The 144179-nt window shown below is 33.0% G+C and overlaps 10 protein-coding genes and 1 pseudogene across 28 annotated transcripts; 7 read left to right on the forward strand and 4 right to left on the reverse strand.

Annotated features, from left to right (window-relative positions):
• The first annotated feature begins 3988 nt into the window (after nt 1-3988).
• Nucleotides 3989-24141, forward strand: LOC107629564 (uncharacterized). 2 transcript variants are annotated; one of them, XM_088508159.1, is made up of 12 exons: nt 3989-4338; nt 4422-4519; nt 4600-4809; nt 4892-4946; nt 5241-5338; nt 10897-10981; nt 21870-21993; nt 22971-23072; nt 23183-23247; nt 23539-23620; nt 23767-23846; nt 23943-24141. In XM_088508159.1, the coding sequence occupies exons 1-12, from the start codon at nt 4103-4105 to the stop codon at nt 23998-24000; spliced, it is 1293 nt and encodes a 430-aa protein (XP_088364285.1). In that variant the 5' UTR covers nt 3989-4102; the 3' UTR covers nt 24001-24141. The 2 variants fall into 2 exon arrangements, with proteins under 2 accessions (XP_088364285.1, XP_088364284.1); XM_088508158.1 differs by having other exon boundaries at nt 3990-4338; nt 4880-4946.
• Nucleotides 24142-24262: 121 nt separating this feature from the next.
• Nucleotides 24263-31406, reverse strand: TPR16 (Heat shock protein DnaJ with tetratricopeptide repeat-containing protein). Of its 2 annotated transcripts, XR_015907212.1 has the most exons (12): nt 29181-31406; nt 28756-28995; nt 28075-28204; nt 27577-27729; nt 27183-27427; nt 26811-26880; nt 26307-26513; nt 25815-26050; nt 25445-25523; nt 25246-25368; nt 24486-25024; nt 24263-24404 (listed from the first exon to the last, which is right to left on the reverse strand). XR_015907212.1 is itself a non-coding variant. In XM_088508157.1 (11 exons), the coding sequence occupies exons 1-11, from the start codon at nt 31058-31060 to the stop codon at nt 24857-24859; spliced, it is 3531 nt and encodes a 1176-aa protein (XP_088364283.1). In that variant the 5' UTR covers nt 31061-31406; the 3' UTR covers nt 24263-24856. The 2 variants fall into 2 exon arrangements, 1 of the variants encoding a protein (XP_088364283.1); XM_088508157.1 differs by having other exon boundaries at nt 24263-25024.
• A 5612-nt stretch (nt 31407-37018) lies between these two features.
• LOC107629569 (glucan endo-1,3-beta-glucosidase-like) lies at nt 37019-38828 on the forward strand. Its single transcript, XM_016332384.3, has 2 exons — nt 37019-37177; nt 37639-38828. The coding sequence occupies exons 1-2, from the start codon at nt 37120-37122 to the stop codon at nt 38568-38570; spliced, it is 990 nt and encodes a 329-aa protein (XP_016187870.1). The 5' UTR covers nt 37019-37119; the 3' UTR covers nt 38571-38828.
• Nucleotides 38829-40892: 2064 nt separating this feature from the next.
• On the forward strand, nt 40893-43251 carry LOC107629565 (glucan endo-1,3-beta-glucosidase-like). The gene is made up of 2 exons (XM_016332381.2): nt 40893-41107; nt 42187-43251. Exons 1-2 carry the CDS (start codon nt 41008-41010, stop codon nt 43119-43121), a joined length of 1035 nt encoding a protein of 344 aa, XP_016187867.1. The 5' UTR covers nt 40893-41007; the 3' UTR covers nt 43122-43251.
• A 5132-nt stretch (nt 43252-48383) lies between these two features.
• Nucleotides 48384-50613, forward strand: LOC107629567 (glucan endo-1,3-beta-glucosidase). The gene is made up of 2 exons (XM_016332383.3): nt 48384-48621; nt 49402-50613. The coding sequence occupies exons 1-2, from the start codon at nt 48555-48557 to the stop codon at nt 50331-50333; spliced, it is 999 nt and encodes a 332-aa protein (XP_016187869.1). The 5' UTR covers nt 48384-48554; the 3' UTR covers nt 50334-50613.
• Nucleotides 50614-52413: 1800 nt separating this feature from the next.
• Nucleotides 52414-56721, forward strand: LOC107629566 (glucan endo-1,3-beta-glucosidase). The gene is made up of 3 exons (XM_016332382.3): nt 52414-52591; nt 54883-55182; nt 55890-56721. Exons 1-3 carry the CDS (start codon nt 52534-52536, stop codon nt 56528-56530), a joined length of 999 nt encoding a protein of 332 aa, XP_016187868.2. The 5' UTR covers nt 52414-52533; the 3' UTR covers nt 56531-56721.
• An 8989-nt stretch (nt 56722-65710) lies between these two features.
• LOC107629560 (uncharacterized) lies at nt 65711-70771 on the reverse strand. Of its 17 annotated transcripts, none has more exons than XM_088509061.1 (12): nt 70403-70771; nt 70065-70126; nt 69840-69963; nt 69573-69722; nt 69157-69354; nt 68784-68933; nt 68342-68502; nt 67811-67946; nt 67671-67700; nt 67360-67489; nt 66966-67195; nt 65711-66057 (listed from the first exon to the last, which is right to left on the reverse strand). In XM_088509061.1, the coding sequence occupies exons 3-8, from the start codon at nt 69918-69920 to the stop codon at nt 67823-67825; spliced, it is 864 nt and encodes a 287-aa protein (XP_088365187.1). In that variant the 5' UTR covers nt 69921-69963; nt 70065-70126; nt 70403-70771; the 3' UTR covers nt 65711-66057; nt 66966-67195; nt 67360-67489; nt 67671-67700; nt 67811-67822. The 17 variants fall into 17 exon arrangements, with proteins under 17 accessions (XP_088365187.1, XP_088365186.1, XP_088365188.1 ...); XM_088509060.1 differs by having other exon boundaries at nt 67784-67946; XM_088509062.1 differs by having other exon boundaries at nt 67325-67489; nt 67784-67946.
• An 8913-nt stretch (nt 70772-79684) lies between these two features.
• On the reverse strand, nt 79685-85451 carry LOC148569847 (uncharacterized). Its single transcript, XM_088506911.1, has 21 exons — nt 85157-85451; nt 84146-84421; nt 83530-84032; nt 83234-83457; nt 83050-83127; nt 82897-82962; nt 82750-82818; nt 82600-82674; nt 82473-82526; nt 82230-82316; nt 82081-82149; nt 81934-81999; nt 81756-81851; nt 81567-81632; nt 80999-81482; nt 80825-80911; nt 80582-80710; nt 80357-80491; nt 80108-80220; nt 79944-80037; nt 79685-79858 (listed from the first exon to the last, which is right to left on the reverse strand). Exons 1-21 carry the CDS (start codon nt 85341-85343, stop codon nt 79685-79687), a joined length of 3132 nt encoding a protein of 1043 aa, XP_088363037.1. The 5' UTR covers nt 85344-85451.
• A 6897-nt stretch (nt 85452-92348) lies between these two features.
• On the forward strand, nt 92349-93948 carry LOC107632474 (glucan endo-1,3-beta-glucosidase pseudogene; annotated as a pseudogene).
• Nucleotides 93949-111210: 17262 nt separating this feature from the next.
• LOC107632473 (glucan endo-1,3-beta-glucosidase-like) lies at nt 111211-112667 on the forward strand. Its single transcript, XM_016336150.3, has 2 exons — nt 111211-111286; nt 111712-112667. Exons 1-2 carry the CDS (start codon nt 111232-111234, stop codon nt 112665-112667), a joined length of 1011 nt encoding a protein of 336 aa, XP_016191636.3. The 5' UTR covers nt 111211-111231.
• An 18685-nt stretch (nt 112668-131352) lies between these two features.
• Nucleotides 131353-136400, reverse strand: LOC107629559 (zinc finger CCCH domain-containing protein 55). The gene is made up of 9 exons (XM_088508213.1): nt 135007-136400; nt 134437-134622; nt 132958-133137; nt 132781-132878; nt 132384-132635; nt 132162-132312; nt 131886-132080; nt 131752-131796; nt 131353-131593 (listed from the first exon to the last, which is right to left on the reverse strand). Exons 1-7 carry the CDS (start codon nt 135951-135953, stop codon nt 131903-131905), a joined length of 1992 nt encoding a protein of 663 aa, XP_088364339.1. The 5' UTR covers nt 135954-136400; the 3' UTR covers nt 131353-131593; nt 131752-131796; nt 131886-131902.
• Nucleotides 136401-144179: the final 7779 nt, after the last annotated feature.

Below are 144179 nucleotides of genomic sequence, written 5' to 3' on the forward strand. Positions count from 1 at the left end.
CTTTTGATATATGGCTGCAACAACCCAAAAGCAATGTATTTCTTTTATCCTATTTGACCATAACTGAGTTCATCAATATAATGCATGTCCATCTAATATCCATCTAATCATGAATACACATTTCAATACAATAACTTGATTATTAACATAGAATCCAGTTTGCCTAAACAGCCACCACAAATATACAAAACACAATCACACCTATCAATGCACCACATATTACACCCCTAAGAAAGTCGAAAACATTATGCTTCTTCACAATTTGGTTATCCTCATCTTTCTTCCACAACAAATCCTCCAATTGCTTCACTCTGTCTTCCAAGCCATCGTTCAAGCTTACAACACCTTTATCACCTGCACTAGTGTCCACAGAAGCCAATCTATTCCCTTCGACTACATCCTCCATCGCATACCCAAAAATCTCATCAAACCATGCAAAAAATTCACAATAACCTTGCTTCTCCTGCAATCGCAACAACAACATAGCAAACAATTTTTACAAACCCATGGCAATTATCATACATGGCACAACAAAAACACTCTCCAATACCTTGAAATACGGATAACCAAAGAACAACTTATTCGGATTTTCTACCGTGCGCGTCCTGCATATTACAGCTAATGTCCTGCAGAAGCACTTGGGATGTTCTTCTTTTCTCAGTCGACCCCTCCCGAATCCAGTGGTCCCACTGTCAGCACTCAACTCGCCAGTAATACTTCTTCCACATCGTCTCCGACTTCGACTTGACGTCGTCCCTCCACTAGCCATCATCAACTCTAGCAACCATCATCAACTACACAACCTAATTTTAAATTGGCCCCCCAAATAAAACGACGTTGTTTGGTTGCACTGCCCTCCATTGCGGGGACCTATTTGTCCCTTAAAAAACGACGTCGTTCTCCTGTGCCCCAACAGAACGTCGTTTTGTCCTGCAAGTACAGGGACCAAACTGTCCTCGACGTGACGCGTCACTCTTAACCCGACACATCATCCAGGTTACCTCCACGTTACCTCCACGTAGGCCGTCAACCTTAGACTTGACCGGCTGAACCTGGTGTGGGGACATATCTGGTGTATAGCTAAGAAGGTCAGAGACAAAATTTTATTTAATTTCGTTGGGGACAAATTTGTCTAAACGTAAATTTTTTGAGAACCTATTTGGGGTATTACTCTTAAATTAATTATTACATATAAAATATGTATTTAATATTTTATAATTTATTTTATTAATGTAAAATAAGTTTGATTATTCGTCTATCTCGTATTCGATTATTATATTATGTCGGATTTGATTATTTTAATAACTAATTATTTATTTAAAAATATATATAAATATATACAAACATATAATAATTTATTTAATAGTTAATTTTTACCTCTAATATTTTATATCCTTGTAATATTAATTGCCTGTGATGATTCTCGTTTAGTCGTCTTCAAAAGGAACATAGGCCAAGGGCCAAGGCCGTATATCATATTTGTTTGTTACGTAAGAGTTTCACATGTAACGTCAAAATATTTATATGCAACAAGACTTGCTCACCTTTAAAAACAAATTCAAAAAAAAAAAAAAAAATTCTATCTTGCTTCTTTGGCTTACTAACCTCCTAGAATTGGCACACGCTAAGATAAAATATTTCTCCCATCGATGTCATTCTAGCAAATATTTCTTCCTCATGATGCAAAAAGCAAAATAAAAAATGTGATCAAGCTTTGAAGTTTATGAAGGATGATACACATATCTTATTATATTGGCGTGTGAATGGAAATTTTCTAGATGTTGAGATCTCCAGAAATTTACAAAATCCGAAAAAAGAAAGTTAGCAAGTGGAATTTTTCCGCAGGGCAATGTGTAAACTAACGGCAAGTGATGCCAAACAGCATATATAGAGGAAGAAGAGTTTTGTAATTTAATTCAGCTCTATTTTTCTTACAAAAATATTAATTATTAATTTGAAGACTTGGAATCATTCAAATGATTGTTTATTAATTTATTGTCACATATTTATTAGACCCTGCTAGTTCATCTGCCCGCAAAAATAACAGGAATTCTCTTATGTAACCCACACAAGCTAAATCAATACAATAAGATATTTAACAATTTTTTCATTATTTCTTTTTTCTTCACATGTTTATATATTTCCTTTTCTTTTCTACTAGAAACGGCTAATTATAGTGAGTCATCACTCATACTCACCACAAAAAATCTTTATAGTGATATTGTATAGATTTCATAGATTTTACGATTTTTATGATATATACCTAAAAGTACTCTTATATGTATTGTCTCAATCATTTGAATTACAATCCTAAATACAGAAAATTCATACACAAAATACTTTTTCGGTCTCTTTTACATTTTCTCTTTTTCGGTCTTATTAATATTTGTAAATAAAGTTGGTTTACTTTTAAGGAGTGACTCAGATAAAGACGCTTAAAATATCTTTTTTTAAAAATATTTTTTAGTAATTAAAAATTAATATATATAATCAATTAAATAATTTTATTTTTGTCAAAATTAGGCTAGACAAATTGATTTAACCGAAAAAATGGTGAATCAAATTTTGAACTGGTTTAAATTAATATTTTTTTTTATAAAAAATGACTACAATACCCGTATTATAGAAAATGATTAAAATACTCTTATATATATATATATATATATATATATATATATATATTAATTTTAAAAATTCTAAATCCTAACCCTACGATAGAAAAATAAAAGACTAAAATTTAGGATTCTCAAAATTAAAATATATAATAGAAGTATTTTAATCATTTTCTATAATAATGTATTGTAGTTATTTTCTGTAAAAAAAATAATATTAATTTAGACCAGTTCAAGATTTGATTCACCATTTTACGGTCAAATCAATTTGTCTAGCCTAATTTTGACAAAAATAATACGATTTAATCGATTATACGTATTAAATTTTAATTATTAAAAAAATCTTTATAAAAAGACGTTTTGAGCATCTTTATTTGAGTGACTTTATGAGAGTCGATACTCTTGTAAGAAGTTTTCAAGTTCGAGCTTGAAAAATCAAAGATTCATTGTTAGTAAAATTGTATTAATTTCTCGAATACTCTTAAAAAGAAATTATTGATAGTTCTCTAATTATAATTATAAAAAAAAAACAAAAAAATGAACTTATAATGTATTTATATAGAATAAATCTTTAAAATGTTATACTTTAGTGATTTTTTTCAATTAACAAAAAATATTAAACACCATTTTTTTCTTCAATAAACAAGAGAGAGTTGGGGTAGGTTTGGGAGGTTGTTGTACCCTAATATAAAACTGCATGTGCATGTGAGCGTCGCCATAGTTAGGTACATTGTAAATAAACAAACCACGTGTGTCGGTGGAAGCAAAGACATTCTTCCATCTAGTAACGTCGTTTTTCCCATATTTTTCATATTCATGCTAAAGTATCGTTTTTATCCCTAACGTTTGGGATAAGTCCTATTTATATTCCTAACGTTTAAATCGTTCTATTTATATCTTTAACGTTTATAAAAGTGATTCAATGTTATCCTACTATCAATTATACTAAACAAATTAGATTATATTTTTCAATTATTCTCATTTGAATGTATTCATTCTCAATTAGGTCTCATTTGGATGTGGTCGATTTTAATATTATACCTACTATTTGTGTTTAGATTCAATTATGTCCCTAAAAAAGTGAATTATATAAATGTTGTAGGAATTAGTTTTAACATTTAATGAGCTATTTTTTATAGTAGATCATTGATTCTATCCCAAACATTTGTATTTTAACTTTAAGAAGAGATTTTTAAAACTCAAACTAAAGCGTTCATGATGTGTAATTGACGGTAAGATAACATTGAATCACTTTTACAAACGTTATACAAATAGGACGATTTAAACTTTAGGAATACAAATAGAATTTACCCCAAAAGTTGGGACAAAAATGATATTTTACTCTAGTATAAATATGTACCAGAAACGATTAACACACACTACATCGCCTATATAAAATATTAGAAGGAAAGAAAACTGGGTGCGTGAGTGAATTAATTACTTCGTTAGTTAGTTATTGTGTTCATTCACTTGGCGCGCAACCAAATTCAATGGCGCCAGCTTCTGTGCTTCCCAATTTGAAATGGTTGCCACTGAATTCCAAATTCAATATCAAGAGCCAACTCCAAACAAGCAACATTGACGTTGACACGGTTAAGCTTCCCGAGAAAACCCGCAACTCGAGAGTCTTGATCCTTGGTGGAACGGGTCGGGTCGGTGGATCCACCGCCATTGCCCTCTCCAACCTCTGCCCTGACCTCCGCATTGTCGTCGCCGGTCGAAACAGGTCTCTCTCTGTTATATACAATAATTAATTACTAACTGTGAATAGGAATCGTTAATTCAATTAAATCACGGTAACAATAATAGGGAGAGAGGTGAAGCTATGGTTGCAAAACTGGGGGGCAATTCTGGTTTTTCTCAGGTTGATATGAATGATGAAAATTCACTCCAAAATGCTCTTCAAGGTATCGTACTCTTAGTTTTTTTGGTGACTTACCTACTCTTAATTATTTAGTCAATTAAAAAGTCAACCATGAAAATGCAGAGGTGGATCTTGTGGTTCATGCGGCGGGGCCGTTCCAAAAAGAAGAAAAATGCAGCGTGCTTGAAGCAGCCATAAACACCAAGACGGCATATGTTGATATCTGCGATGACACAAAGTATGCGTGGCGTGCTAAGTCCTTTATGAGAAGAGCATTAGGCGCTAATGTTCCAGCCATAACTACCGGAGGATTATGCCCCGGACTCAGCACAGGTACGGTTCCAACTTCTAACTGTTATTATTCCTTATTTTACTCACTCACTCACTGAAACTACTTTCTTAGTCATGGCGGCAGAGTTAGTCCGCGCTGCACTAAGTGAAAGTGATCAAGATAAGCCAGAAAGCCTAAGGTCATCATTCTTATCTCTTAGTCTCCTACCTGTTGCCATTATTGAAAACAAAAACAATAAGTTTTTTTTAATAAAATTTTAAAATATAAAATACTGAAAATAAGAATAAAAAATAAAAACACAAATTCTTATATTTTATATAAAAAATTTAAATAATAATAAAAAGATATGTTAATTAAATTCTAAAAAAAAAACTCATTTCATTATTTTTATCTAAAGCTAATAATTGAGAATAATTAAAAGATGCATATATATTCGAATGCATGTACATAAGTATATATTGTTGGTTCACAGGTTCTCCTACTATATATCTGGAACTGGTGGTGCTGGTCCAGCCGTGTTGCTTGGTAGCCTCTTCTTGTTGGGGGAGGAAGTAGTTGCATATAGCAAAGGTTGGTGTCTACATACTTTCTCTACATTATATTTCATTTCATAATTAAAGTTTAAAAATTTTATAAATGATAGACGCCTATTTAATTAGGATAGGATTATGCTACGTATATATTAAAATCAGCCACCAAAATCCGCTATTAATATAAAATACTTGTTGAAATACAAATACATATTGAAAATAAATTAAACCACATATGTATTTATATACAAATACATTAGTGACTAATTTTAGTGTACAAATAGTATTTCTCGTTAAGATATTGTTGTTCCTACCAAATTTTGTTACATAATCCGGTATTAGGGTTTAGGATATAAGGTTGCGTTTGATTATGAGAACATGATAAGATAAAATATTAAAAATAAAATATAAAAAGTAGAAATACAAAATTTAATATTTTTATATTTTGTGTATTGATAAACTAAAATAAATTATGAAAATTTAATTTTTTTTTATGTTTTTAATAAAAAATTTTGAGAAAAAAATAATTATAAAAAATTAATAAGAATAATAAAAAATAAAAAATAAATTGTGTCTTTTATTAGTATTTTTGTGTCTTTTTAAGATAGATAAAAAATACTCTACTTCAATATTTTTGGATATAATATTTTTATTCATGTCTCATCTATCAAAAATATATTAAAATAAATTAAACCACATATATTTATATATAAATATATTAGTGATTGATTTTAATGACTAATTTTAGGGTACGAATAGCATTATTAAAGGGCATTATTAGATCAAAGGATCATTGGATTTTTTATTTTAATAAGTAAACTAAATATAATAATTATTGAAATAAATAATTTAAAAAATATTTATTGAAATAAATACTCTTCTTATCTCGTTTATACTATAAACGAAAAAAATTTGCACGTAAATATGTGTATTTTTTCAATTTTTATATATCTCGTTTACAATGTAAATGAGATACATGAAAAATTATCTCGTTTACACTGTAAACGAGATATATGTATTTAAAAATATAAAAATATATTTTTAAAAATAATAAAAAATATTAATAATTTAAATTGGACCAAACTATTAAAAATGAAATGTTTCAAATAATAGAAAAGATGAACGATTTTAAATAATAGAGAAGATAAAATAAGCACGTTAACACGTTTACTTGTAAAGCACATAAGTGCACTTTTTTCTAACTACCAATTATTAATACATTTTCTTCTTCCATGTTCACTTATTTTTTTGTTTATTGTATGGGAGTACATAAAAATTTGAAATATAATTTAAGTAGAAAAGATTTCATATTCTACGCCAATAGAGTATGCATTAACTAGGTCATCAAATAAATCACGTATATTTAAATTATATTTCAAATTTTTAAATAGTGGGTAGTTAGAAAAAATGCAACCACAACTAAGAACTTGATGTCTGTATGCTTCGATTTTGTCAAGCTCTTATTGTTGTTGGAGAATAGTAGTACTGACTTATTGTCACAAAATATCTTTAATGATTTTTTAATGTCATCTACTATACGAAGTTCAGTGACAAAATTTCGTAACCATATGCCATGAAATCGGAATCAGAGTATCCAATAATCTCCAAATTTTCTGATCTCCGATAAGTAAATATGTAATCATTTGTTCTCTTTAGATAACGCAATACGCGTTTAACAGCTACCCAATGATCTATGCCCGAATTGCTCAAGTATCTACCCAATACTCCCACTATAAATGATATATCAGAATGTGTGCAGATTTGAGCATACATTAAATTTCCTAGTGCTGATGCATAAGGTTTATCATGCATTGCTGTCTTAAGATTATTTTGGGGCATTGCTTGAGACTAAACTTGTCTCCTTTAGTTTCGGGTGTGTCCATTGGTCTACAACTTTCCATGACATATCTACTTAAAATACTTTTGATATAGTTCTTTTGTGATAATCTAAGAATACCTTGAGAGTGATCTCTTAGTATCTCGATTTCTAATACAAAAGAGGCATCGCCATAAAAATTTTTTAGTTTCATGTGACAAGCCTATATCGTTACTGGCAAGTAGAATGTCATCAACATATAAGACCAAAAATATGTATTTACTCTCACTGAACTTGCGGTATACAATCTATAATATTTACCTCAAAACTATATGAGGTAATGACCTGATTAAACTTGTGATACCATTGACGGGAAGCTTGTTTGCGATCATATATGGATTTTCTTCTTTCTCTGTTGGATCTTCTTAATAACACTTCTTGAGGTTGTTGAGCTTGCTGTATGGGTTGGGATTGAAGAGGATTCTCATTATTTTCTTGTACTGTAACTGAATCTACAATAGGATTTTCATTGTATATGCTCTTGTACTATAACTGTATCTTGAACAATAATAGGCACAAGGACCTGATCATTGTCAGTTACAGAATCCTCATCAAAAGCAACATTCCTAATATTTCCTTCCCCCAAACTCAACATCCTCAAGAAATCTCGCATTTTCCGTCTCAAAATAGACCTTGATGTAGGATTGTAAAATTTGTACCCCGTGAGTGCTCAGCGTAACCAACAAAGTAGCAACTAGTTGTCCTTGATTCAAATTTTCTTTCATGTTGCCTATAAGGTCGCGCTTCAGTTGAACATTCCCAAATATGCAAATGCTTTATACTGGGCCTTTTCCTAATCCAAATTTCATATGGAGTTTTGTTAATTGCTTTGCTTGGCACCCTATTAAGGATGTACACTGCGATCTTTAAGGCTTCTCGCCAAAGTGATTCAGGCAAAGAAGAATGACTAATCATACTTCTCACCATGTCCTTAAGAGTTCGGTTCCTTCGCTCTGCAATACCATTCATACTAGGTTTGCCTGGCATGGTATATTGCGGAACAATACCACACTCCTCTAGGAAAAGAGCAAAATGTCCGGGACGTTGCTCACCTGAACCGTCATATCTTCCGTAGTATTCACCACCACGATCATATTTGATAGCTTTAATTTTCTTTCCAAGTTGAAGTTCAACTTCAGCTTTGAAAGACTTGAAAATATCCAAGGTTTGAGACTTTTCATGAATTAAATATAGATACCCGTAACGAGAGTAATCATCTATGAACGTAATAAAGTACCGTTGTCCATTCCAAGAGACAGTAGAGAATGGGCCACATATATCGGTATGTATCAGTTTTAAGACATCTTTAGCTCTCTCGGCACCTAATTTCCTTTCGTTTGTCCTTTTCCCCTTTATGCACTCAATGAAGACTTCAAAGTCCGCCAAATTTAGGGGTCCAAGAATTTCATCCGACACGAGCCTCTGAATTCTCTGTTTAGAGATGTGACCTAGGTGTTTGTGCCATAATGATGCCGAATTCTCATTTAGTTTTCGTTTTGTATCCGTTTGCAGTATTTCATTATTATAGGAATTTAAGTCAAGCCTATATAGATTATCCACCAAATGACCAGAGCAAATATTATTCGAATTATAAACGAGATTGACTTTATTGTCTCCGAACAAGCAAAAATAACCTGATTTGTCCAAACGAGAAACATAAACCAAATTCCGTCTAAATGACGGTACATAAAACGTCTCTAATAAATCTAAGTAAAATCCACTCATGGAACATAATCTAAATGTTCCTATAGCTTCGACTGCAACTATATTGCCATCTACCCCATAGATGTATCTTTCAGCATCACTTGGCAGTCGGCTCCACAGGCAATCCTGCATAGTAACACTTACATGAGTAGTAGCAGCAGAATCTACCCATCAAGTATCAACAGGTGTATAACTTAAACTAGCCTCAGAACAAACGAAAGTAAGAATTATACCCTTCTTTACATGCCAAGTGACATATTTGGTACAATCCTTCTTCATATGTCCCACCTTCTTACAGAAGAAACAGATTGAAACTTGATCCTGTTTCTTAGCCTTTTTCTGCTGAAAAGGCACATCCGCAGTAGTATCACGCTTTCTTTTATACTGAGAAGATGAAGTCATGTGAGCACTTTCAGTCTTATCTTGCTGTAGCCTCTCTTTTTCTTGCACACAGTGAGATATAAGCTCATTTAAGGACCAAGTGTCATTCAGAGTGTTATAATTCACTTTGAATTGCCCAAAATGTGCAGGAAGGGAAATCAAAATGAAATGCATAAATAAATCTTCAGACAACTCTAACTTTAGTGCTTTCAATTTTGAAGTAAGATGAGACATTTCCATAATATACTCCCTTATGTTCCCTTTACTTTTACACCTTATGGAGACAATTTTGCTCAAAAGGCTACTTGTCTCCGCCTTTTCATTCTTAGTAAAAAAAATTTCAACATCTTTCAGTAACTGTTTGGCATCTTTATCCTGAGTAATAGAGCCCCGAAACGCCTCAGGAATTGAGCGTTTCACGATCATAATGTTCATTCGATTGGATCTCTCTCACTTCTCTATTTTAACCTCATTGAGATTTTCTGGAGTGGAAGTGGGTTTCTCCTCTGGAAGAGCTATATCCAGATCCATACAACTGAAGACAACTGTATTAATAGTGGGCACTTTAAGAGTGCACTTATGTGTTTTCCAAGTAAACGTGTTAATCTTTATTATTTAAAATGGACTGATTATCTTCCATTTTATTTAAAATTGTACATCTTCTCTATTATTTGAAACATTCTATTTTTAATAGTTTGGTCTAGTTTAAATTATTAATATTTTTATTATTTTTAAAATTTATATTTAATTATTTATAAATACATATATTTCGTTTATACTGTAAACGAGATACATGAAAAATGATCTCATTTACCGTGTAAACGAGATAAGAGAAGGATATTTATTTCGGTAAATATTTTTTAAATTATTTATTTCAATAATTATTATAATTAATTTATTTATTAAAATAAAAAATCCGAGGATCACTGCTCCTACTAAATCTATGTAGTTGGATATTAGAGTTTTTAATTTCCCACTAAATCTTGGTATTTATATAAGTTTTAACCTTCACACTTATCATTTAGTAGGCTATGATGTATGTTTGTTTGAGTAAAACGTCGTACTTTAGAATTAAGTTGGTTTTATTCACAAATATAATACCCAGTCATATAACATATACATATAGGATACATTTATAGCAAAATCTAGTTTATGACGATAATCTAACAAGATGTTTCTCTATTTAATTTATATGTGTAAATTACACTAGAGAAGTTGGATGCTCCCGTAACCTAGACTAATTTTTTTAAAAGAAGTAATATAATTAAGTAGCGAGTATGCCATTTTATTATTTGGTTAAATTTAATTCATTTACTTTTAATAAATAAAATTAATTTTGACTAAATATTAAATCATTATTTTACTATTTGTTCAAAACTTATCTTTTATTCTACATATAAATTAAAATTGAAGTTCATCAAATACTAGCATTTTTTCACGTATTAATTATATTTATATTATACAAATTCTTTTTATCATATATTTCAATATAACACTTTTCCCCTTCATTTTCTCTTGATCGAAATAAGTTATGCATACACACAAGTATATATATAGATATATATTTTTCTCTTTATTTTCTTTGTTTTTATTCATCCAATCAATGTGTAAATAATAAAGCTGGAATGTTCAACTAGGAGAAAAGGTCAAACTGGAGCCATACAGTGGAAAGCTCAATGTTGATTTTGAAGAAGGAATTGGCAAAAGAGACGTTTATCTAATGTAAGTTTTTCCATATATATCGAAAGTATTTTATCTTAATAAATATAAAATTATCGATTTTTTTATAACAAAAAAAATATTAACTAAAAACTGTTAAAACTTATTATTTTTATTTTTATTTAATATATTTATAATAAATAAATATTAAATAAAATAAATTTAAAATATTTTTTTAACATTACTATAATAATTAATAAATCGTTATTTACTCATAAGTACTTCAAAAGAATCCAAAAAAATCTAATTTTGTATTCTTTTTCTTTTTCTTTTTTCCTCTTCTTTTTTTTCAACATGTTTTTAACGTTGCTTCTTCTCTTTTTCATGTGTTATTTATACAAAAATTCTATTTTTTTTTTAAATAATTGAAACTTTTCTGTTAGTATTATAAAATTGATGTGTTGTTAATATTTATAATTTATTAAAAAAAGACTTGCCACTCAATATTTATCAAATCTATTTATATATTTTAAGAGAAATAATTTATAATATAGTATTAAAATCTTTAATAATAGAAAAAAAATTTAGAATTTGATTTTGACTATCCTGTCTTTCAAGATAGAAGTAGGGATTATTTGTTTGTGCAGTTAAGGGAAGTACTTATTTAAAAAATGAAAAATATTTTGTATTATATATTTAAAGAGAACATTTTATTAAAAAAAACTATTTGGGTATGATAAATATTTAAGTTTTCTATGTAAAATTAAAATTATGGTAAGGAGAAAAAAACTATTTTCCATAATATGATATTTTTGAAAAATTAAAAGGTGTAATTATTGTTTTATTATATATATATATATATATATATATATAGGTATAAAATAAAATAATTTTGTTCATACCCTGACCCAATAGTAAGGCCCAGGTCCAAACGAAAGGCCCAATCCAGAGGATTGAGCCTCGCCCTGCACCGACCTTCGCCCTACGAAGTTGGTCCCTACCACAACTTGCTCTAAAGAAGTCGGGACGAAGATTAGCTGGCAGATAAACACCCATTCAAATGAGTAACTGCCCCTAAAATCTCTCTACCCACTTCCAAGTGACATATCTCAACCTCCCTAAGATAAAGGGACGGTTATCCACCTTAAATGGCGGAACTACTCCAACGGTGGTTATGGGTTCACCACTATAAATACACTGACACTTCTCAGCTATCTCAGAGGCCCAATACTCTCTAGACCTGTTTTGCTCCCTTTGCTGACTTTGGCATCGGAGTGTCTTTGCAGGTACCACCCCTCATTCTCTCACACGGAAGTCGGACGGGGGCCTTGGATCATAAACCCATTCGGAGGCTTCCTCATTCAGACGATTGGGCCAGCCAAGCTAATCCAACCCAATAATCTCTGGTTACCCACCGTAACATTGGCGCTGTTGCCGGGGACCCGAGAGATCAGCCAGTAATGGCGGACGTATCCCAGGAAGATGGTCATGTAGCGTCGGATTCCGAACAAGAGAATCCAGATATCGGAAACAACGACGCAGACCCAACCCTCCACCAAGGAACCAGTGACCAACACAGGGAAGGCACATCCGGACTTAAAAAATCCGAAGGCAAATTCCTCGGAGGGGCGTGAATCGGAAAAAGATGGACCATCCCATGCAACTGAGCTTATGAGGTTAGTCCATGTCAACCAAAGTCGCTTAGAACAGTTAGAGCAGGAGCGGGAGCGACAAAGGGCGACAGAGAAAAACCTAAAAGAGGAGATGGAACGGCGAAAAAAGTTAGAGAAAAAACTCTTAAAGTTAGAATCCTCCCTCAAAGGTCGGAACTCCCGTGACGATCGAGAAGAGTCGCCCCCAGGAGGGGAGGACCCTTTTAGTGAGGACATAATGAGGGCAAAAGTTTCAAGAAACTTTAAAAGCCCTGATATGGACCTTTATGACAGAACCACAAATCCGAAGCATCATTTAAGCAATTTTAAAAGTCGGATGTATCTGGCTGATGCTTCTGATGCGACGCGCTGCAAATCTTTCCCGACCACCTTATCGAAAGCAGCGATGAAGTGGTTCGATAGCCTCCCTCCAAGGTCGGTCACCAACTTCGAGGACCTCTCGAGGAAGTTTCTAATGAGGTTCTCCATTCAAAAAGATAAAGTAAAGCATGCACCAAGCCTCCTGGGAATAAAGCAGGAGGTCGGAGAACCTCTATGGGATTATATGGAAAGGTTCAACAAAGCATGCTTAGAGATTCAAGATCTGCCCACCGAGGCAGTCATCATGGGGCTAGTAAATGGACTCAGAGAAGGTCCCTTCTCACAGTCCATATCAAAAAGGCACCCCACCTCCTTAAGTGATGTACAAGAACGAGCTGAAAAGTACATCAACATGGAGGAAAATGCCAGACTGAGAGAGTCGAGCTCACGACCTGGGCACCTTCCCTCAATAAAGGAGAGAGAAAGGGAGCCCAAGAAGAAAGAAGACCTTGGTCCCGACAGACCCAGGAAATATCACTCTTATACTCCCCTGATGGTTTCTATAGTGGACGTATACAGAGAAATTTGCAATACTGAAAGGCTGCCACCTCCCAGGCCCATTAAAAATAAAAAAGGCGGGAGTCGCAGCGATTACTGTGAGTACCATAAAATATATGGTCACTCAACAAATGACTGTTACGACCTTAAAAATGTGATAGAAAAGTTGGCCAGAGAAGGCCGACTAGACAGATATCTCATAGAAAGGTCGGACAATCATGGGAAGAGAAAGCGAGATGACACAGATAGAAGAGACCCTCCACCGCAGACTCTGGAGAGACATATACATATGATCTCAGGTGGATTCGCGGGAGGGGGACTCACCAAGTCCTCTCGCAAAAGACACCTCAAGCGAGTCTACCAGGTCGAAAATGAATCACCCGACCTTCCTACCGTCTCATTTACAAAGGAAGATGGGCAAGGAGTAATCCCTGGACACGACGATCCAGTGGTGATAATTATGATCATAGCCAATGCCCATCTCCACAGAACTCTAGTGGACCAAGGAAGCTCGGCAGACATCATTTTCAAGCCCGCGTTTGACAAACTAGGGCTAGGTGATACGCCAATAAAACCACTGGGATTTCTACCCCTCCACACTACCTTCGGAAAGGAGGAAAAGTCCAAAACTCTGAGCATAGACTTCATAGTCATCGACGTGGGGTCAGCATACAATGCCCTAATCGGCATAACTACCCTAAATTGACTCGGAGCGGTGGTGTCTACCCCCCATCTCTGCATGAAATTTCCGACACCTGCGGGAATAGCAACGGTGCGGGGAGACCAGAAGTTGGCAAGAAAGTGCTACAATGAAAGCTTGAACCTGAGGGGAAAAGGCAAAGAGGTTCACACCATAGAGCTCGGTGGTGCAAGGGCCAAAGAAGAGCTACGACCACAGCCAGGAGGAAAAACTGAAGAAATACAGGTCGGCGAAGAGGAAGGGAAGAATACCAACATAGGAGCCAGCCTAGGGGAAACCCTGAAGCAAGGGTTGACTAAGCTCCTAAGAGATAATTCTGACCTCTTCGCCTGGAAAGCTTCCGACATGCCCGAGATAGACCCCAAGCTCATGTCCCATAAGCTCTCGGTACACCCGGGATCCCGACCTATACAACAGAAAAGGCGCAAGCTCGGCCCGGAACGAGTCCTAGTAGTGGAAGAGCAAGTGCAGGCACTCCTAGAAGCCGGCTTCATTAGAGAAGTTAAATATCCAACATGGCTAGCAAATGTAGTGCTGGTCAAGAAGCAAAACGGCAAATGGAGGATGTGTGTCGACTACACCGACTTAAATAAGGCATGTCCCAAAGACCCTTATCCACTCCGAAGTATTGATACCTTAGTAGATTCTAGCTAGGGATATCAATAATTGTCGTTCATGGATGCCTATTCAGGATATAACCAAATCTCAATGCATGAGCCGGACCAGGAGAAAACATCATTCATCACGCCCAGAGCAAATTTTTGCTACGTGGTCATGCCATTTGGATTAAAAAATACAGGGGCCACATACCAAAGGCTGATGAACAAGGTGTTTGCTCCCTACCTCGAGAGCTTAATGGAAGTCTATGTAGACGACATGCTAGTGAAAACCAAGGAAGAAACCGACCTCTTGGCAGACCTCTCGCAAGTATTTAACACCATAAGGTTACACGGGATGAGGCTAAATCCCGCAAAGTGTACCTTCGCGGTGGAGGCTGGAAAGTTCCTAGGGCTTATGCTAACACAGAGAGGGATCGAAGCAAATCCCGATAAGTGTAAAGCTATCCTGGAAATGAAGAGCCCGACTTGCTTAAGAGAGGTTCAGCAACTGAATGGCCGACTTGCAGCCCTCTCCAGATTTTTGGTAGGATCGGCACTGAAATCCCTTCCACTGTTTTCTTTATTAAGAAAGGGATGCCAGTTCGAATGGACTCCAGAATGCGAAGGAGCGTTCCAGGAGTTCAAAAGGTTCCTGAGCCAACCACCAATCCTAACCCGACCTCTAGTCGGGAAAGACCTCGTCCTATATTTGTCCGTAGCAGACAAAGCTGTTGCGTCAGCCCTGGTAAGGGAGGACGAGGTCAGACAGCATCCAGTTTACTTCATCAGCAAAGTTCTACAGGGCCCCGAGCTAAGGTACCACAAAATAGAGAAGTTTGCCTACTCCTTAGTAATAGCCTCACGAAGGTTACGGCCTTACTTCCAAGCACATACAATAAAAGTCCGAACGAACCAACCCATGAAGCAAATCCTCCAAAAGACGGATGTTGCAGGGAGAATGGTTCAATGGACAATAGAGCTCTCCGAGTTTGACCTGAAGTACGAAACTCGGACAGCAATCAAAGCCCAATGCCTCACCGACTTCATAGCAGAATACGCGGGAGATCAAGAGGAAAAGCCAACTACATGGGAACTTTATGTAGACGGATCCTCAAACAAGACAGGAAGTGGTGCAGGCATAATACTGGCTGACGAAAGGGGAACTCAAATAGAGGTATCCCTCAAATTTGAATTCCCAGCTTCAAATAATCAGGCAGAATATGAAGCCCTGATTGCGGGATTGAAGCTGGCCGAAGAAGTCGGTGCAACAAAAGTGATGATATACAGTGACTCTCAGGTGGTGACCTCCCAGATAAATGGAGAGTATCAGGCCAAAGACCCAAACATGAAGAGATACCTGGAAAAAACTCTGGAGTACCTCGGGCACTTTGCGGAAACCGAGGTTAAGCATATAACTCGGGACCTCAATAGCAGAGCAGACGCCCTCTCCAAGTTAGTAAGTACTAAGCCAGGAGGGAATAATAGAAGCCTGATCCAGGAAACTCTCCAAGAGCCCTCTGTGGTGAAAGCAGAGGACAAACAAGATGTCCTTGAGGTATCCGGGCTAAACCTCGGATGGATGAATCCTTTGGTCGAATACCTAAAATTTGACATCCTCCCCAAGGAGGAAAAAGAGGCTAAGAAAATCCGGAGGGAAGCACAATATTACACTCTGGTGAAAAACATCCTTTATACAAGAGGAATATCAACGCCATTGTTGAAGTGCGTACCAACCTCAAGGACCACTGAAGTGCTAGAGGAAGTCCATAATGGGATCTGCGAAAACCATCTCGGAGCCAGGTCGCTAGCCAGGAAAGTAATCCGAGCTGGATTCTACTGGCCGACCTTGCAGAAAGATGCCACAGAATTTGTGAAAAAATGCCAACCATGCCAAATGCATGCAAATTTCCACGTGGCTCCCCCCGAGGAGCTCATTAGTATAACTTCTCCATGGCCCTTCGCAAAATGGGGAATGGATTTGTTAGGTCCTTTTCCCCAGGCGCCAGGACAAGTCAAATACCTGATCGTGGGAATAGATTACTTCACAAAGTGGATAGAAGCAGAACCATTAGCCACCATCACAGCCCAAAGAAGTCGGAGGTTCCTCTACAAAAATATCATCACAAGGTATGGAATACCTTATTACGGAACTCAGTTCACTGACTCTACCTTCAGAAGCCTAGTGGCCAGTATGAAAATCAAATACCAGTTCACCTCGGTGGAACATCCACAAGCCAATGGACAAGCCGAAGCAGCCAACAAAGTCATACTGGCAGGGCTGAAGAAAAGACTACAAGATGCAAAAGGAGCTTGGACAGAAGAACTTCCCCAAGTGTTGTGGGCTTATCGGACGACACCCCAATCAGCCACTCGAGAAACACCCTTCCGACTTGTCTATGGGCGTAGAAGCTATGATACCAGTGGAAATCAGCGAGCAAAGCCCAAGGGTGATTCTCCATGATGAAATCGGGAACATACAGGGGCACAAAGAGGAGCTTGAATTGCTCCTCGAAGTCCGAGAACAAGCCTAGATAAGAGAAGCGGCATTGAAACAAAGGATGACTACCAGGTATAACAAAAAAGTCGTTCGAAGGAGTTTCGCCCCAAACGATTTGGTCTTGATCAGAAACGACATTGGAGTCAACAAATCGGGGGAAGGCAAGCTAGCAGCTAATTGAAAAGGACCCTATAAAGTTAGCGAGGTCTTAGGAAAAGGTTATTATAAGGTGACCGACCTGAACGGCACCAAGTTACCAAGGTCGTGGCATGCTTGTAACATGAAAAGGTACTATAGTTAAAAGCGAACTCTACTCCCTGATGTACTCTTTTCCCAACTTTACGATTTTTTCCCAAAAGTCAAAGGATTTTTTCTGAAGAAGGGTTTTTAACGAGGCATCATAGTAGAGGCTAAGGGAGAATAGATTACTAAAAGCCCTTAGTAGCAATAAAGTACCTTCCCAAATAAATAAAGATCTTTTTACAAAGTCTCTTATAAATTCCCCTTTTGTTTATTTTTCTCTCTACGAAACGCGCCGACTTAAGCTCGACAAAACGTGAAAATCCCATGAACCGACCTAGATGGTCGTCAGGATAAAACGACGAGGTACAAGTCGGCGTAAAGAGGTTATAAAAGTTGATCGTGAGAAACTCGGAGATATCCCGACTCATAAGTTGAGGTGAAAATCCGAGTAGAAAAGAAAACGCATTGCAAAAATAACCTAAGTCATAAAAACTCAAAAAAATCAAAGTTGAGTATTGGGAATAGCAAAAAGAGATAAAAAAAACTTATCAAAAAGCCTAAAGACTGTCCTAAAGTCCTTAAAAGCAAAAAGGCTTAGAAGGACAGACAAGCCAAAGAAAAGATTTGCAGAAAAGATCAAGGGAACTTCAATCAAAACCAGAAAAGCATATACACCAAAAGTAACTGAAACACTTACCCAAAAAAGGGGATTTTCTGTTAAATAAAACCCTTATCCAAAAAGGGCACTTATCAATATTTTGTTTACAGCCTTAAAAGGCCAATGTCAAAAAACAACCACCACAAATATAAAAGAGTTTAAAAAAGAGGGGACCCACAGGCCGAGCCCCATATAGCCAACAATTCTTTTCAAGCATTACCGCCAGGAGTAGTCGGATCACCACCAGAGTCGGGAAGAGTAGTCGGAGCGCCATCAGGTCCAGGAAGGGGAGTATCCATCGGAGACGGAGAGGAGGTACTCGGAGCCTTCGAGGAACTTGGAGCATCCTTTGGACGAGGAGGGGACTCAACGATTCTCTATCCCCAAGTCTTCAAATCTGACTCAGTGACATGCTTGGGAGAGGGAGGAGGATAAACTATGGCACCATCAATGACGACCTTGTCAGGATCCAAAGGAGAGAGATCCAGGTCGGGAGCAAGGACTCTTACCTGCTCCTTAAAAATCCTCCAGGCCTCCTCGTCCCCCTCAGCAATAGAGTCCTCCAACTCGGCGTAGGCATTCCCAGAATTCAACAAATCCTTCCTCACAGCCACGAGGTCCTCAAATAAACTCGAATAACTCTCCTGCGCCTTCTTCCTCAAGCCCTCCTCCATATTGCATTGGGCTTGCAACTTGTTCTCCTTCTCCCGAAGGCCATCCCTCTCCTCCTTCAACTTAGCGACCTCCTTCTTCAACTCCTCCTCATGTTTCCGATATATGAGAAGCCTTTCCTCCAGCTCTTCAACCCTCGAGGTTGAACCCAGAGAGCTAAGAGGAGTCTTCTCAAAAATATCAAGGAACTTGGCATAAACCCCTGCCTCCCTGATGCTCTCCTCAGCCAGAATAGTAAGGTGGTTCCGAATAGAAACATCATCCATACCTATACGGGTATGGGGGTAGATGTACTTCCGGATAAATGCAGGAGCATCCGCCTTAGCCTCACCTTCAAAAGAAGAGCCAGGCTCTAAAGCCTTGCGCTTCTTCTTCTCTGGCTCAGGGGAAGGTCAGGGGGAAGGGGGCGGCTGAGAAGAAGCCAAGGAAGAAATAACGATGGGTTGAGAAGGAGTCCCCAAATTTCAGGGAGGAGGAGGAAGAGGAGAACTAGTTACCCTGGCGCCGCCAATCCTGGCACGGGACCTCGCCTTGGCCTCCTGGACTCTCTGGTAAGACTCACTAGAATTTTTTTTCGCCATCTCTGTAAAAACAATTAGTAGCCAAAAAGTCAGACAAGTCGGAAATCAAGTAGATAAATAAAAACTACCTAGTTGTGTCTGGACAAAGGTCGGAGACCCCTGGAGAAATTTTTTGGTATCCAGATATGGGACCCTCCCCCATACTTCTCGGAGGATCCCTACAATGGCTGCCTCCACCTCATCTAGATCGTCCAAACCATATTTCTCACAGGGGGAGGCCTCTAACCAGTACAAGGGAAAGCGAGGAGAAGAATTCTCATCCAAGAAAAAGGGGTGGTGACCCTCTATGGCTTGAACTTTGAAAAAATAATTTTTGAAGTCATGGAAAGATTCATCAAAAAGGGTGAAGACCCTCCGACCTTGTATATCTCGGAAGGACACTCATTGCTGCTTGTTATTTTGCCCACTGAAGGGCTTGGTCATGTGGAAAAGAAAAAAGAAAATCCTCAAAGAAGTCGGAAATTCCAAGGCACGGCTGATAAACTGATAAATTTTTAGAAAGCCCCAAGAATTGGGATGAAGCTGGGTAGGTGCAACACGGCAGTGATGTAAAACAGCAACCTCAAAATCAGAGAAAGGGAGAAAAATGTCCAGTCGGGTGATCATACTCTCATACATATAAAAGAAATGAGGGGCTGCCTCTGAAGCCCTCCCAAAGCAAACCCGGTCTTCCGGACCCGGGGCAAGCAGTTCATACTTTGGCTCATCCTCATCAGAGGTGCAGAGCCGGTGCCGAGTGCAAAGGCCAGTTATAAAATCAGTGTCAACCAGAGTTTCCTCTCCTAAGACTGTGACATCGACCCACTGAGCAAGAATTTCTACAGAAGACATTTCTTTTCCTAAAAAGGTGAGTAAAACCTACAAAGGAAAAAGAAAAGAAAATAAAAAACATAGTCTCTAAGGGGAATACGGAATCAAAGCCTACGAATCAACTTCTCTCTATCTAAAGAATAAAAGCATGCAAACAGAAAGAACATCGTAAAAAGAAGAAAAGACTAACCTTTATCTGGAAATAAGGTAGAGGAAGATAAAAGTCTTCAAACAAGGGTGCTCCACGAACGGATGAGAAGAAGAAAATTTGAAAAATCGTAGAAACGAAGCAACGAAAGAGAAGGAAAGTATTTATAAAAACGTTAGGGGCATAATGGTAAAAACGGAAGCAATCATTAATGGGTGCACCGTTACCAAGACAATCCCTACGCAAACCTCTAACGGACGCGACGTTTGATTAGACGTAACTGTGAAAATCAAAAGTCACGAAAAGTCACGTCGGTTCCAAACCATCACATCGGTTCTCCAACAAGTCGGCTACAACCCCGAGTATAATACTCGTACCCAAGTCTTAAAAGAAATTGGGCTCGAGTAGGGGCACTGTTCATACCTTGGCCCAATAGTAAGGCCCAGGTCCAAACGAAAGGCCCAATCCAGAGGATTGAGCCTCGCCCTGCACCGACCTTCGCCCTACGAAGTCGGTCCCTACCACGACTTGCTCTAAAGAAGTCGGGACGAAGATTAGCTAGCAGATAAACACCCATTCAAATGAGTAACTGCCCCTAAAATCTCTCTACCCACTTCCAAGTGCCATATCTCAACCTCCCTAAGATAAAGGGACGGTTATCCACCTTAAATGGCGAAACTACTCCAACGGTGGTTATGGGTTCACCACTATAAATACACTGACACTTCTCAGGTATCTCAGAGGCCCAATACTCTCTAGACCTGTTTTGCTCCCTTTGCTGACTTTGGCATCGGAGTGTCTTTGCAAGTACCACCCCCCATTCTCTCACACGGAAGTCGGATGGGGGCCTTGGATCATAAACCCATTCGGAGGCTTCCTCATTCAGACGATTGGGCCAGCCAAGCTAATCCAACCCAATAATCTCCGGTTACCCACCATAACAAATTTCATAAATTTTTAATAAAATACACTATGTTATCTTTTTAATGAAATTTTAATAAAAATAATGTATTTTTATAATATATATATATATATTGGATTTAACAAATAATAATCATAATTTAATTTACTTTCATTCTATAGCGGTTAGAAATTTTAATTTTAAATGAACATATTCGTCCTTAGCAAAAAACTGTTTGTAAAACAAAATAATACTAAATTATAATTATGTCCTTTTTCATATCGTTAGCAAAGTTGAAATGTAACTTGTGTGAAGATCATATCCTGCTCTATAAAAAGCCTCCCACTAATTGATTTAATTGAGAAAATGATACCCGGAAAAATGATACATTTTTATCAAAATACACAAAACACATCATCATTTCACAATATCATATTTTAAGAAAAATAAAAAAATGTGAAAAAAAAAAAAAAAGAAAAGCATGTGGATGATAGACTTGGTCTACTTAACAAAGTTAAATCTTTCTCCAAATACAATTTTCCATTTAATTATCCTTAAACATTTGCTTTTATTCTTGAAAATTAAGATTACACTTCAATCATGGTATTCAGGAATTTACCAGAGGTTAGATGTGCTTATGAGAATCTAGGAGTGCCAACTGTTAGTGCTCGATTTGGATCAGCACCATTTTTCTGGAATTGGGGAATGGAAAATTTGACCAAAGTTCTTCCTTTGGTATGCTCCTGAATCATAAGCTTTAATTTGTTGCTAACAGTATTCCTTTAGAATATCTTGAAATATGTATAATAATGGTGCCAATAGAGCTGAAAAGTGAACACAAACTACACTAATTAAGTAAAATATTATGATTTGCTTGTGTTAATTATTTTAGCACGATATAGAGTACTCTGGTTGGATTTGAAATCTTAGTTTCAATTGGTATGAGCTGTGTTTAATGATTTAATCTACTACATCATATGATAATATCGCCCATAAATGATTATCTAGAACGTAAATATTTGTAAAATAATATAACAATATTGAATTAAATAAGTTCTGAAATTATATTAAAATTGAAATTAAGCGACTCTAATTCAATTTTAAAATTGTGCTAAAAAAATGAGAAATATCGCGTATTTATGTAGTGTTTGTTTTTAGATATTAAAACTGAGATTGGATGATTGCTACTTAGTATTATATATTAGAACTAAAATTTTAGATTTGAAACACAAAAGTTCAATTTTTAAGTATCTCTAGAAAATAGGAATACAAATAACTTAAATTTTTGAGATTGGAAATTGAATCTTTAATAATTTTTTTTAAATATTTTTATTTAACTTTTCAAATTTTAAATCTATTTTTCATTTTTCGTATTTATCTTAAACCAAATATGATACTTAGACATAACTCAATCTAGTACATTTTACACTAAACACAATACTATAACTTAATTTAGTCTCTATCTTTCAGTCTTTCAATTTCTGTCTCTGAATCTCAGTCTCTCTTTCAAATGCAGTCTTGTAAACTACCTAAAAATCTTGTTTCAAAGAGGCGCGAGACTTATAATAATTATTATTTGAACCATAACCCTGAGTATCAACAAGCAATACTGAAACTAACTCCACTGTTTTCTTTCTTCTCTGCCTACTATTAATATAATTGAGGAGTATATGTTATTCTCTTTTCTTCACACAATTGAGTAAACGATGCAGGAATTTCTGAGAGACAGGAGTAAAGTGGGAAGGTTGGTTGAATTATTTGGTCCTTTAATTGAAGCAGTTGATGGGATTGTCGGGGAACATATATCAATGAGGGTGAGGCAAATAAGTAGAAATATTGTGAAAATAGTGCTCCTTTAATCGTTCTTTTAATTTTCTTTTCTTTTCAAAAATGGCAGAACTGTTGTTATAGATGTTCTTAACAGGTTGATTTGGAGTGTGCAAGTGACCGCAGCAGGGTTGCCATCTTCAGTCACAGGAAACTTTCCACGTAATTTACATTGACAATTGCCACTTTATTTGCATTTCGTACATAAATTAAATTAGCTTTTGACACATTCTTAATTTATGTATATAATTTCTTTGGATGCTATGTAAGTAGTGTTTTGAAGTACTATATATGGTACAACATACAAGTTTTTAAACTCGGATTGAATATATGGTATGTTATTAGTTATGACAAGGCTTATTATAATAATGACCCTTTTATGAATGATATTATCATAATAAAAGTGATAATATTTATTCACTAACAATTAATGCTACGTGTACGTTCTTCCAGAGCTGCAGGAATTGCAACAGCAGCATTTGCACTTGCGATTCTAGAAGGAAGCACAGAGCCTGGTGTTTGGTTTCCTGATGAGGTATGCATTATTGCATTTACAGTGTTTTCCTTTTTTTTGGGGGGGGCACATTTTAGACTTATAACATGAACATTTCACCACAAAAGTAATTTTTTTTCTTTTTCTTTTAATCTGAATATAATTATATAATTAAATTCTATATGCAGGTTCAAGGACTTGCAATTGAGGCCAGAGAAGTTCTTCTCAAGCGTGCTAGCCAGGGTACATTTAACTTTGTAATGAACAGGTGAACTTTTAAAACTTATTTATTGTTGACTTTCTTTGCAAAATTTTTATTTATGCCATTTTATTTGCTTTTTTCTCTTCATTTCTGAGTACTCAGATCACCATGGACGATTGAAACAAATCCAAAGGAGCACGGATTAGGAATATATGTATGAGCTGGGATCCAAACGTGAAATTCAGTAAAATTATTTTGTTGTACTGATAGGTGTACAATGTAATCGCTTATCAAAGGTGTACAATGTAATGAATGTATAGTCCATGAGAGATGATTAATGGAAAAGAAGCTATAACTTTCTTATGTTATACGGAACTAAGATGTTGATTTGACCATGTTTATGTTAAAATAAATAAATTAATTAAATAAAAAGAATTACATGTTCCTGAAACAATTATGGATGTCCCAAAAAAAACCAATGATTTCAAAAATTACTTTGTTAGCAAAATTGCAACTGGTGGTTTCATAAGTCGTAATTACAACCTTAGAAGTGGTATTACAATCTGATTTCATCTGTACATCTCAGTATAGACTTTCTGACAAGTGTGTCTATAAAATTTACATCTGCAAAACCAACAAAAAAATCAGACCTCAATCATAAAAGCAAAATTTCAATCTTGGCCAAGCTTAATTACCGAAACCTACCTCTAAGTAATGGTCAGCCATAAAAAAAAAAATATATATAAACAAATGCTCTTAGAATGAAATCACATCTTCTTCTCTTGTCAGAGAAAAGTTCTCCCAAAGCAACCGGAAACATTGGCCAGCAAAACTTTTCCGATCTCGTGTTTAATTCGCCAATTTAGGTGCCTGTTGGACCTCTCTTGAAACTCCAGACTCAAGCAGCATAGCAACTGAATGAATGCATCACTGAGTTTCTCAAAATGCACATGCAAGTGCAGCAGATAAAGAGATCACCTTACTTGGCCCAACATCAGTGAAGTCAAACTGTAATCCTGATCCTAGCCAGATTAAATTTCACGGTTTTTTCTTATTTCCTACTTTGTTGGCCAGGTTCAAAACTGAGGAACAGAATTACCGTATGATCTCCGACCCTCTCTCCATGATCTCCTGCCACTTTGTTCAAATGGATAATACTGGGCATCCGCACTAGGTCTAGGCATAGGTCCATGGCGTTTCTTTTGGGCATTTCTCATTTCTTCTTCCGCATCATATCGTGCCCGCTGCAAGAATGCAATGATAAAATGAATATGCAACGCATTATGCTCCAAGGCCCTTGCAACTTGGTTCATGTCCATCCGACATCTCATGCTAATAATATTTAGAATCTAAGCAATGTGGTATAAGTAACCAAAGAAATATATTCCAATTTGCATCACTGATCCTTCAATATAAACAATATTTAGAAGACTTTTAAAATTTGTTATTTGAATATACACAATACCTTGGCAGAGTCTGATAGGACAGCATACGCCTCGCCAATTATTTTGAAAAGCCTATCTGCATCTCTGTGTACTTCTTCAGCAATGTCCTTCCATATCCCATCATCTCTCAAAGATTGACCAGCCTACAGAATAAAACAAAAATGGTAAAACACGAATATTAATATATAAGCATTAACCCAAGTGGCCAATCAAAATTACTTTGTCTGGATGATGTCTAAGTGCCGCTTTCCGATAGGCCTTCTTGATTTCAGATGATGAAGCAGATGGCTCAACTCCCCTGCCAACATCAAACAGCAGACACACCATCAGTGACAGATATGACTTGCACACTGATTTATTCCCCCAGATACAATTAACCTTTCTAGGCTATCGACATTGCATATTTTCAAGATAAATGTGAAGATGTCGAGAATTTGCATGCTTATAGCCTTCACATTGAAATTTATCAGAAAGGTAGAGGGGCGGTGCCGTTGAAGAAAATGATCTTGATAACTTGTAACATGGGATTGTATTGGTACAGATGAAAAGTTATTATAAACAGGCCAGTGTTAATAAGAAAAGAACTTACAAAATGAGGTACATATCAAGAGGGATCTCCTTTCTGGCTTCCTCCTCTATTTCATAAAGCCGAATACGATTTTGTTTCAATTCATTAGTATAACTAGTTGACCGATCAGATAACCCAGGTTGATTGGTACTATCGTCCACTTCCTTACTAAGGAGGGAGACAAGTCTCCTAAGATCACTTGCTGCTTGATCATAATCCCTTATAATTTCATATAGTGTTGCACGCCTAGAAAGTGCCTGCATGAGTAATGAAGACATATCTTTCATACATATATTTATCCAATTAACATGCAATTGAAATCCTAAATAAAATCATTCATTTAGTCCGGAGTTCAAAAAGAATAAATTTTAGAAAATGAAAATACATATACAAAGTAGAAAGTTTGCAACAATACAAAGATAGCATCTAGGGGAACCTGCTATCAAGCATGGATAATATTAATATCTGGCAAAGTTTCAGTTCAAGGTTAAAGAGAAAAAAAAAAAAAAAAACCTTCAAATAATTTCCATCGAGTGCTATAGCTAGACTGCAATCTGCAATAGCATCAGTTATTTGACCTAATGCTTTATATGCAGCAGCACGGTTACAGTAACAGACAGCTGCAAATGGACGAGACTCCACATTGCAAGATAAAGCAGATGTATAATGCTCAACAGCTTCTGTGTGCTTTCCGGCCTGAAATGCTTCATTCCCTGCTACCTGCATTTAAATAAATTCACATCAAAATTTAAAATAAATGAATAAAATAAATAATTCCTTGTTGCAGAGAAAGGACAGAATGAATAAAACTGAAGCTGAAAAAATTTTAAATTAAAAAAAATTGGTCGGTCAAGTAAAACTACTATTTTACCTATTTAACTTGCATTACAACAAAACCTAAAATGGTAATGTTATATTGAAAAATGGCAGAAAGTTTCCCGGCACCATTTACTATAAAATAGAATGATAAAGTAAATAATCAACAACAATTTGGCATGAAAGACAATATAAGCTAACCTTGTGACGCAAAAGTTCTTGTATAGTTACAACTAGTGGTATGAGTGGTTCCAAAACCTTGCCTCCACTCCTTCAGGGACAATACCAAAGTTAAGATTAAAAACCACAAATAAAAATAAAAACAAACAAACAAGAAAAGCTGCTATTACATATTCAAGGGAATGGATATTGCCACTCGTATTTTGATGATACTACTCCTTTTTTCTACAAACGCATGCATACATACAATGTAAAAAGATCATGTGTGGAGTGGCATTATCAAAAATGGAAATGGCATTATTAATTCCCTATATTCAATCCCTTTTTGCCTTTTTTGGGTTCTCTCTTGAAGGGTCCACAAGAGGTTAAATAGTCATAGGTTAGTAAAATTACTTGTTTATGGCAGATAACTTTTCCTCTTGTTTCTCCAGGAAAGAAAGACCTTCTTCAAGCTTTCCTAGGTAAAAGTAGGCTTTAACCACCATTGAGCACCGCCATAATCTGAAGTACAATCTTGTTGAGCGTTCTTCATTATCCATATATGCGACTTGGGTACTGCCATCAAATGGATAAGAATTCTTCTCGGCAGAAACAAGGGTCTCGTCACACAGCTGAATCACCTCCTCATATCTACACAGCTGATATTTGAAGCAAAAGTAATCCAGATTAGCCAGATTAGCCACAGTTGGTATAAAACATTATATTACTACATGTAGCTTTATGCCGACTTTTAACATTATCTTAGCTTCAACAAGTTTCCAGCATACTAAGAGCGAGAGGAACCAACCATTGAAAGAGCCTCTGCTTTCATTTCAAGCAATTTTTCAGAGTGTGAACTTATCATCAGTGCATCATTAATGTGCTCCAGTGCACCCTCTGCGTCGGAGGATGTTCTTCTTTGTAAAAGCTCAGCAGAATGATTGATCAAATCTGACACTTTCTGCCATATGTTAAAGACAGAAACGCTAAATCAGTTACGGAAGAAAGGGAGGTACCTTCAGACCCTGTCCAGTTCAAAATTTATAACGGAAAAACCTTGGCAGCACTAATGTCAAAAATTAATTTACCGACAAATTGAAAAAAATGAACTTCAGACTGTTGTGAAACTGTACCACTTGATGGGTAATATAATCTAAAGTGTCGAACAAGTTGGATTTAAGAGGTTTCAACATTAAACCATTGTATGTGGAATCTGTAGCTAATAAATAACCTTTAACAAAAACGTAACGCTAATAATTGAAGCCTCCACAACATTAAATTCACAATAATTATAAAATAACCAAACCTGTGCCTTTTGTAAGCCTTCGGAGGCTTCCACAGCAATTTTTCTATCTACGCAAACATCAATTCCAGATTGCAAGCACTTTTTGAAGTATTGTGATGCATCTTCAACTTCCCCGAGGGCAAGGTAACAACTTAAACAAGAAAAATAATAAAAAGACTTAACGGATACAATCATCTGTCTCATATTTAAAACTATACATATTATTTAACATGTAAACTGTATTTAGGTAAAACATTGTAGGACCTAGGAAAGTATATACCTATTATTTAACATGTAAACTGTATTTAGATAAATAATTGTAGGACCTAGGAAGGTGCTTAAGATATTGTGGGAGCTATCAATATTTAAAACTATACACTTGCATATTTCCATATTATACATAACACATAAGGCATAAGGCATCATGCTTCTTTGTCTATCTAGATCTGTTCTTTCCTTACAAGATGAATAAAAAATAAAATTAGTAGTGTCACAGCACTCGAGTAGTCATCAATCTTAGAGTGCCTGCACAACACCACTACCTTCAGCTATACCCAACAACCTTTATACAACTATTTTCCACCCTACAAAACCATAACTGTGATCAATTATATCCTAAGCCTTCTGTTGTCCTACAAAACTAAAATATGTACAACTTAAATCACTAAGCACTATAACATCAGAAGCTGAAATGAAACTTACTTTGCAGCTCTAAGTTGCACCTTGAGGAAATTTGGATCTATGTTGGCAGCCGTCATACAATCTTCTAGTGCATCCCTCATCCTACCAAGAGACATATGCGTGGCAGCAAGGTTGCTATAACATAGCACCAAAGCCCTAAGACAGCCCCGAGGTGCTGCTTCTTTAGGAATACAACTAATTCCTTCTTTGTAAAAGTTCTCAGCCATACCCAGGTCTCCATTTTTATAGGCTTGGTTTCCTCTGGTATAAAGCAGAATGAGATAATAGTTGTAAAGTAATTTGAAGTTATCTAATTTGTTACACAGACACAAACAACCTAAAAAGGAAGAAATTGTAATGCAGTATCCAAAGATAAGTACATATCAAGTAACTGACTGCGCCTGCAAATATAATAAATAGCACAAACTGTCAAAATATATACTCACCTGAGCCGCCACTTTTCACAGGCTTCCTGAGAAGCAATGGCTGCAGCAGAAACAGAAGAAGTCTCCTTCAGCCCCTGCTCCTTATTCAACTCAGAATCCCTTGTTTTGGGTTGAGGCAAAGATACTTTGGCATTTGGACCAGGGCCTGATGTGAAAAGAGATGAAGTTGTAGAAAGGGGAGAAAATGCCACGGATGATGATGAATAAGGGACCTTTATGTTTGAAGTGTAGTTGTAAGTATCATGGCCGAAATTTAGCCAAGATTTCTTTTTGTAATGCCGTTTTGGGCTCAATGATTGAACTTCAGCTGATGGAGCAGCAGCAAATGTGAAGCCGGATCCACTTATATTTCTTGGACTGGAAACGGGACTTTGATGCAACATTATATTACTATCGTCGGCTTCAGTTTCTGCTGATGTACAAGATGCAACACTTACGCTCAGTTCATCGATAGCAGACTTAAAGCTTTCAGTTTCAAACTCTGAAATAGAGTCATTCCGTTTGTGTTCAACACTATTAGTTTCATGCATAGGATGCTCAGAGTTCCCTTCCTTTGTTTCCCTGCATGGAACCTCTCTCCCATAAATATTCAAGCACTCAGTAGCTGCAATTAGATCTTCATCTATAGGATCAACCAATGTTGTTTGTTCTGAATCATTAACCATAGAGTTGCTATCAATACTAAATGACTCGCTGTTGGATGCCACAGAATTTTCACTTAAGCATTGGTTTTCAACCAGTTTTTCCTGATATGGAGACACATCCATTGGTGAATAAGCATTTGGAGAACCCTGAGAGTTCTCTTGGGGAACATTGTCCTTCAGAACAAAACCTTGACCACTCCATGGCTGGGTTGGGGAGGCATACTGATTCAATTTCGCTCTACTTTTATTCACTTTGATGTTCCCACCTTTTCCCTTCTTTGCATTAGACTTCAATTTCTCATCAACACCTCCAAAAAGATTAGTCTTTGGCATCGTCGCAGGCGCTTTAAACTCAACCGAAGACAACCCTGAAGCATCTTGTTTCCCCGTGAAGACAAACTCAAATTCATCTCTCTTGGTAGCTTCAAAGGCACCTCCAACAGGCTGAGGCTGAAAATTCAAGCCACCAAATATAGGAGATGGTGCTGATGAAGACACTCTAGTTTCTTCCACTGGTTTTTGAAAAGGATTGTGAGAATGCGATTCATGAGAGTCCTTGCTCTCATTCACAAGTTTCAAATGCTCCATCTCCCTCAATAGAATCGCTTCTGTCCCTGTTCCTTTCCCAAATTTCATTCCATCAACTTGAGATTCTTCTATCATATTCAGATTCTTCATCTGGTTAATAACCGCATTAGCCGAATTCTCAGCAACAGAATCACCACTCTTATGCGCCTCTCCAGTGCTCAATTTCTCCTTCAGCTCATTTTGCAGCTCCGACTCAACAAAACTTCTGTTCGTATCAATATTCAACTTGCTCATCTCTTTCAAAACAAAATCATCATCGACAAAAAGCGAAGAACAACCAACCTTCTCGAAGCCCTCAACTTTCTTCGCCGCATTCCCAATACTAAGACTCCTCAATTGATCACTGATCCCTTTATCGACACCCGCGCCAAAATCGCCGCTCTTGTTGCTGTTACCTCCAAAGGAAAATGAGCCATATCTAGGGGAGGAAAACGGTGCCGGCGCCGCCGTAACCGGAGCCGTAGAGTCGCGAAATGGAGTGAAAGCAGGGGCATTGTTGTGCTTACGAAGCTTCACCAATCGCGGTCTCGAAAGGCCCGAAGCTGAAGAGGTCGTGAACGTGAACGCCGACGGAGGCGCGTTCGGAATCGAGAAACCATCGCTGCTACTAGCGGCGGCGTTGTTCTTGTCGCTATTGAAAGCTTCCATCGCGTTTAACCGTTAAATTCGAAGAATCGAAAGGGGAGAAGAGATAATCGGCGCGAATACGAGAGGTGAGATCGTGGTACGGTGGAGGTGCGGCGGCGGAGAGGGCGGGATATAACGGCGGCGCCGGAGAAGACATGTTACGTTGGGATCGGAGGAGGAGTCATGAGAAATTGTTGATGGACGGTGGAGATTGATTCTGGGGTGTGTGTCTAATAATCGTTGCTTGTTTGGGTTTTCGCCAATGATTGAAAATTTTGAAAAAGAAAACACCAAATGCAAACCCACAAAGAAGAAGATGTGTCTCAAAAATGTCTTAATCTAATTACCAAAAATTATTTATCCAATTGTTATTTTATTATTATTGTTTTTTGGATAAATAAAGGGTACAAGGGAAAGTATAAGACTTTGCCAAGAGAATATTTTATGATTTGTTCACACTTTTTAGATTTCGAATTCTCAAATCTTAAAAGTAAATATTGTCAAAAACTTAGTATACTTTTAACTCTCTCTAGATCTATTTTGCTTTATTATTGTTAAATAATGGGGTTAATGTATTTTTAGTAAAAGTTAGCATCAATCAAATGCATTTAGTATTTAAATTTTAATGTCATTGTATATATAATTTATCAAATTTCTTAATAATGTTTTGGCATAGGCAGTAAAGTAATTAATAATATAGAAACTTTTACACCAATAAAATGTAGACTTAGCAATATATAACGTTTCGCATTTATTCGATGTATATATAATTAATCAAATATTTTAATCATATTTTGGTATAGGTAGTAAAATAATTAATAATATAAAATAGAGAAATATTAGGGTTAATACTTTTTATTAAGAGTGTTTAGAATTTGATTAGACTCAAACTCATCTTTAAATTATAATATACTTTTTAATCTCATATCCAATCTTAGATCCGACAAAACTTTTATATTTCAGACTATTTTTTCACCAAATCATCATTTATCAGCAACAAAATCAACATATTTATATATAGATTTAAACATCATCTACAATATATATCAAACAATAGATATAAACAATATCATTAGTCGCAACAAAAATTAAACAATATTTCACCACAACGTATTATAAAAGAAAAAGAGGGAATTACATCTGGAACAGACACGAATTTGAAAAACAACTCACTATAATAGATCTAGTAGAACTTGAAAAGAAAAAAGGAGGACAGATATGAAACATATGCAAGTTTCAGGAACAGTGTAAGCTTAAGAAACAACTACACAGCAAAGGCCGCAAAGTGCGAGGTATGTCCTAATTGAGATTTTTTTTTTTCTAGTTAGGAGTAAGATTTGAATTTGTAAATTTTTAAATAAATATAAAAAAATTATGCTTTTTGAGTTATAATTTAGAGTAAAGTATTAATTTGGTCCTGTTCATTTTCCAAAATGACAAGACGACCCTTAACTAAAAACACGTTCCATTAGGTCCCGAATCCTGTACTTTATCTGCTAACCCGGTCCTTCTGTCAGTTTCACGGCGAAAACTCGACGGAAATTGCTGATGTGTCAGGTTAAAAAATGGACAGGGACCTAGTTGTCTCTAAATTTAAATTGGTTAGGGGTTTATTTGTTCGTATTATTCTTTAAACAATATTTTTTAATTATTTTTTATTTATTATATTAATATTCTTTTTTTAATAAATAAGTAAAAATTAATTAATAAATTATTTAAATTTAAAAATATCATTTATTATGAAACCAAATAAATAATTTTAAAATATAATTTTTAAATATATAAATAATAAACATTAAAATTCAGTTAATACATTAATAATAATAACCCTATGATATATTATTAATATTATGATCTAGCTAATTTTCACAATAAAGTGAAAACTAATGAACACATTATTTGATATATAGTAAATTTTTTTTTTACTAATAACAAATTTAATTTTTTATCTCTTTAAACTAAATTAATAATTCTATTTGATATCTTTACACTAAAATACACTATGAGTAGGCTACTAATACTAAATGAAATAAAACATAATAGAATTATCAATTTAGTTTAAAGAGATAAAAAATTAAATTTGTTACTAGTCAAAAAAAATTTACTATATATCAAATAATGTGTTCATTAGTTATAATACTAATAGTATATCATAGGATTATTATTATTATTAATATATTAACTGAATTTTAATGTTTATTATTTATATATTTAAAAATTATATTTAAAAATTATTTATTTGGTTTCATAATAAATGATATTTTTAAATTTGAATAATTTATTAATTAGTTCGTACTTCTTTATTAAAAAAAATATTAATATAATGAATAAAAATATAATTAAAAATATTGTTTAAAGAATAATAAGGACAAATAAACCCCTAACCAATTTAAATTTCGAGACAATTAAGTTCCTGTCCATTTTTTAACCTGACACGTCAGCAATTTTAATCGAGTTTTCGCCGTGAAACTAACAGAATGACCGGGTTAGCAGACAGAGTATAGAATCAGGGACCATAATGAAACAAATTTTTGATTAAAAGTCGTCTTATCATTTTTGGAAATGGACAAAGATCGAATTGATACTTTACTCTTATAATTTATTGACATGTTCTAATTAAGACTTGAGTAGATTAAATATAGTGTGTATGTTATTTTTTGTTTAGGCACTCTTTCATTGGACTAGGTCAAATGACTCAAACTCTAACCTAAACTTGCTTGAATATTTTTTCTGATGATATTTTTTTTCTTAGGTCTAACTTAAGTCACTTTGAAACTAAACTAAAATTCACCAAAGAAATTCAGGCCTAAACTCGGATCTTTAGATTGAACCTGATCCTATACATTCTTATTTTTTATTAATATTAGTTAACAATATTTTATTTTTATACTATTAGAATCTTAGTCAAATATTATCCATAAATAATAAATTTTATTAGTGAGGTAACATTGTTCTATAAAAAAATTTTACTATTGAAAAATATAGTTATGTATTTTTAAATTATTAAATTACATTTGAATATATTTAGTGTGTTATGTATAAAATAATAAAAAAAAACATGATTTGACAAAGTGAATACACTGACATCTTAACTAAGTTTAAAATATTTTATATTATGTTAGTTAAATATGTTGGAATAAAATTTTCATTTTCATCCTCATCCTCGCAGTTCACATAATATCTTTAGGGAGTAAATAGTCAAATTAATCTCTCAAAGATCACGCGATATTTAATTTAGTATTCGAAAAATTTTTTTAGTCAAATTCATCCCCAAAAATTTTTAGTTTAGTCACGTTAGTCATTCCATCACTCTCTACGTTAACGACATTAACGGAAAGTGACGTGGCTCATTAAGAGACAGATCAACATCAAAATGCCGTCATTTTTAAAAGTGAGGGACAGTGATTTAAACTACATCGTTTTGATCTCTCACTTCCATTCACTCACAAGGAACAATAACACACAAGACGAAGAGTCTCCCTTTCCTCTCTTTTCCACGTCGCTATGGAGATGAAGAAGTCTTCATCCTTGTCGCTGATTGAAACATCCGGTACGGCGTCCCTATTTCTCTCACAAGACTCTCCCTCTCACTTTTCTTTTGACGTCGCTGAGCAGAAGACGAAGAAGCCTTCATCATCGTCGCCGATTTAAGTATTCGGCGCAGCGTGTTTGTGAGTTCGCCGTTGAGGAGTGACTTTGCAATGATTGAAGATGTGACTGACGGTCATTTTTGTCGTTGTTTAAGGTTTTATTTTGTTCTGGTTACTAAACTTGTTTTTAGGGTTGTGCCGTTGAGAAAATTTATTTCTTGTTAGTGTTTTTTGTTGGAATTGGAAATCAATTGTGGGGTTAGGATTTTACTCTTTTGTTGATTCATGAAAATTGATCAAGAGTTCTAGTTTTCTGAATATTAAAGGAGCACTAGTTATCAATTTTCCTTATCATTATTTATGTTTAGTGTTTGTTTTATTGTTTGGTTTTGGGGATCGTATTTTCTTTGTGGAATTCAATTTTGTGGAAGAAAAGTTTTATTTATTTATTTTTTCTGTTACTGAACTTTTTTTTAGGATTGTGCCATTGTTAAATTCTGTTTCTTGTTGGTGTTTCTTGGCTGAAATTGACAATTGTTTAGGGCTTAGGGTTTCGTTCTAGTTGCTTAAACATTTTTCAATAGCTAAAAGTTGACTAGTTCCACCACTGTGACTTCCATCTTCACGAGCCATCGGCAACCTCAAATTTTGCCATTTGAATCGCTGCAACTACACTGTATAGGAAGGGAATATATATGCAACATTTTGGGATTAGGGTTTGTCATTTAGGGACTAATTTGACCAAATTTTATAAAAATATTGTGTTGGCTGCTAATGAGGATGTAGAGAGATGTACTGACAGATAATTTCATGTGCCACATCACTTTTTATTAACGTAAAAAGTGACAGAAGGACTAACGTGACTAAACTAAAATCTTTTGGGAATGAATTTAACTAAAAAAATATTTCGGAGACCAAATTAAAAATTGCGTAATTTTTCAGAAACCAATTTAACTATTTACTCTAGGTAAATAGTTATTTTTTTAATTCGCAAAACTATTATTTATTATTTTTTAGTTGTTGTTCAGTGTATTTTTTTTTTTTCTGATATGCGATATTCAGCAAATCATTTGGGCCTCTATAACCAGCAAGTTGGTTAAGTCATTTGAATTTATCCAAATTAGGCTAAAGAGAAAAAGGCCATAATCTAAAGTGGTTTTTCTATATTCAGTTTTTAAAAATAAAATAATCCAATATGTTGGGTTTCGGTCTGCATCCCTAAGACAGGTTCTTAATCACTACACACACTGTTGATTATTTTTACTTACTTTTCTTTTAATTTTGTATTTCTCAAGATTTTATAATACTAGTTTACGTTGCTCATTATTATCGTTTTTATCCCTCTTTTAAATTAGAACAGAACAGTATTTGACAATGTACGGATGCATAGTATAAGTACAAGATAATGTATTTGACAGTATATGGATACCTAGTATAAGTACAAGATGCAGCCTAACCAACTTAGAATTTGTTGTCTCCCGAAAAAGAGAGGGAAAAAAAACTAACTTGTCTTTTGGGTTAAGTTATTTTAAATTGATAGAACTACTAGACTTATAATAAATGTGTGGAATTGTTCGTGTAGCTTGGGCTTGGAGGAAGAATTGGTGGTCTAATTAAGGTGCAAAGCATATCAAATTTTCAGTGTATTAAGATAAGATTGATAATAACCAATTTGGGTTGGTCGAGTGGTCTTATCCGCTTAAATAAGTGTCGGGGGTTCGAATCATGCCTTGTGCATGCAGCGATTTATTGGCCAGCAGCAGACCCTTAAATGGAGCTCAGATCCGCGACGGATTAGTACTTGACCTATCGGGTTGGGAGATACCGTGGACAACTAAAAAAAATAATAAGATTGATATTTTTAAATATTTTTTAGATTACTTTGTGTACATTTTGTATAATATATGCACTTTTAATTTTTGGTATTAAATATGATATAAAAAAATCTGGAAACATAAAATACTTTTTTATATATATACTGAAGAATTATGCATTTGATAATGTACTAACGAGTTATACAAATACAATTTCTCTCTATTTACTAACATTTATAATATTTTGAAAAGTAGTGGTGGATTGCGTTCTTTATACGTACACAATTTTACAAATAACACTTAAATCTAATTAGAGAGAAATAATGGGTACATATATAGCATGCATTAGAGCAAAAATATACGCCTAACTTTTCTTTGGGGTTACGTTATTTGATAGAATTAGACTAGTACAAAATGTGTGGCATTATTGTACACGTTACACGTAGCTAGGAGGGAGAATGGTGTGGAATTTTTCGTCAAACATAAAATCTAAATGGGGTTTGGACTTTGGAGTATTTGACGGGGCCAAAACCTTCTTTGTCATTGTAGGGTATTCCTGTCTCCTCAACATTATGTATCATTTTAATTTGTGTGTATATATATGGGGTCTAACTAAGGAGCTAAGGGTATGAATCCAGAGTATTAAAACTAAGATTTGCTTTATACTAACAACGCCATGATTGCCATATTGCTGCTTCTTGGAATATTATCATTCACTCAAGTAGAACTTACAGGTACATAGTACGGTTTATCTCTTTTACTTTAATTATTTAACGCAAGCTAGAGTAGTGTAATATGCTTATTAGACTTTCCTTTGAATATTTTTTAATTAAACTATGGTGGGTGAGAAACCAACACTTAACAAGACACTTGTTAATTAAGGACACTAAAGTTATTTATTTTTGATACTTTTTATACATTTAATATTTTAAAAGTTTATTGAAAAGTATAAAACTTTAATTTTCAATAAAAAATTATCTCTTTTTCTTCTTTGTTAACACATTTATAATGGTCTTTATTAAAACTTAATACATATTTTTATGTAAAATTGATAATTAAAAATCATTAAACGATAATTTAAACAAATTTATTAAATTATCTTATAATTTTTAAATATTAACTTTATATAAAAATAATTACACGTGAATTTTATGTCAGAATTAATTTTTACACTCTTATATGTATATGCATACAGGTGCTGTGGTAGGAGTGTGTTATGGAAGAAATGGGGACAACTTACCATCTCAGCAACAAGTGATAGACTTATACAAATCAAATGGAATCACAAGAATGCGCATATATGATCCAGACCAAGCAACACTCCAAGCCCTCAAAGGTTCAAACATAGAACTCATACTCGATGTTCCAAAAGACAAACTCCAATCCCTTACCGACGCCACAACCGCCGCTAATTGGGTCAACACCAATATCAAAGCCTATTCGCCAGATGTCAAATTTAAGTACATTGCCGTTGGTAACGAAGTGGAACCCAACGATGGTTATTCCAATTATGTTTTACAAGCAATGCAGAATATTCAAAACGCAATTAATTCGGCTAATTTACAAATTAAAGTCTCAACGGCAATTAAAACAGATTTAGTAGCTAGTCCTGCTTATCCACCAGATAGCGGCGTTTTCAGTGACGCCGCGATTAATTACATAAGGCCTATTATAAAGTTCCTAGTGAGTAACGGATCACCACTTCTTGCAAATGTGTACCCTTATTTTGCCTATAAAGATAACCCAAGTATTGGCTTAGACTATTCTTTGTTTACTAAACAAGACAAGAATGATGCTGGGTACACTAATTTGTTTGATGCCATATTGGATGCTCTTTATGCCGCTCTTGAGAAAGAAGGCGCCAACAATGTTAATGTTGTTGTGTCGGAAAGTGGCTGGCCTTCTGCCGGAGGGAACGTTGGAGCAACGGTTGAGAATGCTGGAACTTATTATAAAAATTTGATTAGTCATGTTAAGGGTGGCACTGTTAAGAGGCCCAATGGGCCCATTGAGACTTATCTGTTTGCTATGTTTGATGAAGATTTGAAGACGGGTGATGAAAGTGAGAAACATTTTGGTGTGTTTAATCCAGATCGGTCACCTAAGTACCAACTCAGTTTCAATTGAAAATGTGTTCTCTATTGTAATATGGTCATTAGCGATTAGTGATATTATTATTGTTTTGCATTTTGTCTTATTAAGGAATAAATTTTAATTAAGTACAAGAAAAATGATTCATGTAATAACTATTTTTCTTGTTATAATCATCTATCTCTGTATTAAGGGTGTTAGCACTTAGCACTGACACTCGTCTTTAGCTGAATGTATTGCCCACTACTTGATACTTTTTTCAAGTGATAATAAATATTTTGTTTCGCTTCTGCGGTATTTTTCAGCCCGATAGATTAAGATCTAATTTGTCGTGAATTTAAACTCTATTTAAAAATTTGTTATTAATAAATGAATAATTAATAATAAATAGTTAAATATATTCCTACTAACTTATTATCATTTTTCTTTTTTTTCCAAAAAATTGCTCTAAGAATTTGACTGAATATTTTATTTAATTTAATCTTGTGAAAATGTAATGATAAAGGAAACAACCATAATTTAAAAAAAATCATTCAAACCGTAAAAACGCGAAAAAAAATTGTATAATTCAATTTCAAATTGAATAAAATGATAAGAAAAAATTGAAATGAACCTATATCTTTTCTGGACATTAACAGGTCAGTATCTTGTATTAGTAATCCATCGTATATTTGTTTGTAATTAGAATTCAAACAAAGAACTTTCTAACTTAATCCGTTGAAAAAAAATGTATCTAACAGTAATAACAAATATAATTTTCACATTGAAGATTAGGACGGCTGCGCAAAAACAGAGTCACTTAATTAGGATTGAGGAATCAAAATTCAAAAGAAAGACCAACACCATGACTAATCACACTTGATTTCTCATGGATGAATAAAATGAAAACACATTGTAAGTAGCAATGAAATTTTAGAGAATGAAAAACAAACTTTTTTTGGGTTTTGTTGACAACTACTTTAAGGAATTTTTATTTTAAGATTCAAGATCAATTCTTATTTTTCAAAGCATTCAGTGCTATTATTTTTTAAAAAATAAAACATAAAAAGATTTCACGAGGTTAATTAGTAGAATTTTTTTTAGAATTTTATTAAAGAATACTCTAAAAGACATTTGTTAAGAATATTATAAATTAAAAAGTTTTCCAACAAAAAAGTTATATATTTTAAAATTTTAATAATTAAATGTATTGGATCCAAGCAGGTTGGTCGAAATGGCGAAGTACACCTAGTTTTATATGTAACAAAAAAGTACCTTTAAAACTTAAAAGTAAATTCTATCGCACTGCTATAAGACCGGCTATGCTTTATCGTACGAAGTGTTGGGTGGTCAAAAGGGAGCACGAACATAAGATAAGTGTGGTAGAGACGAAGATATTGAGATGGATGAGTGGTCATACGCGATTGGATAAAATAAGGAACGAAGATATAAGAGAGAAAGTTGAAGTAGCACCAATTGTGAAAAAGTTGGTAGAATTGCGTCTCAGGTGGTTTGAATATGTGAGAAGAAGACCGAACACCCAATCAAGAGGGTGGATGAAATGGAAGATGGACAATGGGTAAAAGGCAGGAAGACCTAGGAAAACTATCTATGAGGTGGTCGAACGAGATTTACATGTAAACAGTCTCTCTGTATACATAATATATATGACAGAACTCAATAACATCGTTTGATTCATGTAATCGACCCGGCTTTGTTGTTGTTATTTTTGAAATTTTACTCTACTAACAAATACCCTTCTTAAACTAGTAGAGCACTTAAGAAATTAATAACAGATAAATTTCAAAGATGGTTTAACTCAACTTCCACAACTCAAGATTTTGGTTTATTTATTTTCTTCAAAATAATATAAAGAAATATAGTAAATTGTTGCAAATATATTAATTAAAATATACATTCGATACAATTATATTAGGTGTATATAAAAAATTATTCGCCCATATAAAATATATATTCAAATAAAAATATTAGAATAAAGTCAATAAAATTTATTATTTTTTGTCAATATATAGTTAATTATTAATATTTAAAAATATAAACTAACATATATTGTTAAATTATTAAAATAAAAAAATTGGATTAACGATAAAAAATAATGGTAAAAAATAGTAATCTTCTGTATTTCCATAATTTTTTTTATTAGAGTTAGATACTGAATTCTCTTGCGGACTTTGGAATTTTTGGTGTAGTAAAAGTACAAAGGATTAGTTTCTGTGGATATATTATATAAATGTAAGAAGTTTCTATACGTATGACATTTGTTTGGTTGTTTTTCAATTAAATATGAATGCCTTGTTGTGTTTGTAATTATTAAAATATTCTCCATTTAAATATAAACAGAACAAATAGACTTCTACCAAATGTAAGAGAGAATTTTACACGTAGCTAGGTCGAAGATGAAGATTTGTGTGTATATATAAGGAGCAAAGGCAAATGGTTTGATCTTTCACTTAACTAATAACTAGAGATATATATGGATTTACTTCTTTCAAGAAGAGTTAACAGTGCCATGATGAATGCTATATTGTTCCTATTTGGAATAATTTTATCCTTCCCTCAACTACAATTTACAGGTGATCTCATCAATACTGCTGCTATATACATATATCTTTCTCTTCCTCTAATTTTTTTTTTTCAATTGTCTACGATATCCTCCAGTCCAATAAGTCAACTACTAATTTATTATAAACCGAAATTCCATTTAAAAGTCTGCTAATAGCTAATAAATTACTTTTCTTCCTCTAATTTAGTCCTAGTTTAGTGGTTTATATCCCAAAAAAAAAAATATTTACATTTATATGTTTAGATTTTCTTTTGAAAATTTTGTTATAGATAAAACTTTTCTCTCTTGTATACAAATCATAGTTAAAGTGTTTGAAATGAAAGTAATTATAGAAGTATAACTATATTAGGTATACAATAAAATCAATAATCAAAATCAGTTATCAATAAAAAAATATATATTATAATATAAAATATACATTAAAAATAAATTATATTATATGTATATTTATATATAAATATATAATTACTAGTTTAGTGACTGATTTTTTGTATATTAATAATATTTTTGCTAAAAATAACTCATAATTGATGTCTCACTTTATTTTTGGAAGTGACCTAATTTACAATTTGGTATTTGTTTATTTGGGGTGTATCTTGTTTTCTATTTATGAGTGAGTGTGATTGTTTAACTCTGTAAATATATAATTTAGAGTGAACTATCAATTTTTTTTGTGTACACTGATAAATCTATTTATAAAAAAATAAAATTAATATTATATCTATAAAAGATAAGTTTTGATGGACAAAACTATTCCAATACTAAAAAATTTTCTAAAATTTTTAAACTACTACTCCATTTAATTACTTAACCTAATTTCAAATTTCTAATTCCTATCTCTGCATATATACATGTATTATTTCATATATTTTTTACATATATTTTATATTTAATATATATTTTATATATAAGTAATTAATTTAATGATTGATTTTTTTTTATATATACACGTAACATGATTGACTATGCAGAATACAGAAATAACGCAACTTCTATTACCAATTTGACATACTTATCAGTTGTATCACTCACAACATGCTCACATAATAATCACATAATTTTTGCTTAATTATGATTTATAATATGCAGAAGCCCAAATAGGTGCATGCTATGGAAGAGATGGAAACAATCTACCACCTCAGCAACAAGTCATAAACTTATACAAATCAAAAGGAATCACAAGAATGCGAATATACGATCCAGATGAAGCAACACTACAAGCTCTCAAAGGTTCAAACATAGAATTAATACTTGGTGTCCCCAATGACAAGATTCAATCCCTCACAGATTCTAAAACCGCCACAAATTGGGTCAACACAAATGTTAAACCATATTCACCAAGTGTCAAATTTAGGTACATTACTGTTGGCAATGAAATTGAACCTAGTGACCCTTTATCAAAAAATGTTGTCACAGCAATGCAGAACATTCAGAAAGCAATTAATTCGGCGAATTTACAAAACCAAATCAAAGTGTCAACAGCAATAAAAACAGATCTAGTAACAAATCCTTACCCACCTAATAAAGGTGTTTTTAGTGATCCTGCATTACCATATATAAAGCCAATTGTGAATTTCTTAGTTCAAAATGGTGCACCACTTCTTGTAAATGTGTACCCTTATTTTTCCTATGTTGGTAACCAAAAAAGCATTAGTCTTGAATATGCACTGTTTACTCAAAAAGGGAAAAATGATGCTGGGTACCAGAATTTGTTTGATGCAATATTGGATTCTGTTTATGCTGCTCTTGAGAAAGTGAATGCACCCAATTTGAAGATTGTTGTGTCTGAGAGTGGTTGGCCATCACAAGGGGGTGTTGGAGCTAGTGATCAAAATGCAGGAACTTACTATAAGAATTTGATTAATCATGTTAAGGGTGGAACTATAAAGAGGCCTAAGGGACCAATAGAGACTTATTTGTTTGCTATGTTTGATGAAGATTTGAAGAAAGGTGCTGAAACTGAGAAACACTTTGGTCTCTTTAGACCAGACAAATCTCCTAAGTACCAAATCACTTTCAATTGAAAGTTGAAACTGTTGCATGCATGTGATTGTACTTTGAGTGCATTTGATTCTCTGTTTTTTGTAACTCTTATTTATTTAAAATTTTATATGTATACAAAAATAAGTTGCAAAATAAGGATATTTTTGCCCACTTGGCTTTACTCGAATGGTAGAAACTCAAGTGTAGTCAATTTCATATGAAGTTGATAATCGAAAACTGTTAAATAATTTAACTTATTTGACTAAATTTTCATTTAATAACTCTCAGTTATTAACTTCACGTGAAGTTGAGTGCAGTTGAATTTTCACTTTAATTATTATATTTTCTAAATACAAACACTTGGCCTCAATGTTATTTATTTATTTATTTATTTTTTCCCTGCTGAACGAAAGAATCTTTCATTGCCTTCACGTTTTTAACTAAAATGGGAATGAAAATGATGAAAAAAATTATTTTAGCAATAATTCATAGCATACGATAAAAGAAAGCCCGGAATTCCCTATACTTTTCTTACTGATAATTATCAACAAGAGCTTCCTAAAATCCTAATATAAATACACATTATTTTGCTGTCATAAGTAGCACACTTAGGCTCCGATTGGTTGATGTATAGGATGAGACATAGACAAAAAGACACAAACATTAAAGACATAGACATAAAATATTTGTGTCTATGTATTGTGTTTGGTAAAAATAATGAACAAGACACAAATATTTGAAAAAGACTGAATTATCCTTCATTTAACCACAATTTTATCAACACCACTGCACACCCATCACTTCTACATGTCATTATCATTAAATTTTTATTTCTTTTCGTATTTTTTTTCTTTTAATATCATCTCAAATTATCATTCAAATATTAAATATACAGTTTTTTTACAAAAAATAGAAAACCAAAACCTAAAATTTATCAAAGATTAATTAAAAATTTAAATAAATAAAAAATTAAATGTATAATTTTTTTTTGAAAAAAACGGGAGAACAAATTTAGTTGTAAAATAAAAAAAAGGAAGTAAAAAAAGAAATATTTGAAGAGATAAGAGGACAAATTTTAAAAATTTAAAAATTGAATAAGGGTAAAAGAGTAAAAAATTAGTGTCTCACAAGTTGTGTCTCAGTGTCTTATCAAATTGGAGGTACACAAATTTAGTGTCTCCGTGTCCATCTGTGTCCTCCCGTGTCCATCAAAAATCTGTCTCACTAAACCAAACAGCAGACATGTGTCACCGTGTCCATATCTAAATGAGACATGGACATCAACCAAACACTATCTTAAAGACAGAAACAGAGTCTCTATGGTTATCAGGTCATTTTGCATTGTAATTATTTAACTTGAATATGATTTGTGATATGTGAGAAACTTTTTTAGATATTTAAGTCCAATCTAAAATTTATGAACTAATAAGCCTGTTAACAAATAAAAAATTAAAATTGAATTAAAAATTTAAATGAATCTAAAAATTATTAATGAGGTGCAAATATTTTTTATATATTTATTAAAAAAATTTATAAACAGGTAATAAATAAAAAGTAATAAAGTATTTAGCCTTTTAACATGAGGTGTGGGCATGATAAAGTTGAAATGTATCCAAAGATGTGATATTAGGGCATGAAATTATTTTATCAAGACAGAATGGCCAAACCAAAGGCCCCTAATATTCTCAATACACATGTACAACTCTTCTTTTTTAACAGGGATACATATGTATTATTTTGTTTTTAAAAATATAGAAAATACTGACTCATTTTTAAACACTCTTTGTTAACTACACAATTATTGTTATGTGTTATATGAAAGGTTGGGATTTAATTATTCCGATGGTTTTATAGTTTCGTTAAATTTTTAGTTAGATCATTATATATTTTTTTAATTAATTTTTTATATTATTTTTAATTTTATAATTAAATTATTTTTATATAAAAAATATTAAAATTAATAGAATATTTTTTTTCAAAATCTATGCGATTAAATATCTAATTAGATTTATAATTATGAATACTTTTAATTTGTGAAAAAATATTCAATTAACTCTAACATTTTTTACATCAGAAAGAACTTAATTATAAAATTAAAAGCAATATTCTACCTTAAAGGATGAGACACTTGAATTAAGATCTGAAACTCAAAAAAGAAAAAAAATACCGGATTTGAGGGTTTGTTCTAGAATATTTCTATAAGGCCAATACTAAGAACCGGGTTCAAGAGTATAAAAGTTCGAAGAAATCGGTTTGATGATTAAGTATTATTTTGAATTTCAAAGCATATGTTATAAAGAGGACATTAACTCCTCATAACTCATTCTAATGTCTAATAACTCAAATTTATGAGATTAATTGTTACATTTTAACTATCATTCTACTATTAAAGGAGAATAATGTTACAACAATAACTATATATAGACCTAAGAGCATCATATCAAAGGAGACCACAATAAGGCATCAAACATCTTATGATGAGAGTAGTTCATGAAAAGAGAAACCCACATAAGAGAAGCTTATAACATCATAACCTCGTAATATATGCACTATTTCAAATACATGCACTAAGGTATGATTTTTAATTTAGTTTTTCTTGTGACCCATGCTAACTTGAGCGTCCGAGTTCTTGGAGGAACACTCCCCACCATCGAGACACATTAGAAACTCGAAATAGGAGGATGAACAAAAATTTGGAAGAGCAAAAACTCTCTACAACTTTATTAAGATAATTCCTAAATTTGGAAGAGCAAAAACTCTTTTCAACAGGATAATAGAAGAAAAAAAAGATATTACTGAGAATGAAAGAGCAATTAATATAAAAATGATATTTTGTTTTAGTATATATGATTTTTTTCATTGTGAATAAGTTATGAAAAAAAATAGATAAAATAAATTTGAAAAGATTAAAATTGTGTTTTTTTAATAAATTGAAAAAATATTCACGATCATATAATTGATAGTGGATATATAATTATTAGATAATAAAATACAGAAAAATATTAATAAAAATATTAGATTTGATACTAACATAAAAAAAATAAACAATGAATAAAAATATGAAATATAAAATAAAAATATTTAAGATCAAGAAAAAAATAAGGAAAAATTTTTGGTAAACAACTATTCAAACGTTAATATGACGATAAATTAAGTTAAACGACATATATTTAAATTAATTAAATTAAATAATTGACACCATAAATTAATTATAACTGAATCAAATCAAATAAATAATTGATTATAATACTTTTAAAAATTATTAATCAAAATATATAAGATAAAAATTTAAAGCAAATTAAAATAAAATCAATTTATTTATTATAGTTAAATAAAATCATTAATATAATTAATTATTTATAATTAATATATTTATATAAAACATTAAGTAATTTAATATTTATTTCAATCAAATAAAATAAATAAAAAATATCTTTAAAAATATGTGACGTCAGTTATGCTATTAATTAAAAAATTTGATTTTAATAATAGATAATAGATATTGCAATACATTTTAATAAAATATTTTTAATCTAAGTAAATGAATTAAAAGTAAACATTTAGTTAGAAACAAGAGAAGCACTACATTCTGCATCTTACTATTTTTTCTTAAGGTTGTGCTAAATAATCAATACAATAAAGGGTGGAAATACTATTGTCATTATTGTGGTTGAAAGGAGAGTGACGGGGGCGGCTAACATATTAAGGGTTGAACTTTGAACACGAGTATGGCCAAATGTAGGGGTGTGCATGGCCGGGTGAAATCGGGTTTGATGTGATTCAGACTCGCTCCAAAATATATATCGGACCTATTTATTAGACCCGAATCCAACCTTAGATCCGATGAAATCTATACACTTTTGGGTCACGATTATACCGGGTAAAAATCGGGTGAAAACCGAGCCGTTAACACTACATTATCTTGATACCTTCTTATAAGCTAGCATGTAAAAATATCCAAATTTCCAAGACTCCGACCATTATTTGACATGGTAAAATTCACTTAGAAAAATATAACAAGAACCAACTCTTTTCTAAAATTAAAGCATAACGATAATCAATACTAATATTGTCTAATAACACCAAATATTTAAATCAATATAAGTAACACAATATTATACATTAGTCTAAAATCTTATGCATTTTAAACATAAAACATTAACTTATAGTCTTATAATAACTAATAACACAAAATATTAAGACTTACAATACTTAAATTCCACATAAGAATAGCCATCATCCATCACTAATAACACAAAATATTAATTGTGTATGATGACCGAGCCGACTTCAGGTGGCCCGAGACATGACCTGGACCGACCTGAAATAATGACCGAGTCTATTTTTGAGACCCTTACCTAACCCTAAACCCAGTAAAATCACACCAAAATAGCCTCTAAAGTGTTCGGAATCGGACCGGATCTTCGGATCGGACAGGGCCATGCACACCCCTAGCCAAACAATAGCTATGGTGAGGACATATATGTATTGGTAATTTATATATAATATATTATAAAATACATATAATATATAAAACACTAAATATATTGTCATTAATTTTTAGTATGGATAAAACATATATTTTTATATTATTGGTATACTAAAATTAGTTATTAATATAAATTATATATTAAAATATAAATTATATATTTAAAATAAATTAAATTAATAATATATATATATAAATATATAGATAAATATATAATAATTAATTTGATAATTAATTATATATATAATATTTTTGTTGTTAAAATGATATTCGAAAATTTATATCACTTAAAAAATAATTCAAAAGATATGATTGACAAATTCTAAAATTTTAAAACTTAACATTTATAACCATATATACTTTTGCTAGATACAAAAAATACTTATCATTTATAAAAAAAAAAAAAATTATTACTTTTATCATATTTGAATCGTTAAAAGTGTATCTATTATTAATATTTTTAAAATTATTTTTGTTAGCCTTATAAATTTATAGATACTGTGTTTTGATAATATATCCTTTTTATTAATATAAGTTGGCTGCTCCTTGTTTAACACGTATGCGACTATTCGCTATTCGACCTAGCTAGCTCCATCTAGTAGCACAATTGATTAATTCATGCAATTATACAAAGCAAGTCGTTTCAATTAATTGACTGCGCTATAAGTGAACAAAATTGAGCTTCTTCAAGTTGAACAGAATGCCCTTCATCAATTCTCATATATTTGTTTCTTTGCTCCGTGATTGACGGTCACAAAATTTCTTTTAACGAAAATATTTAAAAGACAATAAAAATCAATTCTCATTACTGTTTGTTTAATTTGTGACGTACCCAACTTGTGTGGACTCTTTCCCACTTAGCCAGCTTGCATGCAAATATATATAGAGATAGAGAGATGATCAGAGGGATCAACTCAGAGCATTAGTGTTTGTTAAGAATTCGTTTATATATCTTTCACATACAATAATTAAGTAGAGATATATAATGGATAAAACCTCCATGACTGCTATATTCCTTCTTATTGGAATCTTTTCCTCCGTGCAATTTGCAGGTATATTAGTTTCTCACCCTCATTTACTTTTTTATTTATGGTTTCTCAAATAATGTGGTCTATATATGACAAAATATGGTGTGATAATACATTATTATGCGTTACAAAAATGCTATGTGAATTTAAAAACTAGTTATCAAATCAGTCATTATGTATTTTAATATAAATATATTGATTATATTATATTTATATCAAAATTAGTTATCAACGTCAGCTATTAGTATAAAATATATGTTAGAATACAAATATATATTGAAAGCAAATTAAACTATATATGTATTTATACACAAATACATTAGTAATTGATTTTAGTATACGAATAATATTTTTATAAATTTATATATTACTAATTCATTTTTTATGTGTATTTTGTATATATAATATATTTTATATAAATAATTAATTTAGTAACTAAATTTTTGGATGAATTATCTAATTTTTAATTAAAATGAACATAAAAACCTTCTCTTTCCCATGTTTCGTATCTAATCGTTATAAGGAGTTTCAATTTTAGCGTTTTATTTGTATCAATTTTTATTTTCAATAATCAAAAAATAAAAACATAAATAAAAATATAAGGGAGTAAAATAATTATATTTTTTATTTAGAAAAAAATTTTAAACTATGTTAAAATTTGTTTGAAAAATTGAAGTAAAAATTAATATAAATTAAATATTAGATTTTAAATCAACCATTTCATCCTATTTGCCACCAATTTTAATGTGTCACTAAAAAACTGTCACAAATGAAAATCACACATTTTTCATTTTTGGGTTGCAGATGCACAAGTTGGAGTGTGTTATGGAAGAAATGGAGACAACCTACCAAGTCAGCAACAAGTGATAAACTTATACAAATCAAATGGAATCACGAGAATGCGCATATATGATCCAGATCAAGCAACCCTCCAAGCCCTCAAAGGTTCAAACATAGAATTAATCCTTGATGTCCCCAATGACAACCTTCAATCCCTCACTGATTCCACAACCGCCACTAATTGGGTCAACACAAATATCAAAGCCTTTTCAGATGTCAAATTCAAATACATAGCCGTTGGTAATGAAGTCGACCCCAGTGACTCTAACTCACAAAACATTCTCCCCGCAATGCAAAACATTCAGAATGCAATTAATTCCGCAAATTTACAAAATCAAATCAAAGTCTCCACCGCAATTCAAACCGGCCTAGTAACGAATTCTTACCCGCCAAGCAACGGTGTTTTCACCGATTCAGCATCGAATTTCATCAAGCCAATCGTGAATTTCTTAGTCCAAAATGGTGCACCACTTCTTGTAAACGTGTACCCTTATTTTTCATATGCTCAAAACCAACAGAGCATTAGTATTGAGTATGCTCTGTTCACTCAACAAGGTAACAATGATGTTGGATACCAGAATCTGTTCGACGCAATACTCGATTCTGTTTACGCGGCGCTCGAGAAATTAGGCGCCAATAATTTGAACATTGTTGTGTCTGAGAGTGGGTGGCCATCAGCAGGGGGTGTTGCTGCTAGTGTTGATAATGCAGGAACTTATTATAAGAATTTGATTAATCATGTTAAGGGTGGAACTGTTAAGAGACCTAATGGACCAATTGAGACTTATTTGTTTGCTATGTTTGATGAAGATTTGAAGACGGGTGATGAAACTGAGAAACATTTTGGCGTGTTTAATCCTGATCAGTCACCTAAGTATCAACTTAGTTTCAATTGAAGTAAAGACTTATATACAGATCTTTATGTGAAGTTGATAGTTGAAAATTATTAGATAAATTAAATTATCTAACAATTCTCAAATATCAACTTTACATGAACACAAATCCACAGTTAGTTTTTACCTTTACCTTCGATTGAACATTGTGTTTGTGTTTGTGCTGTCTAGAACTACAATAAGGGTATAATAGTACTTGTGCCCATGGCAAAAACAGATCAATAATGTAATGTACTATATACAATTTGTAAACTTGCAATCCAATAAATAAAAACTATATATTGTGATATGTTTCGAGTATTAGGCGTTCAAAGTATTTATTTTTTGATTAAACATAAAATGGTTGGTAAAAGTTATAAAATAAGTGATTAAACTCATCTTTAAGCTTGTTCTGTTTGTTTATAAGGCCTTTTCTCAAGTAAATAAACAATCTAGAAAATCCAAGATTAGGCTTCGAAGTAGATTTGAATTGAGACTACGGCAAGTTCTTTTGAAGCCCAACATTATGATCATCGATCGGGAAGCATTATTGGTGACTGTGGTGGCCAATTCATGAAAAATGTCAATTTTCATGGCCATGTTTTCCAAAGTTATTACCTTTTGATTAACTTATTGATTGAGAAAATTGCTAATATTCGAATAGAGTTTAACCTTATATCTAAGGTTTTCTATAGATTTTGCAAGTGTGCCACTTTTTTTTGTTGTTGTCTTGATTGTGCCACCTTCTTCTTGTCTAGTTTAATCTAATAATATATATGTCCTTTAATTTCAAGGATATATATATATATATATATATGTATATATGTATGTATGTATGAACTTGTTCAATGAAGATGAAGTCTGAACGAAATCTTTCATACAGCCTAAATTCCTAATCCATGCCACAATTTTGTTCTTTATCCTAATTTTAATCTATGTAAAAGACTCACATACATATTCAATCAGTGCATAGAGTGTATTCATTACAGAGAAAAAAAAAACAAAAAAATAAAAAGAGAAATTCACCTATTTGTTTTTTCTCATTCTATGTATACTTAATTACTTATAATATGTATTGAAGTAAGCATCTTAACCTATACATTTTTTTTTCTATGTATGTGTTATAAGATCTCAATTTTTTTTAATCATGTTCATTATTTAATATTATATATATATTTAGTTAATTAATTATTGAATAATAAATATTACTCAAAAGAATTGAGATGTTACATCTGCGTCTTTTTTTTATTTTATGTTATTTTCTTGAATAGTTAACATCAAGATATATTGAGAAGAGATTGGGTCCATATAAAACCAGCTATGAGTCAATAAATTTTCCACATTTTGTGTGAAAATATAATCTCTTATACACATATTTGCATTATTTTATTAATAATTAAGAGTGAAAATACCACTATTAATGATCGATTTGAAGAAAAAAATGGTACCTACACAGCCACCATAAGATTGAACTTTCAACATTAGCATACCCCGCATAATAGGGAAGATGTAACGTCTAAATTCTAATGTGTTAACGTGTCTTTATATGCGACTATTCGACCTAGTACATATAAATGCAAAGGATGCATGTCAATTTAATTTGTTGACTACATAGCTAAGTGAACAAAAATTAGTGACGTTTGAATTTGATTGCTTACACATTGTGGCTAGTTTTAGTGGGTTGGAACATTTCAATTCCTTCGTGTTAGGCTGAATGACACAATGAACTACACTAATGGATGTGTCATATATTATTAGAATAATGTTAAGGAAAAAATAATACAAATTTATCTTATTTAATTTAATATTCATAATTTTATATATAAAATAAGAAAATAAATATATTAAAAAAGCAAAAAAAAAAAAACTCTCTTTAATTCCTAATAAATTATGTGTTCCAAACATTTTCGTATTATTATTGCTTCCTACTTATTAAAGTCATCGGTACTATACGGAACTATAGAATAAATTTGTATATATCAATTCAAAGTGAGACATAAATTTAATTAGCATATAGTTTCCATGGAGTGATTGACGGGGCACTAAAATTAAAGTCTTTGGCATCTACTTATATCCAAATCAATTCATGCCAACCCTTTGCCACCACCTTAGCCCTATATATAGAGGTACGAATTTTGGAGCAAAAGAGACATATCGGGAGTGTTGAGTTTGGTTTATAATTTTCATACAATACAATTAATAGTGTTGAGAAATTTCAAGAAGCATGGCTATCCTATTGCTGCTTGTTGGAGTATTGTTCTCCACTTTAGTACACTTCACAGGTCTGAAATAATTGTATTATTTGTATTTTTTCCCTGGTTTTAGACGTTAAATTAACTCTTTTTTTTGTTCTATTAATGGTAGAAGAAAATAAACAACTATAGGTTAGGTTTTCAGAAAAAAATTACAAAAAATATAGTTTATATATTTTAATTATACATTTATTATTGGCTGTTAATGAATGCACAGAAATTAAATAAACACTCTAATATTGCGCTTTTTTTTCTATGCATATAAAAAATTAGGTGAATGCTACCCAACCACTTCTAAAATAACATGTAAGTTACTATTCATTATGTGTCATATTGTAATTGGTCTTTATCTTAACCATGGTTGGAGCGCCAACGTCATCGCCATCTACTGCCCTCCCACACAACTTCTCTTTCCAGTGTAGCCAGCACCTCTTTTTGCCATAGATCACTTCTTACCCACATAATTAATGGTTAATTTGGTTATTAATTTTTTTATTAAAAAAATATATTTTTATTTAATTACGTGATGAAACATATATTTATATGTAAAATATAATATAATAAAATAAATCTATTCAAAATATTTAAAAGTATAATTAAAATCATGAACATACAAATATAATAATAAAATTTGTACTCCAAACAAATAAACATATTTTTTTATCATACATATATTATTTAAAAAATAAATATATTATTAAAATTAATAACAGAAATTTAAAATGATAAAATTTAACTTTTTTACCGTATTTTTTATAGTATTTTTATTTTTTTAATTTTTAATTTATTAGTACTTTATTATTTAATTAATAATTAAACAAATTATTTTTATGAAAATTTTTTTATTATATTAGAGAAGAGACCAATATAGCAGTTTAAAAAATAAATTATATAAATATTTAAGAGATATATATGAAATACATACCTAAAATAAATAAAACAGACAAAATAGGAGTACTCTTGAGAATTATTTTTATCTGTTTTATTTATTTTAGGCATGTATTTCATATTTATCTCTTAAATATCTATCTATATAATTTACTTTTGTATTTAAAAATTTTAATATTATCTATTTTTTATTTAAAAATTATTTTTATATTATTTTTTAAACTGTTATATTGGTCTCTTCTTTAAGATAATACAAAAAATAATTTCTCATGAAGATAATTTATTTAATCATTAATTAAATAATAAAGTACGAATAAATTAAAAATTAAAAGAATAAAAATACTATAAAAAATACTTGTAAGAAAGTTAGATTTTATCATTTTAAACTTGTGTTATTAATTTTAACAATTTATTTTTTTTTAAAATAATTTATGTACGATAAAAAATATGTTTTTTCTGATTTTAATTATACTTTTAAGTACTCTAAATAGAGTTATTATATTATATTTTACATATGAATATATGTTCTATCATGTAATTAAATAAAGATTTGTTTTAATAAAAAAATTTAATAACCAAACTAAACATTACTTTCATATTTATCTCTTAAATATTTATACAATTTATTTTTTAAACTGTTATATTGGTCTCTTCTCTAATATAATACAAAAAATAAAATTTCATAAAAATAATTTGTTTAATTATTAATTAAATAATAAAGTACTAATAAATTAAAAATTAAAAAAATAAAAATACTATAAAAAATACGGTAAAAAAGTTGAATTTTATCATTTTAAATTTCTGTTATTAATTTTAATAATATATTTATTTTTTTAAATAATATATGTATGATAAAAAAATATGTTTATTTGTTTGGAGTACAAATTTTATTATTATATTTGTATGTTCATAATTTTAATTATACTTTTAAATACTTTGAATAGATTTATTTTATTATATTATATTTTACATATAAATATATGTTCCATCACGTAATTAAATAAAAATATATTTTTTAATAAAAAAATTTAATAACCAAATTAACAATTAATTATGTGGGTAAGAAGTGATCCATGGCAAAAAAGAGGCGCTGGCTATACTGAGAAGAGAGGTTGTGTAGGAGGGCAGTAGATGGCGATGACATTGGCGCCCCAACTATGGTTAAGATAATGACCAATTACAATGTGATACATAATAAATGGTAACTTACATGTTATTTTAGAGGGGTTGTGTAGCATTCACAAAAAAATTAACAACTAAATTAATTACTATGTATTTATATATAAATATATATTATTTAATTTATTTTTAATGTATAAATATATTGTAACTGATGATTTAATAACTAATTTTTAGTGTATATATATCATAATTGATTATCGTGATTTGGGTGTGCTTCAACACTTAATAATTAATAATATACGACACAACAGGTGCACAATCTGTGGGTGTATGCTATGGTGGAAATGGAAACAACTTACCAAGCAAGCAAGATGTGATAAATCTATACAAATCAAACAGAATAAGCAAAATACGGTTATATTATCCAGATGAAGGAGCCCTTCAAGCCCTAAGAGGATCAAACATAGAAGTGATAATTGGTGTCCCCAATGACCAACTCCAATCCCTCACAAATGCAAACGCAGCCAATAATTGGGTCAACAAATACATCAAACCCTACTCCTCAGCCGTTAAGTTCAAGTACATCGCAGTAGGCAACGAAGTTCACCCAGGTAATAACCTTAGAATGTTAAGTCAATTCTAAATTATAAAGTTTCACGTTAGTTAAGTTTAAGAGTTATGCTACATGTACACTAAAATCAGTCACCAAAGTCAGCCACCAGTATAAAATACATGCTGGAATATATAAATACATATTAAAAATAAATTAAATCATACATATATTTATATACAAATACATTGGTGACTGATTTTAGTGACTGATTTTAGTGTACAAATAGTATTTTTGTAAATTTAAATAGCATAAACTTTTTTTTTAACAAGTAATGCTAACTAATCAATTTCTTTCAGTTAACATTAGTCATTTTTTCTAAATTATTTCATTTATCTAAAATTTTAGATGTTAAATGATAAATTTTTTAACTCTAAACCCTAAATATTAAAGTTAGCTAATATATATTGACTATCTAAATGTTAGTTTTTTTTATACCATTTATAGATTCACTACATTAATATGTTGGTCAAGATGTAATAGATTCTTGTTTTTAGTTGAATAAAATTGCTCCTAACTTAAAGTTCTAACTATTTCAGCAAGAGAAATGATGAAGTTTGAATTTGAATCCCATGATGAAGTGAAAAAAACTTTACATTAGTTAAGTTTGGACGTTGGATGACTAAATAATTTATATATATATATATAAATCTAAAAAAAATAATATTTTAATATTTTTGGTGAATGTTGAAACCATTTATGCAACAGGTGATGGTGCAGCAGGATCTGTTCTACCAGCAATACAAAACATCCAAAGAGCAATTTCTTCAGCCAATTTACAAAAACAAATCAAGGTATCCACAGCAATAGACACAACCCTTTTGGGAAACTCATACCCACCAAAAGATGGTGTTTTCAGTAACAATGCACTTTCATACATAAGACCCATCATTAACTTTCTATCAAGCAATGGTGCACCACTTCTTGCAAACATTTACCCATACTTTGCATATGTTAATAACCAACAAAGCATTGGTCTTGACTATGCATTATTCACAAAGAAAAATCCAAATGAAGTTGGATACAAAAGCTTATTTGATGCACTTTTGGATTCTCTCTATGCTGCTCTTGAAAAAGTGAATGCACCTAATTTGAAGATTGTTGTGTCTGAGAGTGGTTGGCCATCACAAGGAGGTGTTGCAGCTAGTGATCAAAATGCAGGAACTTATTATAAGAATTTGATTAATCATGCTAAGGGTGGGACCCCAAAGAGGCCTAATGGACCCATTGAGACTTATTTGTTTGCTATGTTTGATGAGAATCAGAAGCAAGGTGCTGAAATTGAGAGGCACTTTGGATTATTCAGACCTGATAAATCACCAAAATATGGCCAACTCAATTTCACTTGAAAATATATAGGTTGGGTAATAATTATAATTATAGATACAATAAATGGTACCTTGATGCACCTAATAAGGTTTTAGGCCAATAATAATGTGAATGGTGCCGCTTGTGATTACTCTGCAAATGTATGCTTGTCTCTACAAATAAAATTGAATAATATTTTAAATAAATCCAAGGAAAAATTAGCAAAAAATTTGTCTTTAATAACAAAGTTTAATGATTAAATTAGTCAAAATTTTATTTATTAAACAAATTAGTTTTTGTGTCAAATTTGTTAAAGAATCAGACAAATTAACTTTTATTATTATGTTTGGTTTGGTAAAAAATATTTAAAAATAGGACCATTTATATAAATAAATCAAAATGGTTTTGAATTTACGCAATTACAACTTTCTAAAAGAGGTTACATCTTTGTCCTGTTTTAAATCTATGTAAACTGCTACTTGGTGTAGCGGTTTACAATTTGCACGTAATTCACTACAGGGTAGTGCGGATTACGTTGAAATTCGTGCAATGCAGAAATTGTTACAGGGTGTTGCGGTTTCTGAAGGAACTGGGCCATGCCTAAACTGCTATAGGGTCTAGCGATTTATGAAAAAACAGGGGTTAGCGTAATCCGTTGCACCATGTACCAGGCAGATTATGTATATGTGGATTCTCTATATATACCAGTGGAAGGCAATTGTGAAGAAGTAGAGTATCATTTTTACAAGTGATAGTGATGAGAGTTTCCTAGCTTGTGCATTACTCTGAAAAAATTCAAAAAAAAAAAAGTAAAAAGGCACAATGTTAAGTTTACTAATAGAGAATTACTGAGTGTCTTTATCTTGTCATCGAATACCTTGTCAAAGCTAAAAATCAGTATATTGTAAAAGTTTGGGGTGTGTGGGATCAAGGGGTAAAGAAGTTATTTTACAATATCCCTATTGCTATTGTGTCAACTAGTGTGAAGTATGGTACATTTGTGATAGAGTCCAATGAAAATATGCAGGTTTTGTTTCTTTGTCAGCAAAGTTTTTCGGAAGCGAGAATACACAAGTTGTATGCCAAGTTGGAAGATGGTGTCGACAGTTTTAGGACATCAGCTCCAAATTCTCAATCGACTTCGTTAGGGGGTGCTTCTACTTTGATGCCTGTGGTTGTACCTGCTTGTCCGTTGGTTGAACCTCCATCTATTGCAGTTGGGATGGCTAGTTCACCTCGTCTAATTCCTGATTTTGCAGGTGAGGGCGAATTGGATCTAGGTGAAAATGCGATGTAAGAGAAGATTAGGATGAAGAACCTATTGACATACTTGGGGGTAGTGATAAAGATATTCGAAGCAATCCACTTACACATCATGACCCATCAAGATTCGACTCATAGCAGCAACATCCTTCACATTTCTCAACCTTAAACTTGGAAGCCATCGGCCAACAGTCAGACGTAGATCCTACCTTTGGGGGTCAAGGATTGCATGATAGAATCGCTCCTATAAAATTTTAGATTGGCCAATATTTTCAGAGTAAAGAAGAAGCCGTGTTGAGTGTAAAGAATTATAGCATCCGCCGTGAAGTTGAGTACAGAGTAGTAGAGTCAAATCATCTTAGGTACCATGGGAGATGCAAGGAGTTCGATAAAGGTTGCACGTGGTTGATTCGCATCACACTTCGGTAATAAATGGTACCTGAGAAGTTAGAAGGTACAACGGACCTCACACTTGTTTGGCTATATCGATTTCAAGCAATCACTGGCAGCTTGATTATCATGTCATTTGTGCGAGGATTTTTCCGTTCGTTTGAGCCGATGATTCAGTTACAATAAAGGTATTGCAACAAACCACAGAAGTAATCTATAGATTCAAACCTACTTATAAGAAGGTTTGGCTGGTAAAGCAGAAGGCAATAGCACAGATCTATGGAGATTGGGAAAAGTCTTATGGTGAGTTTAGATTAATAACTTGAAACAAACAAATGATACACTTAGTGCATTAAACGATACCTGGATGCTAATGAAAAAGTAAAATTGTCAAACCTATGCGGCCTCAGTTGAAGAAGACCAGCCAAATTGGTGACATTTCTGTTGGCTACTCGACACATGCATTTATACAACCATGCCAATGCAGCTGAACTCTAGCTATAACTGTCCATCTTATCAAGCTTTGCGACAAATGGCAACCACCGAATGTAAATCCGATTCGCACTCTTGTCACCAAACAGGTGGGTGAATAGCAGCATCGTGATGTACGCACGTGTGTATATGCGAACAGTATCATCACTTGCATCGGCTGGTAGAACCCGAAACTTTTCATGGAACCATGTGAAATGGACTGTCATTGGCTTGACTTTAGTCGGCGGTGGCAACTCACTGAATAACTCCTAAAACCACTCCCAAGCTGGTCTGCCATCCTCCATAAAGTACTCGAAATCAATGAAGCACCCATTAATGACCTTCCCATTCACGGGCAACCCTAGCAGATACGCCACATCCTTCAGGATTTCCTTCAGATTCATAAGACAAAATGGAATTGTCTCTCGAATTTTCAGCAGTTGCAGTTTCTGGTTCAGTTTGACCAGAATTTCCTTTTTCATTATTTTGAGTGGTTTCATCTTCCTTTTGAGCTTGATTTCCTGCATCACAATCTTCCAAAATGCTTTGTACCAAGTTAGTATCACAGAATGTAACATGTATAGACTCTTCAATAATTCTAGCATCTTGATGATAAACCCTATATGCTTTACTAGTTGTGGAATATCCTACAAACAAACACTCATAAGCCTTTGGATCAAATTTTTCCAAATTTTCTTTGTTATTTAAAACAAAACATTTGCATCCAAAGATGTGCAAGTAATCTAAGTTTGGTGGGTAGCCTTTCCAAAGTTCATAAGGGGTTTTCTTCAAAAATTTCCTTATGATTGTTCTATTTAAAATGTGGCAAGCTGTGTTAACTGCTTCAGCCCAAAGGAATTTTGGAACATTACTCTCACAAAGCATAGCTCTTGTCATCTCTTGTATGCTTCTATTTCTTCTTTCCACAACACCATTTTGTTGTGGTGTTCTTGGACAAGAGAAGTTGTGAGATATTCCAAATTCCTCACAAAAGGATTCAAACAAATTATTTTCAAATTCAGTTCCATGATAGCTTCGTATAAAAGAGATTTTCAAATCCTTTTCATTTTGAATTTTCTTGCAAAAAGGTTCAAAGGCCGAAAAGGCTTCGTTTTTGTGTGCAAGAAATAAAACCCAACCAAACCTAGTGTAGTCATCCACAATTACTAAACTATAATGTTTACCACCTAGGCTTTGAGTTCTTGTTGGACCAAATAAATCAATGTGTAGCAACTCAAGTGGTCTTTTAGTAGAGATGTCTTCCTTTGGTTTAAAAGAACTTTTTGTTTGTTTTCCCATTTGGCAAGCATCACAAGTGATGTCTTTGTCAAACTTTATCAAAGGAAGACCTCTTACTAATTCTTTCTTTACAAGTTTGTTTATTTGAAACATACTTGCATGGCCCAATCTCTTGTGCCATAACCACTTTTCAGATTCTTTAGAGTGAAGACAAGCTACATTTTGATCTTTTAGTTCATCAAGAGTAAGTCAATACATATTATTGAAGCGCTTGGCAACAAACATCACTTCATTTGTCTTTTCATTAACAACACATCATTCAAGCTTTTTGAAAACAACTAAATATCCTAAATCACACAGCTGACTTATGCTCAAAAGATTGTGCTTTAAATCACATACCAAAAGTACATCATCAATGAAAGTAGATTGCTCATTACCTACTTTTCCAACAGCAATGATTTTACCTTTACCATCATCTCCAAAGGTCACAAAACCTCCATCATACTTATTTAGTTTGATGAAGTAGGTTGACCTTCCAGTCATGTGCCTTGAACATCCACTATCCATGTACCACATGTCCTTTTTGCTCTTGGATGCTAAGCAAATCTGCATGATGAGTTTCAAGTAGCCTTAGGTATCCAAATTAATTTGGATCCTTTGAAGTTAATCCATCTTGGTTGCCCAAGTGCATTGAAATCGCAAACAACATTGTAGACTTTGTTTCCTACAACTCTCTTTTCAATGAAGCATTGTGCATATGAGTGACCAAATTTCTTACAATTAACACAATGATTTTCTCGTGCGTGTTGCTGAAACTGATGTGAGTTATATTGCTTGAAATGATTAAAGTTTTGAAATTTTCTGGTTTTTGGAGGAGATGCATTTCTCTTAACAAACTGATTTTTATTAAAGTTATTCCTCTTTGCAAAAGCATTTTCACCAGAATTTTTTTTAACATTTTTACCTTTCGAATATGAGATTTTGTTGTAAAATGGTGGTTTCTTGAAAACAGCCTCATTTTTCGAAACATAACCCAAACCTGGCCGGTTTGAACTCGGTTCAGTTTTTGGTGAAGGGCCAGTTTCACTTGTGTATACTTCATCAAATTTTTCTTCAAGTGTTGGAGCATTTTCAATACCAGATTTGTTTGGTATGGTTTTGGTATTTGATGAAGAAGCCACAAACTTTATAGAGGAAATATTAGAAAATGCATCTTCCTTGACTATGTAGCCTAAACCAGATTTTTTAAACAATGGTCTTTGACTTGCAAGTAATTTGTCCAAGTTACTAGAACCTTGAGCAAATTTTGCTAAGTCACCATTCAGCCTTTTAATCATATCATTTAATTTTTTATTTTCAGCAATTAACTCATGTGAAGGATCCACAATGTGCTTTCCTTTTAATTTTTCAAGTTCAGATTTTAGAAATCTGTTTTCTTCAATGATGTCCAAAGCACATTCAGTTTCCTTCACTTTTTCTTTTAAAAATTCATTTTCAGCTCTTAATATATCTCTTTCAGATCTACATTTATTGTATTTATCAAGCAGTTTTGATGTGTTTAAAGTGAGATCATCAATAATAACATGCAAATCCTCAATGGTCAAATCATAATAGTTTACCTCATCAAGATTATTGTTTCCAGCTATGAAGCAGTCTTTGTCATCTCCTTCTGATTCTTCTTCTTCATTTGAGTCATTCTCAATATCCTCCCAAGCTGCCATGAGTACTCTCTTCCTTTCCCTCTTGCCTTTGTCCTCCTTTTTGAGCTTTGGACAGTTTGACTTGAAGTGTCCAGCCTCCTTGCAATGATGGCATGTCACCTTGCTCAAGTCCATCTTTTGCTCCTTTGAACTTGAACCCTTGTATTTGCCCTTGCTTTTCATCATCCTTCTAAATCTCCTAGCAAAAAACAAAAGCTCGTCATCTGAAATACCATCACTAGACTCACTCTCTTTTGGTTCTATTTGTGACTTGAGGGCTATTCCCTTTTTCTTTGAGTCTGTGTTTGTGTGTGTGGCTTCATAGGCAAGGAGTTTTCCTCTCAGCTCATCATAGGTTATGGGACTTATGTTGTTACTCTCGGTTAGGACAGTGGCAGTGTTTTTCCACTCTTTTGTGAGGCTTCTGAGGAGTTTTTTCACCAAGATTTGTTCTGCATAGTTTGTACCCATAGCATCAAGGTTATTGATTATGATTGAGAATCTCTCAAATGCTTCATCAATGCTTTCTCCATCCTTCATGCTAAACATCTCATACTCTTTTCGCAGCATATCAATCCTCGTTTCTTTGACTTGTTTAGTGCCTTCATGTGTAACCTGGAGTTTTTCCCAGATTTCTTTGGCTGTCTTGCATCTAGACACCTTCCGATACTCTTCAAAGCTGATAGCACAGTGAAGAAGGTTGATTGCTTTAGCGTTCAGCTCTATCTTCTTCTTGTCATCTTCATTCCATTCAGCTTCTTCTTTCGGAGTCACCACTCCATCAGCACTTGTTTTTGTTGGGATCTTGGGACCACTCACAACGATCTTCCATAAGTTGTAGTCAATGGATTGGATGAAGATCCTTATCCTTTCTTTCCAGTAGGAATAGTTCTTTCCGTTAAAGAAAGGTGGCCGGTTGTTTGACTGGCCTTCAGTGAGGGTGTAGGCAACTGTGGTTGTGCCCAGATTGTTCGCCATTGGATCTTTGCTCCAAGCGGTTAAGCTTGATTCTTGAGACCTTAGCTCCTGATACCAATTGAAGGTTGTGGTAGGCTTAGAGAAGGGGGGTTGAATCTATGCCTTCCTTTTCGTTGCTGTTATTACCCTTTTAAAACAAATTTGCAATTTTGATTCTGTTTGAACTCAGCAGCGGAAATTTATGAGACAATTTATTTTTGTCTCATGAATATCAGAAAACAGAACACAGCAGAGAAAGAAAAGCTAACACCAGCATGTATCCTGGTTCGGTTGCCTTGTGCTATGCAACCTACATCCAGTCTCCTCCACAACTATGGAAGAATTTCACTATAGTTAACAATATTACATACACCAATAACACAGGATTGACCCAATTCTTTCACACTCAAGTTCTAACCTAACTTGACATTGGCTATGCTAATACCTAACTATTCACTCTTAGTACTAACCCAACTAAGAAAGGGATACCTCCCAGGTACAAGATGCAAGACATAAACACACCTAAAGAAATCAGAAAATAACTCTAGGCTTTTTTCTCAAGTGTTTCACTCAGCCTTTTTCCACTCATGGCTTTTACTTGAGTTTTCTCACAATGCCTTTTCACTCAAGAAATTATAGAAAGATAAACATTGAAAAGTAAATTACAATCTGTAAAACATGAAGGAGATTGACTTCATCAACAGCCTTTGTGCTATGCGAAAAACCAGATTAGCAAGCCTCTGATTTAGTTCTTCATACTGGCGGAATGCACCTTTGATTAGGAAGCACTGTCCAGTTAGATGAACTTCTTCAAAGTGCTATCTCTCAGAACAAAACCTCTACTCACTGGTTTTCTCTCCTTGCTTTCTGAATGAACAGCTAGCTTCTTTTATCTCCTTGCATGTTGCTTGGTTCTTCTTCCAAGGTCAACACCTTTAGCCTTGAGCTTCACCAACCCACTGTCTCACTTTTTCCCATTAAACCTCACAATGGAAACTTTGCTTCTGACTTCTTCAACTTGACCGAAAGCCATATAAGAGTAACCGAAATTTTCTTCCAATGGTCAACCAAATCTGAACCATAGAGATGCAACTTGGTCCCCAATAATCTCTTGTGACAGTGAATTTGTAGCAGTGAAGAACAGAGATCAACTTTCCCTTGAATGCTATTTTCGAATAGAGCAGAGAGTTGGGAAGAAGGGATGAAGATCTGATGCATGCAAGATGAGATGGATTACCTTTAACCTAAGCTTGATTTGGATTAGATTTTCTGCTTTAGCTTCTGTGCTTCAAGCTTAGATTTTCTCTTTCTTGCTTCTTTGGTTACTAGCTTATGGAGGAAGCTTTTTCTCTTTCTCTTTCTTACTTTTCTGAAGTCTTGATGTGACTTGATTAGAGAGGAGAGGAACGTTGCTTTGGTTGGAGCAAGATGGAGGGAATTGAAATCAATTCGGGCTTAGATCAGGTATTGGTATGCTTGGCCCGATTTAATTTCTTTGGCTTCTTTCTTTGCTTTTTGCTTGAGCTCTTTATTTTGCTTTCAGCCAAATACTCTTTGCTGATTGCTTTTTATTCCATTTGGGCTATTAACATTTGGCCTGCAACAATAAACAATTAGTTAATAAGTAAATATAATTAATCAACACTAATTATTTATTTTGCTCAAAAATAATGTTTGTCATCACTAATTAATTTAGTTAATTTCTTAACTCAACAACCCCTTTCAAAAAGTATAAAGGTCGTTTGGTAGCAAAGGGATACCACCAAATTGAGGGAGTGAATCATTCACCCTACTACTATTTGAGTTATATTTTCTATTGCAATTTTTAAAGGATAGATTTTGCGTCAGTTTGATTTCAATAATGCATTTTTTAATGAAAACTTGCTTGAAAATGTTTATATGTCATAACCACAGGTTTTATTTTTTCAGATTCTTCTCTTGTATGTAAATTAGACAAGGCCATCTATGACTTAAAATAAACACCTCGTGCTTGATTTAATAAATTACACACTACTCCACAATTTTAATTTTCATAACACTAAATCAGATTCATCCTTATTATATTTGTTAGATTTACTGCTCATTCTGCTATATCTTTATTAGCTTATGTAGATGATATAGTAATTACAGGAGACAATAATGATGAAATACAAACTTTTATCCATCAATTGAATTTCTTATTCTGTTTAGAGGATTTGGGAACTTTACATCATTTTCTGAGATTAGAATTTAATTTTCTATCTAATGGAGGGTGATCTTCATATCTCACAAGCTAAGTACATTAATGATTTGTTATCTAACACTCTGAATTTTTAAAAATTAAATTGTTAATTATTTATGAATAATTATTATATTATATTAAGATTTTATTTTTTAAAAAATTATTTTTAACAAAAATAATTAAATAAAATTTTAAAATTTTTGAAATATAATTTAATTATAACTTATTTTATTAGTTTAAATTACTTATTAAAAACTAGTTTGATAGACAAATTTTAAATTGATTATTATTATTATTATTATTATTATTATTATTATTATTATTATTATTATTATTATTATTATCTTAGTTTAATCCGTATTTGGCGAAGGCCATAAACAAACCAAAGACATCTAAAACCTCGTAAGTGTAACTTTTTTCCCTAAATCATGATGATTAGTACCTCAGCCTTGCATGCTTCATTTTGGCTAAGGCAAGAAAGAAAGAACCAGAGACACAACTAGAAAATAGATTAATACAGACAGATTTACAGATAGATTTAGTCTTTATTACAGACGGATTTTTGGTTACAGACAAAATTATCGATAGATTTTGTCCCTCTGTAAAAGCTCCGTCGAAAATTATTTACCGACGGATTTTTTTCCATCGGAAAATTACCGACGGATTTTTTCTCTGTAAATTCTCCATCCATTTCCCAAAGGCGACGAACTATCCGACGGATTTTTCGTCTGTAATTACAGAGGATTTTTCGTCTATAATTATAGACGGATTTTCCGTCTGTAATTATAGACGGATTTTCAGACGAATTTTCCGTCTGTAATTTGAACTTTGGAAAATCATCTCACATTTTGATTACAGACAGAAAATCCGTCTGTAAATCCGTCGGTAAGGTAAAATAGAATTTTTTTTAAAATTTTTCTATTGCAAAATAAATACTTTAGATTTGTTTTTTAAATTTACTCCATCAAACACACTGTAAATTGAAAAAAAGAAAGCCAAAAATCACATAGATAAACATAATATTCATTACATGATACCTATAAAATTGGATGTTATTTTTCAACACCATTATTCAATATCTCACTATCTCGATAAAAAAATACCCCAAAATTTCTTTTAAACTACAACAGAGAAGGGCAGGACTTTCAGCCTAAATTATAAAACTATTTCCTCATGCTCTCTTTAAAGTTTAAACTCTCCAATCTAATCTGAGTTACATGATTCTTCACTCCATGGTAGACTCTTATGTGGCTGAAACTTGAAAGTATTTGTTCATCTAGTTCTTCTTCTTTGATTTGTTTGCATTGGACTGAGCATATGCAGTTCCCTGGTGTCAAAAAATAGGACGTGGACAGATTTCAGAAGCCTAGCAATGTTTTATAGGATTAAAAAAAGTGAAGGAGGATAACAAAAACACAACTTTAAAACAGAACTGCAAGAGAGAGAGTTACTTGCATGCTCTTGAAGCACATTTAATTTGTTCTACAGGAACACTCACATTTAAGAGAGATGCTTGCATGCTTGCATGCTCTTCAATCATGGTCATGCACATAATGCATAAAAACAAACATGCATACAAGTTATTTGTCAGATTGAGTGAGATCCAATTCTTAGGGAATGAGAGCAAATAAACCAAAAGATCACAGAGAGAGTAAAATACTAAAATACAATCTCTATCAAGCTTATCATCAAAACCATGCTAACAGAACAACCATGCATATGAACAAAACCAAATAAATGTAGCATTCATTTAGTGGCATAACATTTTGTCAACGTTTCACGAGATTCACCAAATTCCAGGAGAACTAGTTGTAATGATGCAACTGTAAGGATGGGTCTTTCCTAAACTGGAAAAGTGAAGGAAACATACAGAGAAAGAGATCTAGTTACTATAATTTAGAGTGTGAAGCAATGAAACCTCCAACCTTACCTGTTGTATAGCATAAGCATAGGTAAACACAGATTGCATGAAAAGAAGTTCTACAAGTGACAGAACAAAAAAAAAACTATTATATATTTATATGCACATCATTTCAAACATGATACATTGAATATTTCAAACTAAAACAAACTGCTTTCCTGAGTAAAATATATATAGTTACAGTCTCGAAGATTAGCTTCTCAAAGAACATTATTCTGAAAAGGCTATTTATATGCAGAACCAATAGCCTCTAAGATGGCTTAATGTACATTTCGTGAAGGTTAGATCCAAGAACAAAATGATAAAAGACTTACCCACAAGAGACAACACTATTAAAAAGCAAGCTCCCAGTTGAACTGCCCTGCGGCTTCCCATTTTAGTCACAGCAATTGTGTGGACATTTTCAGTTATAGTTGTCGACCCAGTTCCAGTTCCCCAGAGACCAGCCAAGACACTTGTAAGACCTTCCAAACCAATTCCTCAGAACTCCAGGAGTTGGAGGTCTGGATGCCACCAGTAAAGAAGAGGCATGGTATGATCCAACCTACAAAGTTTAAAGAAGAGGCATGGTATGATCCAACCTTTGATGGTTTTACATGGTTTAATAATAACTAACAACTTCAAGCTAGGAAAAATTCTACCAATCACAAATGCAAAACATGAGAAAACTTACACCCAATTTCATAAGCAATCCAAGAGGAAAAGTACCTAAATCTTGTGAATTGGGAAAAGGAAGCACAGAAAACAAGTTCCGCTCTTTTCCATCTCTCTCAGAAAATTCATCAAACACATGGCAAGCATAACAATACTGAAGCGAGACAATCTCTCAAGCATGTTCCTCCAACAACAATAACAACACAATTAACAGGGAAATTGAAATTGCTTCTATTGGTGGTAAAATTTATCAAAACCTTCAGAAATTTTAAGTGAAAGATAGTGAGGTTTTAATCTTAGCAAGTAACCTCAAACAAGCAAGTAACTCTAACAAGCAAGTAACCTCAAACAAGAAAAGCTTGTACCTTCCTTCTCATCAATTTTTGTTCAGTCAACTGTCAAACAAGAACACATTCAAATAATTAGAATAAAGCAACAAAATTTGGAGAGAAGAATGTTAGAGAGAAGAAAACTTAACTCAAAAGGTAGGAAAATTTGGAGCCACCTTCAAGCATTGCTATCCCACGTTGTACATCTTGCGATCATTTTGAGTGAACAAGAGCCCACGATAATTACAGGAGACACTCCTGCAAGAACTCATCGGATTGCTTCCCAGCCTCAGCAACCTCCCTCTCACATCCCTGCACAAAAACTCGAGTTATAAAAAGCAGCAAAGGAACAATAAAAAGACAAGGAGGTTTTAATTGTTATCAACAATTTCTTTTGTGAATGAAACATATCATGCTCTAAGCTATAGCTTTAACTGATTACACAATGATCCCTCACAACAGGGAATTGTTTCATAGAAGCTGCAATTCCTCCTCCTTAACTAAAATAACAAAAGATATGTGATTGAATTATATGTGATTTAGAATTGTGACATGACATCATTAGAGAAAATAATGTGACTTAAATTTATTGTATAAAGAGTTAGTATCAATTTTTGTATATATATCAATTTTTGAAAATAGTCACATGAATTTGCAAAGTAACAAGATCTTAAGAAACAAAGTAACAAATAGATGGAGTGTGTGACCTGAAGGAATCGGAGGGGAAAGTCTCCCCTGGTCTTGGGTTCCGAAAGGTTTTCAAGTTCCCTGAAATTGGTGAGGAAAGCCACCCTTCCATCTCTGGTGGAGCCCAACCATGTGCCACTGCCGAGCTCAAAATCCAAAAATTTTCACTCAAAATCAGAACCTATCTTGATCAAAAGCAGAGCATGGCAGAAATGATTAAAAAATCCAGTTCCATCAAGTCCATCAAGTCCATAATAAATTGGAACTTGGAGGCTTTATGGTAACCAATATATCTGCAAAATAAATTAAAAAAAAAAAGCAACCCAGCTACTAGAAAACATATAATTCAAAATTTAGACAATATATGAATGATGAACAAAATGGCAAAGTCATTGTTTTATTGTTTTCACAGATCACAGATATTTAAAACCAATCATGACACTTGATATACATCAATCTCACCTTAGAACGAGTAAACAATAAAGAGATGCTAAAAGTGTGTGCCATTGCCTCAAAATTTGCAGGGCTATTTTCTACAGAGGTTGCTTGAACCCAGATGGAAGAAAGCAACAGACTCACTTGGTGACTGCTCAATCTAAGAGAACCTAAATCCTGAAAAGAATAACCCCATGGTTAGGAACAACCAAGGGTCTCCATTGTTGGACAATAAAAAATAAATGACCAAACCAACTGATAGATGTATGTTATAAAATTGAATCCAAGAGGAATCAATAAAATTTAAATATGATCGACACGAACTCCATCATATCATATGCTCCCACTATGGCACTATTAAGATAATACAATTAATACCGATAAGTAGAAAATGTCATACCTCTTTTCCATCAGTTAGTGCACGAGTAAAGCTATAACCACGATATGGATGAACATCATTTTTATCCCCAGTAACTCTTGCAACCGTGTTTCCTTCTAGCAGTTTTCCATTTAAGTGTTCTACTTCAGAGAAACTATCATGCTGAATGTGGAAGCTATTACTCTGTACCTTCATAGCCATCTTTGTTTTCTGGTCCAACTAAGGAGAAACCATTGAAGGCATAAGCACCATAGAGAAGACATTATGTGCTCCAATTTGAGTTTCACATCCGGATGAGCCATGGCCACAAGCAATTGATAGAACAAGGCATCAGGGAAAGCTTGGAATAAGTCCAGAAAAACACCCTATGTCTTTAGATAAATGAATAAAGCTGAATAGGTAGAAATGTTATTTCCAGTCTATGTAGGAATGCTTGCCTTCTTCTGATATGACACATTAGGGACATAACTGATTAATTTTGCGGTTTGATAGACAGCAGAAATTGTTGTTCTGGCTAGGAGGGTAGAAATAGAAATATTCTCTAAAACCACAGCCATCAAATCAAGAATGTGTCCTACATCCCCAACCTGTTCTACAAAGCACACTACTTCAGGAATTACATTAAATCAAACTATTGGCAGTTCATTATTTTAACAATCAGGTTCTAAGCATGAGATCTGAAAAGAAAATAAAGTCACTATCACCTTCACAGTTTGAAGAAAGTCACTAAGGAATAATTCCTGTGTTGCCTTGGACTGGTGACTGCAGGCCAAGATTTCCATCATATGCTTGACAGCCACATCATATATCCCAAGTGAAGCATACCACCTATAACAATGAAAAGTAAGAAAGTTTAAAGAATTTAGATGCATATGTTCTACATTATTAAACAACCAGAATATGCTATTACTGAAGCAAGTCAAACTTACTGTCCTATATGAAAATGAACATGATCATTGATGTAGCTCCAAGTAGAAGGATCACTATCACACTACAGCAAGAAGCAGCAGCAAAAGAAAAAAGATAATGCAGTGAAAGGAAACACCAAAAATTGAAAAACCATGAGGAAAAAAGTTTCAACAACAAATTTTAAATAAAAATAATTACTAAAATCAGAAAAAAACAAATCTAACTAAACCTAATCTAATCAAAACCTAAAAATCCACTAATCAGAAAACAAATCTAACTAAATTAATTACTAAAATCAAACTAACTAAACAAAATTAATTGAACTTAACAGAAATTAAAAGAATTTTGAAACTAAAACCTGGAAGCATTGACTGGAGGAGATGATGGCTGCGGCGCTGAGAAGATATGCGAGCCAGAATTGAGTGGGGATAAAAGGAGAGAGAGAGGCGCGGCGGTGGTGGGGACAGACGCTGCTACAGGTGGCGCCGGCGTGCTGGAGCTCACCTGAGACGAAGAGAACAGGAGCTTGAGCTTGATTTGTTCTGCGAACGAGAAAGAACGAGAGAGACAGGGGCTGTGTTCTACTGAACAAGGTAGCTGCGGTGGTTAGGGTGGCGGCGGTGGCGCTGTGAGTGAGGAAAGAAGAAGAAGCAGCTCGTGTGACGGAGAAGCTCGTTGAAGGAGAGAGGAACAATTGGTTTGTTCTGTGATTGTGTGTGTGTGTGTGTGTGAAAGGGGTTTGATAAAGAGGGGGTGAATTTAGGTTTAAATTAAAATTTTCTGACGGAAAATTTTAAATTACAGACAGATTTTTCTGTCTGTAATAATTTAATAAAACGCAGCGTTTTTGCCTATTTAATTACAGACGGATTTTTCGTCTGTAACCATTTCTTATGGGAAAAAATTAATTTTTTCGACAGAAGTATCGACGGATTTTTTTTTCTGTCTGTAATTTATGCTAATTCATTTTTTTTTGTTTTTCGACAAAAAATCTCTCTGAAATTCCGTCTGTATTTCCGTGGGATAAAATTCGTCAGAAATATCCATCTGTAATAACTATTTTTCTAGTAGTGAGAAAGAAGAGAGAAACCGTAAAAACCTCTGAGCTTTTGACTTCGATTTCTTGTAATTCGTAATTCCAATAAAAAATTTAATTCGATAAAAGTGTTTGTATCCTTCTTCTCTATATATTGACATTGCTTTTGTCCGATAAAAATTAATAGTGATATAGCTCCTCTTCCTTTTGAGTTCACCTAATTGAAATTTTAGGAGATACAAATAATTACTGACGTTTTTCTCTTCGACAGTTCGGTCAGAAAGATTTTTCAAAGTTTTCATTGATTTTGTTTTTGTACGGAAGTAGGATTTTGGTAATTTTATAATAATTAAATGTGAATGTTTATTTGGTTGATTATTGTTTGAGTTTGAATGAGTTTATGTTGAATTATTGTTGTTGCTTGTGATTTGTTGGTTTGGCTATGAGGAACAGCTCAGCTGTAGTTGTTTTAATAATTTTGAGACTATTGTGATGTGTTATTTTGAAGAAATTGACGAGATTTGATGATCGAGAGATTAAATTAAAAGTTGTGAAAAATCGGTAACTGAAGAGCTCGAAAAACGGATTTAAAATCAAGTATATATTTTGAAAGATCACAAGAAAAGATTTTAGTTTTGAAAGAGTATTTCTCACTAGCACAAATATTATTTTTGAATATGAAAATGTAGTTTGATAAAAGATCGGGGTTAAAAGATAGTAATTATATAGGCTTTGGGGGTATTTTGAGTACAAAGTAAAAGTTTTGGAGTAAACCGCATATTTTGTAAGAGTTCAGGGTTATTTTTAGAGATATGAAACTAATTAGTAACTTTGCTAAATATGAAATTAAAATTAGTAATTTTATAAAATGTTGGGTTAAAAAGTAAAATATTTAAAAGCTTAAAGTTGGAATATAATTCCTAAAAGTTTAAAGAATAGAACGTTAATAAGTAAGTTTTGATATAAAAATAATAATGTTAATACTCCTTTATTATTAATACTGAGTAAAGTATCGTTTTTGTCCCAAATGTTTGGGGTAAATTCCAAAGTTGTCCCTAACGTTTCAATCGTCCTATTTAAGTCCCTAACGTTTCAAAACTGACTCAATGTTGTCCTGCCGTTAGGGATCTGTTAACAGAATTGACGGCGGGACAAAATTGAGACGATTTTGAAACGTTAGGGACTTAAATAGGATGAAAATGTTGGGGACAAAAATAATACATAAAAATAAATTTTAATTTTATCCTTCAATAATATCAATTTTTTTACTATACATAGTATTTAATTTTTTTCATCACATCTAAGTAAATTACACTTAATCATATTACTTTCATTTTAAATAAGTTATTTTTTTTATAATTTTACTCTTAAAGATTTTTAGTTATCATAAAATATTTATAGAATGACTAGTATATAAACTTGCAGAAAAGAAATATATATATATATATATATATAATAAAATATAAATTATACTTTTTGTCTCTAATGTATCAAAATTCTTTAAAATTATAAAAAAATAAATTTATTTAAAATGAAAGTAATGTGATTAAGTGTAATTTATTTAGATGTAATTAAAAAATAATTGAGTACTATGTACAGTAAAAAATTAATGTTATTGAAAGATAAAATTAAATTAAAATTTATTTTTATGTATCGTTTTTGTCCCTAATGTTTTCGTCCTATTTAAGTCTCTAACGTTTCAAAATCGTCTCAATTTTGTCCCGCCGTCAATTCTGTTAATTAACGGATCCCTAACGGCAGGACAATATTGAGTCAATTTTGAAACGTTAGGGACTTAAATAGGACGATTGAAACGTTAGGGACAACTTTGGGACTTACCCCAAATGTTGGGGACAAAAACGATACTTTACTCTATTAATACTAGTATTACTTGTATCAATATAATATATTAGTATTTTATTTAAAAAATATTATTTTATTTATGATATACAAAAAGGGTAAGCAGAGAATTGTGCTAAAAGTTTTAGAAAGATAAATCTAAATTAAGAATCTTTGATTCTCTTTCCATAAGACACGTAGAGAAAGGCGAGGGAATAATATGAAGATAATTTATATTATGGAATGATAAGAAAGAAAAGAAAGAAAGAAAGAACGAAAAAAATGAGATAAGTAGAGATATGGTGGTGAGTCTACCGAGATTTGCTTTCCAGAGATGCATCGGTCAATCCAGGGGATGGTCGCACCTGTAAGACAGAGGTTGCTTACAGAGATTATGTTTGCATACATCGGCTCAAGAGAGTCGCACCTGTAAGATAGAAGTTGCTAATAGAGGTTATGGCACTGGAAGCCAAACTCAGACAAAGGTTGCTGGGTTAAGTAGGAATATAATTTAATAAATAACAGAGAATAAAAAGAATTAAAAGAACAAATTAAAAGAAACTAAAGGAATCTCTGCCACAGGAGGGCAGAGAATAAAGATTAAAAGAATCCAATAAATCTCTGTCACAGGAGAGCAGAGCACAAAAAAGAAAAGAATGTATTAATTGAAAGGATCTCTGCCACAGGAGAGAACAGGACAAAGATAAAGAAAAAGTTTTAAAAGACTGTCTGCCATAGGAGAGCAGATGCGACCTTGTTTGGGCCTTAGTGCCAAATGTATAGTGGGGACTCCCACACACTGAGAACTGTTTTCCAAATGTAAGCATATTGAAATACATTTAAAAGTCATACTGTATGCGGCTTGGCCGTAAGACTTATATGCACACTGTATGTATCTGGAAAATCATATCTGGGACTTGTCCTCGGGTAATGTCGGAAGCGGGTAGGCAATCAACACATGAGCTCATGGCCTGCGAGAGGAATAGACATACATCATACTTACTTGCGCATATTTATTTTTGAGTGTGTTTTCTATGATTGTGTGTGCTTGTGATTGGATTCTATGTTGAATTGAATTGTACTTTGTTGACTGTTATTGCTGACCAAGTATATATGCAATGAATATATATATATATATATAACTATACACCCCAACCCTACTAAGAACTCTTCAGTTCTTACCCCCTATTTCCACCCCCTTTTAGCTACAGGTGCGAAGGTTTAGTGTGGAACTACAGGAGCATAGAAGATTACTTTTACAAGTTGAGTTGGTAGATTTTATTTTTCCTCTCGTCATTTATTATTTTGGTTTTATAGGGGTAGGATTTGTATTTGAGAATTTCTGAATAAGTCTATGTATTTAATGCTATGTGAATATATATATTTTTAGGAAAAGTATAGGTAGACAACGAAAATATTAAACAATGTGAACAATGGATATATCGGATGTTCATTTCACTAGGTGTGCGAATGGTTATTCTAATATTTATATTTAGGTGGGTAATCTAGAGGTGTAGTGTGTTTTGATTTGATTGGTGGTTGTTTATTTTGTTCAAAAAAATTATTGGTTATCTAGCATAATTCTGTGATTAAGAGGTTTAAAGTAAAAACCTTTCCTTTTCTTGATTAAAGTTTCAGTTCGTATTCGCGAAGGCTCAATATTAAATAAAGATAGTATATAATAAAAAAGTTTAGAAGTAAGTAACGCTCAAACTTTTAGTACAATCATAAAGTGATACAAGTTAGGGTGTTACATGCTAAATAAAGCTACTATGTCTAATTCTAATACTATGCCTACTCCTATGATGCCTTCTTTAAAATTGACTCTACAAGCCATTGATCTGCTTGAAGATCCTACATTGTACAAATTAATTGTAGATGGTCTTTAATATGTTACTCTCACTCATCCTGAAATCTCATATTCAATGAATCCGGTTAGTCAATTCATGCACCAACCACATGAACACCACTAGAAAATTGTCAAGAGAATCCTTCGATATCTAACAGGTATAAAACATCATGGAATACACAAAGTGTTTTGATTTTTGGCTCTTGGCCTTTGCAGATGTTGAATGGGCCACAAATATTAATAATCGACGATCTACAAGTGATTATTGTATTTTCTTGGGTAGTAATTCAATTTTCCATAGTAGCCTCAAGCAACAAACTATAAGCAGGTCTTCAACAGAAGCAAAATATCGCTGTTTAGCTGACACGACAACGAAACTTGTGTGGATCTGGAAGAAATTTGAGTTCACTCACCCATTGCATCCACCATCTTCTGCAATAATCTTGGAACTGTACTTTTAGCCGAGAATCCTGTCCTTCATGGTAGGAGTAAGCATTTTGAAGTGGACCTCCACTTTTCTCCTGATCATGTTTCTAAAGACCACTTTCATGTTGTTCATATTCTTTCTCATGCATAAATTGCTGACATTTTTATAAAAATTCTACCAACTACCTTATTCAATGAATTTATGTACAAACTAAGGGTGTTTTCAAAAATTCCTCTTTAGTTCGAGGGAGGTGTAAAGAATACAAGTGTATTAAAAGTCACTTAAGATGTATGAATTGCTAGGCTTTATCTCAATTGTGAAAAACTCAAATAAAAAAATTTAATAATAGATATAGATTAAGGATGTGTTTGATTTAGCGTTAAAAAGAAGAGAAGTACGTTTGAATGTATTGAATAGTTAGATGTTTTTTTGTTCTAAATGTTAGGAAATTATTTGATTTCCTAACTTATTTGTGGGCAATACATATATTAATTATAATCACAAATTATGCTATTTCAAATTAAATGACTTATATAATGATGATCTCTTTTATTGTTATAAATGTTAAATTGAATAAGTCATTATTACTTTTGATTTGGAATTAAATGAGAATAAAACCGGATATTATCTTTTGTTCCTTAGATAATTATCTTTATGGATTTTAGATATACGGAAAAGCTCTGCATACAAGCCCTAATGGCTTGTATGCCATACAAGTTCATTAAACAATAAGATCAAAATACGCGCTGCTTCAGGACGTTGATTACACGCGCTATATAACATCGCGCGTATATCTAACTACCAGATTTAAAATATTTCTTTCCCTTTTCGTTTTCGTTATTTTGAGATTTCGTTCTTCTTCTTCTCCCGCGTTTACCCTCCTTCTTCTCCATTGTTCTTTTCTTCTCCTTTTCTCACTAGCATCTTCTTCGTTTAGGTTACCTTTGTCTCTCTCTGCAACTCCATCTTCGTTTTCTATTTTTGATTTGTTGTTTTTCGAAATCAAATTTTGATCTCGTTTTGAAGATAATGGATCATTCAACCTCAGATTGTCATCTGAATGCAGGCGAAGTGGATTATGAGTCAGAAACTAACGAAGTCCCTGAGGTTTGATTTACATAGGATTAGTATGAAATTTCTTTCAGTAATTTGTATAGCATTGTGTAGTTGAAAAATTACTGAACATTACTGTGAAAGTAACACGTTTACGTGAATCTGTCGATTCAATGTATTAGTTGTGATTAATTACCTGGAATTTGTAGCAGACGCTCGGGTGTAGATCAATTCTTGTTTGGGTGTACTTTAGCTAGAAGTGTGGGTGTATCTACACTTTACTGGTTTTTTGTTATTTTAATTTACTTGTTGTTGTTCAGCTGTATTATAACAGACATGATTAGGTGTGTTTTTAGAACTGTATTATATCTGCATGCTGTGTATTTACAGTTTATGGCTTTAAAAGTCATTCTGTTGTTGAGTTGTTGCGGTTAGGGTGTATGGTATTAGACATGATTGGGTGTATTTGAATCATATCTATGGGTGTATTTACAGTTCTGACACGGTGTATTTTGCAGCCTCTCTCAGTTGTTGATGACGAGCTTGTTCCAAAGGTTGGAATGACCTTTACTACCCTTGAAGATGCTGGAAAATTTTACAGGAACTACGCCAAGGCTGCAGGTTTCTCTACAAGAGTTTGGTGCACAAATAGGAAGGGAAACGAGATTAAGAACCAACTGATTACATGTAGCAGAGAGGGAAAATGGAAATCTAAAATATCTCCAACCGAGAAGACCAATCCGACAGCCGGTCTAAACTGTCCTGCAAGAATTTATATACACACATTGAAGGATGTCGGTGCTTAGATCATTTCAAAGGTTGTGCTGGATCATTCACACCCCTGCTGTCCAAGCAAAGCAGAGATGCTCAAACAGCACAGGGAACTAAGCATGTCCATTCGTCGTACGATAGAGAATAACGAGGAGGCCGGTATCAGACCAAGCAAAACCTACCAATCATTTGTTGCTGCTGCCGGGGGTCACCGCGAGTTAAATTTTATCGAAAAGGACGTGAGGAATTACATTACCAGGGAAGTGCGGAATGTTTCCGAACAAGAAGATGCAAAGGGATTCGGGAAATATTTCTTAAGAATGAAAGAGAAGAATCCGAATTTCTTTTTTGAGCTCCAACTCGAAGAGGATCAATCGATTAAGCTGGCTTTTTGGGCCGATGCAAGAAGCAGAGCCGCCTTTGAGTATTTCGGAGACGTCATTTCATTCGACACCACCTACAATACAAACAGGTAACAAACTGTCCCTGTTTATGATGCCAAATTAATTTATTTTTACGAATCCGCAGTAGAGGTGTATATTGGCTGTTTGATTGGGTGTATGCGAAGCATTTGTTAGGGTGTAGCTAATGATTTTGCATTCTGGACCATGGTAATTTGTTTCAGATATAATTTGGTCTGTGGTTCTTTTGTCGGGGTGAATCACCACGGTCAATCAACACTTCTCGGATGCTCTTTGATGAAGAACGAAGAAATTGAATCATTCAAATGGTTATTTCAAAGCTGGCTTCGTTGCATGGGAGGAAACGCTCCGAAAGGGTTTCTCACCGATCAGTGCGCATCCATGAAAAGGGCTTTAGAGGCCTGTATGCCAACAACAGTTCACCGCTGGTGCATTTGGCACATCATGAAGAAGATTCCAAGCAAATTAAACGGGTACAAGGGACATGCCGATATCGAACAAGAAATGAGCCAAGTTGTTTGGAACTCTCACAGCAAAGACTCATTCGATAGGAATTGGAACGATTTTCTGCTGAATTTTGGTCTTGGGGACAACAAGTGGCTTTCAGGTAATGTCTTTTTAAAATCTGCATCAGAGGTGTAAATTGCATGTTTTTTTGGGTGTATTTATAGACTGTCTTTGGGTGTATTATGCAGATCTGTACGAAGACCGTCACATATGGGTTCCTATCTATCTGGATCACCATTTCTGGGCAGGGATGAGAAGCACACAAAGGAGCGAGAGCATGCATTCATTTTTTAACAAGTATATCACCCGGAACAGCTCGCTTATTCAGTTCGTCAAACAATACGATAATTGCCTCGGAAGCAGGGAGCAAGCAGAGAGAGAATCAGATGCTGCAGATTTTCATACGGTCATACCGTGTGCAACCAAATCCTGCATTGAAGCTCAGTTTCAAGATGCGTACACTCACGCAAAGTTTAGGGAAGTCCAAGCGCAATTCAGAGGAAAGGCGAATTGCATCACCAGACTAAAGAATTCCGCTCTAGGCTATTCAGTATACGAAGTCGGAGAACAAGTTTCCAGCTCAATATTCAACAAGTTCGTGGTTACTTACGACTCGGTTGCAGCCGAGGTAAAATGCCATTGCTTATTATTCGAGTCGAGAGGGATACTGTGCCGTCACGCACTAAGCGTGTTAAGCTTCGAACAAGTAAGCCAAGTGTCACCGAGATACATACTGGAACGATGGAGCAAGAAGGTAAAGAGGCGACACACACACATCAAGAGCAGCCACGACGAGCCACTAATGGAGCCAAGAAGCAAGAGGTTCGACCAATTGGTTTTTCGTTCGCAAAATATATGCGAATTTGCCTCCGAATCAGAGGAGCTGACTGCAATTCTGCACCGCGCGTACGATAACGTCATGGCCGAGATGGAAGCATTAAAAGCCAAAAGGAAGGGGACATCTTCTTTATCCCACGAAGACGCCAACTTGGAATCCGTTAACGAGCTTCAAAGCCCGCCAAGGATTCGAACAAGAGGACGTCCAAAAAACAGGCTAGGTTCAAAGCTGGAGAAACAGATCGCAAATTCCACAAAGAAGAAGAAGACGAAAGTTTTAAGCGAGGTAAAAGTAATGTTCTTTAAATTTGTGGCGATTGAGTTTATTTTTCTCGTTAATAGTTTAGGTAATGTGTGTATGTTATATTTCAGATAAACCTGTTTGATGCTGCATCAGCGGCGCATTCAAATTGCAGCCAATATCAAGGACACGTTATGAGTTATCAGTTCAGGGTACCAGCAGCAGGGGATAACTGGTTGGGTGTATAGTATTACAGAATATGGGTGTAAAAGCACTGTTATTTCGGGTGTATTTTCGTTAATTCACAATTTAGATATAAATATAAAACAAAAGCTGTAAAAATTCTCAGGTTATGGGTTTATATTTGATTTGATGTTTTTCTTCATATTTTAGTACATGTAATTCATACATTTTGAATACAGCGCAGACAGTTTGGGTGTATATTTAATACAACCTTGGGTGTATTATTAGACTTGCGTTGGGTGTAGCATTTTATAATTTGTGTTTTTTCCTTCATATTTTAGCACCTGTAATACAGCTTTTGAATACATCACAGACAGTTTACCAGCACAGATAGTTTAACTATGGGAAAAAATATACATGGAATAGAAGTTGTAGATAAATGGCAAATATTTACATCATTTGTTCAATTTACAAACTACCCAGTTTTTATATCAGCAGAATTAATCTGACAAAACGGACTTAATAATATAGAGGATGGCTTCGACAGCCTTATAGCACTACTCTCTCTAATTGCCTGATCTCTCTGGGTATTCATCTCACTGAATAGTATCCGGGATGCGTACTCCACTCTATAGTGGTCCACCTCCTCCTACAATAAAAAAGTATATTCTGTTTAAACAGCAATATTAATTCAGTAAAGTAATACAGAGTTATATGGTTCTAAAGACAGTTACCTGTGGCCAATTATCCCATTGATACTTCCCCTTTTTGATGTTTTCCGGCTCAATTATCTCCATCCACTTCATAACGTACACAGCGCAGTCATAGCTGAAAACAAAGAAAATAAATTACAAATCTCATTTACAAAAGTTTAATGATCAGACTCACAAATTTATACCTTGTTTTTTGGCCTGATATTTTAACATATGGTGATTTAATTTCCTTCTCCCTCTCCCCTTTCTGAAGAGGTTTCCCGCCGGCATATGCTATCAATCTTGAAAATACGTATCCCTTAAATACGAAAACAAATCAGTAATACACCCGAATGAATGGACAAGATACACCCAACTGAATGGACAATATACACCCATCACAAGTAACGAAAATAGACCTATCTATTAAAGTAAAGAAGACAGAGGCAACTTACAGTGAATTTATTAATGGTCTTTCTCTCATCAGTGGGAGCTATTTTGTGTAGCGGGTCAAGTATTTGACATTTACGCTTTCTTGTATTTATCAGCCATAACCACCAATGCCCGGCGTAGCAGACAGGGGCAAAAATCTGAAGGATTCCCACACATGAACAGTGTGTTATTTTATTTTGCAAATAAGTAAATAAGCGTAGTAACAAATTTAGCAAACGAAAACTTACATATGGGTGCGAAGTCAATTTTTTTCTATCTATGAAGGGAATGAAACTCGGGTAGGCTTCCACCCTGAATTCCTTTTTCGTTTTTGGTGATACGAATTCCCCGTTTGGGTGATCCGAAAGCGCCATGCACTGCAAGAATGGGAAACGAGAAATGAAATACTAAACTTACACCCAATGGAACGTGACAAATACACCCAAATCAATACAGAAAATACACCCGAAGTTCGTAGAAGTAACACTTACCACAATATCGGGGGGGAGACAGTATATTTGTTCTTGAAATCTCTTTTCATTTTTGTTGTTGAGGATGAGGCAGACGGCAGATACAATCTAGAAATATATGCCGAAATCAATTTTACATTGATAAGCATTGTAATTGACTTTGGTGTAAAAACAGTAATCTTATTCTAATATTACCTGAGATTCTATATCACTTTTTGCCTGGAGGGAAGCAAGGTGCATTCTCATCAAAATGTATTCTCCTTGGCCAATCAGAGTGCACATCTCCTCATACTCGTTAGTATTTCCATCTGCATCTTCCTTCAGTCTCGTCCCCCAGATGTAGCACTTTTGTTTCATATCATCCGTAATCTGATATAATCCCCGAGGAGTTTCAAACTTTGCAGAACTTTCTCCCCCAGTCTCCGTCTGAATTTGTGGACTTGTGTTTTTTCCCTTCGTCGCGCTGCTTGCTATTCTTTGGACCAAACTGTCCAATTGTTCTATCAAATTCGCAGCTTCTGGAGATTTTTCCCTTTCTGTCTCCTGTGTTGACGCCCCCTCCTGGCTTGAATCAGTCAATCCAAGGCTGAATGATGGCACCCCTGGATCTGTTTTCGGAACATAGGAAGCTGTCCGTGCCATCATCAACAGGGCAGCAGCGTCTTCTGCGTCTGGATGACTGCGTCATCATGTATAAGAATAAGAATAAGAATAAGAATATACAGATGATAAGGAAAGATTGATTTTAGTCTGATGAACTTACACTTTAGTTGGAGCTGGGGGAACCGTGGGTGTGGTCTCTTGAAGTTGTTTGGGGGTTTCAGGAGTGCTGCACAGTTACAAAAAATTAATCACGGCGTAAAAGAAACTAATCAGGAACAATATACACCCAAACTGTTAGCTAATATACACCCAAACTCCAAACAAATATACACTCAATACTATTTCTTACGTTTCCGTAGTCCCTTCAATCTGTAGCATAGGGGTTGGTTCAAAATCTGTCTCTGTGGTTGTTTGGGATGCCGGCACAAAAACCTGAATCGGGACTCTAAACAAGAAGAAAAATGAAAGGTTAACAACGCCTTTGAAAATAATAAGGTTATAAGGTTGAATATTATTGTAAAACTCACATTGCAAGCGCTTCGGACGGTGTCTGTTCCCTCACAACCATCATATTCGAATCAGACGGACTCAACCTAAAATACACCCAAAGAAATTCAAGAAATACACCCGAACAATTCAAAAAGAAGACAGGCTTTGTTTTTTTGAGAACTTACATACTTGCAGTTTTTGCTTTTTTTTCCTGCCTTTTTTTTCTTGAATAAAATAATAAAGGGCTTTTTTTTCTAAAAAAAAATATATACAGAATTAGAAGTAGAAGGGTAATAGAAGAACAAAAGTAACGGTTATTTGAAAGAGAAATTACATGCTCTGTGACGGCTGGTTTACACTACTCTGTTCTGTGTTTCCTTGAGAGGAAGGAGCATCAGTTCCCAAGTTCACAGCCGGTATTCTAAGACAGATTTGATCCAAGCAACACAACAAAGTTAATATTCCAACTTATTAGACAACATACACCCAACTTGATCCACTCAATACACCCAAATGGTACCACAAGACACACCCAATTCATGATAACAAGATTTTATTAAATAATAAAGCTTCTTACGTTTCAGACGACACATAGCGACCTTCTGTCGATCGCAGGTCAGGTTGGTTCTCCCTGCGAAACAAGAAACAATTATTAGCATGCAAAACACAACAAAATATGAAATAGACAGCCCATCAAGACATACCCCTCTGCAGCAGATTTATCAACATTTTGCCCTAGCCATTCATCCAGTTCGTCACTTGATATTTCATATGTCTCACTACATTCATAAAGGAAGATGTTAACAAAAATAATTACGACGATAGACGGTAATATAGCTTACGAGGTACTGTACCCGTCAAAGTATTGGTCTTCTTTAGGAGGTGAATCCTCCACGAGAACTTTTTTCTTTTTTGGTTGTGTTCTGGGTGGAAAAAAAAGAGTACCAATCAGAAATAAAAAATTAATTTTATCACAGAATATTATGCAAAGAAGTGCTTACTTTTTTGGTGTTGTTTTTGTTTTTTTCTTCTCCTTCTCCTTCTCTGCAGGTGATGATTCTTCACTCCTATAAGTTAATAACAGACACTTCAGTTAATACACAAAATCTTTATAATGAAGCCAAAAGAAAGGAGTAATAATTTCAGGACATTACTCATCACTTTGTTCAGTTTCAGATTCTGAATCAGAATCTGGCTCCTCTTGCCTCTGCTTTCTTTTTCTGGAGTCCATTCTGGAAGGCAAACAGTGATTATTTAGAACATATTAAAATACACCCAACGTGATCAACAAGATACACCCAACTCGAAAAAGAAATTACACCCAAGTATGGTACTTACTTTTTCCCCTTTTTGATGTGTTGTTTTCTTGCTGAATCCTCCGAGTCTTGTTGAGTCTCAGACTCAGAGGTAGAAGTGTCACTGTCAGTAGCTGTTTCTGTCTCCGAAGACGATGTTGGACTCGCCTTCCTTTTTTTTGTTTTTTTGATTTCTTGTTTTTTTTCTTTTTTTTCTTTTTCTTTCATTTTTTCTCTTGCTCTTGTCTCCGCCATCTTCACAATTCCCTGAAACATGAGATATTTTAGCTAGCAGCATTCAGGTAAATAAAATAGAAGCAACATATTATGTTTACTTACCAAAATTTCTTCTTTTTCTGCAGTCATTCTTTCCACCAACTTCTCCTTAGTCCAGTTGGCAATCCAAGGCTTTGGTGGTCTTTCAGCCCTCTTCTTGCCTTTGTTTTCAGAAAGATGAAAGTATATTATCATGAGGGCAAAGAGGCAGCCATCAATTGCCTTCTTCTTCTTATCCTGGTAGTCTGTGATGCCTTTGATCAAGAAGGTCAAAACATGCGCCCCCCAGTTTCTCTCCGATATGCCGTCCATCTTAAAAATTGGGGCGAGGTGCACGGGCGATATTTTGTTTATCGTCGTTGGCAAAAGGAACGCCATCTGTATGTAGAGGATGAATATCCTCTTGAACATCAGGCGTTCCTCTTCGCTGCCAACGCCGATTTCCATCATTTCATCGGTAAGACTTTTGAGGGTCTTACCCTGGAATCTTCTATAAATTATTTTGTCATCATCAGAAAGTTGCTTATAAAGTTGCTTATACTCAACTTTCTCAGGAAACAGATTTCCTACAAAAAAGAAAACAACAAAGTATCAAAATCGGTTCAAAAACACCCAAGGATCAACCTTAAATACACCCAAGCATGAACTTAATATACACCTATAATTTTGAGCTAGTTACCTGTTGCATTGATGCCAAGCGCATCACCTATTGTCTTTGGTGTTATTTGGAAAGAACCATATCCTGTCTTCAGTTTGTTCTCCCCAAGTTTGAAGTTGTTTGCCAGTTCCCTTAAGAGTTGGTGATCCACCCTTAGAGGTGGGACATGCATCAACCCACCAAATCCGAGATCCCTGACAATTGCCTTCTTCTCCTCAGCCATGTTTCTGAACTTATCACTCAGGAGATGTGTGGCACACTTAAGGTCTTTCGTTTGGTTTCTTGCTGCCATTTTGTCTGAAACAAAAAATACACACAAATATATTCCCATTAGTAACAGTAAGATACACCCATATGTAAGAATCAGATACACCCATTGATAACAGTGAGATACGCCCATTGAAATTATTCAGATACATTCATATATATCAGTCAGATATCAGTCAAACATGTTTCAATATCAAGCAACATTACAAGGTCTAATAACAGTAAGATACACCCATATGTAAGAATCCGATACACTCATTGTTAACAGGGAGATACACCCATAGATATTATTCATATAAATCCATATATATCAGTCAGTTATCACTCAAACATGCTTCAATATCAAATTAATTCAGATATCAGTAAGATACACGCATATATGAGTCAGATACACCCATTGATAAGAGTAAGATACACCCATATGTAAGAATCAGATACACCCATTGATAACAGTGAGATACACCCATTGAAATTATTCAGATACATTCATATATATCAGTGAGATATCACTCAAACATGTATCAATATCAAGTCACATTACAAGTTCAAACAGTATACAACCCCCAATCTACGGAATAAAGCCCCAAAAATCAACAACAGTAGCAAGAGAACTTAGAACAAGAATGTAGAACGACGTAAAACTTAGAAGAATGACGTAGAACTTAGAACAGTGTGACAAAGAAGCAAGAATAATAGCACAGTAAACCCTAGAGAAGAACGACGTAGAAGAAAACTAAAATTGGGAGGTTTTCTTGATGAACTTACGTTGAGTGTATTTGCTTCGTTTTCTCTTCAGATTCTTCACGTAGAGTTTGATGTTGTTTTGATGGAGGTTTCGAACAACGATTTCTATTTTTTGAACTTTGATTTTTGCTCGAAATTGGGAGCGTTTCTTTGGTTTCGAAGCGTTTTGAGAAGTGGAAGAAGTGGAGGAAGTGGAAGAGTCTGCCATACGAACCGTTTGTGTTGAGCGCGTGATTTTGACGCGCCATGTTATGCTTCCTTATGCGCGTGTCTTCGATTTGGGCTGGGCCAACTTGGAAGCTTGGATACTTGTATGTGTAGCAGGCCCGTTAGATATATTATCTTTTGGGCTTTAGATATTATTTTATTTGGGCTTAAGGGTTTAATGGGTGCCATGCTCAAATATAAATAGACCTTCAGGGTTTCGGTCCCCAATATACCAAAGCCGTCTTTGTTACTCTTTCCCCATCAAAAGAGTTGCAGTTCAGCCTCCTAGGAATACAGAAGGCTTTGGTTGAGGAAGATCGAAAGAACTACAAGATCTAAACTCTTCCAATCATAATTCATGTTTATGAATTCAGGTACGCTTCCGCATTATGATATATTTATTTTTGGTGATTCAATATGGATGATCTGGGTTATTAAAATTAATTTATTCTAACAAGTGGTATCAGAGCCATTCATAATTGAACCATTAAAAATATTAAATTTTTTTAATTTCACCGGATCAAAACATGTTTGCTTTGTTTGGATCGAATTCAATTTTATGAATCCGGTGAATTCGTTATTTGTTTTTTTTTTAATGTGTATACATTGACCTTATGAATTTCAGTACCTTCTTTATATGTATTGATTTATTGGTTAATGAATTTTGTACATGTGCTGCCCCTTTGATATATGAGTAAAGCAACATATGTGTGTTAGGGTATATGTACATGTCGCCGTTTGGATTACTTTCGTATATATATAAATATATGTATACTATTAATCGTTTATATATATATACATCATTAATTAATTATACATGAGGACATGTATATATTTTACATGAGACGGTCTTCCTTTTATTAGTTTGGCAGATTTTTTTTGGGTAAGTAATAAATTGATTTTTTTTTTTCAATATTAATAAAGTATTACTAATCCTTGATCGTCTCTCGGATCTGTTTTTGTAAAGCATTAATTAGAATAAAATTGATTAATAATTCTTTTGGGATTATTATGTATATGTCACTTATGCGAATATTGATCTATCCAAAGGAAGATCTATATTTGGCCAAGTTATGTGTACATATTAATAATATTTGAATAATAAAAATAAAAAAAAAATATTATTTAATTGTTACATAAAGAAACTAGTAACAATTTGGATTAGTATACCCATCTATTTTATAAAGATTTGGTTTTGAAATAAATTGATTGAACATTATGCTGCCAAAGTAGCCTCTTTTGTGAAAATTGATTTATTTAAAACATTAGGAATATGGTGATATGTAATTCATGCGAATATTGGTCGGCCCAAAGGAAGGTCTGTATTTGGCCGAATTACATACACATGTTGATGGTAAATATATATTTGGGTAACTATTAAAGAATAAAGTAATACTTATTATTTATGCGAACGATAATCGGCTCAAAGGAAGTTTATTGTTTGGCCAAATAATAAGTATTGCACACTTTTATTTATTTTCTATTAATTATGCGATCAATAATCGGCCCAAAGGAAGGTTATTGTTTGGCCAATTAATAGAAAATATATGCGGTAATAAATAGGTTGCAAAGTTTAAGTTTCCATGTGCGCATTAAGTCGGTCCAAAGAAAGGCTTAATGTGTGACAGGAATTTTGACAATATTTGATTACTGCAATGAGAGTATCACTTACAGTTAATTTTTCTATCCAAAGATTAAAAATTAATGTTGTGCTAGATATCTCAATATGGATTTTTTACCCATTAATTAACTAATATTTACTGCATGTTCTTTTTGTTCTAATCCAGAAACTATGACTTCAGCTACCAATGTTTCTGCGCAGATTAGCAGTATTCCTATGCTGAATGGTACAAACTTTAAAGTTTGGAGGGATACCGTGGAGATTGTCCTCGGTTGTATGGATCTAGATATAGCTCTTCGAGAGGAGAAACCCACTTCCACTCCGGAAAATCTCAATGAGGTTAAAATAGAGAAGTGGGAGAGATCCAATCGAATGAGCATTATGATCATGAAACGCTCAATTCCTGAGGCGTTTCGGGGCTCAATTACTGAGGATAAAGATGCCAAACAGTTCCTAAAGGATGTTGAAAAATTCTTTACTAAGAATGAAAAAGCGGAGGCAAGTAGTCTTTTGAGCAAACTTGTCTCCATGAGGTATAAAGATACAGGGAACATAAGGGAGTACATTATGGAAATGTCTCATCTTGCTTCAAAATTGAAAGCACTAAAGTTAGAGTTGTCTGAAGACTTACTCGTGCATTTCATTTTGATTTCCCTTCCTGCACACTTTGGGCAATTCAAAGTGAGTTATAACACTGTGAAGGACACTTGGTCCTTAAATGAGCTTATATCTCACTGTGTGCAAGAAGAAGAGAGGCTACAACAAGATAAGACTGAAAGTGCTCACATGGCTTCATCTTCTCAGTATAAAAGAAAGCGTGATACTACTGCAGATGTGCCTTCTCAGCAGAAAAAGGCTAAGAAACAGGATCAAGTTTCAACCTGTTTCTTCTGTAAGAAGGTGGGACACATGAAGAAGAATTGTACCAAATATGCCACATGGCGTGTAAAGAAGGGTATAGTTCTTACTTTTGTTTGTTCTGAGGCTAGTTTAAGTTATGCACATGTTGATACTTGGTGGGTAGATTCTGCTGCTACTACTCATGTAAGTGTTACTATGCAGGGTTGCCTGTGGAGCCGACCGCCAAATGATGCTGAAAGATACATCTATGTGGCAGACGGCAATATAGTTGCAGTCGAAGCTATAGGAACCTTTAGATTATGTTCCACGAGTGGATTTTACTTGGATTTATTAGAGACATTTTATGTACCGTCATTTAGACGAAATTTGATTTCTGTTTCTCGTTTGGACAAATCAGGTTATTTTTGTTTGTTCGGAGACAATAAAGTCAGTCTCTTTTATAATTCGAATAATATTTGCTCTGGTCATTTGGTAGATAATCTATATAGGCTTGACTTAAATTCCTGTAATAATGAAATACTGCAAACAGGTACAAAATGAAAACTAAATGAGAATTCGGCATGATTATGGCACAAACGCCTAGGCCACATCTCTAAACAGAGAATTCAGAGGCTCGTGTCGGATGGAATTCTCGGACCCCTAAATTTGGCGGACTTTGAAGTCTGCATTGAGTGCATAAAGGGAAAAAGGACAAACGAAAGGAAATTAGGTGCCGAGAGAGCTAAAGATGTCTTAGAACTAATACATACCGATATATGTGGCCCATTCCCTACTGTCTCTTGGAATGGACAACGGTACTTCATTACGTTCATAGATGATTACTCTCGTTACGGGTATCTATATTTAATTCATGAAAAGTGTCAAGCCTTGGATGTCTTCAAGTCTTTCAAAGCTGAAGTTGAACTTCAACTTGGAAAGAAAATTAAAACTGTCAAATCTGATCGTGGTGGTGAATACTACGGAAGATATGACGGTTTAGGTGAGCAACATCCCGGGCCTTTTGCTCTTTTCCTAGAGGAGTGTAGATTGTTCCGCAATACACCATGCCAGGCAAACCTAGCATGAATGGTGTTGCAGAGCGAAGGAACCAAACTCTTAAGGACATGGTGAGAAATATGATTAGTCATTCTTTCTTGCCTGAATTACTCTGGGGAGAAGCCTTAAAGACCGCAGTGTACATCCTTAATAGGGTGCCAAGTAAAGCAGTTAACAAAATCCCATATGAAATTTGGACTGGGAAATGCGAGATTTCTTGAGGATGTTGAGTTTGGGGGAAGGACATATTAGGAATGTTGCTTTTGATGAGGATTCTGTAACTGACAATGATCAGGTTCTTGTGCCTATTGTTGTTCAAGATACAGTTATAGTACAAGAGCAAAATGAGAATCCTACTGTAGATCCAGTTACAGTACAAGAGAACAATGAGAATATTGTTGTTGCTCGAGATACTGCTACAGTACAAGAAAATGATGAGAATCTTCATCAACCCCAACCCATACAGCAAGCTCAACAACCTCAAGAAGTGTCATTAAGGAGATCCAATAGAAAAGGAGAAAATCCATCTATTGTCTCAAACAAGCTTCCCGTTAATGGTATCACAAGTTTAATTAAGTCATTACCTCATGATTTTGAGGTAAATATTATAGATAAATGTGTATACCGCAAGTTCAGTGGGAGTGTTTGGTAGATACTTGAGCAATCCGGATATGGATCATTGGATAGCTGTTTAGCGCGTAATGCGTTATTTAAAGAGAACAAAGGATTACATGCTTATTTATCGGAAGATCAGAAAATTTTGGAGATCATTAGGTACTCTGATTCCGATTTCATGGCATATGGTTGCAAAACTTTGTCACTGAGCTTCATATAGTAGATGACATTGAAAGGCCATTAAAGATATTTTGTGACAATAAGTCAGCAGTACTATACTCCGATAACAATAAGAGCTTGACAAAAATCGAAGCATACAGATATCAAGTTCTTAGTTGTCAAGGAGAAAGTTTAAGAAAAACAGATTTCCACAAGACATATAGGAACAGAGTATATGCTAGCAGACCCATTACCAAGGGATTGACCCCTAAAGTTTTTCATGAGCACACTGCTCGGATGGGTGTCAATATTTGTGATGCTTTGGTTTAGTGGGAGTTTATTTTATGATATATGTCTTATGACAGATATTGAGTTATTTTTCTGCAGAATTAAGTTGATGGTTTATTTCATGTTATATGAAATGTTCATTTTGCAATATTTGTATTGTGTTTGATCTCAATAAAGTTGGACCAGCTGGAAATAGACATGCATGAAATCACTTGGCATGTAATTTCCATATTACTCATCCAAATTTGATCTATGTCGTTAAGTGTATTAGGATGGTGATTGGCGTGGTTTTGTCACGGCATTTAATGTGATAAAAGCTGCGGTAGTTCCATATCTAATGTATGAGACGGACCAGATTGTTAAAGTAATGAAAGAAATAGCATTCAGATGCGCGCATAAAGTTTATAAAGATGTGATTATGTCAAGAAATAATATATGTATAGCCCAAGTGGGAGATTGTTAGGAAATTATTTGATTTCCTAACTTATTTGTGGGCAATACATATATTAATTATAATCACAAATTATGCTATTTCAAATTAAATGACTTATATAATGATGATCTCTTTTATTGTTATAAATGTTAAATTGAATAAGTCATTATTACTTTTGATTTGGAATTAAATGAGAATAAAACCGGATATTATCTTTTGTTCCTTAGATAATTATCTTTATGGATTTTAGATATATTATCTTTTGGGCTTTAGATACTATTTTATTTGGGCTTAAGGGTTTAATGGGTGCCATGCTCAAATATAAATAGACCTTCAGGGTTTCGGTCCCCAATATACCAAAGCCGTCTTTGTTACTCTTTCCCCATCAAAAGAGTTGCAGTTCAGCCTCCTAGGAATACAGAAGGCTTTGGTTGAGGAAGATCGAAAGAACCACAAGATCCAAACTCTTCCAATCATAATTCATGTTTATGAATTCAGGTACGCTTCCGCATTATGATATATTTATTTTTGGTGATTCAATATGGATGATCTGGGTTATTAAAATTAATTTATTCTAACACTAAATACCAAAATAATTTTACGTTCTTAACGTACGTTTACAAGAAGTAAGAAATTGTAGCTTCTACATTTAGAAAATTACATTAGGATTGAATTTATTTTTTTCTTATCAATTCTATCGTTTATTTCTTTGCTTGTAGTCTCTTTTAGTACTCAAATATTTTAAATATATAATTATATTTTTTTATAAAATTTTTATTTTTGGCTTTGTATAAAAAATTTTATTTTTTGTTTGACTCTGTCAAATTTTTTTGGTGTAATTCTTGTATATTAATTTATTATTATAATTTTGTTATAATATAAATTATTGATTCATCAAAAAGAACAAAGTAAATAAAAAACTAATTATAACTAATAATAAAGTCATAAATAATTAAAATTTATAGTTTAAAATAGTATTAAATAAAAGAGTACTGAGAGTACTAAAAAAATTATAAGTAATATAATTTAATAAAGTATATTTTGATATATTTTTCATATATTATTTTTGCTTTTGATATAAAAATATATTTTGTCAATTTTTATATGTTATTTTTATTTTAGTAAGTAAATATTAATTTTATTATAAAATTAATTAATAAGATCTATTTAAATATCTAAATTAAAATGTCTATTTAAGTTGATGTCTATTTTAGTAATTTTTTTATCTAAAAGTAATTTTAAGTAGTATAATCCAAATAACATTTATTTTACTATAATTTATTTTGATATAAAAAATACTAAATATAAATTATTTTAACACAAATTTACTTTTCATCAAAATTAAATTTATAAAATTAATTTTATACAAACTCTTTTTTATAAACTGTAATTAAACAGACACCAAAGATCATCTCTCTTTGCGATTTTTGCAAGGTGCCTCTTCTCAATTATACTCTTTGAACTATTCTTACAATAGTTTTATAGAAAAGTCCAAACAAGTGGAGCTAATGGGTTGCAAGTTCTCTGCTTGGAACAGATTGGGTATAAGAAGTTGCCGATAAAACAGGTTTTGTTGATTATAATGTTTTGTTTGCTTTAGGCTTACTAACATGCCAAAAATGGCCTCAACTTAATAACTAGCCATTAAATAATATCTTAGCCACACCATAAAGCATACCATCCTGGTTTTAATACTGTAATTAATTATTGTTTCATATGAAGTTTAGTCATTTAAAATAAAATAGAAATTTAGTGAATATTTATGAATACTTCATATTTTGATATGTTATTATTATTAGAATCATTAGAATATTCGTATATTTATTAGTATGATATTCTTATTAATTATATATATTATGTATTTATTTTTTTTCTTTATTTTTTATTTTTTTATTGCCTATAACTAAGTTATTTTATATTCTATTTTCACACGACAAAGATACAAACCATTCTCTTTAATATTTTCATAATTCATATGTTCTTCAAGAGTAACAATGCTTTTCATGTTTTTCCTTGGAGTTTTATTGTCCATTGGATTGGAATTTACAGGTTTATAATTAAATTGATATTTACATTTATATATTTGATAGTTTTTTTTATGTTATTTATGTGTTTAAATATTTTTCATCGATGTCTTAATGGAGTGATTTATGATAATACAAAGCTTAAACTAATTTTATCAATATTATTAATGTATACATATGGAAGGTGGAGCTAGAATGAAATTTGGGAAGGGATCAAAGTTTAATTTTTCAATACAAAGAGATTAAAAAAAATTAAAAAAAATTAAACCAAATTTATACATAATTTATATAAAAAAAAAATCTAAAATTCAGGGTCATTGTCCCCTTTTATCATATGAGAGGCTCTGCCCCTATATATGTACTATATATTAATTATATCATTATTGTTTGTTTTATTTTTTCTAACTAGATCCATAGATACAAAATAATTTTGATATAATTAGTATTCCACTTATTCAATAACTCAATGTTCACAAGGTTTTTTATTAATGATTTTGATACAATTAGTACTCCAGTTAATTAGTGTACTATCAAGTAAAGTTTTAAGGTAAATTATCCTATATTTATGTTATGTTATTCATTCTTTTGGAATCACTAATAATTTCTAATTCAATTTGATATGGTAGCTGCACAATCCCCTGGAGTATGTTATGGAATGATTGCTGGCAACTTACCATCAAAGAAAGAAACCATTGATTTATACAAATCAAATGGAATCACTAGAATGCGTATATACTTTCCAGAAGCAGAAGTCTTTGAAGCCCTAAAAGGTTCAAACATAGAGTTAATAGTAGATGTTGCAAAGGAATCTCTTCAAGCTATTTCTTCTAATCCTAATGCAGCAAAGGATTGGGTCAACACAAATATTGTACCCTATTCAAAAGATATCAAATTCAGATACATCACTGTTGGCAATGAAATTCACCCTGGTGATGTTGAAGCACAATACGTTTTTTCCGGCATGCAAAACATTCATGATGCACTTGCATCATCCAATTTAGGCCAAATTAAAGCGTCCACTGCAATTGATTCAAGTCTACTTGGAAAATCATACCCACCTAGTGATGGAGCTTTCAGTGACGCTGCTAATGCTTACATGCAAAAAGTTATTAATTTCTTGGTGCCAAATGGGTCACCACTTCTTGCTAATATATATCCCTATTTTGCTTATGCTAATAATAAAAAAGATATACAATTAGAATATGCTCTTTTTACTCAACAAGGTAAGAATGATGTTGGGTACCAGAATTTGTTTGATGCTATGCTGGATTCAACGTATGCTGCTTTGGAGAAAATAGGTGCAAATAATTTGCAAATTGTTGTGTCTGAGAGTGGCTGGCCAAGTTTTGGTGGAGTTGGAGCTTCAATTCAAAATGCAGGTACTTACTATCAAAATTTGATTAATCATGTTAAGGGTAGGACTGGGACCCCAAAGAGACCCAATGGACCTATAGAAACTTATTTGTTTGCTATGTACGATGAGAATCAGAAGCCAGGTGCAGAAACTGAGAGGCATTTTGGCCTTTACCATGCCGATAAATCAGCCAAATTCAACCTTAATTTCAAGTGAACTAATTATTAGTACTACTAATACCTAATAATAGCTATACAAGCAACCAGCCATATTGACCCTTCTTCCAATTTCATCCCTTTAATAAATGTTTAGGTGATCCTCAGTTTCAATCTGAATGAATAATTCAATAAAGGATAATGTTTATGTTTGCAATAATTTATGATACTATTTTTATGGATGCTATTTTTTTTTTAATATTTAGTTTGCTATCTTCCATATCCATCTCTTAAAATTTGACACTTATAATATGATACCACCTATGTATTTTCTCAAATAAAGTGCTTCATTTTTATTTTTTTGAAAACAACAAACTCTTTTAATAATTTATTATGATTGTATTTTGTGAAGTTGCATAATTTTTTTTATGCTAGCCAATTAGTTGCTGCATGCACAAGGCGTGATTCGAATCTTCAAACACTCGCTTAAAAATGTTAATAACCATAAGACCCATGACGAGAGAAAAATCGTAGGTTAGGAATTTTCACAAAATAATTCCATTGAAGTATAGATCCAAACCAACAATTAACTCTCAATCAAAGTTTAATTTGTTTGTCACAAGTGCAAACCAATAATAATAACCGAGAGTATTAGATCTCGGGTTGTCTCTCAAAGGAATTGCAGTGAGGTATGCATGTTATCAGTTATGAGGTTCAACTATTCAAGAGGGATGGTTTGTAAGTAAGAAGATAAGAATTTAAATGACAATAAAGTAAATCAAACAACTAAAGATAATAAATGATAAAGAGGCATTCATAGCAAGGATTGAGAATCAAGGTTTTCTATCATAGTCATTAATTATAACACAATAATTAACAAGAGCTAAGCCTATTATGTTATCTTCACATCGTAAGAAAGTCAAATATGCCTAGTTAACCCCAATCCATAAGTAATGTCAATGGAAACAAGATTAACTAACAACCATAAATCACCAATTCAAATTGGGTATTAATGACTCAAAATTACCAAGCTCCTATTTTCAAGTCAAGAATGCTCAAAATTTACTCTAAAACTAACCCAAGCATTTTATCAAATACTTGGTGTGTATAAAAAGAAAAGTATATTAAATTGCAAGAAATAATAAAATCTAAAATTACCAAATGCAAGAAAATAATAGTAACAACTCAATTAAGCAACAAGAAAATACAAAACATCAAATTGCATTAAAAGAAATTGAAATCAATAAGAGTTCATAACATAAAAGTGACAAAAGGAAAATTAACAATGTAAACTAAGAGAATAAAAATGTAAGAACAAGAGATTACAAGGAAAACTAATTGAAAACAAGAATTAAATCCTAAATCTAAGAGAGATTAACCTAAATCTACCCGAATTCTAGAGAGAAGAGGGAGCTTCTCTCTCTAGAAAACTACCCTAAAATATGCTTCTAACCTAATCTAATTGCTCCCCCCTTCATCCTTCTTGAATTTGGCCCCTAATACTTCAGAAATGAGTTGGATTTGGGCTGGATGAGCTCAGAAATTACCCCCAGCATATTTTCTTTAATGAAGCCACGTGACAAGCGTCATGCGTACGCATGGATCACGCGTACGCGTGGCCTGGCAAGTTCCTCTCTCACGCGCGCGTACGCGTTAGTCACACGTACACGTCGCCATGAATTCACCAAATCCTCATTTCTTCATGAATTCTCCACTTTGCATACTTTTTCTTCACTTATTGAATCCAATCCTTGCCTCCTAAGCCTGAAATTACTATCAAACACATCAAGGCATCGAATAGAATTAAAGAGAATTAAAATAAGCAATTTAAGGGGCTAAAAAACATGTTTTCACTCTTAAGCACAAATTAGGAGAAATTCACAAAACCATGCTATTTAATTGAATAAATGTGAGAAAAGTTGATAAAATCCTCTAAATTCAACACAAGATAAACCCTAAGGATGGGGTTTATCAACCTCCCCATACTTAAACCAAGCATGTCCTCATGCTAAACCAAGAAAGATACAAGAAGGGGTATCAACATTTATTCAATGCAAGTAAACTATCTATATGCAACCTATCTACATGCATGCAAGTACTTGGTCAAAATAAGAGAATTCCCAAGAAAGCATGTATAAACATAAGGGCTAAAGCAATCACAATCAATCAAATCCACAATTCAATTGAGTTATTGAAAGGAGTTTACAGACTTTCAAAATAAGAGATTATCATGGGTGAAAGCATGTAATTGAGCAATCGAACCCCTCATCGGATGTGTATACGCTCTAATCGCTCAAGTGTATAGGGTTGATTCACTCAATTCTCCTCTAATCATGCTTTCTAAGATTTGTTTTTCATCTAACAATCAACAATTATTCAATGTATGCATACAAATATCATGAGGACTTATCCATAGGTTGTAATGGGGACAGGGTCAAGGTAAGGATATATATGGTTAAGTGAGTTTGAATTTTGAATCTTTGATCAATCTAAGCTCTCACCAAACACATATAACAACCTATACAATTCTAATACAACCTAACTACTCATATTTTCACTTTTTCGCACACCATATATTCTTTTCAACCATAACACATATGCATTGTTATTATTACTCTACTCTGGGGTATTTTGTCCCCTTTTTATTGCTTTCTTTTTTCTCTTTTTCTTTTTCTTTTTCTTTTTTTATTTTATTTTTTCACTTTAAAATATATACAAAAGTATCAATACATATAGTTTAAACATTTAATACATGAGTATGTACCCAATTCTCAAAATCTTCAATGAAAATACAAAAATACACTTTTATCTCAACCAATGTTTCCAAGCTTTCCCACACTTGAATGATACACATGCTCACTAGTCTAAACTAATCAAATATCCAAACAAGAGACATTTATTATTTTTCACTTAAGGGTGCTGATGTGCTAAAATTAAGAACAAAAGGGAATTAAAATAGGATCAAAATTGGTTAGCAATGGTAGATAAAAGAGTAAGGCCATTTGGGTAAGTGAGCTTTAATGAAATAAAGGCCTCAATCATATAAATGCATTCATACACCAAATAATGGACATAAAAAATCAAACAAATTAAACACTACAATCATAGAAAGGGAATAATCCACACAAGAAGGGAAATAGTAGTTATATGATGCAACCACACAATTAGACTAAAAAACTCACAAGTTTATGTGTTCTTAGCTCAAAAACATGTTCCACAATATATAATTCAAGCAAATTCAATGAAATTTTTTTTTGAGAAAGTGAATGCACCTAATTTGAAGATTGTTGTGTCTCAGAGTGGTTGGCCATCACAAGGTGTTGAAGCTAGTGATCAAAATGTAGGAACTTATTATAAGAATTTGATTAATCATGCTAATTTGGTACATCTACAATGATGACATAGTAGATGACACATGGACGAATACTGTTGTAATATATGGCACAAACTGACACTTGGTCAAATAGTATTGTGACACATGATACAACCATCCACATCAACAAGCCACGTATCACTGGTCAACACATTATTATACCATTACACGAGGATAAACCATGGAGTGACACATGTCACTAACAGTTCAAGTCATCAAGCCATGTCATCACGCCGTTAACGAAAAATGGTCAGGGACTAATATGTTGCACTTTTGTTAATTTTAGAAAAGTAATTGGTGCAATTGGAATCTCAAAGACGATTTTAGTGCACGATAGGATTCAGAAGCTTCTTGAAGAAATTTGAGTTCACTCACCCATTAAACCCACCATTTTCTACGACAATCTTGGGGTTGTACTTCTAGCCGAGAATCTTGTCCTTCATAGTAGGAGTAAGTATTTTAAAGTGGACCTCCACTTTATTCGTGATCGTGTTTTTTAAAGGCCAGTTTTATGTTGTTCATATTCCCTCTCATGTACAAATTACTGACATTTTTACAAAAGCTCTACTAGATACCTTGTTCAATGAATTTATGTCTGAACTAAGGATGTTTACAAAGACCCCCTTTAGTTGAGGGGGTGTAGAAAATACAAACGTATTAGAAGTCACTTAAGGTATATAAATAGCTAGGATGTTTTCTAAATTATCTCTCTTTGCATCTCTGTTTTCTATGAGGTGCCTCTGCTAAGTTATACTCTTTAAACTATTCTCACAATAATTTCATAGGAAAGTCTAAACAAGTGGAGGTGTATCGTGTGATCCCTCAAGAGTTGTACAACATAGCCGCGAAGGCCTCCACTTCTGTTAGATTGGCCTTTTTCCACCTTATCTTCTGCCTATGTGAGGCTGCTCGAGTCCACATTGATCGAGACACCCATATTGACGTCAACAGGCTGATCACTAGGAGGGGTATGGAGTATGCAAAAGAGTAAGCCCGAGCACCGCCTCAGGAGCCAGTTCTCCCTCCTCGACCGGAGTAGCCTGAGATGTCTCAGGGATATTACTTTCCTCCACTAGGATCAGCTGATAGCATCTATTGGGCAGCTGACATCCTCCATTGATCAGCTAAAGTTGGTCCATGAGGGCCACTCTACTCTCCTACAGCAGTTAGTGGAGAAGCAACAGAGTTAAAGGTGGGATATGAATGAGCTGAGGCGTCATTTTGGATCTTGGAGAGGATTCCCAAGAGGGAGCGGTCACCATGACTAAGGTGGTTGAGTTTCTTTATCTACTTTTTTTTCTATTTTCTATTTTTTTAATTATTATGTCTTATTTTCTGTTAGCTGTTTAAATCCTTTGCATGATTAATAGTATCTTTAGTTTTTCTAGTTTAGTTAATTAATTTAGTAATTTATGCTTATTTTGAAAAGTTGTCTCATGTATTGCTCACTGAACTTGAAAAATCAAAAGAAAAAGAAAAGAAGTAGTATAATGTATGAGACTTGAGTTATATATTCTGAGTTGTCTTATTTACTTTGATGTGGTGGTATTATCTGTGATTCTGAATGTATAAATTGAATAGTGCATAATCGATATTGAAGTTAAGAGTGTTAATTCCGGAGGTACAGGAATTTAGAGAAGTATTATGGATTTTCTAAATTGAACAAGAAATTGATCCTTGAAGCAAAATAAACAGCAAAAACAAAGCAAGGTCCAAGGCTCTAAGCATCAATAGCTAGGAAGGTCAAATATGATTAAAAGTTCAAAGAGTTGTTTTCCTAGCCATATGTTTGTAGTGTGAATGTGTCAAGTAATCCTTGAGACAGAGCACTAAGAGTCGAGACCAAGTACAAATACAGAGTATGCCAAAGGCTCTGAGCACTACTGACTGGGAGAAATAAAAAGAAAGATTAAAACTCAAAGAGTTCCCAGTCAAGTACTTGTGGTGTTTTTGTGTCAAATAAAGCTTGAGATAAAACATTTAGAGTCACGGCTAGGTTCAAGGTGTAAAGCACAAAAAAAAAAGATAAGAAAGAGTTGTGTTCAAGGATTAACCAAAGGTTAAAGAAGAAGAGAATCCATAATATCATCTGAGTAATAGTTCTGAAGGACATTGACATTTCTGAGTTTCAAAGGATAGTGAGATGTCGAAACTATTCAGGATCACAGTGTCATTAACCCCACTCAGTAAATGGACAAGAGCTTAAGTGAAAACTCAATTCTTAGGCAACTTCACTTCTCACTTCTATATTGTTTTTAGTTGATTGAGGACAAGCAATAGTTTAAGTTTGGTGTTGTAATGCATGAGCATCTTTTCTTTATTTTCTATTTATTTTAGATATGAATTTATTGAGTTTTAATTAGATTTTAGTGTTTAAAACCTATTTGGATGCTATTTTGAGTTGCTTTAGTGTTTTAATTATTTCAGGTGAAGTTTGGATCGGTTTTTTCAGAGTTCATGTTCAAGAAAAGAAAAGAATTTTGAATATGCTAAGCTGGCGCTAAACGCTGTATCTAGCGTTTAACGTCCAAGGGCTTTGGAACGTGTGCAACTATTCTGCCAAACTGACGCTAAATGCGGACCTGGGTGTTTAGCTCTAGGAGCCTTGTGATTCGTGCCAAGCCTCTGCCTCATAGGTGCTAAATGCCGGCTCATAGGGCGCTAAACACCGAACCTGACGTTTAGCGCTAGGAAGTCAGAAACAAATTTGGAGCCACAGCCACCTGGGGTGCTAAACGCCGATTCTGGCCGATTCTGGTGTTTAGCGCCAATGATGCAGATCAACCTTACCCAAAGGAGCATCTTTAGTTGGATTTGACTTTTAATTATTATATTTTATTTTGTTCTAAGTATTTCTATTCCAAAACACAATATTTTGGGCTTTAGTAATTATTAGTTTATTTTATTTTCAATTTAAAATTAGGTTAGATATAAAAGGAAAAAGATTTAGCCCTTTGGACTCTCTCGATCTCTTCTCTTCGACCTCATTCCGCACTTTACATACTTTTAAACCCTAGTTTTCTCTATGAGTCATGAGCAATTAAACCTCCTTGGTTAAGGTTAGGAGCTATGTTTATTCTATGGATTGATACTATTGCCACTCTATTTTAATTAATGTATTGATAAAGATTTCTTTCATTCTTCATCTCATGAATTTGAGTATATTGGAAAATAACTCTCATTCTACATGAATTCTTGTTGATTCTTGGAAAAGTTATCTTACTTGAATACTAGCTTGAAAGTAATTTTCTCCTAAACCACTAATTGCTTGGACTTAACAGAATACGTGACATATAATCCTCTTATATGTGGGTAATTAGGGTTTTTGTGGCTAATAAACTAGAATTGAACCTAACCCTCTAATCTATTTTGAATGACCAAGAAATTGGCGGTTGATTAATTTAGAAGAGACTAACTCACTAAGGAATTAGGGTTTAGTTAATTACAGTTTGCTATGAAATGAATCTTGCATGATTAAAATAGTTGGTAAGAAATATAAATCCGAAAAAATAAACATCTCTGGAACCTTAACTGTTCTCTCACATATTTCTCACAACCCGTTTACTGTTTGCTTTTCAAACTCTTGAATCACTGTTTAATACTTTTGAACCATAAAACACTATTTTTTGCTTGCCCGACTAAGTGAGTCATTCGACTATTGTTTCTTGATCCATCAATCTTCGTGGGATCGACCCTCACTCACCTGAAGTATTATTTGGTACGACCCGGTATACTTGCCCGTTAGTTTGTGGACTTTGAATTCCACACCAATAATTCTGCCAGGTTTGTGGCAGACCAGCTCATGTTGCTCTTAATTGCTTTATTTTCGGTTTGATCCCAACTATCAAGGTTTCAATCAGTCCAGTAATTCTTCATCATCTTGTAATTTTCAACCTAATAAACCTCCTCCACCTTCTACTGCTTTCCATCAACCACAATCCTACCTTGTAACTCCTTCTACAGCTTCTGATGCTTCTTGATATGTAGATTCCGGAGCTAGTCACCATTTGACTCATGTTAGCTCGAGCTTGATTTCTGCATCATAATACACTGGTCCTGATCAACTCTTTCTTGCAAATGGTTCAAGTATTGGTATAAATCAAGTTGGTAAATCTTTTCTATCTAATTCTAATAATAAAAATATTTTTGTGTTGAAGAATTTAATATACAAAAAATTGTTAAAAAATTAATAAGTGTCTCTTAATTTTATCTAGATAATGGAGTTTATTTTGAATTTCATTGTCTTATCAAATCTCAGAAATCCAAGCAAGTTCTCCTTCAAGGAATGCTTAAGAATGGTCCATATGATTTTGACAGTCTTAGGATTCATAGGCCTTTACACAATGATTCTGATTTTCATTCTTTTTTAGCTATATGTAAGGCAAATCTTGATCTATGACATAAGAGGCTTGGACACCCTTCATCTACTATAGATTAAACTGTCCTTATTCACTGTAACATTCCCTTCAATGCAAATAAAAATGATAACGATTCTTTTGTGTATGAAGCTTGTTGCAAGAGAAAAATGCATACTTTGCCTTTCTATAATTCTGAAACAGTGTAGGAATTACCTCTCCAATTAGTGTATATTGAATTATTGATGTCTGAGGCCCTGCCCCAACTCAATCAAGATCAGACTTTAGGAATATACGAGTTTGTTTGATGATGCTCATATAAGATATTACTGTCTATATTTGTTAACCTCCAAGACACAAGTTTTTGAAAATTTTAAGCAATACAAGTGCCTCATGGAAAAACAAACTGGTCAATTTATTAAATCTATTCAAACTGACAATGCTAGTGAATTTTTATCCTCTAAATTTAGAACTTTCTTACAATCACATGGTATATCTCATAGACTAGCTTGTCCTCAGCAAGGAGTCATTGAGCGGAAGCATAAGCACATCACTGAGATGGGCCTAACACTCCTTGCTACTACAAAAATGCCATTTAGTTATTGAGAAGATCCTTTTTTTTAATTGCTGCATTCTTAATTAACAGACTTTCTGCAAAATTGTTAAAATAGAAATCACCTTTTGAAATATTACATGGCTCTATACCTAATTACTCTATGTTAAAGATTTTTGGATGTGCTTGCTATCCTTACATTAGACCTCTCAATAAACACAAAATGGATTATCGATTTGAATTATGCTTATTTTTAGGCTATGCTCCACAATCAAGAGGTTTTAAATGTCAAAATAAACAGGGAAAGATCATAGTTGCCAGAAATGTTGTTTTTGATGAAAATTTGTTTCCATATTCTACTATGTTTGATAATTGCATTAATTATACTAACTCTTCTATTTCATGTAACTCGGAATTAGATACGCTCAATTTCATACCTCATATTCCAGAATTAGATGCCTCCCTTCCTCCTACTACTAATACCTCACTTGGTTTAAATCCAACCAACTCTACTTCTATTTTTCAAACCTCTAATAAGAATTCTCATCTTTCCACCTCTACAGATACTTCTCCTGATCCAAATTCAATCATTTCACAAACCTCACCAACTCATACTACTTCCACATCTTTACCTCCTCCCACCATTCTCATACCTAGTCATGAAAACCAATTACCACCAGCAACAACTCAGATTCAAAAATATCAAACACCCACTTTATGCATACTAGATCCAAAACTGGCAAACTCAAACCAAGAATTTTAGCTACTAGTCTTTCCAAAATAGACTTACTTAACAATGTTCCAAGAAATATACCTCAAGCTTTTAAATGTTTACACTCGTATAAGGCCATGCATGAAGAGTATAATGCATTAATGAAAAATCAGACATGGCATTTAGTTCATTCCCCCACCTAATGCAACTATTGTAGGGTGTAAGTGGGTCTTTGCCATTAAACGAGCTCCTGATAATACTATCAAGAAGTATAAAGCTCGTTTAGTGGCAAAGGAATGCTACCAAATTAAGGGTGCTAGAAAATCATTTTAGATCAGTTAGTATCAACAATATAGCATGTCTGTATATTAATTGTAGGATTCTATACTTTTATTACTTTGATTCTTTTGGCACCTATATATACCCCTTGTACATTGTACTTTTCAACACACTCAATAATACACAAATCCTTCTCTAGTTTAGTCTCTTGTTTCTAACATGGTATCAAGAGCCTAAAATTTTTTTTCAATGAAATTTTGTTCATAGCCTCCTTATTTTTCTCTTACGATAGTGCCTCTTTGCTCTCATTTTTCTATCTATTTTCGACGCTTTGGTTCGTCACCTCCGCCATCATAGTGTTCGTCTCTTCGTCAGGTTTTCAACGCCGCCGAAATCGCCACTCGAAGCCTCCGGACACGCCCTTACGCGCCCCCGGAACCTTGCTGCTGATGCGTGAGCATCTTCTCTATCTTTTCCTAGTGAATTTGCACTTGAATTGCTAAGTTTAATCAAGATTTAATATATTTTAGCCACTATGAATGCTACTTTAAGTCGTGTGCAATTCTGTTTATTTCATGTAGCATTTTGAATGAATTTCGCATAGTTTAAGCCAAGGCTAAAGAATGGAGAAAACGAAGAATTGATGTTGTCCACTCCACGCTGAACTTGGAATTTTCCAAGTTCAATGTGGAGCACTAACCCTCCATCCAGTCAAGTTCGGCCTTGTCCACGCTGAACTTGGGATTTTCCAAGTTTAGCGTGGAATCCACGCACACAAGGGAAGAAGTACGTACGCCACCACGCTGAACTTGGGGAATCCCAAGTTCAGTGTGGACCCAATGGAACGCAATAAGTATGCCTCTCTTATCCCACGCTGAACTTGAGGTTTTTCAAGTTCAGTGTGGATCCTAACCACCAAGTGGTCCCCAGGCATTCAAGAAAAGATGCGAATGAAGCCAGATTTATTTTGATTGAATTTTGTATTTTATTTTAAAATAGGAAAAGATATTATTTTAGTTTTAGAAAATATATTTTAAATTAATTAGGATTAAATATAAAAGGAAAAAGAAACTTCTCTTATTCGACCTCATTCCGCACTTTACAGTTTACCAGAATTCTAGTGTTCTCTCTGAACCATGAGCAACTAAACCTCTACTGTTAAGGTTAGGAGCTCTGTCTATTGTATGGATTGATACTATTATTTTTCTATTTTAATTTATGTACTGATTTATAATTCAAGAATTGTTTTCGTTCTTTATCTTATGAATTTGGGTGGAACGGAAGTATGACTCTTGTTCTAATTGAGTTCTTGTATAACTTGGAAAAGCTCTTTACTTGAACAACAGCTTGAAAATATATTCTCTTAAATTTCTAATTATCTGGACTTAACGGGATACGTGACATATAATCCTCTTATATTTGGTAATTAGGATTTTTGTGGCATATAAACTAGAATTGAACTTCATCCTCTAATTGGAATTAAGTGACCAAGGAATTGGCGGTTGATGAAAGTTAGAGTAGATTAAGAAAGTCTAAGGAATTAGGGCTTAGTCATCTATAGTTTGCCATGAACTGAATCTTGCATGATTAAAATAGTTAGTAAGAAAAGTCAATCCGGAAAATAGATAAATCTGAAATCTTAACTGTTTTCTCATATATTATTCACTTCAATTTACTGTTTGCTTTTAATTCTCTGAAATTACTGTTAATGCTTTTGAACCTTCAAACACCATTTTCTGTTTGTCTAACTAAGTAAATCATTTAACCATTGTTGCTTATTCCATCAATCCTCGTAGGATCGACCCTCATTCACTTGAGGTACTACTTGGTACGACCCGGTGCACTTGCCGATTAGTTTGTGGGTTATAAATTCCGCACCAGCTGCCCACCTCCATTGTTTCTCATTCCAGAAGCTTCAGCAGCCGTTGGATCTTGGTGCCGATCGCACGATCCCGGTGCTTCCACGTGTCGCGACGCAAGCTATCCTCGGTATCCAGTGACCCGCGTTCCACCTCATCGCCAGCGTGTTTTCTCGCTCCTCTCAGGCGCCGTCACGTGTCATCGATCCGCTGATGTGATGTTGACGTCACTACTGACGTGGCGCTGACGTGTTGCTGACGTGGCAGACAAGCGGGACCTTCCCTAAGATTTTTTGGTGAGCTCTTTCCGATTCTGTGCTCTGTTTTCTCATTTTTTGCCCCGAATTCACAGTTTTTCTCTCCTCTCCGTGATCTTTATATTTGCTATTATGGAAAAGTCAGTTGTTTTCGCTACCACACACAAAAATGATAAATTCTGTCGCAATTGTAACCGTTTTGGGCACCTCTTCTCCGTCTGTCCCTCTGTTGAGTGTCACACATGCCACCAGAAAGGTCATATTAGCTACCATTGTTCACAACTGTTCTGCCATTATTGCAAGTTCTCGGGACATTTGATTACTACATGTCCTACTCTCCCACCACGTCATGCGCCTGCTTTTGCTGTTGATGCTACTCCAGCATCTACCACCTCTGCTCCTCTGAACTCGTCTCCTGTCTCTCTATCTGATATTGCGTCTCTTCTTCTGTGTCTTCTCTCCCTTTCTGGTAATACCCCTGCTGCTCTTTCGACTCCTCTAGGTAATTCTAAATCGTATTTTGACTCGGGATGCTTTAATCACATGTCTACATTGCGTAATCTCTTCTCGTCTTTGTCTACCACTACAAATGGACCTTCTGTCAATACTGCTAATGGTTCTCTCTTGCACGCAACACACAAGGGTTTCTATCTCCCAGTCGACTCTTAATCTTCCTGATACTTATTTTATTCCCAACTTAAACTTTAATCTTATTTCTGTTGGTCAACTTGAGGTCGAGAATCTTCATATTCCTCCTGTACCAAATCTTTGTGCTGCTTCTTCTCCATCTACCCTTCACTTATGGCATCAATGTCTTGCCCATAGCTCTTTAGGAAAATTGCGTCCTCTTGTGTCTCAAGGTGTTTTGGGTCAGCTTCCTAATGAATCTTTTGATTGCATTTCTTGTCAAACTGCCAAACAACCTGCTTTATCTTTTCACAATAATTCATCTCTTGCTTGCTCTCCTTTTGATCTCATTCACTCTGATGTTTGGGGTCCCGCTCCCACCGCTTCTATGGGAGGAGCTTGATACTTTGTTATTTTTATTGATGATTATTCACGCTTTACTTGTGTTTATTTGATAACCAATCGCCATGAGTTAACTCAGATTTATATGAACATTGCCACTATGATTAAAACTCAGTTTTCCAAGGTCATTAAGGTTTTTTGCCGTGATAATTCTATGGAATACCGTGATTCCAAACTCTTAACCTTTCTTGCAGAACAGGGTACCTTGTCTGAGTTTTCTTGCCCTGGTACGTCTCAACAAAATGGCTGAGCTGAACGCAAACATCGTCATATTCTTGACTCTGTTCGTGCAATGCTTCTTTCTTCTTCATTTCCTAAGCATACTTGGGGTGAAGTTGTTCTTACTGATGTTCATGTTATCAATAGGCTCCCTTCTTCTATTCTTGGTAATTTTACTCCCTTTGAGCATCTTTATCGTACCTCCCCAGATTATAGTTCTCTTTGAGTTTTCGGTTGTGTCTGTTTTGTTCTTCTTCAGCCTCATGAACATAGTAAACTTGAACCTCGGGCTCATATGTGTTGTTTCCTTGGCTATGGAACTGAACACAAGGGTATTCATTGTTGGGATCCTCTCTCTAAACGTATTCGTATCTCTCGTCATGTTGTCTTCTGGGAGCATCACAGGTTTTCTCGGTTCTCCTCCTTTGAGTTTATTCCTCCTACTCAGTCACCTTTTTTCACTAACCCCAATGTTGATCTTTTTCCTAGTGATGATTCTACAGGTTCTATCTCGAGTCACCTTTCATAGCCTCCTGTTCTTCTGCCTTCTCCATCTCTCGATGATTCCGGACCAGACGATGCTCCTACTCCTACCGTCATGCCTCCTCCTTCCGCTCGTTGTTCCAGGGTGAGAAATTCACCTCCTCATCTTCTTGATTATCATTGCTTTTCTACTATTCTTCATAAATATGAACCTAAGTCATTCAGAGAAGCCTCCACAAATCCAAATTGGCAACAAACAATGTAGGAAGACTCACTCGCACTTGAAAAAGCACACACTTGGGACTTGGTTGATTCTCCTTCTAATCAGGAAGTTGTGGGAAGCAGATGGGTATACAAGATCAATACTCACTCTGATGGTTCTATTGACCATTATAAGGCACGATTGGTTGCTCAGGGTTGTACGCAAGAGTAGGGTATTGACTATGAAGAGACTTTTGCTCCTGTTTCTCGTCTCACATATGTTCGAGCTTTTCTTGGCATTGCTGCGGTCAAAAAATGGTCTCTCATTCAGATGGATGTGAAGAATGCATTTCTTAATGGAGATTTGAAACAGAAGGTCTATATGAAACCCCCTCCAGGTTATCCTTGTCCTTTTGGCAAAGTTTGTCTCCTTCGCAAGGCACTCTATGGGCTTAAGCAAGCTCCTCGTGAATGGTTTGACAAGTTCAGCACTACCATATGCAGTCTTGGTTTCACTTGCAGTCCTCATGAGAATGCTCTCTTTATTCGTAAAAGTGAACATGGAGTTGTTGTTCTACTTCTGTATGTTAATGACATGATCATTACTGGAGATGATGCTGATGGTATCTATAATCTCAAGGCATCTCTTCAGCGTACTTTTGAGATGAAAGATATTGGTTCTCTCAGCTATTTTCTTGGTCTAGAAGTCATATCCACCGATGATGGCATCTATCTCTCTCAAGCTAAATATGCTTCAGATCTTCTTGCTCGAGCCGGAATTACTGATAGTCACACTGAGTCTACTCCTCTTGAGCCTAATGTTCGATTTACTTCTATGGATGGCACTATTTTGGATAATACTACTCTCTATCGACAGCTAGTTAGAGGACTCGTCTACTTAACTGTCACCCGACCAGACATCGCCTATCCAGTTCATGTACTTAGCCAGTTCTTGTCAGCTCCTCGTACTACTCACTATGCAGCAGTTCTTCGCATTCTTCGCTATATCAAAGGCACTCTATTTCATGGCCTTTATTTTTCTACCCATTCCTCTTTGTCCCTTCATGCATACTCCGATGCTGATTGGGCAGGTGGTCCCACTGATCGTCGTTCTACTACTGGTTACTGTCTATTTCTTGGTGACGCTCTCATTTCTTGGCGTGCTAAGAAGCAAACGTTCACTGTTCGATCAAGCACAGAAGCTGAGTATCGTGCCCTCACTGACACCACTGCTGAGGTTATCTCGATTCGTTGGCTTCTCGAAGATTTGGGTGCTCCTCAGTCGTCCCCTACTGATGTTTTTTGTGACAACTGCAGTGCTATTTAGATTGCCCATAATAATGTCTTTCATGAACGCACCAAACATATAGAGATTGATTGTCACTTTGTTCGGCAACGTATTCTTATTGATGCTGTTCGTCTCATTGCTGTTGGAACACTGGATCAGACTGCTAATATCTTCACGAAAGCTCATCACCCGACTCATTTCCAGACTTTGTTATCCAAACTCAATATGGTATCCTTAGCTCCCACTTGAATTTGAGGGCGGATGTTAGAGAATCATTAGAGAATCATTAGAGTCATTTTAGATCAGTTAGTATCGTTTATATTTATATAGCATATCTGTATATTAATTGTAGGATTCTATGCTCTTATTACTTTGATTCTTCTGGCACCTATATATACCCTTTGTACATTATACTTTTCAATACACTCAATAATATATAAATCCTTTCTCTAGTTTAGTCTCTTGTTTCTAACAGAGGGAGTGGACTACCCCCATATTTTTAGCCCGATCATTCACCCTACTACTATTCAAGTTATACTTTCTATTGCAATTTCTAAGGGATGGATTCTGCGCCAATTTGATTTCAATAATGCATTTCTGAATGGAGACTTACTTGAGAATGTCTACATGTCACAACCACCAGGTTTTATCTCTTCAGATTCTTCTCTTGTAAGTAAATTAGACAAGTCCATGTATGGTTTAAAACAAGCACCTCGTACTTGGTTTAATAAATTACATTCTACTTTTCACAATTTAGGTTTTCATAACACTAAATCAGATTCATCATTATTTGTTAGATTTACTGCTCATTCTACTATATTTTTATTAGCTTATGTAGATGATATAGTAATTACAGGAGACAATAATGATGAAATACAAACTCTTATCCATCAATTGCATTCCTTATTCTCTTTAAAGGATCTGGAAACTTTACGTTATTTTCTGGGATCAGAATTTAATTTTTTATCTAATGGTGATCTCCATATATCGCAAGTTAAGTACATTAATGACTTGCTAAATAAAGCTGCTAGATCTTACATTGTACAGATCAATTGTAGGTGGTCTTTAGTATGTTAGAATCGGGTCAATTCATGCACCAACTACATGAACACCACTGGAAAACTGTCGAGAATTCTTTCGTATCTAACAACAGGTATGAAACATCATGGAATACAATTGACAAAGTGTTCTAATTTTTGGCTCTTTGCCTTTGCAGATGCTGGCTGAGCCATAGATATTGATGATCGACAATCTACAATTCTGCGACAATTTTAGAGTTGTACTTCTAGTCGAGAATTCTATCTTTTACAGTATGAATAAGCATTTTGAAGTGAACCTCCACTTTGTTCGTGATCATGTTTCTAAAGGCCAATTTCATGTTTATTTTCCCTCTCATGCACAAGTTGCTGACATTTTTACAAAAGCTCTATCAGCTACTTTGTTCAATGAATTTATGTCCAAGCTAAGGGTGTTTTCAAAAAACCCCTTTAGTTTGAAGGGGTGTAGAAAATATAAATATATTAGAAATCACTTAGGGTGTATAAATAGCTAGGTTTCAACTCAATTGTAAAGTGATGAAATTGTGAAGAAAAGATGAATAAATTTTATTATTGTTGATTGATTGAATTGTATTGTAAATTATGAAGATAAAACTAAATATATATGGAGCATTGGCTTAAGAAAGATAAAAGTAAATAAAGATATATAAGAACAGCTAAAGATAAGATAAAGATAAGACAATAAAGACTAAAATTATAATTGAATTTATGTATTCTGTTGGACTAAATTTATGGACCACGAAACTTTTTTATTGTTGTCATGGGTTAAGGTGAAAGAGTAATTTAATATAAAGAACCCAAATAAAAACCTAATAACAGATTATGTTTTTTACATTATCTCTCTTTGCGTCTCAATGCAAGGTGCCTCTGCTTAGTTTACTCTTTGAAATATTCTCACAGTAGTTTCATAGGAAAGTCTAAACAAGTGGAGCTAATGGGTTGCAAACTCCCTGTTTGGAATATATTGGGCATCGATAAAAACAAGTTACGTTGATCATAATGTTTTGTTTATTTTAGGCTAGCTGACAAACATGCAAAATGGCCTCAAGATAATAACTAGCAATTAAATAATATCTTATCCACACCATAAATCATACCATATTGCTATTAATATTATAATTAATTATTGTTTCATATGAAGTTTAGTCATTGAAACATATAGAAATTTAGTGAATGTTTATGATTATTTTACATTTTGATATGGTATTATTATTATTATTAGAATCATTAGAAGATTCATATATTTATTAGTAAGATATTCTTATTAATTATATATATTACATTTGATTCGCTGGCCTTAGGTAGTGACTTGAATCGGATGTTTTTAGGAGTGGCGCAGTGGTACCATTTCAACATTCAAGTCAGATTAAGAATGTAAAACGTATTTAAGGAAACTTTAGCTTCTTTTATATAGTTTGAATTTGTTATCTTATCTTATCTTATTTTATTTTATCTTATCTTGTTAGCTCAAATAAAGAAAGTGTTTAAATTTAAATATTTTTTAGAAATTTATGATTAGTAGGCCAATTTGGACTGCAGTATTGACCTGGAGACGAGTAACCGAGTGTAACTACTCCATTGGGGTATCGAGCCCACCTATAAATTACATTTTCACCCAACAAAGATACAAATCATTCTCTAATCTTTTCGTAACATGTTCTTAAAGAGGAACGTAACAATGCTTTTCATGTTTTTTCTTGGACTCTTATTGTCCATTGGACTGGAATTTACAGGTTTATAATTGAATTGATATTTATTTTTATCTATTTCATAAATTTTTTTTTATGTTATTTATGTGTTTAGATACTTTTCATCAATGTCTTGATGGAGTAATTTATAAAAATATAAAGCTTAAATTAATTTTATCAATATTATTAATGTATATATATATACTATATATTAATTATATCACTATTGTTTGTTTTAATTCTTTTAATTAGATCCATTGATACAAAATAATTTTGATATAATTAGTATTCAGCTTATTCAATAACTCAATTTTCATAAATTTTTTATTTAAATAGTTTTGATAAAATTAGTACTCCAATTAATGAGTGTACTCTCAAGTAAAGTTTGAATGTAAATTATCTTATATTTATGTTATACTATTCATTCTTTTGGAATCGCTAATAACTCCTAATTTAATTTGATATGATAGCTGCACAATCCCCGGAGCCAGGAATATGCTATGGAGTGAACGGTAACAATCTACCATCAAAGAAAGAAACCATTGATATATTCAAATCAAATGGAATCACTAGGATACGTATATACTTTCCTGATGCTGAAGTCTTGGAAGCCCTAAGAGGTTCAAACATAGAGTTAACAGTAGATGTTGCAAAGGAATCTCTTCAAGCTATTTCTTCAGATCCTAATGCAGCAAAGGGTTGGGTCAACACAAATATTGTACCCTATTCACAAGACGTCAGATTCAAATACATCACAGTTGGTAATGAAATTCACCCTGGTGACGTTGAAGCACAATACATTTTATCTGGCATGCAAAACATTCATGATGCACTTGCATCATCCAATTTAGGCCAAATTAAAGTCTCCACTGCAATTGATTTAAGCCTACTTGGAAATTCATACCCACCTAGTGATGGAGCTTTTAGTGAAGCTGCTACTGCTTACATGCAACAAATTGTTAATTTCTTAGTCCCAAATGGGTCACCACTTCTTGCTAATATATATCCCTATTTTGCTTATGCTGGTGATCAAGTAAATATACAATTAGAATATGCTCTTTTTACTCAACAAGGTAACAATGCAGTTGGGTACCAGAATTTGTTTGATGCTATGCTGGATTCAACGTATGCTGCTTTGGAGAAAATAGGTGCAAATAATTTGCAAATTGTTGTGTCTGAGAGTGGCTGGCCAAGTTCTGGTGGAGTTGGAGCTTCAATTCAAAATGGAGGTGCTTACTATCAAAATTTGATTAATCATGTTAAGAGTGGGACTGGGACCCCAAAGAGACCCAATCAACCTATAGAGACTTATTTGTTTGCTATGTACGATGAGAATCTGAAGCCAGGTGCAGAAACTGAGAGGCATTTTGGGCTTTTACATGCTGATAAATCACGCAAATACGAACTTCGTTTTCACGGGAACTAATTATTATATATCAGGTCTTCATCATATGTGTATATATTAGGAAATAAATGTTTAGATGATCCTAGCAATCTAAGCAAAAAGGGAGAATATTATGAGTTGTCTCTATGTAATATACAAATATGTATCAGTTTCAATCAATAAAAGATAGTGTTTATGTTTGTAATAATTTATTATGTTATTTTTATGATGCTTTTTTTTTCTTAATATTTAGTTTGCTATCTTCCACATCCATCACTTAAAATTTGACACTAATAATACGATACCACCTACGTATTTTCTCAAATAAACTGCTTCATTTTTATTTATATTCTTTTGAAGACAACAAACATTTATTATCATTGTATTTGTTATAGTTGCATAATTATTAATTACTTAATTGGGATCCGGTTTTATCATTAAAAAGATGAGGAGCCATTTATGCGTTTTGGGCCTCCAATTAGGCCCAATAAATACAGCTGGCTTTATGAGCAGCCCAAATAGCTTGAGACCCAAAAAAGTGAAAAACATTTTCGGGCATAAGTTAAGAGTTCCTTTTCACATCTCACTCTGTTCTTCCTCTGTCTATAAGAATTTAGTCTGTTTTCCTTTTTTTTTTTTGTCTTTTTCTAAACCTAAATTATTTTCTTGTGTATGATATTGGTCATATTTATCTCAAATTTAAATAAATAATTACCACCGTGTGTCTTTTTACTCATCTATATCGAATATATTCCATATTTCAATTAGAATAATGCTTCCAAATTAAAGGGGGGATAACATTGACACCCCTATTTTATCATACAAGAAACTGTAAGAAGCAGCATATGTTAAACTTCAATTAGACACATATATATATTCATAACTTTATTTTTAATACTGTAAAGTAGTTGGTTCATGTTAATATATTACTAACTGATTTTCATGGGTGGCATATAATATTATAGTTAATTTGGTTCCTTTGATGATTTCTGAGCTAAAATTGCATTGTACTCATCTCTGAGAGTATTATATTTCTTGCTTAATGCATTGAAACTTCCCATTTTCTCCTCTGTTAGCTCCCTCCTCTTCTTTTCCAATCGATTCTTTGTCATTTCAATTTGTCTCTTCAGTTCTTGGATTTTCATGTTTTTCTCTTCATGCTCTTTCTGCAATGCTTCCAACTCTGATGTCTTTCTTCCTATTTTATAATATTACGTATCACAATGAAAATATACATTAAATAAAAGTATAAAACCATTCATTAGACCAACTAATAATATAATATTTGTAAAAAAAAAAAAATGATCATTAATTAATTAATTAAATACCTGTGGCCAAACTATTTGAACTACTACCTTCCATAGCTTTCTGCCTTCCCAGCTGCTGCAAAACACAACATTCCTATCTCATATTATGTGGACTCATTTTATTCAATTTTAAATAAAAATGATGTTATTGGACACAATATATCAAGAGATATGAATACATATAACATAATTCATCTGCTGTTGTTCAAAATATTTAAAAAAAAAGAAAAAGAAATAGTAGTTCTGGCTCCTTAGTCAAAGAGCAATGCTAAGATATGATTAATACTTGATAATTATTGATAGTCAACTTATTATCAAAGGGGATTAAGCTTTGATTTCTTTATTACTCATGAGAATATAAAAATATTATAAGAACTCAAAAGTTCAGTGAAAAAATAATAAAAATTCTAGAAATGTGCATAAAGAAGTGATGTGTCAAGACTTCAAGGGAGGAGTGAGACATGTGTAACTTCTCATAGACTTCATTTTGTCTTCACTTGGAGAGACAACACCACAGAAACTGAGTTTTCAAGAATACACAACTCAGTTTTAAACAAAGATATTCACAGGAAAAGGAACAACATACAAGGTTACAACAAAACCATGAAAAAAATAAATTAAAAAAGAAAAACATATGGAAAGAAAGACAGTTCCAGTGAACATTTGTGTCCAATTTTTCTTTTTTTCCATTCTAAATGTTAAAAAGAGGAAACTAATGAAATCCATCAAAAAGCAAAGAAACTTGGACAACCCATTTTTTCTTCTATGATGAATGAATGAATGAAGCAGTAAATTCTGACCAAAGAAACAAATAATAAGTAACATAAACAAGGAGTTTTCTTTTCTTACCCCAAACCCTGCACTTTGTCTTCAATTCACACTTCGCAAAACGCATCAGTAATGGTTATGGTTATGGTGGCCCCTCTTCATCTATCTGCTAGTAACTAAAGGTTTTGTAAACTATATATAACTATAAGCCAAATGGAATGACATAAGCCTTGGACCCTTATCTTGAATTTGCATAATAACAATAAATAATAAAACTTTATAGCTTTTTGTGTAATTTTATTCTGCATACCAAATAAAAAATGTGATTGATGCCACTTGTCTAGTGCCATAGATAGATATCGTAGCTAGCTTGCAAAAATTCAATCTTTATGAAAAGCTTTGGGAATGATGGTTGTGGTTGTGGTGGCACATGAATCTATGAATAGACTCTACGTCACTCACACATACACACACTATGAGTGTAACATAGAAATAAGTAACAATTATGTTTTTTCTGAGGACCAATAATCTTTGCTATTTCAGGGAAACTAAATTCCTAAGCTAGAGTTCAGTACAGAGATTTATTGGAGATTGTTGATGTGATAACTTTCTCTGTGCTTTTCTTGTCACATCAATGCACATCACAAACTCACTGTACTATGACATTGGAATCAGGTTATTTTTTATATAAATCTGTGTAATGTGGGAACTTTTTCTTTTTAATATTGTATTACTAGAGGTGAAATCCTTCATCATGAACTAAACTGTGTGTTGAACACAACTATGGCCATTTACAAAACGTCAATGACGTTTTGTGTTTCTTCAATTAAAATAATATTTTTTTAACAAAACGTCAGTGACTTTTTGTTCTTTGATGATTAAAAAATTTTTTTTATTACAAAACGTTAGTGACGTTTTGTGCTACTACCACAATCCTGTAGAACACCAAAATCATCAAATATTTTTGTATTTCACATTAAAATTATCCATATATAAAAATTTTAGCCGTAATGTGGTTCCTTACACAGGCCTAGTTTTTTATTTTCTAGCATGCCATCTTTGTAAAGTTTGACTCAATAGCAAGAGGGGACCTATCTTCATATCCCCACATTTGAAGGCACAGAGGAAAAGGATTTGGTTGTTGAGATTATCATTATTATGCTTCTTGGTTTTAGCACAAATATTTTTCAAAAAAAATATTATTAATAAAATTTTAAATTTTTTAATAAATATATTAAAAATTTAAATTTTATATATTTAAAAAATTAATTAATACTCCACATATAATTTTTTATGTTATATATTTATATAATTTTTAAAGAATTATATTACTAAAATAAAAGTGATATCATCTATTTTCTAAAAAGGATATAAAATTTAGTTTTTAATATTTTATTTTATATTTATTAAAATAAAATATTTTAAAAATTTTATTAATAATAATTTTAAGCAAATAAGTAATAGTTCAAATGACATAGTCTCTCCATACTCAATTAAGAGGTTACGGGTTCGAGTCTCATATATTTGAAAAAAGCCAAGAAACAATAACTCAAATGGCATAGTCTCTCCATACTCAATTAAGAGGTTGCGGGTTCGAGTCTCCATATCTTCGGTAAAAAAAAATTATAATTTTAACATGTATTTACATTTTAACTAAATCTTATTTGTCTTAATTTTAAGAGAAATTCTCCACATACAAGTCATTTATTTCTTCTTCTTTTTCTTTCTCCATGCCTCCTCTTCTTCGTTTCTGCACGTTCTTCTTTCTCTTCTTCTTCTTCGTTTATGCACGTTCTTCTTCCTCCTCTTCTTCTTCTTTTCTTTCTTTTCTTGCTTTCTCTTTCTCCTTCTTCATTTACGTGATTTTTTCTCTGTTTTCTTTCTTCGTTATTCTCGATTTCCATTGTTTTTTGACATCAAACTCTGAAATCGTTTTTGAAAGAGAAAGAGTTCTGCATAAGGTGTACTTCAACAAATTTTGGGTGTATTTCTTAAATTCTTTGGGTGTATTTTCGTAATCCTTTGGGTGTATTTCTGTAACCCTTTGGGTGTATTGTTTGGGTGTATTTCTGTATCTTCAAAACGATTTCAAAGCTTGATTTCAGAAACCATGAAAATCGAAAAAAAAAAAAACGAAGCAAGAATACCAGTGATAAACACAGATAAAACAACGAATGAAAAGGCAAATAGAGAATGCACAAAGGAAATCAAATTTGACAAGAAACTCGTTTTTATGGAAGAAGAAGAAGAAGAGTAGGAGAAGAAGAAGGAGAAGAAGAAGAAAAAGGAGGAGAAGAAGAAGGAAGATGAGGAGGAGAAGGAGGAGCCATAGAAATCGTATATGGATCAGCGTATTTTTTGTTAAGTTTCTCCCAACTTGTATGATGACTTGTAAACTAAATAACTTGTATGTATAGCCCTCCTCAAAATTTATATTTTGTAGATAATTTAAACCTTCAATCAATGAATTGTTAGTTAATTATTATTATTTTAATAAAATATCAAATATCGAGACGTGTTGAACAATAATGTAATATATTATGAAAAAGTTTTTAAATATATCTAAAATATTAATATTTTAATAATTTTATCTATTAATTTTAATTAATTCATATTATATATATTTTTTATAATTAAAATTAATAATTAAAATTATTACAATATTTATATATGTACACTTAAAATTTTTTCTATACTATATATATCGACGGAAAAATGGTATCAAACAAGCAATGACAGTTAATATGCGAATGTATCTTTTAATACCGTACATAAAATAGACTAATAATAGACCTTTGTGCATAAAAGCATAGTTATTAACATTAGACGGGATCCAGTTGAATTAGAGCTGCTAGTTCAACCAAAAACCCAATAAAATCGACCACATCACCTCTTGATTTAAATCAAACAAATAATTAATAGTAATTTTTAGGGTGACAAAATAGATTGAACCAATCAGACTGATCCGCTAAAAAAAATGTCAGATTAGAATTTAAAATCTACCAAATTAAAAAAATTCGCTAAATCCACACTGCCAAATTGATAGATTTTGGTGGGGCAGAGCGGGCCAATCCGCGGGGCCAAATATTTTTATTTTTCTTTTTTTATTAAATAAAAGAGTGATTACTATTATAAAATTAATAATTATAGAATTTTTAAATATTTTTTTGTTTTTATTTTTATTCTTTTTTTAGTTATTAACTTTATTTACTTTATTTTACAATTTCACATATTTGCTCAAATTATATGACTTATTTTTTAAAATAAAGATGATTCTATTAACAAATATTATTTTGAACAATTTTATTGAAGTTAAAAATTAAAAAAAGATAGTAAAATAAATTATATTATAATTTGACTATTTTTTATTTTTATTTGATTTTTTAATTATTATTTTTTAGTTAATTTTAATTAATTTTATTTTTCAACAAAAAAAAAAGAATCAAGCGGGCTAGCCCACCGACCCGCCAATCCGCCATAAAATAAAGTAGACTAGCATTTTGAATCCATCTTAACTGGCAGGGCGGGTTGGCCCACCCTATTTATAAGACGGGCCTAGACAGAACAGGACAGTCCATTTTGCCACCCTTAATAATTTTTTATATGAATTTATTTTTATGTAAAAATAATAAATAAAAATTATTTTATAATAATTTAGTTAAATATAATAAATAATTTAATAAATTTTATCTATCATCTTTAACAATTTCAGTCACCACAATCAATTTGGTCTAATTTGAATTGAACTGCTTCCCAACTTCCAAACCATCTCAATATGTGAGATTTTTTATTTAAATTAAATAATTATATAATTTATTGATATATATAAATTCCAGAATAATTATTTAAATAAATAACATATTACATTTTGAATACTGTAAATTTAACATGAATATAAACGTATATACCGGCTATAACACGTGAAAAATATACGATATAAGTCGATAAACAAATACGAAACATCTGAAATTTAAAAATTTATTTGAGAGATTCAGTTAAAAGACGAATTAGAGTTGCAGCACTCGAAATACGTATAGATATAATTTTAGATAAATTTTAAATTAGACTAAATTCAAAAATAATTTTAAATTTATATTTTTGAATAAAAATTAAATAAATTGATAAATAAAAATTAAATAAATATTATATAAATCGTAATAAATTATAATAACTTTAAAAATATTAAAATTAATAAAAATTTAAAATTTGAAATGATTAAGTGTTAATTCAATTCTACTCCAAACCATTAATACCTAGAATTAAGCCAAAATTAATAACCATTTTTAATAATCACTTCTAATTCCAATCATCCACTACTCCCAACCTTTAATCCACGTTGGGACGTCAGTTAATCACACTAAATAAATATTCAGATTAAGGATTTCGATAAATAATATAGTTAATTTATTTAAATGAAAAAATTCCTATTTATATGATTAATTAAATACTAAATTTAAAAATATAATTTGTTAATATAAAAATATAATTTAAAAAAATTAATAATTTTATTTAGATCGATTTAAAAAATAAAAAATAATATATTTTGTTATTATTATTAATACGTGTGCGATTTTGAATTACTAATTTTAAATTAGTAGAGACACAATTCACGTCAATATAATGGTATTCGACTATTCGTAGGTATATCCATATAAAAAATTTAATCCTAAAATAAAAAAAATATTTATAAATGATTTAGATTGATTTATAAAATAAAAATAGTCTATATGTTGTTTACTAATTTTAATATTTTTAAAATTAGTATAATTTATTACTATTTAAATAGTATTTATTAAATTTTTATTTATTAATTTAAAATTATTTTTGAATTCGGGTGCTATGACCCTCATTTCTGTTTTGAACAAATCAGTTTTTGAATTGATGTCAGGTATTTAATACCCGTTTTTTCTACTTACAATGTACTCCGAATGTATGTACTCTGGAAATTCTACACGCGTCAATACTCAAGATGTGATAAATACCCGTTTTTCGGCTTACAATGTACTCCAAATGTTCTCTGGAGATTCTCCACGCGTCAATACTCAAGATGTGATAAACAGCAAAGAGATAAAACATGCTGTTATTGAAAATTGAACCTAAATCTTTAGAACTGAGACGCCCTTTGTTACCACTTATCACAGACTATTGTTACCCCTTATCACAGATTATATTCAAAACACTCGTGACACTTATTGGTTGAATCCAAAATGGCAAAATATAATACATTGACTGGAAAGATTATATTTTGAATTTAATAATTATGCATAAAACTAATATGATCCAAAATTAATATATTTTAGTACGAACAACTTATACAATTAAATAAATTATAGTTAATATTATAAAAATACAACAAATGAAAAAAAATATATTTAGATTCTTTTTGTTTATTATATAAAAAGTTGCATCACGGTTTATATAAAGATATAAACAAAATATAAATAACTGTAGGAGATAGCGATTGATAAACAAGAAGAATAAACTGTAAGCTGCGACAGAAAAATGGAGTTCGATGAGAAAAACCTAATTCTCTCTTAGGTGTAGCAGTTTACGAATGAAAATTGTTCTATAAAAACTGATTTGAGGTATATTTTGACGTAGAATAGCCAAATACAATATCTAATAAAGATAAAATTTAAAGAAATAAAAAGTATAAAGTTTATCGATAACATAAGTTTGGATATATGAAATCAAGTGGATGAATAAATTATTTTACAAGATCACTTTTATTATGTCACCGGTGTAAAGTACGATATGTTTGTGATAGAGTCGATAAAGATCTATAAGGTAGCGTTTGGTGGAGAGACAGAGACGGAAAGACTGAGACTAAGAGACAGAGACTAAGAGACAGGGATTGAAACAAATCTCAGTATTCTGTTTCGTGTAAAATGGGAGACAGGAATTAAAACAAGAATGAAATTCTAATTTAATTTGCACAAAGGGTAAAATTGGAATTAATTAATTGAAATGAACGTATTTTAGGTATAAAATGTTATTAAAGTTTCAGTCTCCATCTCTAAAAATTTCAGTCCCCTGTGTCCCTACTTTTTGGAGGTACTGAAATACTAAAATTTTAGAGACAGAGACAGAAATTTTAGTACCAGTCTCTGAACTAACAAACACGATACTGAGTCTCAGTCTCTCAGTCTCTGTCTCAGTACCTCAAAACAAACGCTACCTAAGTTCTCTTCATTGTCGGAGAAGTTTTCCAAAAATGAAAACCATAATTTATATTCAAAGTTGGAGGATGCTATTACCAGGGATCAGCTCTGAATGCTTAATCGACTGGATTGGGAAACCTCAAGTTTGATGCCTATGGTTGCACCAGCTATAGCGTTGGTTGTATTTCCAACCTTTGCAATTGATTTAAATCGCGACAATAGGATGCATGTGTTATAAGAGATAATCATTTCTTTGGCAAGCTAGCGATTGCGATGGCTAGTTCTCCTTACATGATTTCTGATGATACAGAGGACGGAGAATTAGATCGGGTTAAAAATGCAATGCGCTAATATTATTCGAACGAGGAGCCTCTCGAGATAGTTGGGCACAGTGATGAGGATAGAAGGAGCAATCCATGTACACAATATGTGTTGCATAGGATGTTGGGGGAGGCTGTGAGGAATGGCCGCATTGCTCCACTGCTGGTAGGGGGAGATCTTATTGAACTGTCACACCTACAATTTGCAGATGACACTATTTTATTCTGCCCGCCGGAGACTGAAACAATTGTAAACTATAAGAGACTGTTACGGTGCTTTGAGTTGATGTCTGGGCTGAGCATTAACTTTGATAAATCGAATCTGATATCGGTGAACTGTGAGCAAGGATGGATTGATCAGGCATGTGGACTGCTGGGATGCCAACAAGCTTCTCTACCGGTTAGATACTTGGGAGTTTCTCTAGGTGCGAATCCGCGCTTGGTGAAGACTTGGAAACCAATCATTGATAAGGTGGAACAGAAGCTGAGTTTGTGGAAAGCCAAGGTTTTGAATAAATCAGGTAAGCTGGTCCTTATCAAATCGGTGCTGAATAGTCTCCCCATCTACTACCTTAGTCTATACAAGATGCCGAAGGCGGTAGCGGACAAGCTGATTGCTTTACAACGGAACTTTATGTGGTGCAGGGAGAACGGAAACTATGGTATACCTATGGTAAAGTGGGAGATAGTTCAGGCTCCAAAAAAGGTTGGGGGATTGGGGGTTGGTGATGCAGTGCTGAGAAACACAACGCTTCTGTTTAAGTGGTGGTGGAGTTTTCAAAGGAGGATTGCCCGCTGTGGAAGAAGATTGTGTGTTCGTGTAATAAGTTGAACCCGGATGTCATGTTAGCAACTCAGCCTTTACCAGTAAAGGGTGGCCCTTGGAAGGACATATGTCAGCTGAATATAAAAGAACCGCGGATTCGTGATAAAGTGGTATGTGGACTGGCAATGGAAGTAGGCAATGGTATGCAGACTCGATTTTGGGAAGATAACTGGGTTCAAGGTGGTACTCTGAAAGGAAGTCATCCGAGACTCTACTCTATTTCCAGTCAGCAAGGACTTGTCATCGGGGAGTGTGGTTTTTGGGATGGGCTTGATTGGATTTGGAATTTTCAATGGAGGAGGGCACTGTTCCAATGGGAGCTGGAGCTTGTCAATCAACTGCATGAGAGGTTAAGGCCAGTGAGGTTGTCATCAGGTAGGGAGGACAATGTGGTGTGAAAGTTTGAAAATAAAGGTATTTTCTCTACTAGTTCTGTGATCCAGGCTATACAAGCGGAGACATTATCAGCTGAGATAACGAGTTATAGCTTCACGAGTTCCATTTGGAAAGGTTTCGTCCCTCCGAGAATTGAGCTCTTTGGGTGGTTTGTGCTAGTGGGTAGGGTTAACACCAAGGAGCGGCTGACTAAACTAGGAGTCAACATTCTGGGGGATAGTATGTGTGTACTGTGTACCAAGGAATTAGAATCTGTTGAGCATTTATTCCTTAGGTGTGAGGTAACATGGCAGGTGTGGTGCAAGTGGCTGAGGCTACTAGGAAGGGAGTGGGTGATTCCCGGAACTGTTAAAGAAATGTTTGAGAGTTGGCATGGAATGCATAATAGACAACAGGGGAAGAAGATGTGGATGTCAGTGTTCTTTGCAGTGATTTGGAACATCTGGTTGGAACGGAATGCACGAATCTTCAAGAATGCAAGAGCAAGCCTGGAGGTCATACACACAAGGACGTTGATGAGCTACACGGAATGGAGTGGTGGTGATCCTAGGGGAGGATGAGAGTACTGGGGATAGTAGGGGTTGGTTTATTTGTTGGTAACTGATTATGTGTCTTCTTCTTTCTTTTATTTGCTCCACTTTAATGTGTTGAGCTTCCTTTGTTTCAAAAAAAAAAACAATATGGTCCTTTAAGTTCCGACACATAGCAATATTTGCCACACTTTTTCGCCCTAAATTTGGATGCGATTGCGCAACAACTAGACTTTGAGTATGGTTTTGGGGCCACAGATTGAACGATACAAATCATCCAATGACTTTTCAGATTGGGCAATCATTCCAAAATAAAGAGAAAGTTGTGAGTTGTGCTTAGTATCAAGAGTTATAACATTCGTCGTGCAATGGAGTATTGGAGTCAGCCATCTTAAATATGATGAAAAGTGCAAAAAATTTGGAAAAAGGCTACAATTTGTTAACTCGGATCTCACTTCGGCAAAGAAAGGATACCTGGGAGGTTAGGAAATATAACGGACTTCACGCTTGTTTTTCCACGTCGATATCTAGCGACTAAACCATAGCTCTACTTGCCCATTTCAATCTAGCTTTGCCACAAATGGCAACCACCGAAGATGAATCCGATTTTCATTCTTGTGATGAAAGCTTACTATTAGCTCCTCAAACCATTTTCATGTTAGCTTTTCACCAGGCATGAATTATAGGAAGTCCATGAGGCACTCGTTGATTGCTTTGCCATCAATTGGCAATCCCAAGTGGTACACTGCGTCCTGTAAAGTAATTATATATGCACTCTCCGAATGACATATAGAAAGTGTACGTCTCAATATGCCACTTCTAAATGAATGCGCTAGTCAAAGGCTCATCCAGCCTAAATTAATGATTGTTCAGTCTTACCAGGTGATACAACCCAGCGGTCTCCAAGTATGGGATGATTTGATCATGAAGAGGTATGTTCTGTTGTCTCCTAATACTGTATATACACCTAGTTTTTTTTTTTTCAAAGGCAATAAAATTTCATTAATAGAAATAGAAGGAGTCATTGTCCATATTACAAGGACTGAAATAAGCAAAACGGGATCTCCCAAAAGAGCATCTGAATAGACCAAAATTTGAAATCAAAAAGGGAAAAGTGAAACATTGGTAAGAAGAACTAAGGGGGATAGTGACGGGGGAGGTCTCGCAGTTCTTAGACTAGCTTCATCGCCGAAGCTACTACTTCCGCTGGGCTGCGGCGTGTGCCCTCATAGAACCAGCTATTTCGTTCCTTCCAGATCAACCAAAGAGTTATAACAATCTGTTGCAGCAGCGATTCACCTCTTGTTCTACCGTGCGCTCGAACTACCGCCAACCACCATGAGCTGAATTCAATAACCTCCGAACTAGGTAAGCACCAGTTGAGTTGAGATTGTCCACATATTTCTTGTGTTTCTCTACATCTAATCAAGCAATGAAGCTGGGTTTCCTCTATTTCATGACAGTAAGAGCAGATTCCACTAGTGGACGGGAATCGATGATGGAGAAGAGAGGAGACTGGTAGACGGTCATGGCAAGCTTTCCAGAGGAAGATTTGGATTTTGTGGAGGACTGAGAGCTTCCACAGGGACATCCAAAGGTCCCTCAGACGCAGATTTGGAGGGAAAAGCTCCAAGGGTTCGTGGAAAAAGTTGTAGGCAATCTGGTATCCTACACCAACACTGTAAGTGTTTGATCTGTGCAACGCCCATTTAATTTTATCACTATCTCCTTCAATCGGAACTGATAAAATTCTGCTACTAATGTCTTCGGTAAAAACTTGCTGAATCATATTTGTGTTCCACTGTCTGTTTGAAGTAATCATATCTTTAACCCAGAAAATTGTTGGATCTGTAGCTTGATGACTTGATTGTGGAGGGACAAAGAAAGGATAGTGTTCCGTGGTTACCTGAAACGGGGAGGTCGATCTGGATGAGATCTTCTGGTTTGGCCAAGGCTGCTGTGCCCGACTTGTTGGAGCTTGAGATGCGGCTGGTCCTCGATCACCGGAGGGTGGAGGTACCTGCAAGAGACTCTGATACTTAAGTCAGTACGGGCTTTAGGCAGGTTTTTAGTAGAATTGGAGTATCATTTATACCTGGGTGCTCCAGTGTATTTATAGTAGTGTTGAGTGACCTTCCTTGAAATAACTTTGTTATCCTATCTTATCTTTTTTAGGGTGAGATCACCTATCTTTTGGCCAGCCGCCTTCTAGCAGGCGGTGACTCTTCTTTCTTAGACCTTCTTGAGCTTTTGTGGTGATTCATCTGAGCTCTTTGCGAAGAGGTCGGCAGTAGATCAAGCTTTAAAGAGATCGATTGTTTCGTCTTCGTCCAACCCGGACCCTATAACTCGGTCCAGGGTATGAACAGATAGGGAGGTGAAAGCCACGGGTCTTCAAAAATTCTGATTTCTAAGCCTGTGCCAACACTCCAAGAGAGCCCCTTCTCAACCACTTTGCGCCCTTTTAGCAAGCTGCGCCACCCCATGAAGGTGTGTTTCCAATCTCGGCTTTTAACGCATTGCAATATCGATACTACTTTCCTTTTTAAAATTCTAGATAGGAGTGAACTTGGTTGTGTTGTTATTCGCCAAAACTGCTTCCCCCAGTAAGGCTAAATTCTACGCCCTGAGGTTCTTGATCCCAAGTCCCCCTTCCTTTTTAGGTCTTGTCATAGTATTCCAGCTAATCCACACCATTTTCCTCTTTGTACCTCGCTGTCCCCACCAGTATTGAGAGAGCATGCTATGAATTTCTGAGACGAGTGTGTCTAGGAGCTTAAAACAGGACAGTGTATGTATAGGGACTGCTTTTCCTACTGCCTTGAGTAGTGTATGTCGACTTCCTGCTGACAGTAGCTTTCTTTTCCATCCTAGAATATGCTTCCTGATCTTTTTCTTAATGAGGCTAAAGGTAGTTTTTTTAGATTTATTAAAAATAGAAGGAATGCCCAAATATTTGTCTGTAGTCCCAATGTGGTTAATATTTAAAGCTGATGCCCATTTATTTCTGAGTAAATCCAGAGTATTATGGCTGAAGAAGACTGACGATTTGTTGATATTCACTTTTTGTCCACTAAAACCCTCATATGTATGTAAAAGTTCCAAAATATTCTCGCACGAGATCGTAGAAGCCTTGCAAAATAGGATCGAATCATCCGCAAACAGTAGGTGGTTGACTCTGGGGCATCTCCTTAACACTTGAATACCTTAAATTAGATTGTTTTGTTCTGCCTTGTGTAGCAAGAAGGAGAGACCTTCTGCATAGAATAAGAAAATATATGGGGATAGAGGATATCTTTGACGGAGACCTCTATTTGGTTTAAAGAAACCATAGGGTTGACCTTCCACAACGACATAATAAGAAACTGTTGTGACTAACTCCTGAATCCAAGCAATCAGAGTACCATCAAAGCCTAATTTAGTTAACATGAACCAGAGAAAATGCCATTCCACCCTATCATAAGCCTTGCTCATATCTAGTTTCACAGCCATTTCAGTCTCCAGCCCTTGCCTCTTATTTTTAAGATAATGCATATATTCATGTGCGATTAAGATATTGTTTGAGATCAAGCGGCCTTTAATAAAAGCACTCTGGTTAAAACTTACTAAAATTTTCATCAAACCTTGAAGTCTAAAAACCAAAATTTTAGAGATAATTTTATAAACAACCGTAGAGAGGCTAATAGGTCTTACCTGAGTCATGTTGCTAGCTTCTGGGACTTTAAGAATGAGACAAATATGGGTGTGATTTAAGTTTTTAAGAAGTCTTCCACTTGCATAGAAATTTCGAACTGCACGAAATAAGTCACTACTAACGATGTCCCAATAACACTGGAAAAACTTGGCTGTCATGCCATCTTCTCCCGGGACACTTTGGGGATGCACACTGAAAGTAGCTCTCTTAACTTCTTCTATAGTAACCGGTCTTCGCAACCTACGGTTCATGGAAACTGTAACCCTAGGCTCAAAGTCGGTGAAATAAGGATCTGAAACGGTTTGGTATGTGGAAGAGAAGATCTCTTTAAAATATTCCTCAGCTACTCCTGCAATTTCTGAAGTTGTAGTTGCTGTTTCACCATTTACACTTTTTAATTTCCAAATTCTGTTCCTTCTCATTCTGTTTCTGAATTTTTTATAGAAGAATTGAGTGTTGCGGTCCCTTTCTTAAAGCCATTTAACTCTGGATTTCGCCTTCCAATACATCTCTTTATCATGGTAAGCTATTTCTAATTTTCGCTCTAGTTCCAGCAGCTCCTTTCCACCATACATGCCCGCTGATTTCAGCTCTTTGATCCTTAGTTGCTCAATCTATTTTTTAAAGTTGTGCTTTTCTTTCCGTTGTCATTGAACGATACAGTGTCTACATCTTTTTAATTTTTGAGCCAAAATAAATATTGAAGAGTCTGAAATTTCTTCTTTTTAAGTATCATAAAATAAAAAGTTGACACTGGTCATATTTTAATCAAAATTCTAAAAATAATAAATTAAACAATTAACTATTTCCAATTTTTATAAATTAAAATTGGTAAATGCCGCTTATTTTTCGCTAAAAATTTCAAATACAATATATCTTCTAATCTCCTAATATAATATTAATAATCTTTCCATTCTGCTTAAAATGGTGTGAACGAAAACTAGTAGCCAACAAAACTAGCATATCTAACAACATTTAATGAACTTTGTGAATATCACTATAAATCTATTTTTAAACAATAATAGTACTATCTTTGATATTTCCAACGGCGGACAACACTGTTAAGTCGGTATACACAAATTTCTTCTTCTTTCATGATCTCATCCTTGCATGATCCTTGCGGCGCTCTCTAGAAAAATCTTCAAAATTAAATTTTGAAGACCATCCAAATGAAGATTCCGTAGCCAGCTATTGCGGTTTTATAAGCAGCCTCTTCATGACACGCGGCTATCCATAGCCATTTCTTTACACATTTTTCTCCTCATAAACTGTGATTGGTTATGGCAAATTCACCTCCCTAATTTTTGTATAAATCATGGTTGGTTAAAATGGTTTACTACCCATAGTTTTTTTTTTTCGGAACCCAAGATAGGTTAAAGAGTTTTATGGTATTTTTTACTATGATTGTCAACGGCTAGTAGCAGTTTATATAGAAATTAATAAACCACACCGACTAATAGTGATTTATATAGTTAATCCAGCATCTAAATGTAACCAATTCCTATTTATTGTATTCGGGTAATTTTCAACATCATTCTGTTTAATTATGTCATTTGCCCTTTTAATACTATGCATAAAACTAATTCTACTTTCTTTTTTGAAAAAGAAAATGTCCTTTTATTTGACTGACCTTGGTGTAAACAAGCATACGATAGAAGAATATTTCAGTTATTGGTAACATAAATAAAATTGGTAATTCTGACTGCAATGCAGCTGATTCGGAGTAATTTAAAGACTAATCCGTTCCGGTACTCAGCTCTATTTAAAGGTTTGCTGTTAATGGGTTGCTGCATGCACAAGACCGGATTCAAACCCCGACACTTACTTAAACGGACTAGTGAGCTAATCATTAAACCAACCAAATTTTGTTAAAATTAGTATATAACTTAACAAGTTAGGAACGCACAACTTTATTAAGGAAATCTACTCTCTACCAATTCTACCTAGCCAGAATATCATAGCGAGACTTGTGGACAATTTTATTTTTTCCTTCCCTGAAATTGAAAGGATTTTAAAATGAAAAAAAAAAGAAAAGAAAAAGAAAAAATGATACCTGAAGTATGAGCCCTTTTTTTAAAGCTCAACTTGAATAGTATTAGGGTGTGTTTTCTTTTGGAAAGTCATTTTTCTTGTTAACACTGTGTTTGGAACAAAAGAAAACTAAAGGAAAGAAAATGGAGAGAATGAAAATGAACGAAAACTTAGTTAATGTGAGCGTATTCATGTGGTGACTTATAAGCATTCAACACATATTAACATTAGTTCAACTTTCAAAATATTTGGGAAAAAAAGAAAATAGACTATCTTATTTCCAACACATCTCAAATATTTTTCTTCCTTTGACTAAAACATTTAGATTAACTAGTTTAAGTTACGATGCTACTATTTTTTGAAACTAAAAACGTTTGACCCTAGTCTCCTGTGGTTTAAACATTTTTTTTTTCTCTTAATGATCATTGTTACCTCATTTCAAAATTAAAGAAACAGTAGCACTGGCCATTAATCAAGCCGAACCCACTCCAAATCCATTAATGATGGATTAGTGGAAGTAAAAATGGTGGAAACCATCATAAACAAAGGCAGGCTTCCTTATGGGCCGTAAGCCCATTACCTCGTACACTCTAAACTTGGGCTAACTTAAAACCTCTCAATAAATCGGAGCCCAAAGTGCTAGTGTTTCTGACAAAAAAAGAGAGGCTTCCTTATTATAGTTTTCTGGTTTGCATTATCATAATTTGTACAAGTGATCATTTAGAATTAAGCGTTAAGAATTGACTGGGCTAAAATTAGAGAGGATTTTGTATTATTTGGTCAAATCAAGTACCAAAATTCAGCGACTTTGCAAGTGTAAATTTTTATATATACTCAGTTCTAGTGAAATAAACTCATCTTTAAACATTTCTTACAAAAATTTAAAAGGATAACTTGCTAATAAGGTTAATCATATTTCTTTTTCAAATTGTTAAAATAGGTTACATAAAACTTAACTACTACTTTAGTTGTTTTCTAAAAATAAGTTGTTTTCTAAAAAATACTGTACTTTGTACTTTAGTATTATCATTTGCCACCGAAACAATACAATTTTTCCCCAACACTTTCACAACCCTAAAATTTAAATAAGCATAATTATAGTGACATAAAAAAAAACACTTATCAAGTGATAAGTAATTATAAACATTCAAATAGCCTAAAGACATTCTTTGATCTTAATACAATGTAATATAATATATAATAATCCAAATTGAAGTAATCAGAAAAAGTGAAGTAAAATAAAAATAGAACCAATGATGGCAGCAACATGTGAAAGGACACTTTTTTATAAGGCTGCAATGATGCATAATAAGTTGCATAAAAATTTAATAAAGTAAATGGCAGGACACACACAAGGGTATTGTATGATCCATAAAATAGAAAGATTCAGAAACAAACATTTCAATTGAATGAGTTGATAATTGAAAGTGAAAGGAGTGTGATGAGGCCCATGGTAATGGTACTAATTGTTCTTGTTATGTCAGCACCATGTGACCGCAGTTTACTACTATCCCCCACATGTGACCTCACACTATAAGACAAACTAGTACTTATACAATAATACAAACAACAATATATTTGGATTGAATTGGATTCCCTTTCAACCTTCACCAGAAAAAAAGATAACTTTTTAATGTACTAACAACAAATTAGCCACAAGATTTTTTCCCACACCTTCATGCATATGCTCTAGAATAATCCAACTGTGTATCTCATCAAATTAAGGTAACAACTCATCGGCTGTTAATGTCTAACTTTAGATAGGTAAAAATTGTTAAATAATAATTTAATTAAATATATTAAATTATTTAATAGTTTTTATTTTTTAATTTTATATAAAATTAATAATAAAAAATTATTAAATAATAGTTTAATCAAATATAATAAATTATCTCATAATTTTTAATTATTAAAGACAACTAAACATAAAATTTTATCAAAAATTAATTTATACTATTAGAAATATAATCATGCATATATTTCTTCTTATAAACTTAACTTTTTAAAAAGAATAATATCATAAAATAGTATCAAAACTTCTATCACAAAAAAAAATTAAGTTCAATATTAGACTATTAGATCTAAAAAAAATAAATTTAACATAAAACAAATTAAAAAAAAAAAACTATACAAAAAAACTTACTTGAGTCGACATGTTATAAATATAATAATTTATGTATCTTCTCGAATAAACTTAAACCTTTTGGAAAAAATAATATGGTGACATATATCATCAAGTTAACTTGGGGCTTGATATAGTATGTTTTAACTTCTTTAAGCAATTTGTGAGAAAAATATCATTTTTGCAAAATTACATGTTTGGCATAGGGGATGTATAAATAAATGTACATAAAAAATATTGGACATGATATAAGCTATACCATTATTGATATCCTGACTTGCCTCTGACCTATATTGATTGCATGTTCATATCAAAAAATAATAATAGTAATGGAATCAAATTTGGGTCAGTAGGCACAGGTACACCACTAGCACCCCTTAAAAAGAGGACATAATAATGACACAAGAGGACTGGAATTGTAACAGCATATTTTCTACTCAGATTTCAACTTAGTGTCTTTGAGTATAAATGTATAATCAGTGGTGTATCAAGATTTTGTTGTGATTCCCCTGCTAGGCAACTTTTAATCTACCGAAACATTTGCATAATTGGAACAGAATGAGATATGAAAGTATCAAAAGAGTTGTATATTTATTATACATTAAGGTAAAAATCTATAGTACTTTGTTGTGCCTCAGTTTAGTGCAAAAAGAAAAAAATAGAGAAAAAAGATAATTACTTTTATAAAGTGATATATGTCTGTCCTAGTAGTATCAAATATTGTATTTCTTGCTGTTAGGATCTAATCTTTTTAACCTAGGTGTATTTGCATATACATCTAGAGTATTCATCCTTCTGTATGCTTCTACAAATCTGCATGTAAACATACCAGCAAAGAAAAAAAATGAAATTTATTAGAGGGATTATTAATTCATTACTATACTACATTAAAAGCATGTTTTTTTATGATTCTTTCATTTGAAAAGAAATTTTTAAAAAAAATGAAGAGAAAGTTAGAATCTCTTACTTACCTCTAATAAAGTTATCACAATGCCACTTCTATATTTATTTATTACCTACAATTCAAAACCAAGATATGCAGAACTAAGATCCTAAAAAGAGGGTATGAGTTAACTTGCCATCATAAAACTATAACCAGAAGTACCTTAGATTTGGTGAATATTAATGAGAAGCCATGTCGCTTAAAGCGCTTTTTGGTTCTAACTTGATCTGAGATGATGAGCATGTGGAGAACACGGCACTCTCGTTGACCTCGGCCAATGAAGAGAAGTCTGCCGGATCATCCCTGGTTGCTTTTGTTGGCGAAGTAAAGAGGCTATCCGGAAGGGCATGCTCGATGCTGCACCATAGTTCACAACCATGATAAGTGCAATGACACAACAATGTCAACAAGAATAAGATCAGATGTCAAAATATATACCTATTTTGAACATCTATGATTTCATCCTGAGAGCCGTCCTTTCCGTTCCTGCTGCAGTTATCATGGATTCTAGCCAAATCAACTTCTTGCTGTTGCGGCGCAACAGCAGCAGCTGAAGCCATGGCCGTAGAAACAAGGTTGCCGGTGAATCCTGCAACATATAGTAAATTAAGAAATATTTAACCTGCTTCAATGGAAGTTAGCCAGTGTCAATTGACCAACCTGTCATATCTTCTCTAGTGCTATCAGAATAAAGCCTTGGACTGCTAATATGACCGTGAAGTTGAGATGATGGCAAAGTGGCGCCGAAAGAGAGACTTCGCTGGTGATGGCAAAGGTGATTGTTCTTAAAGTCCGGAAGGTGTAGATTCATCAGCCTTCTTTCCTGGAGTTCAATGGCTTGCTGAAAGTCAACCTGCTCCTCCAATTTTCTTCTCAGCAAGATCTCCTGCGGATTATACAACATTCGTGCTCCTGCAGAGAAACAGATCCAATACAATTCAAAATGGAAACCATCCATCGCACATTTACAGCTTTCAAAAACATTGTAACTTCCTTTAAGTATGCTACTTCTAAAGCCAAAGTAGATTAAAACAGTTGAAACAACAGATTGCATTACCAAGACGGAAATCATGAGGTGCTTTAAATTCAAGTTCAGAGGGGCTCAAACATGGCGAGAGTTCTACCCTCTCTATATGTGGTGGTTGATGTTGTCTCCTGCATGCACCAATCACAATAAGATAGATTGTGGCAGAAGGAAGATATGAACTTAACAAAAGACTGGAAGCTGACATACTTCTCAACAATTTTTCCCTTCTCCTTGTAGGGCTTGACAAGTACACGGGAATCGCAGATGAAATGGGGATTCCCTTTGGATAATATGAGTCTCACTGTCTCCGAATAGACAAATGTAACAAACCCAAACATTCGCTTTTGCTGGTAAGGAATCCTCACATCATGCACGGGTCCAAATTTGCTGCAAAAGGAATAAAATTCCTAACTTCAAACATGAATGTAGATACATACATATGTATCCATGCATGCATGCATTTACATCTATATGAATATTTGAAGACACAATAAATGCTTGCATGCAGATAGACTAAATAATATTACAAGTAATTATCACGTTAGAGAAACATTCGGTCAATTGAGATCACGGTTCCAAAGCCGCTAAGGAAAATAGTCACTAAACAGAATGTATACTAGAATGAGGTGGCATTGTCCTTAACCTTTTGATGAAAAAGTAGATCCCACCACTTCTTATTATACAACCATCACCATGATTTCGGGCAAAGATTATTGTTACATTTATTTTGGCTATGCAGCATTTTTGATAATGGCTCAAAAATTAGTTATCGCCTATCAAGTATTAACACATGTATTATTGTTCCAATGAAACAAGCGAGTTCTGTACCAATACAATAACAAAGTCAACATAGAAATAAAGTTAATTTTCCTTAAAAAAAAAAGTGGTCGCACAATTTATTATATAATTATATATCAATAACATGGTTTTTGACAAAGATTACAGTTATACTTTTCCTAGCTTATATAGCACTTCTCTTCCTGTAATGGTTCAAAGTTAATTCTCACCTGTTGACACATATATAATGCTTCCGGTAAAATGACATAGAGTCCACTACATTGCAAGGAATAGAGTCAACAAACAATTAATGAAACAACACATAATTGTTTTCAGCTGTTACCATTTTCATATTGCAATTACAATGAAATCAGCCCAAAAAGGGGAGGAGGGGGGGATGCATCCATCCATCATTCTCAACCAATTATGATAGCCATGACTAACGTAAACAAGGGCATTAAACTCATACCATACATAAAGTTTTCAGCTGAGTATCACATAATTCTTAGGTTTGGCAGTAATGACAAAACCACAACAATTGGGTTTAAGTAGCTGTCTGTAGATTGATGAACAGCAAACCAAGAAACCCGAAATCAGGGAGCAAGTATCAAGGATAGCAAAAGAGACAAACATAATCAAAGTTGTGTTAAAACCATTAAATAGTGGTGTGCTAACTGAGAACGGTAAACCTGGATAATCAATGCAGTATCCAAGAACATACTTAAATTGCACCAATCAGAAAATCTGATCATAACAATGCAATCTAATCAACACCAATGCAACAATGAATGCATCATGTGGCGAAACCATTCTTATTTGAATAATATCCTAAACAATCTTCCTAACTACAGTTCAACTAATGCAAATTATGAAATGGGAGCGCAGCCCTCTGGCGGCAGCATGTTTTACCTGAAGTATTCTGAAACATCTTCATCTTTAAATGTGCTTTCCGCCGGAAACGTTAAATAAATCTGCCTCGAAGGAGAATTAGGCCTTTCAGCCGATGCAATACCTAGAATGTCAATGCTCTCCTGTCTGTACCTGGCAAACCTGTTAAATTCTTCTGCCGTCATGACTGCTGCAGCAGCAGCTGCCCTGAAATATATCACAAGATCAAACAAAGTATCACTGTATAACAAGAAATTATAGACTTTTCAATTGAACAAGTTAATAATTACAACTACATATGTAGTCTTTCTTACTACACACTTAAGAAAAAAAAAAGTGGAAACAACGGTGGAAACTCACATGCAGATATATTCTTGTGAAGTTGTTGATAGTTAAAAACCATTAGACGACAATTTAGTCCAACATGTCAATCATCTAAGAGTTCTCAACAAATCAACTTCACACAAAATCAACTCAAGTTATAGTCTTTTCAATTGAACAAGTTAATAATTACAACTAAAGATGTCGCTTCTATTACTACACACTAAGAAAAATGTATTGAATTTTTTAACTTAATAGTTCTAGAAAAACCTTTGGGGATCATTCCTTCGCAGCATGGAAAAGTTAATGTATTTGTCCATTGGGGTTGGTGCAGCACCAGCAGACATGAGCTGAGAAGCAGCCATTAATCTTTGATGGTGTGCAGCCTTCAAACTCATAAGAGCCTCATGCTCTTCCATAGTTGGAGAATCAACAATGGCAGCTTTGTCCACAGCATCATGATGATGAACAAAGTTGCAGTTGGTTCCATTTTTGCAGAACCCTCTTGCAAAGTAAAGACATGGTTTGTACCCAATTCCCACTTCTTCATCAGGCACCCCAAAGAACGCGTCACTAGCAGAGTAACTCCTCCTATGGAAGAAGTGGCCATCGCCATTGTTGTTGACAGCACCATGACCCAAATCAAGCCTAATTGGATCCACAGCATCCTCATTATCCTTGTTATTATTCAGTGACTCGTTGAGAAAAGAAAGGTAATCACCCATTTCTTGCTCATCAACAAAAGAGTCACCACCACCATCACTCCTCACACGAGGTGAAAGTGAAAGTTTAGATTTTGACACAGACCCACCATAGATACCGTCTCGAGAGACTGAAAAACTTGAATTTGGGCTAATGGGGTTGTTTGGTAACCCAGAAAGTAGGTTGTTACCAGCACTGAAGCGTGAAAAGGGGTTGTTGCTGCTGCTGTTGTTGTTGTTTGGGGTGGTAGCAGGAGAAGTAGTGGGGTGTCTTGGTGGTAAATGGTTGTTGAGAATGGTGTTAGAAGGTGAAGAAGGTGAAGAAGAAGAGAGTCCCAAGTGGGTTTTGATTCTGAGAACAAGGTTATGAAGGACATAGTCAGGGGTTGAAGCCAAGCGAACAAGGTCAGGTTCTTGAAGGTTGAAGAGAATGTGGCCAATGATCTTTGATGCATTCTCGGGGTCAAGCTTGTTGATTCTGGCCACCACAACATTCGTGGCTTCAAAACTACCCATAATCGTATAATCGAAGATTAAAAAAGATATCTTTTTGTTTTGGGTTTGTACTTTTGTTGTTGAAGAGAGACTAAAAAAGAAAGAAGAGATGGTAGAAGAAGCGGTGGTGAGTGGTGAGTGTGGGAGTGTGTTGATGTTGGTGACCGAAGAACAAGAAACAAGAGTGTGTGTCGTTATGCGATGTTTTGTTGTTGCTGCCACTTGACACAGTACACAACACACTTTCTCTCTCTCTCCATCTATGCAACTATGTCATTTCACTGTGTTGCTCTCTTCTCTCTCCTATTTTAAGTGTTTTGAGTTCAGAATTGAGATCCAGCTTTGAAGTTAGAAGGATAAGCGTCAACACAACACACACCCCAATTCCCATAGATTCTTGATCCATGAGCCTATTTTTGGTGCTAGAGAGAGAACAACCAAAGCAATTAAAAAGGAAAAAAATATCATTGTTAGCATGGTAAGTGGTAACTAATTTTGAGTTTTGCTAATACGGCTTCAAAACATATTTTAAAAATATGAATTTAATTCATTTGTATTCTAAGGATATATTTTTAAAATATAATAATAGAAATTTTTTAATGTATTTAATGTAGGGTTAACCACAAAAAACGCTCCCGAATTATTCAAACGCTGACAAAAATACACCCGAATTTTACTATCGACAAAAATGCCTTCAAATAATTTAAAAACACTCAATAGTAAATATATATTTTCAAAAAATACCCTAGAGATTGAATTTTGATGCAATTTTTTGCAAGCATGATTATAAAAATAATATATTATTATACATAAAAATTGATAATTTTTTGTTTAAGTATATAATTTTTTTATAATTATTTTTGTTAACAACTAATAATACTTTTAAAAAATTATAAAATAATATATACGTAACAAAAAATTACCAAATTTTAAGAATAATAATATCTCGTTTTTTTAATTATGCTTGCAAAAAATTGCATCAAAATTCAATCTCTAATGTATATTTTGAGAAATACATATTTAATGTTAGTTTTTTTGCAAGATTATCTAACATTAAATATGTATTTCTCAAAAAATATATTAGAGATTGAATTTTGATACAATTTTTTACAAGCATGATGAAGAAAATAAGATATTAGTATCCTTAAAATTTGGTGATTTTTTGTTGTGTATATATTTTTTTGTTAACAACTAATAATACTTTTAAAAATTACAAAAAAATATATTCTCAAAAAAAATTATCAAATTTTAAGAATAATAATATCTCATTTTTTTAATTATTATTGTAAAAAATCACATCAAAATTCAATTTTTAAGGCATTTTTTGAAAAAATATATTTACTGTTGGGTATTGTTGTTATGTTTTTAAATTATTTAAAGGTATTTTTGTCGATAGTAAAATTCGAATGTATTTTTGTCAACGTTTAAATAATTCGGAGGCATTTTTTGTGGTTAACCCATTTAGGGTTAATGTATTAAAAATATAAAAAAAATAATTTTTATAATAATTTTTATAAAATATTTTTTTATTATATGTTTAACTTATACTTTTAGAATACAAGTTAGCAAAATTTTAAAAATTTTATAAAAAAATGCTTTAATATAAGTTATTGAAAAAAATATTTTTTTATATTTTTAATATATTAAATAATCACAAATTTAAAAAACTTTTATTATTCTTTTTTAAAAATATATCCTTAAAATACAAAATAGCTAAACCCACTAATTTTTTATACAAATACAATTTTTCAGTTTTATTAATTAATTTAATTTCAATATATTATTTATGTAAAATAATTTATAAGTATATCTAATTACATAAAATTATATGAACAAAAATAATTATTTTTTATATTGATAGCATAAATAATTATTTTAAAAAATAAATATAATTTAATAATTATACAAAATATTAAAAGAATAAATATGATTTACTAATTATACAAAATATTTTATACTATCTATATATTAAAATTAATTTTTTTTTAGTAATGTTGTAAGTAATTTTTTATTATAAAATATGTTTTTTAATGTTTTTTTTTTATTAAAAGAGTGCATTCTTAAAGATCATACTTTATAATATTGTTAAGGAAAAAAGATAAAATTTGAAATATCTGTAGTTGTATAATTTTTATTTATTAAAATTGTGATTTTACGTTGTAAATTTTATGTACCAATATTTATATTTATATATTAGTCCCACATTTTTAATAATGAAAGTTGAAAAAAAAATGAAAATCAAACTTTATGTTCACAAAAAGATAATTACAAAAGATACCTCCATCCACACTAATTAGAACGTGGGATTTTCAAAGTTTTTTTTTTTTTAAAATATGAAAATTATTTAGCATAAAGAAAAACTGAAGGGTTCGATTTAATTTTTAAATTTTTTATTTTTTGAAAAGAAGAATTCGAAAGTTCAGATTTAATTTTTAAAATAGAAATTAAAGAATCTAATTTCAATATAAAAAATATCTTAAAATTTGCAAGCTTTTCAATATTAAAAATAAGAATAAATTACTATTTGTATCCATGAAAGATACAAACGTTAACAAATGTATCTATATAAGAATAAAACCATAATTATATTCACAGAAAATAGCTTCTGTATGTCAAGAATATCCTAACGGACCAATTGTGCAACTAACGTCCGCGTACTCTTGGATAAAATAAATGTTGACTACTTTATTGATAACTAACGTAGTCAACATCTATTTATGGGTAACTAACGTATCTAACTTCTATTTTACTCTGAAAAATATGTTGACTACTATTACCAATTGTGTAACTAACGTCCGCGTACTCTTACTTATATATCTTTTATGGGTATAAATGGTAGTTTATTTTTAAACAAATAAATCAAAAGCTTCTATACTAATTGCATATGTAAAACAGAAATGTTTAATAACAAAAAAATTAACTAAAAATAATTAGAATTTACTTTATTTAATATTTATTAATTATTATTAAAATTAATAGTTAATTTTAATAATAATTAATAAATATCAAACAAAATAAGTGTAAATTTTTTTTCTCACTTTAATATTACCGTATATAAAAATACTTTCTTTCCTGATTTTCATCCACTTTCTAAGTTTCCTCCTCTCCTTTTGTTCGTGCAAGTCACCTTCTTGTCCTTTCTTTTTTATTATTATTTTTCCATTTCTCCTTCTTGCATGATACTCTCATTAATTCATGATGTAAAGTAAACTTATTTCTTTTTTACTTGTTTGATTTTTCACTTTTTGTCCGTTTTCTCCTTAATATTTTTCTTCTATTTCTATGACCTTCCGTAGCCAATTTATGGTTTTCCAAATTTGATTAGATTGCATTCTTCTTTTCTAAGGTATACAAGATTTTCATTTCTCTATTTAACAAGATAATTTAACAACATTTTGATTCTAGTGCTGGATTACTAGGTTTTTTTTTATTCTCGGATTTAGGAATGCAAAAAATTGAACATATTACAATTTTTCTTGAAATTTGTTAAATTTGATTATAAATGTGGTTCTTATTTGAAGTTTTATTTGAAGTTTGATTATAATTGTGAGTATGAAGTGTGATTTAAATTCTATGGGTTTTTTTTTTTTTGTGACTAATTCTATGGTTTGATTATAGGTCATTATTTTTCAATTGAGAATTTGTCGTTTGAATTTAAAAATTTTAATTGAAAATAATTTTTTTCCGAGAATTATCTATGTGATCAGGAACATTTTTTTGGTTCTAGTCACTTTTTTTTTTTTACCAAAGATATGAAACTCTCGTAACCTCTTAATTGAGTATGGGGAGACTATGTCATTTGAACTATTACTCATTTGCTAGTCCTAGTCACTTTATTAATGCTAAAAAGCATATTATCATAATTAATGATCAATGAATTAAATTTTAATTTATGCTAATCTAATTTTAAAAATAATTCAAATTCAAATATGATATATAATAAATAAAGATTTAATTATTCTATTGAGTTTCACTAATTTTTTATAATTAAATCACTATATTTTTTTAAATTAGATTCTTACATTATTTTTAATTTTATAATTAAGTTATTTTATATCAAAAATATTAAAATTAACGGAATATTTTTGTCAAAAAATATGTGGTCAAAGATCTAATTAGGTTCTTAATTATAAATATTTTCAATTTACAAAAAATATTTAGTTAACTCTAATATTTTTTATACTAAAAAAAATTAATTATAAAATTAAAGCCAGAGTAAAGACCTAATAATTTTTTATAAAAATTTAATTATAAATTTAATAAAATTATAAGACTATCAAAATAATTAAACTATAAATAAAAATATTTTGCTAATAATACATACGTATCGTAAAAATATAATTTAAAAGTATCACAAACAAAAATATTTTACAAGAATGATTAGAAATATGATTCTTTTATATTTTGAATATGTCAAATGCATAAAAAATAAAAAATATATGATTATATCCTTAAAATATTTGTTTAATATATAAAGTTAGCTAAATTCTAAATAAAATTGGCTTGACCACTAGTATTTAAAGCAAAGGATACACAAACTAACAATGAGCTACATTTTTCATTCCCCATGACCACGAGCTTGCTTCAGATTTGTGACTAAATCTCTAACATGCTCTCTCAAATTAATGTCGTAAAAATTATTTTGGTAATTACTATGGTGTCTAAAAGTATTTGTTTAACTTATTAAAAAGGGTTAAAAATTAATATTTAATTTTAAAAATATAAAAATAAATAATGATTAAATATTTAAAAATAATCATAAAAAATAAGTTAGACAAAAGTTAGACACAAGTTATAGACATCATAAAATTCACAATTATTTTTAAGATTTTAATTGCATTAATTACGTCTTTGAGATTAAAAAAATTGTACTATAATAATTTTTAACCCATTTTTTTTTGTTAATAATACACTAACGTAGTTTAATGATGTAGACCTTTGATAACATGTATCACCTCATAGTTTGGCCACATATAACGGTTTAATGATGTGTTGGTCAGCAATACGTGGCATGCTGCCGTGAATGGTTATGCCACGTGTCACAATATTATTTGTCCACATGTCATCCACCATGCCATTATTACATATGCATCAAACCGATCCCCTTACTTTGCATTAAATAACTCATTTTAGTCCTGAAATTAAGTGATATACACCAAATTAGTCTCTTCATCATCGATTTGTTATCTTTTTTTTTATAAATTTAAAATTTTTAATATCTTTAAATATACTAATTTTAATTTTATCTTTTTACAAGTTATTTAAATACGAGTGCTTTTATAAAATATTTTAAAAATTTTAATTTTAATTATACAATTTTTTAATATTTTATTAGAAGAATTATATGAAATTGATTTTGATTTAGTAAAGAGTGTAAGTTAAGAGTATAATAATATTTTTTAATACAAATTTTTTAATATTTAACACTTTAATAAATATTTTAAGAATACTTGATAAGGCACTTGTTAACTAATATAAATTCATTATTCCCATCCGTTTTAAAAATGTCTGATTCCCTATATAATTGATTTCTCACTAAATTAATAAGATAAATTTATACTGTCGATTATAATAATTTATTTTATCTGTAACTTAGCTAGGCGGCTTTTTCATATATTATACTATTAATTGATATAAGCACTTATTGTAATTATGCCTTGAGTAACATTAAAACATATACAAATAAACACAAGAGGCAATAACAAAATTTTGGATTTGGCTAACATGTACTCTAATGATACAAGTTAAAATTATTAATTAAAAATGTTATTATAAAAAATTGTATAATAAAAATATAATTAAAATTAGTGTATCAAAAAATATTGAAAATTTTAAATTTGCAAGAAAAATGAGAACAAACTGATGAAGAGACTAATTTAGTGCACGAACATTCAATTTCAAATACTAAAATAAGTCATTTGATGCAAATTAAGGGACCAGTTTAGTGTATATGTAATGATACATAGTGGATGACACGTGGACTAAAAACATTGTGACATGTAGCATAATCTGACACATGACAAAATAGCATTGTAACACGTGACATAATTATCTACGTCAGCATATCGCGCTGACCGATATGTCATCATACTGTTATACATGGCCAAACTATAAGGTGACATGTATCACAAAAAATCTATTACATCAGCATTTCGTTAAAGAAAAATTACAATTTTTTCAACTTCAAAAATATAATTAGTGTAATTAAAATTTTAAAAACAATTTTAGTACACAACATCAATTCCATGACCACTTTCGAGATTTAGTCTCAGATTTGTGCATCTTAATCTCAATAAATACCCCATACGGACTAGCAAATTTGTTTTTGTTGAGAAAAAAACATTGTTTTCAATTCATTATAGTAATATTTAACCTAATAAATTATTGTTTTCAAAATCTTATAAACATAAACATTCAAGGAAAAAAATCTAATATGCATCATAAAAGAAGATTGATTTATCACCACAAACATACATTTTAGGAAAGATATAAAAGTAAAAAAAAAGGCATTACACGTATTAATAAATTCTTAAATTCTAATATGCACTGATTTAACTTCTTAAATTCTTTGACCAAAATCATTTTTGACATATTCATGTCAAATGCTAAAATTAATCAAAATACTAAAAATGTAACTTTTCAGTTTTTGAGATTTGAGATGTTAAAAAGAATATTCACCAAAACAAAAGAGACATAATGAATAGTATTTGCTTCTCAAAAAATATATAATTTTAGAGTTTTCATTTCTACAGAATATTCAAATTATAAGATTATACCATAATTATTTTATAATGTGAAAGAAAGTTGTTCAAATCACAGATAGAAGTTTTTGAATGTCAGATAATTTTTTAAGAATGTGTTTGGATAAAGTATTTGGAGAAGGGAATGTATTTTTTAAGAGGATTTTAAATCCTTTAATTTAAAATGCTTTGTTTGGATATTAGTAGAAACATTTTTAACAATTATAATCATTTTTATTGGAGTATTTGTTTGTTTATTTAAATAAATTCAAAAAAATTTCATAAGAAAGAATTCTGATATTGTTTATTAAATTTGGCTAATAAAAAAAAAAGAGAATTTGGAAAATTGATCTTTTTCAGTAAAAAAAACACTTAAGAGAATAAAGTGTGATATTTCACATTTAATTCTCTAAATGGGACCAAAATTAAATAGGAGAGAGAAAGTAATGAAATGTTTGATTAAACACTAGACAATATCCATTTTTTTTCACACTGGAGAGGATCCACTCGCTGAAATAAAAATTACCACATATTATTCTTCTCATATTCTCATGAATTTTTTATTTTAATAAATAAAATAAATATAATATTTATCGAAATAAATATTTTTACGAGAATTTACTGATTTAAATTCCCTTGTCATATCTCGTTTACGAGATGATTTTTCACATATTTTGTTTATAGGGTAAACGAGATATGGCAAGTCAAATTAACACGTATATATCTCGTTCATGTATTTTTTTTTTAAATTTGAAAATAATAAAAAATATTAATAATATCAATAATCTAAATTTTTGGCATGCAATTAGTACATAAAAAAAGTCACCAAAAAAAAAATTAGTACATAAAAAAGTTAATAGAAGAGATTAAAATGGATATGTGTGATCAATTAGTACTCAAAGAGAGATTATTTAATGAAAAACAATAATATTGGTCCTTATGATAATTACGTGAGAATTGAAACAGTTATCTCTCACGTTATCTCCCATTTTCCTATCCACGTGAGAGATAACCGTTTTTTTTTTTTTTTGGTGATTTAAAAGAAAATAAACAAAAACTAAGAAAGAAAAAAAAACAAGAAACTGCTTAAGAAAGGCAGTCCCGCTGAATACTACTCTCAAACTCCTTCCAAGGCAATGGAAGCTCCACTTGGGGAGAAATAGTCCTCATTGCAATCTTTGCCATGATGTCTGCTACTGTATTTGCATCTCTCAAGATCAACCGAAGATCAGCACGCCATTTCCAAGACATGATATCTCGGATTTTTAACACTAAAGGATTAATAAACCCAGAGCAATCTTGTAAATTATTGACAATAGTAAATGCCTCCACACAATCTGTCTCACATATAATGTCTCTTTGTCCCGAGTCCCATGCTAAAAGAAAGCCTCTCCAAATAGCAAACAACTCTCCCTGCAAAATGCTACTACTCTCAATTGTTCCCAGACAGCCTCGTTGCCACCTTCCCTTCCAATCTCTACTAACACAAGCAAAACTAACTCGAGCA

This window comes from Arachis ipaensis, chromosome B3 (genome assembly GCF_059453495.1).
Source record: "Arachis ipaensis isolate K30076 ecotype BB chromosome B3, ASM5945349v1, whole genome shotgun sequence".
Lineage (NCBI taxonomy): Eukaryota > Viridiplantae > Streptophyta > Magnoliopsida > Fabales > Fabaceae > Arachis > Arachis ipaensis.

Coding starts and splice junctions, on each gene's coding strand:
- LOC148569847 (XM_088506911.1), bottom strand. CDS start 85,343: ATGGCAGACTCTTCCACTTCCTCCACTTCTTCCACTTCTCAAAACGCT. Junction 83,128..83,233: donor CACATCAAAAAGGGGAAAAA/GTAAGTACCATA, acceptor TTTGCCTTCCAG/AATGGACTCCAGAAAAAGAA. Junction 79,859..79,943: donor AATGGGATAATTGGCCACAG/GTAACTGTCTTT, acceptor TTTTTATTGTAG/GAGGAGGTGGACCACTATAG.
- LOC107629564 (XM_088508158.1), top strand. CDS start 4,103: ATGGCGCCAGCTTCTGTGCTTCCCAATTTGAAATGGTTGCCACTGAAT. Junction 21,994..22,970: donor TGACCAAAGTTCTTCCTTTG/GTATGCTCCTGA, acceptor TAAACGATGCAG/GAATTTCTGAGAGACAGGAG. Junction 23,073..23,182: donor GGGAACATATATCAATGAGG/GTGAGGCAAATA, acceptor TGTTCTTAACAG/GTTGATTTGGAGTGTGCAAG.
- LOC107629565 (XM_016332381.2), top strand. CDS start 41,008: ATGGATTTACTTCTTTCAAGAAGAGTTAACAGTGCCATGATGAATGCT. Junction 41,108..42,186: donor CCCTCAACTACAATTTACAG/GTGATCTCATCA, acceptor TATAATATGCAG/AAGCCCAAATAGGTGCATGC.
- LOC107632473 (XM_016336150.3), top strand. CDS start 111,232: ATGCTTTTCATGTTTTTTCTTGGACTCTTATTGTCCATTGGACTGGAA. Junction 111,287..111,711: donor CATTGGACTGGAATTTACAG/GTTTATAATTGA, acceptor TTGATATGATAG/CTGCACAATCCCCGGAGCCA.
- TPR16 (XM_088508157.1), bottom strand. CDS start 31,060: ATGGAAGCTTTCAATAGCGACAAGAACAACGCCGCCGCTAGTAGCAGC. Junction 27,428..27,576: donor AAGCAGAGGCTCTTTCAATG/GTTGGTTCCTCT, acceptor TTCAAATATCAG/CTGTGTAGATATGAGGAGGT. Junction 26,881..27,182: donor AAGTTATCTGCCATAAACAA/GTAATTTTACTA, acceptor TTGTCCCTGAAG/GAGTGGAGGCAAGGTTTTGG.
- LOC107629566 (XM_016332382.3), top strand. CDS start 52,534: ATGGCTATCCTATTGCTGCTTGTTGGAGTATTGTTCTCCACTTTAGTA. Junction 52,592..54,882: donor CACTTTAGTACACTTCACAG/GTCTGAAATAAT, acceptor ACGACACAACAG/GTGCACAATCTGTGGGTGTA. Junction 55,183..55,889: donor AGGCAACGAAGTTCACCCAG/GTAATAACCTTA, acceptor TTTATGCAACAG/GTGATGGTGCAGCAGGATCT.
- LOC107629560 (XM_088509051.1), bottom strand. CDS start 69,920: ATGATGGAAATCTTGGCCTGCAGTCACCAGTCCAAGGCAACACAGGAA. Junction 69,723..69,839: donor ACTTTCTTCAAACTGTGAAG/GTGATAGTGACT, acceptor TTTGTAGAACAG/GTTGGGGATGTAGGACACAT. Junction 67,947..68,341: donor TTCCCCTCCGATTCCTTCAG/GTCACACACTCC, acceptor GTTTTTGTGCAG/GGATGTGAGAGGGAGGTTGC.
- LOC107629569 (XM_016332384.3), top strand. CDS start 37,120: ATGATTGCCATATTGCTGCTTCTTGGAATATTATCATTCACTCAAGTA. Junction 37,178..37,638: donor CACTCAAGTAGAACTTACAG/GTACATAGTACG, acceptor ATATGCATACAG/GTGCTGTGGTAGGAGTGTGT.
- LOC107629567 (XM_016332383.3), top strand. CDS start 48,555: ATGGATAAAACCTCCATGACTGCTATATTCCTTCTTATTGGAATCTTT. Junction 48,622..49,401: donor TTCCTCCGTGCAATTTGCAG/GTATATTAGTTT, acceptor TTTGGGTTGCAG/ATGCACAAGTTGGAGTGTGT.
- LOC107629559 (XM_088508213.1), bottom strand. CDS start 135,953: ATGGGTAGTTTTGAAGCCACGAATGTTGTGGTGGCCAGAATCAACAAG. Junction 134,623..135,006: donor CGAAGGAATGATCCCCAAAG/GTTTTTCTAGAA, acceptor GATATATTTCAG/GGCAGCTGCTGCTGCAGCAG. Junction 132,081..132,161: donor ATCATAGATGTTCAAAATAG/GTATATATTTTG, acceptor ACTATGGTGCAG/CATCGAGCATGCCCTTCCGG.